Source organism: Sciurus carolinensis, chromosome 14 (assembly GCF_902686445.1).
Source record: "Sciurus carolinensis chromosome 14, mSciCar1.2, whole genome shotgun sequence".
NCBI lineage: Eukaryota > Metazoa > Chordata > Mammalia > Rodentia > Sciuridae > Sciurus > Sciurus carolinensis.
This window is the reverse complement of record NC_062226.1, coordinates 8,394,338-8,515,839: the sequence shown is the minus strand read 5'-3', so window position 1 is coordinate 8,515,839 and position 121,502 is coordinate 8,394,338. Positions and strand designations below refer to the sequence as shown.

At 54.7% G+C, this 121,502-nt stretch overlaps 1 protein-coding gene and 1 non-coding gene across 3 annotated transcripts; both read left to right on the top strand.

The window, feature by feature from the left end:
- The first annotated feature begins 6,018 nt into the window (after positions 1–6,018).
- Trnaa-agc (transfer RNA alanine (anticodon AGC)) lies at positions 6,019–6,092 on the top strand. The gene has a single exon. It is a non-coding gene; the product is annotated as a tRNA-Ala (tRNA).
- Positions 6,093–33,504: 27,412 nt separating this feature from the next.
- On the top strand, positions 33,505–108,687 carry Lmx1b (LIM homeobox transcription factor 1 beta). Of its 2 annotated transcripts, none has more exons than XM_047524950.1 (8): positions 33,505–34,061; positions 34,885–35,071; positions 101,241–101,473; positions 102,813–102,994; positions 103,169–103,246; positions 103,386–103,452; positions 104,252–104,395; positions 104,687–108,687. In XM_047524950.1, exons 1-8 carry the CDS (start codon positions 33,923–33,925, stop codon positions 104,842–104,844), a joined length of 1,188 nt encoding a protein of 395 aa, XP_047380906.1. In that variant the 5' UTR covers positions 33,505–33,922; the 3' UTR covers positions 104,845–108,687. The 2 variants fall into 2 exon arrangements, with proteins under 2 accessions (XP_047380906.1, XP_047380905.1); XM_047524949.1 differs by having other exon boundaries at positions 104,252–104,416.
- The last annotated feature ends 12,815 nt before the right edge of the window (positions 108,688–121,502 follow it).

Genomic DNA, 121,502 nt, shown 5'->3' with positions numbered 1-121,502 from the left:
CATCAAGGCTGCAACCAGAATGTGCCCCTGATCTTTACCTGGTTCATGAGGAGCACTCCCTCTTGGCTCTAACTCTGCAGAACCCAAAGTCAGTTCCGCATGGGTGTCAGAGACCAGTGAGTCTCACAGAGCTTGGCCCCAGGTCACCCCAAAGTCGAAGAGTGACCTAAAAAGGAAAAGTCATGCGTTCTTTCCGGAAAGTTCCCTCCCAGGTAGCTCATTGGTTTATTCTCATGTTGGGTCCCAGGCCAAATGTCATCTCCTCAGAGATGCTATTTTAGGTGCTTGGAGCACTGTGGATACCAATGAGCCCTTCTGCCTATTCTAGTCTCGGGCTCTGTTGCAACATCTGGTTCTGCAGAGGCTCCAACCTGCTCCCCTCAGGGGCACCAGGATGTGCCTGGCTCGGGATGGCCATGACCTCTCGCTGGACACTGCATAGTGGAAAGCCACTCAGAGCACACACCTAGGCAATCTACTTGTTCTGGAAGAGTTAGTGTCCCATAGGGCAAACCTCTAAGCTATGGGGAACTGATCTTCCCCGCCTCTTCCTGAGAAGTCTTTACACAATACGTGGGCTGTCCCATGTCCCCGGACTCAATGGCCAACTTGATGACACATCTCACACTGGCTGTCTGCCCCCGTAAAATTCTTGCACTTACGCCTTTGTCTCAATTCCCACTTTCTGCCAAGCCAGGTGAAGGCGGGCCTCCCCGGCTGCCTATTCTCAAGTGGCCCTCGCAGCCCCAGCCCCGACTCCAGGGTCTCAGCGCCTGGCTTAACTTCTTGACTACATATTTTGCTCTTGATGACCTTGTTCGTTTGTTGACTTCTGTTTCTCTCCCAAAGTAGACTGCAGGTTCCATGACGGCTTGGTCCCCAGGACCTGAAGTCAAGCCAGTCACATACTTGGTACCAGTAAGTATCTGCAGATTGAAAGGAATGGCCCCGACCAAGCCTGCCTGCTCATCATCTGGAACACTGGAGAACCCCAGACTCTCCATTTACCAGGCTCAACTTCATGGTCAGACCTGAGAGGTGAGCCCTGGTCCTCCACCCAGACCACATTCATTCCAAAAGGAGTGAACTGGACATATTTAGAGCAGACTGTCTAGTAAGTGGTGGGTCTTTATTCTGGGGAAAGACCCTGCTGTCTTCAAAAACTAGGATGCTTCCTTTAGATCCACCCAGGAAGGAGTTCACCCTTAAAGATAGTAAAGGTCATAGTCAGACCTAAGAGGCAAGCTTTGGTCCTCCCACAAGAACCAAACTCACCCCGAAAGGAGAGAACCCAAGTGGTGGATCACCCCCACTCACGACCCAGGGCAATGTTACTGCAGGGCACCTCTGGCAATGCCTGAGGCTTTTAGGTGTCACAATGGGAAAGGAGGAGCCACTGGCATCTATTAGCTGGAGGTCAGGGACACTGGATCTTAAGACAGACAGCCCCTCAAAACAAAGAACGAATAAAGAGAATGCATGAATCAGTCCTGAGTTCGGATGTCAGCCAGATGGCTACTCGGAGCCCTTAGTCCTTGTTCCCCTCCACAGAGACAGCCAAATCGCCAAGGAAAGAGACGGCTGCCTGTTGAGGAAAGTAACTAAGGAGAGCACCAGAGTGTATCAGAGGAGTAGCAGAAACCCTACGAGCCCAGAAACCCAGCGTGGCCTCGTAGAAAACAGATGGAAACACCTGGCCTGTCCACCTGAGCCCGAGCCGAAGTCAGCTCAGAACCGGGAGGATAGCTCAGTCGGTAGAGTGCTTGCCTTGTAAGCACAAAGGCTGTGGGTTCGATCCTCAGCACCAAAAAAAAAAACAAAAGGTAGGCCAGAGGACCTCACTAGTACCTCGGGCCCCTACAGTCCTCACCACTAGGCGCCTCTGTGATCCTCACACACTGAGGCTCGTGGAGGGAGCAGCTGGGGTCCACAAAGCCATGCTCTCCCAGATAAGAGCCAACTGCCTGGTCCAGGAGGCTACTGAGGTAAGCCATCTTAGAACCAGAGCCACCACTGGACTGTGCCCTGCTCTGGGAACAAGTGGCACCCTTTCACCCCCGGGCTTAACCACCACCGACTCACCCCGCCTAGTGTTCTGCCATCCCAGGTCAAGCTGCTGCTACCCCCTACCCGCGGGGCCAGGCTGCTTGGAGCTGCTCGTTAATGCTGCCCATGCCCTCCCCACCTGGGGCCCAAGCTGAAACATACAATGCCTCCCAAGGAAACGGGGCCTTAGTAGGGTCACCCAGCCTCTCACCCAGTCACCACTCCACCAAGCCCAAGAGGAAACTCACGCTGCCTCCCAGGAAAACGGTACCCCGGTCACCCAGACCAGCCCCTGTTCCTCAGATGGAGTGGAAGACGCTGCCTTGGTCACCCAGACCTGGAACCTGAGTTGAAGACGTGACAAAGACAGGGACAGAAAGCTTATCCGTGAGGCAATGGCTGGCGACCTCCTAAGTCATCCAGATAGGTGGACATCCAGATAGGTGAAGCTCTGAAGTCCCCAGAGAGGGTCAATCCAAAGAGGTCTTTCTGAAGTATTACAATCAAACTGTCGAGTCAAGGCAGAGAGAATTTTGGTTTTTTTATGTTATTTTTTTGAGAAATAGGGTCTTGCTATGTTGGCCAGGCTGGTCTCGAATTCCTGGGCCCAAGTGATCTTCTGCCTCAAGCTCCTGAGTAGTTGGAACTATATTGTACCAGCATGCCAGCCTTCAGAGAGAGTTTTAGAAGCAGCAAAAACATCAAGGAACATATAAGTGTATAGTCAGACCACCAGCAGATTTCTCAGCAGAAACCCTTCAAGTCAAGAGAGAACACAATAACATAGTTAAAGTACTGAAATTCTTAAAAATGCCATCCAAGACTACTATTCCCAGACAAATTGTCCTTCAGCAATGAAGGAGAAATAAAGACTTTCCCAGACAGCAAAAGTTGAGGAAATCCATCACCATTAGACCTGCCTTATAGGAAATGACTCACATAGAAACAATAAGACATCAATTATTAACATTAAAACATATGAAAGAATAAAATTCACATATAAAAGTAAATATAAAATTAAACCCAGAATACTCCAAAATGATTGCAGTACCATGTAAGTTGCATATGATTTTAGTATAGAAGTTTAAAGTCAAAACAGTACAAAATAGCAACTATAATAAAGTGCTAAGAAATATACAATATGAAAAGATGTAAATTGAGACATCAAAAATATAAAATTGTGGGGGAATAATAAAATTCTAGCATTTTTATTGTTGTTATTAGTATAAAAGAGTCTATTAATGGATGTTTTATGTAAGCTTCACAGTAACTACAAAGCAAAAAACTATAGTAAATACAGAAATAATAGATAAAGCACTCAAAACTTAGCACTAAAGAAAAGCACCAAATCATACAGATTAAACAAGAGAGAAAGAAAAGAACAAAGTATCCACAAAACAAGGAGAAAACAATTAATAAAATGGGGTAGTAAGTTTTACCTATCAATAATTACTTTAAATGTAAATGGATTAAATTCTCCAATCAAAGGACATGGAGTAGCTGAATGGATTAAAATAATAAGTCCCAACGATATGCTGCCTACCATAAACATACTTTAGCCATGAGGAACACTCAGGCTAAAAAGTAAAAGGATGAAGACAATATCCCACGCAAATAGAGGCCAAAGAGCAGGAGAGGTTATGCTTCTATCAGATAAAACAGACTTCAAGTCAAAAACTGTCTCAGGAGACAAAAAAAAAAAAAAAAAAAAAAAAAAAAGTCATTATTTACAGCTTAATTCATTAGGAAGACATGACAATTGTAAATCTATATGCACCCAACATCAACTCATCTACATATATAAAGCAAATCTTAATGGACATGAAGAGAGAAATAGACGGCAATACAATAGTAGTTGTGGACTTTCAACAAAACTGACCTAGCAGATACCTCCATCCAACAGCTGCAGAATGCAAGCCATACTTCTCTAGTGCACACGGAACATTCTCCAGGATAGACTGGATGGTAAATAGGCCACATGACAAGTCGTCACAAACTAAAAACGTCAAAATCACAAGTATGATTCTGGACCACAATGACATGAAACTAGGAATCAGGAGTAGAAGAAACTTTGAAAATGCATAAAATACATGGAAATTAAGCAGCACACTCCTAACAACCGATGGATAAATGAAGAAAGTGGAAGGGAAATGCAAAAATTTCTGGAGACAAATGAAAATGGAAACACAACATACCAAAAACCTGTGGACTACGGAAGAGCAGCACTCGGGAAGTTGAGAGCAATGAAGGTGCATATCAAAAAGAGGGACGATCTCAGGTCAGCCAGCGACTCAGGAGGCTGAGGCAGGAGGACTGCAAGCTCCATCCCAGCCTGGTCAACTTAGTGAGACCCTGTCTCAAAATAAAATTTTTATTAAAATGACTGTGATGTAGCTTGGGGTAGAACACCCCTGGGTTCAATCAGTGTCAGAATAAAAGAGGCTCAAATAAATAAAACCAAGGAGGCTGGGGTAGGAAGTAGTTCTAATGCACCATAGCACAATAGGATAACTATAGACTGCAACAGTTATACACCTAAAACAACTGGAGGAGAAGAGTTGGAAGGTTTCCAATACAGAGAAATGATGACATTTGAGAAGGTGGAAATGTCAATCACCCTGATTTGATCATTACACATTGTATATGGGCACAGAACTGCAGGGCTGTGCCATGAGTAAGTACAAATATTGTGTTAATTAAAGTTTAAAAATAAATAAAATCAGAGGTGAAAAAGAAGATATTACTATTGATAGCACAGAAATACAAGGTTCATAAGAGACTATTATGATCAATTACATACTGACAAAATGGAAGACCTAGAAAAAAAAGGATGAATTCCTGGACATATACAACCTATGAAGATGAGATCATGAAGAAATAGGAAATCTGAACATGCCAATAAAGAGTAACAAGATGGGACAGTAAAAAGTCTCCCATTAAAGAAAAACCTAGGACCTACACCTTCACTGTTGATTTCTATACTTTTAAAGAGCAAGTATCAATTCTTCTCAGACTATTCCTGAACATTGAAGAGGAAGGAATTATTCCAAACTCATTCAATGAGGACAGTATCACACCGATACCAAACCCAGACAAGAACACAACATAAAAGAAAACTACAGGTCAATATCTCTGAAGAACCTAGTTGCATGATGTTCATCAAAATACTAACTGAATTCAAAGTACATCTAAAAGATCATTCACCATAGTCAACTGGGATTCATCCCAGGGATGCAAAGATGGTTCCACGTGTCAATCAACAAACGCACTTCATTACGTGAACAAATGAAGGACAAAGACCATGTGATCATTTTGATAGATGCAGAAGAAGCATTTGACAAATTTTAACATCTCTTCATGATAAAAACTCTCAACAAATTAGGCATAAAAGGTACATACCCCAACATAATAAAGGCCACATGTGACAAACCCACATCTAACATTGTACCAAATGGGAAAAATGTTGAACACTTTTCCCATAAGATCTGGAACAAGACAAGGATGATCACTTCTACTACTTCTATCAACATAAGACTATAAGTCCCAGCCAGAGCAAGCAGGAGAGAAAGAAATAAGAGGCATCCAAATTGTATGCAGATGTCATGATCTTCCAAGTAGAAAATCTTTAAGACACCACCCAAAAAAAAAAAAATTTAGATTAAATGAATTCAGTTAAGTTGCAGGATACAAAACCAACATACAAAAATCAGTAGTGTTTTACACTCTAATAGTGGGCTATCTGAAAAAAAAAAATGAAGAAAACCATTTATTATATTTATAATAATTTACAGTGGGCTGAGGTTGTGGCTCAGCGGTAGAGCAATTGCCTAGCATGTGTGAAGCACTGGTTTTGATTCTCAGCATCACATATAAATAAATGAATAAAATAAAGGTCTATCAACATTTAAAAAATATTTTTAAAAATAATTTATAGTATTTATAATTAGCTATTTATAAAAGCTATCAAAGGGCTGGGGATATAGCTCAGTTGGTAGAGTGCTTGCCTAGCAAGCACAAGGCCCTGGGTTCAATCCCCAGCACCGCAAAAAAAAAAAAAAAAAAAAAAGCTATCAAAAAAAAAAAGCCTAGGAACAAATTTCCAAGGAGGTGGAAGATCTCTACACTAAAAACTATAAAACATTGACCAAAGAAATTCAGGAGGGCACAAATAAATGGGAAGATAGCCGGTGTTCGTGAAGTAGAAGAGTTACTATTGTTAAGATGTCTCTACCACCCAGAGTGATAACTGAGTCTCACTCTCTATCAAAGTACTAAAGGCCTTCTCACAGAATAGGAAAAAAAAAAAAAATCCCAAATTCATACGGAGTCACAAAAATTCCTGCATTGGAACAGAAAAAGAGCAAAACTGGAGGCATGTTTTATCATGATTTTAAAATATACTACACAATCATGGTAACCGAAACAGCATGGTGGTGGTATTTATAAAAATGACGCGTAGACCCATGGAACACGAGAGAGCTCAGCAGTAAAGCCACGGGTCGACAGCCATCTGATTTTTAACAAGGGTGCCACGAGAAAAGACAGTCTTTTTAACAAATGATCCTGGGAAAATTGGAAATCCACCTGGAATGTATGGAAATCACACCCCTATCCCTCATCCCACACAAAAGTCAACTTCAAATGCTCTAAGACCTGCAACTATGAACCCAATACAAGAAAACATAGGAAAGACAATGACATTGATTTGGGCAAAGATAATTTAGATAGGCCTCGAAAGCTCTAGAAATAAAAGCAAGCCTCTGGGTTCCATCCCCAAGGCCACAAATATATCGATAAATAGTAAAGCGAAAATACACGAATAGAGCTGGGCGTGGTGGCGCAGCTCAGGAGGCTGAGGCAGGAGGATCCTGAGTTCAAAGCCAGCCTCAGCAATGGAGAGGCAATAGGCAACTCAGTGGGACCCTGTATCTAAATAAAATCCAAAATAAAGCTGGGGATGTGGCTCAGTGGTTGAGTGCCCCTGAGTTCAATCCCCAGTACCTCCCTACCAAAAAAAACATACAAATAGAATGACATCAAACTACACTTCTTTACAGCAAAAGAAACAATCCACAGAGTGAAGAGACGACCTACGGAATGGAGGCAAGATTACAATCTATACATCTGGGTTAATGCCCAGAATATGTAAGTAACTCACACACCTCAACAACAAAAAAAGATGATTAGAAAGTAGGCAAAAGACCTGAACACTTCCTCAGAGAAGACGTACAAATGGCCCACAGGTGGATTTTCAAGTGCTCAACATCACTGATAGGGAAATGCAAATCAAAACCACAAGGAGAGATCACCTCACTCCAGGCAGAATGGCCATTATCCAAAAGACAGGAGAATCAGCCCTGGTGAGGATGTGTGGAGGAGCGAGGCCTCACACACCTTGGTGGGAATGTAAGTTGGCACAGCCTCTATGGAAAGCGTATGGGGGTTTCTCCAAAAACTAAAAATAGAACTAAGATCCAGCCATCCCACTACTGGATTAGGTTTTCATCACTATGACCAAAATACCCGACAAGAACCACTTAGAAGAGGAAGAGTTGATTTTGGCTCACTGTTGCAGAGATTAGCTCGTGGTCAGCCAGCTCCACTGCTCTGGGCCTGAGGTAAGGCGGAGCACCCTGGAAGGGTGGGTGGAGTAAGGGGCGCAGGGCAGAGGCACCCCCCAGGACACACTCCCCGTGACCCACTCCCTCCAGTCATGCTCCACCTGCCTGTAGCTGCCACCCAGTCAGTCCATTCAAACTAGGATGGACTGATTCGTGTGCAGCTCTTATAATCTAATCATTTCACCTCTGAATATTCCTGCTTTGTGGGGGGGACACCTCATATCCAAACCATAACAAGAGTACATACGCAAAAGAAATGAAAGGCATTTTTTTCTTTGAAGAGATGTCTGCATTCCTATATTTAAGTGGCACTATTCACAATAGCCAAGACATGGATACAACCTGTGTCCATTGACAGATGAAAGGATACAGAAAATACGTCACACTGTGCACACACACAGAGACACCACTGGAATACCTGTCAGCCACACAAAAAAGGAATGATTCCTGCCATTTTTTGATGATACGGATGAACCTCGAGGACATTATGTTAAATGAAATGAGCCAGACACAGAAAGACAAGTGACTCACAGGAGGATAAGATCTCACGTGTGAAATCTAAAACAGTATATCTCGTAGAAATAGAGAGTAGAGTAACAGCTACCAGAGGCTGGGAAAGGTAGAAGGGAGGCACGGATGGGAATTGGTCCAGGGGTACAAAGTTACAGTTAAATAGAAGAAATTGGTTCTGGTGGCCTATGACACAGCCTGGTGACATAGTGAACAACAATGGAGCATCTATTTCAAAGTAGTCAGAACAAAGGGTTTTGAATATTCCCATCAGAAAGAAATGGTAGGTGTTGGGGGTAATGGAGATGCTAGTGGCCCTGATTGGATCGATATGCATTGTGTATATGTATCCAAACACCACATCGTACCCTATAAATATGTGCAACTATGTGTCGATTACAAATAAAGTGAAACTTTAAGAAAAGAATCAGTTCCAAAGGTCAGAAGAAACCCTGGCCTAGAGGACACAGAGGATGCATGGGATGTACCCCCAGTCCCAGGGGTGTCTGTCATTTAGGGCACTGCAGCAGGGGACTCCTGCAGACCTGAGTGTGAATCCTGGACCCCTTTAGAGTGGCTGTGTGTCCTTGGGTAACCAAAGTCCTGCCCCCGCCCAGCATCTTCTACCTCCACTCTAAAATGGGAAAGATAATACCCACCCTGCTATCGTTTGTATCTTAAATGTCACCAAAGGCCCATCTGCTAAAGGTTTGTCACCAGCCTGTAGTGCTACTGGGAGATGGTGGAACGCTGAGGAGGTGGTACCTAGGCCATTGGGGTTATGCCCTGGAAGGGGACATAAGAACCCTGGCCCTTCCCGTCTCTCTTTGCTTTACTGGCCTTCAGGTGAGCAGCCTCCTCTGCCTCAAATACTCCTGCTGCGATGATGTTCTGCCTCCCATGGGCCCAAAGCAACTGGGCCAACAATGAACTGAAACCTCAGAAGCTATGGGCCAAAACGCACCTTTCTCCTTTAAGTTGATTTTCTTGGGTATTTTTTCACAGTGATGGAAAGCTCACCTGCACATCCCTTTAGGTTGCACAAGGGTTATGCAAAGAGTTTAGTAGCAAAGTCAGAGGAAATGGGGCTGTACAGAGCGGGTGGACTAATCTCCCCAAATTTCACATCCATCCATAATCTCAGAACATGACTTCCTTTAAAAACAGCTTTTTTGCAGATGTCATTATTTGTACTAAAATGTGGTCATAATGAATAAGGATGGGCCTTAAATCCAGGTCAGTTGTCTTTATTAGAGAAAGAGCCAGGGAGATCCAGGCGCAGAGACGCAGGTAGACAGCCAGGTGAAAACAGGCAGAAACAAGAAGAGTGATGCGGCTGGAAGCCAAGGAACCCAAGAACAGCTGGCGACTGCGGAGCCTACGAGACACATGCAACAGGTCCCTCCCACCCCACCCCTGGCCTTAGAGGGAACCAACCCCACTTTTATTTGGGACTTCTGACTTGCAGGAACTGCAGGGATAATTTCTGCTGTTGGAAGCCACAGCTAAGCCAGGGGTGGCCATACAGTAACTGACATCAAGTGATCCACAGCACGCGGAGCAGGCACTTGAGAGGGCCCCAGGAGTGGCAGAGCGCCTGCCCCCGTTTGCCCGCCAGCATGCCGCACAGAACTGGGATGCCCAGGATGTCTCTGGCACTCGTGGACTTTCTGCACGGTTCCAGGTGTCAGTGTCTTCAGGCGCCCGGTTTATATTTGGAGCCCATGAATTTACCTAAGGTACCCGGCATTCGCCATCAGCCTGCCTGCACCTGCTCCCCAAGGCGTGTGTCCAGGGTGTTGACGCATCCAGAGCACACCGTGGCACAGGGAGCGTGCCACCGCAGCCCCGCGTGCATGCGAGGAAGGCGAGCAAACCCAGACCCCTCCGCGATCCTGCAGCACATGGCAAGCCACAGCCATGTCCTGTGTGTTGAGAGAAGCCAGGTGTGACTTCGTGGAAGGAATCCAGGGCCCACAGACCCATCTCCGGAGAGTAGATGATGTTTGCAGCAGGAGCCAGGCGGCTGCCGCCCGGTGAGTCTCTGCCGCTGGAGTCCGTGCCACAGCCCAGGGAGGGCGTCTGCCCTGGAGAAGTAGCTCGGAGGAGTTCCGGGTAGCTATGGCCCACGGAAAGCAGAGAAGGAGGAAAATCCATCTGGGGCCAAGAGCTCTGTCTGAACTTTGTCCTTTTCTCCAGCAAAAGAAAATATTATTTCACCCTCTAAAGAACCACACATAATAACAGGCGAAATGTCAAGGCCAATGTTGATATAAACCCCCAAGGAAAACAAACATCTCCGTACCTTCTCCGTGGCCTCCCCACCTCACCCTGCTCGGCTAGTTTAAACATATCCAGCGGTGGGCAGAAGGGAGGCGGGGAAGCCTGGCTGGCACGCAGAGCTGGGCAGTGTTCAGTCCTCAAAGCCCTCTGGGAAGGCCACGCAGACCAAGGCAGTGTTTAACAACGAGGTCTGGCTTCAGATCCCAGCTCACCCGCTGGCTGGGTGACCGTGGGCAATTAGCTGACTTCTCAGGACATGAGTTTCCTCTAAAGGGAGAGGATGCCTGGGTCACCTATGCAGGGCCCAGTCACAGTGCCTGGCACGAGGACTAACCATTACTGTTCATTACCCTCTGTCCAGCCAGGTCTTCCTGGAAAGGACAGGCGGGAGGAGGGGCCTTCCAGAGAGGCCTTCAGTCTGCACGGCCCCATGTGGGGGCACCTCCTAGGCCCCAGCACTAGTCCAGCTACCCCGTGGAACTCGCCCCACTGACTCCGTGCAGCCCTGCCGTACTCCAAAAGGGGAGGAGGCTCGAGGAAGTGAAGGGACTTACCCACGGTTGCAAGGCTGCGTGTGAAGCCTTGTGTGTCCGGCCTCAAAAGCCTCAGGCAGAGATGACTCCCAGTCTCATCTGGAAGCCTAGTCCTGGAGTCTGCGGGGCTCTCACATCCCGATGTGTATGGGGTGGAGGAGTGTTGGGTTACACTGCCCAAGGGACCTCAGGCTTGGCTTGACCTCGACTCAACAGCCTGTCTGTGGGTCCCCCTGGCCTCACCCAGGTGACCCCTCAAACTTGCAGCCCAACTTTTTTTTTTTTTTTTAATTCTTTCTTTTTCTAAACCGAAGCAACCTGGCATATGTTTGTGAAGTTTCTCCTCCAGGACACACCCTAGGCTGAGGAGAAAGACCCACAGTCAGTTCCTCCCTGAGTCCCACCTTTGAGAACACTCCACTTCAGTGGAAGATGGGGACGCGACGCACAGGAAGGTCATTACGATTTCATACGCACTCACTTTCATGGTACCTGTGCACACTCTGGTAGGTCCACGGGAGAAGAGGCACTCGAGGCTTGCAGGGAAGCCAAGGGAAGGTGGCGTTTGCACAGAGACTTGAGAGTGACAGCAGTTTGCCTGGAAACCAGAGGGGAAGAGGGCTGGGGACAGAAAGAAAGTGTCATAGGAAGGCCTGGAGTGGCAGGGCGTCTCACGCAGCTTACTTTGCTAGGGAGTCAGGAGACGGGCAGAAGAGGTTAATTAACAAGAAGGGACCAAGTGGTGAGCTGGGGAAGATCAGGATGGTTTCACCAGGGCCGGTCTCAGGGTGAGAATGACAGGGAGCTACGAAAGGGACACAAGATCAAGTTTGTCTTTGAGGAAGATCACTCTGCGTACAGTGGGGAGCAGACTTTGGAGTGGGGAAGCTGGAGACGGGAGTCCAGCGAGCAGGCTAGAGAACAAGGCAGCTGGATTGAGGGCAGTGCCCCCAGAGAATGCCAAGGGGCCCCGAGATACGTGCAAGGTATGATGGACGGGACCGGGTTCCAACTCCAAGAAAGAAGAGGAAATCTGCTGATGCCCGAATGTCACACCTGGCAGGTGCTGATGGTGCCTGATAAGATGGACAGCCTGCGAGGAAGGCTGAGGAAGGAGCTGGCATTGTCCAGTTGCCTGAGAGGCCATTGCCAAGTAGGACAGAAGAAAACCCAGAGCAGGGAACAGGTTCAGGTCCAACCCTGCAGGGTGGAAACTGAGGTCCCCCAGGGAGCAGGAGCAGGGGGAGGGGAGAGCTGTGGGCTGGGTTAGACCCCGGCACACCCATGTTAGCACGTGGAGCAAAGAAGGAACCGCCCAGAAGTAGCTGGAGAAGGAGCACCAGAGGGAAGGTGGCCAACCAGGCAGAGAAGCGGTAAGGGTGAAAAAGAACCTCCACGGGACACCAGGTGACCAAGCCAGTGCCACCAAGGGAGGGCCAGGGGAATGGCTGAGGAGTGGCAGGGTGAGGAGGCAGCTGTGTCTTTCAGAAGCTTGACAGGAAGTGGAGAGGGTAGAAGATGGTAGCCAACAGAAGGTTGTAGGGTGAGGGAGAATTTTGATTTCAAAATAGAAGAATTGAAGAGCCACTGGCGATTCAGAAGTTCAAGGCACCAGAGCTGACGGGTTACTGGAGGCAGGGAGGTCCCTGTGGAAGATGTCTGGGTCCAGGTCCCAGGGTCATGGCAGTGGTGGGGCTTTTGCACTGAGACTGAGGGACTGAGGGAACAAAGTGGTGACCTGGGAAGCAGTGTGACGTGAGGCCAGGGGATGTCAGACCCAGGCCTTTGCGGGGGACAGGGGGTGTCTCCAAGGGCAGGCCTAGGAATCTGACAGGACAGCAGAGAGGTGGCAGTGGCAGAGCCACCTGGGTTCACCAGCTGCGTGGCGCAGCACAGCACCCTCCTTGCGGTTTCCTGGTGCCAAGGACAGAGACGGTCCCTGCCCCACGGGAACAGATGCACAAAAGGCACTCGGCGCAGGGCCGGGCAAGCAGAGGACCTGAATAAATAGTAACAAATAAGAATAATAAATAAGGAGGCACACGGAGGGGTTCTGAGGCGGGAAGCGGCGAGGTCAAACCTGTATTTGGGCAAGAGCCCGCTGGAGGAGGAGGGAGCCCTGGGGAGAAGTGAGGAGGTCGTGCTCCTCTGAGGTATTCCTCTGAAGTCTGTGGGAAGTTTGTAGTGTCAGGTTAAGGAGTTTATTGGTTCCATGTTAGGGTTTTGATCCGGCTGTTTCCTCGGGTCCTTCTGCATCGGATGCGGGTCTCCCTGGCCTGCTGGCAATTGGCCAGGCCAGTCACGCTTGGCGAGTTGGGTCTACAGGGCTTCGAGGTGCGTTTCAGCCATGAGATGAACCGCTCAGAAGAGCAAACACAGAACGACTCTCGCAGAAGGTGGGGCAGGAGGAGAGCAGCGGCCCCTCAGCCAGGCTCAGATGTGGGGTGGTGGTCCCCAGGGCGGGGCGGGGAGATTCCTGGTGAAAGTCCGGCCATTGCTCAGTGGTGTCTCACACATGGGTCCACCTCCTGCATTCACTCAGAACGCTGGAGACTCCTGGGGCCCCAGGGGGCCGGAGGGTAGGAGCAGGTGAGGAAGAATGGCATAATAACAACATTCGCCATGGTGAGCACTCAGCTCCTACCATGTGCCTGGCTCCTTCTCCAACCACGCAGCCCTCTGATGAAACAGCTGCTGCTACTAGCCCCATTTCCCAGAGGAGCAGACCGAGGCTCAGAGAATTAGCTGCTAGACCAAGGCCTCACTTGGATTAGAGGCTCTGTCTGAGAAGACATGCCCACGCTCTAATCCACTCGGCTCTGTCCCCGCTCTGCACATCTCCACTGAGGCACACCATAGAGAGAGCCCAGGGAGCAGGTGACCTCCTGCCCAACTCTCCACAACCTGCTATTTGACCTTGGGCAAGCGACTTCCCTTCTGGGCTGTCTTCGCCTCGGTCAAGTGTGGCTAGGTGTCTGGTGCCTCGTCTGTCCTGAGGATCCCACTGGTTCCTGTCTGTCTTTAGCCTGGCACATAGTAGGCACTCCACGGAGGCTGGGGCCCTCTTCCCAGGGCTTCCCTGTCAGGGCCGATTATCTCCATGGAATCCACGCTGTGAAAATAAACATGAACTCAAGTGGCCCCGGTCTCCGTGGCAGCCAAGGGGAAGCTCGGTCCCCAGCCCCTGTCTGTTCGAAGCAAGAACAAAAGTTTCCCTGTGAAGTTGCCCCCACCCCCGCTTCCCTTCTGGAGCCAGCTGGAATGGGGGTGGGGGCAGGGGCCAGGCTAAGCCCAGTGAGCTCAGCTGCCTGTCAAAACCCAGACTCCCTCCTACCTAACCCCATCCCGACACCACTGGGACAGAGGCAGGTGAAGGGCCTCCAAACCCAGGGACCCAGGGTCAGAAAGCTGAGCCTGGCTACCGATCTGAAGAAAGGAGGTTCTCGCAGGTGGTCCTGGAGACGGAGTGTACCTGGACGGGCATGCAGGGGTGCGGATGGCGGAAGCTGCCGGGTTATCTTTTCAGGGTGCCATGCTCAATCCCCTGTGCCAGGCACCCTTGCCCATTAGACCCTGATTCAGAGCCTCTTAGATACTTAGTTCACAGGCAATGGGCTGGCCCTGGAGATCTCGGCTGATGTCGCACTGAACTTGTTGTCAGAGGGAAATGGGCTCAAATTCTGGCTCCATCATGACTTGCTGGGAGACCTTGAGTCTGCAGGGGCCTCTCTGACCCTCTGTTTCTGCATCTGTGTCATGGGATGCACCATGTGGCGGGACTGAGGGGCAGTGACATCAAGCTCAGCAGTATACTTCTGCTCAGTAGGTATTTGCTTCCACTGGGTCTGGGCAGCCTCCCCAGGAGCAGATAGGATGCACAGACAAGGCAGGTTCAGACGTGAGACAGCCTGCGGACCAGGGCCGTGATGGGAGCAGGGCTTCCAGGAGGGGTTACGGGCCCTGGAGAGGAGCCTGGGGCAGTGAGTCAAGCTCAGCCTAGGGCTGGGGGAGCAGAGGGGCCTGGGCATGGCGTGGCAGCTCTGTTGGACAGAGGAAGTCTTGATGCCAGTGTGGACATGTCTCCTGACACTGTGGTCATTCCCTGGGAGAAAGGGGCCGTGCAGGAAGAAGCCCCCTCTCATTAGACTCCAGCCCTCTGTGACCACAAGCCGCCTGCAGGGCTGACTCCCAACCACGGGTAAGCCAGAAGAATGACCTCACCTTCTCCTCCAGGGCCATCAGAGCATGAGAAGTCCACAGGGAGGAGCCGCTCGCAAGGACAGAGCCAAGTGGAGCTGTGCAGATTCATGGTGGCAGCCAGATCTAGGCAGAGCTGTTTGTCCCCCAAAACCCCAGGAGGTTCAGAAACAGCCAGAAGCTGTGCAGCCCTGGCCCAGCCACTGGCCCTGGAGGTGACCTCTGCTCAGAACGGCAAAGGCAGAGCTGCAAGTGGGTATGGAGCAGCTGTCCAATAGCAGCCGGGACTATTTTGAGTGAGATCTCACTAGTGCTATTTGAAAAAATCTTAGTTTATATCCATTCCTTGCCAGGATTCAGAAATGCAATTGATTTTTGTATTTTGATCTTGTATTTTGCAACCTCACTAGACTCACTTATTTAGTTCTTATAGCTTTTTTAATTGATTACACTGAATTTTCTACACAGTGATCATCTTATCTGCAAATAAATGCAATTTTATTTTTTTGTTCTTGTACCAGGGCTTGAACCCAGGGGTGCTTAACCACTGTGCCACATCCGCAGCCCTTTTCATTTTTTGTTTTGAGACAGAGTCTAGCTAGGTTGCTTGCGGCCTCACTAAGTTACTGAGGCTAGCCTCAAACCTGTAATCCTCCTACCTCAGCCTCCCAAGTTGCTGGGATTATAGGCATGCACCACCACGCTAGGCCAATTTTACTTTTTCATGTCAAAATAAAGTGGCAGCTCATACTCAGCTGTATATATTAACTCTGGAAGACTCCCTGAAACACCTAGAATAAAGAATGGGGCTCTGCAAGGAACTAGGTCCCCTGAATAGAGAAACTAAGACTCAGAGTTAGCAAACTCCTTCTTGTTGTCAGGGGACTTGTTGATGTCAAAGTCACAGTGCTCACAGGCTCTGCCCTCCGGGGGGTCATGGCACTCATGGCATCAGAGCTAAACAAGTATCTGGCGGGAACAGGATTTGGAACCCAAAGAACTGGGTGCCTGCTGTCTGGCAAAAACATTTAAATTGGGGCTGGGGTTGTGGCTCAGTGGTAGAGCACTTGACTGACATATGTGAGGCACTGAGTTCCAGTCTCAGCACCGCATATAAATAAATACATAAAGGCCTATCGACAACTAAAAAAAAATAAAAAATAAGAAAGCTTATTTTAAAAAAAATTTAAATCCTTAGTGGTGACATTTTATTACGAAATTCAGCATGTCAAAATTTAAATAACAAATTTTTTGATTTTTAAAACTTTTAGATTCTGGAGTCCTACCCTTAGTAACCGATAGTCGATCATGAAACGCACAAAGATGTGGATCAGTCAATTGACTGATGATGTGGAATATTATCACATTATTACTTATACAAAAATAACTTGGAGATCATCTGAATATTCAGAGAAAATGTGGACTGCCATACGGCCATTACAAATGGCCTCATTGTACAGATATATCTTTATATGTATTTGCCGGCCACAGTGGCACACGCCGGTAATCCCAGCAGCTCGGGAGGCTGAGGCAGGAGGATCACAAGTCCGAGGCCAGCCTCAGCAATTTAGTGAGGCCCTAAGCAACTAAGCAAGACTCTGTCTTAAAATAAAATATAAATAGGGTTGGGGATGTGGCTCAGTGGTCAAGCACCCCTGGGGTTTAATCCCTGGTACCAAAATGAATAAATAAATAAATCTTTATGATGTGTTTGATTTATATCCAAGTGAAATGGAGTGAAATAGGTTACAAAACAGAAGGGTCCCGTTTGGCGTATATACACTAAATCATACATATATGTGAAAATGTCTGGAAGAAAAATATTTCAAAATATTTACCTGCCTAAAAAGTGATATTAAGAATAATGTTTTCCCTATTTCTTTGTTTTATCTTCACTTTTTTGTTTTTTTCCATTAAATTTCTAACAGCAATATAAATATCATTTAATAAGCACTTACTCTGTGCCAATCACCCATCAAGCGCTTTGTTTCTTTAGTGAATCCTTGTAACAATCAGGAACACAGGTACTACAGATTGAGAAACTCTATTCCAAACATCTAAAATCTGGAATGTTCCCAAATTCAAAACTCTTTGAGAGTTGACATGGCACTCGGAAGATTTTGGATTTGGGATTTTCAGATTAAGGATTAGGGTAAAGTATATGCAAATATTGCAAAATCTGAAAAGAAAAAAACAAAACACCTTTTGGCCTCAAGCATTGTTTTTTCAGGCATGATGGTTTTAGTTGAAAGTGACAAAACACTCAACTCAAACTGGCTTAAGCAAAGAAAAAGGATTAATTAGCTAATATCAATGGAAAACCAGGAGCCAGCTTCATGCAGGAGTCCAAGAGTTGTTCCCGACCTGAGGATTCTCTCGGCTCCATCTCCTCTGGGGCAGCTCTGCTCTTGGGCATCCAGCCCCATTTGGGAGTGGGGTGGCTCTGAAGGGCTCTGCTCACCTCCTCAGAGCCACAAGGCCAGGGGCGAGATGAGCTCCAAGTGAAAGCCCAGAGAGTTCCTCTTTTGGATGGCTTTTGGTTCTCCCACAGCCAAAATAAAATCAGAGTCATGGTACTGAACAGAGGATAAAATAAAACCATCTGCCACAATTATCACTTGCAACTTGCTAGTGAGGACATTGGAGTTCAGAAATGGAAATTAATTCGTTCAAAATCAAACTATAAGATGGCCAGGATTCGAACCTGCATTGTCTAACTCCAAAGACATAAATTTATTAACTGCATGACTCTGTTTCCTGTGGTTACTTGTATAGTATTTTGATTCACTTTGGAACAAAATAGAACCATAAACCCCTGTTCGTGGGTCGGTGGTGCCTAACTGGAGTTAGGGTATCCCTGAGACTCCATGCCCAGCACCCTCACCAAGATGGTGGCAGCCTACAGGCACTTGACAAGACTCAGATTGTCCCTCCATCAAGACAAGGTGTCAAGAGCAGCCGTGACACCAGCAAATGGCAAGCGCAGCTAGGAGGAGAGAGGGAGCTCCAAACACAGTTCATGATAATAACAGCTATTTATTGGTGGCTGATCATGGGTCAGGCCCTGTGCTGCGGCCTCCTCACAGCCGCCTGGGGAGGTGGGTGCAGGTGCTGGCTGTGTTACAGATGAGGGAACTGCAGCAGAGAGGTGAAGTTCCTCCTCAAGGTCGCTCAGTGGAGCAGGGCTGAACTTGAGGTCTGAGTCCCTTAATCACAGCTTCTAATGCCCACATGGTAGCTCATCCCTGCAGACGGGGAATGCTGGTGGCACCTGCAGAGATCAGAAAGTGGATGTGCGGAGAGCAGAGCTCCCAGAATTAAAGGCCTGAGGATGGCAGATGCCCCCCGGCTAATGTCCTCTCTGCCTTCTCCTGGCATTTGCCGGGGAAGGGTTACGCAATCAGAGCTAGGAAACAGCGCTCTGCTCCAGAGCTGCCGAATATTCTTCCTGCTGTAATTTCAGTCTTGATCTTGAATTTATAATTATTTTATACGGTGAAGGATAACATCATTGGTGAAACTAAATCCACACCCTAAGTAGACACTTAGGCTTAAAGGGATGTTCAATTGGGAAAATGTTCATGATATATTGTTAGTGATCTTCTTAAGAATGCAAACTGCCGATTAAATATATATATATGTATATATCATGATCCAAATGTTTTTTGAAAAGACTAGCCATATATAAGGAAAACCAAAGGAATGAACAAAACGACTAACTCTGAGAGTTGGTATTATGGTTATTTTTATTTTTTTTATCTTTTATTTTTATTTATTTATTTATTTATTTATTTATTTTGTGCTGGGGATTGAACTCAGGGCCTTAGTGCTTACAAGGCAAGCACTCTACCAACTGAGCTATCTCCCCAGCCCCTATTTTTATATTCTTATTTTTATTTATTTATATTGTATCTACTTTCCAAATTTTCTATAATGAAGTACATTATGCTCATAATTTAAAATTCATTGTATTTTTTGCTGCAGTGGCTCATGCCTGTAATCCCAGCGACTCGGGAGGCTGAGACAGCAGGATCAAGAGTTCAAAGCCAGCCTCAGCAATGGCAAGGCGCTAAGCAACTGTCTCTAAATAAAAAATACAAAACAACAGGGTTGGGGATGTGGCTCAGTGGTTGAGTGTCCCTGAGTTCAATCCCTGGTACCCGCCCCCCCAAAAAAAGTCGTAATTTTTTTACAAAGTTTTCTGAGTCTAAGAAGCATAAGTCTTCCATTACCATCTCAACCTCTATTTTCCTTCTAACTTTCCTCTTCCTCTATTTGTTTTTTCATTCAACAAACAAGCACTGAGTTCTGCTGGGCTGGGCCTCTGATCAGAGTGGATCAGATACAGATCCCCTTGAGGAGCTCCTTGTGCAGTGGGTGGATAGACAGACAGACAGACATGGTTCTAAACCTCTGTTGTCTGCCCAGGTATGAGTTGCCCACTAGATGTGAGCCCTGTGAGGTCAGGACCCCCGGGTCATCTCTGTATCCCAGTACCTGGGATATATGACTTCAAATCCCAGCTTATTTGACTCCAGCTTCCCCTCCTGCAAAACATGAAGGTAATACCTACCTCACAGGGTTGTTTCCAAAGTTGATTAACATGTAGAAAAAAAGTCCTTTATACAATACCTGGAAATATACTAGACTCTTGTGACACAGTGGAAATAATGGATTTTGAGTTGGGTAGATTGGGCTGGGGTGTAGCTCAGAGGTAGAGTGCTTGTCTCACATGTGCATGACCCTGGGTTTGATCTTCAGCAACACACATACACACACACACACACACACACACACACCCCAAAAAAAAAAAAAATTGGGGTTGGTTATGATGATGTACAAAGTCTGAGTTCAGCCCTCCTCTGTACATATCTGGAGTTTGACTAGAAGGAAATTTGGTTTATAATTTGAAGAAGAGTGTCTATGTTATTCTCACTTTTCATATAAAAAGTACAGAAGCATTTATTAAACTTTAAAATGGACTTAAGGACAAACCAAAAACTCAAAGCAGTACAAATTAGAGGAAGGGAATAGGGTAGAAGAACAGAAAGACTATACATAAAATTCCTTGTTTTTAGAAGCTGCTTGGAGACCAGGTACATAGTTTAAATATCATAAAATGATGTAAAGTGTTGGAAAAGAAATTCTAAATATTGACTTTTTTATTTCGGTGGCAATGGGTACTGAATTCAGGACCCTACACATGTTGGACAAGTGCTCTACCACTGAGCTATATCTCCAGCCCAAGAAATTAAAAAAAAAAAAGCTGACTTCTGACTTCTGGCAAGTTGGGGCCATAGCCCCATAGAGAAGAATTACTCCAAGTGACTGAACACAGGAATTTTGACTCAGCTGCAAGAGAAAAAAAATAAATAAAGTTAATAGCATTGATGTGCTGCAGCCTGAATGTTTTGTCAGTCCCATTAAAATCCATGTTGGAAGCTAATCTTCAACCCGGTATCAAGAGGCGGGGCCTTTAAGAGGGATCAGGTCAGCAGGGCTCCATCCTCATGAATTGATGGACTTCTACAAGAAGCCTCAGTGAGCATGGCTGTCCTTTGCCCTTCCACCATGAGAACATGAAATTAGAAGTCCCTGCCTTGGAAACAGAGCCTGCATGTGCCTCACTAGACAACAAACCTGCTGCCTTGCTCTTGAACTTCCAAGCCCCCGAAACTGTGAACAATAAACTTCTGTTGCTTTCAAATTAGCCAATCTACGGTATTTTGTTAGAGCAGCCCCCAAGGACCAGGAGACGGTGGGTTGGTATTATCTCAGCCTGCTGTCCGTCTTAAGCGACTCTCAGCAAATGAGTGTCTTATTGGGAAAAGAAAGGTCATTTCTCATAAGACAAAGGACACACACATGTAAGTCAGGCAAAAATACTGTAGTCCTGAAGTGTTGATATGAACTCACAATTTTTAAAAATAAATGAATATGCTTATTTTTGAGCAGTTTTAGATTTATAGAAAAATTGAGCATAAAGTACATTTCCATATACTCCTTCACCTGCCTCTTCCCTACTGTTAACTTCTTGCATCAATAAACTTGTTACATTTCATGAGCCAATATTGATACACTGTTGTTAACTGAAGTTCGAATTCACCTTAGTGTTCATCTTGTCTTCTTTATTCTATGGGTTTTGACAAATATATAATGATACTTATCCACCTTATATGCTAGTAACTCCTTATCCATGGGATACATTCCAAGAACCCCACTGGGTACCTGAATCTCCAGCCAGTACTGAAATATGTACATATAGGTACATAAATATATTATTTCCCTATATGCATGTGTATGATCAAGTTTAATTAAAATAGAACAATCATAACAATAGACTGTAATAAAAGTGATGTGAATGTGGTCTCTCAAAATATCCTACTGTGCTGTGCTCACCCTTGTGATGATGTGAGATGAAGCAACGCCTAGTGATGAGATGAAGGGAGTGGCTGAGGTCGGCATTGTGACAGAATACTCCAGCACAAGCACTGCAAAGCCATGACAGGCAATCTGATAATCACCATGCTACTAGGTGACTGACCAGAGGGTAGCATATACAGCATGAATACACTGGCCCCAGGGCGATTTACGTCCTGAGCACGAAATTGCTCGGAATGGAATACTACTTAATACTTAGGAGTTATTTATTTGAAGAAGTTTCCATTTCATATTTTTGGACTATAGCTGACTATGGATAACTGAAACTAGGAAAAATAAACTGTGGGTAGAGAACTATGTAGTATCATGAAGAATAGTTTCATTGCTCTAAAAATCCCATGCTCCACCAAATAGATGGATAAACCCTCCTTCATCCCGCCCAACACCCAACAATCACTGATCTTTTTACTCACTGATTTTGCCTTTTCTAAATGTAATTAGAATCATACTGATAGACTTCTTTCACCTAGCAATATGCACTTAAAGTCTTTTCTTTTTATAGCTGAATAATATTCCACAGTATGAGTATACCACAGTTTGTTAACCCACTGACCTGTTGAAGGACATCTGGATTGCTTCCCATTTTTGGCAATCATGACTCATAATGTAGTTCATCTTTAAAAAAAATTTTTTTTTTTAATTTCAGGCCAGGCGTCGTGGCATACATCTATGATCCCAGGGAGGGTAAGACAGGAGGGTCACAAGTTCAAGGTTAGCCTCAGCAGCTTAGACCTGTTCAAGATTAAAAAAAAGAAGAAGGAGGAAGAGGAGGAGGAGGAGGAGGAGAAGGAGGAGAAGGAGAAGGAGAAGGAGAAGGAGAAGAAGAAGAAGAAAAAAAAAGAAAGAAAGAAAGAAAGAAAAATTAAAAGGGTTGGAGACGCAGTTCAGTAACAGCACTCCTGGGTTCGAACCCCAATGCCCGAGTAGACAATGCAATTCCTGCTCTCCTCACTGAAAATGCCCAGAAACAATGACCAACCCAATGGCAGAAAGCATTGCTTAAACCTAGACTGTGGTCTCTAAACCCGTTTCTCAGTCAAAGAAGCCAAGGCTCCTTTGAGAAATGCTGATTTCTTGTCTGGAGCAGAAATGTATAAGATCTGTCTGGAGCAACTTGCTATTCCAGAAACAAAGAAGCCAGCAGAGCCTACTGGGGCCAAAGGCCTCAGAAGGCAACCCAGAGGAGTCCTCTCTGGCCCAGGGGAACACTTGAATGTCATGAGGATCACAGGGGGTTTGCCAGGTGTGGTGTGCTTGTAATCCCAGCAGCTCAGGAGGCTGAGGCAGGAGGATTGCAAGTTTAAAGCCGGTCTCAGCTACTTAGTGAGGCCTGAGGCAACATAACCTGTCTCAAAATAAAAAAGGGCTGGGGATGTGACTCAGTAGATAAGCACCTCTGGGTTCAATTCCTGGCACCAAAAGAAAAAAGTGTTAATAAGGACACATTGCCCTTTTTTCAAGCAGTCTAGCTAATAAATGAAAAAGAAAGATGGAATCAGGGCAGTGGGGTTGTGTAATCCCGAGTGAAATAATGAGGCTCAGCAAGGAACATCAGCAACAGCTACCTTCACACACACACAGACAGCAAGACGTTATGAGCTCCTGACGGAAAGACTCCGCACCTCCTGTGAAGAATCATTGCCAAAAATTGAACCTGAATCTGATCAAGTCTCTAGATCTAATTACAGGAAATACAGAGGCATACGAACATGTTAAAGGACCCCACAGGAATACAGGCAGCGAGATCCAGGTTGGCAGAATGCTGCAGGACAAACAATTGGGTTTCTCCAACAAATGAACGGCAGGGGCCGGGGTGGGGAGACCCCGACCTCTGCAGAGGCTGGAGAATACATGGGCCTCCGCAGAAGATGCCCAACAGTACGTGAAACAGACAGGGAAACATGAGCCTCAGGTAGGTCTGATGATGACCTTTCCAGGTGTGATAATGATACCATGGCTATTTTTTTTTTAATTTCCTTATCTTTTAAAAAATATATTTCAAAATCATCATAGATGAGATGTTATAGTGGGATTTGGGTTAAAATAATCTGTTGGGAGCAGGGGATGTAGCTCCATGGTAGAGTACTTGCCTGGCATATAGGAGGTCCTGGGTTCCTTCCCTGGCACTAAAAAAAAAAAAAAAAATCTATTGGGATAAGAGTATTGGAGTTCCAAGATATAGATAAAACCAGATTGTACATGAGTTAAAATTGTTGGAGCTGGGTGATGGGTACATCATTCTACTTTTATACAAGTTTGAAATTTTCCATAATTAAAAAAAATAAAAATAAAACTTGGGCTGGAGGTATAGTTCAGTGGTAGAGTACTTGCATAGCATGCACGAGGACCCAGCTTCAATCCCCAGCACCACAAAAATGCAAATAAATGTATAAATAAAAGCTTTGGAAAGCTCCTTTGGCAGCTCAGGATGGGCTTTGTGCTTCTGATGTTTTCTGTTGTCACCTCTCGGTGTCAAAAGTCGCTTAAGTGGCATTCTCCTTCTCCACACTCCTTTTTCCAAGTACCCGCTGGTGAGTGAGTTCTAAACTGCCTGGGCAGGGTGAGGAGGGACCATGTGCCGCCACCTCCTGTGTCAGCCTGCATCCTGGGAAGGACCCCCACTAAGAGGGAACCCAAACAGGGACAGCCCACGTGGCAGGCTGGAGGCAGGGAGGCTGTAAACCCACCCAGGCAGGCTTCTGTCTGGGTCATGTGCAGCACTGGGACCTTTGCAGCCCGCAAAGATCAGATCACTGTCCATGGATGAACGCATCCAGGAGGAGCCTGCCTCTGAGAGGCTTACGTTCAAATTCCAGATCCACCAGCTGGTCCCTCTTGGGCCTGTGCTTCCACCTGCATGAGCCTCAGCTCCCTATCTGTAGCCCGGACACAGCAGCAGCACCTTCCTCCTCTTAAGGCTGTTGTGAGGCTCAGAGACACTGTAGAGCGCCGGGCCCGCCCAGCACAGGGCGCACACCTTCGACATTACCTTGCTGCCGGAATACAAAGTGGGGAAGTTTCCCCCAAGTTATCCCTGGATCTGATGTCTCACTCCTTCATACTTCCTGGGTTCCTCCTGGAGACTGTAAGGAGACAGAAGGGTGAAGGAGGCAGGTAACCCCCTCTCACCTGAAGAGAGATGCCGGAGGCTAAGGATGTGGAAGAGGTCGGCTGGGTCTAGCTGGGACGGGAAGGCAGGCTTCCGGGAGGAGGTGACATTTGCACAGGAAGGATGAATAGGGGGAAGCGAGGAGAGGAGAGTGGCTAGAGCTTTCCAGGCTGGGGAGCAGCCGGTTCCAAGCCGCCCAAAAAGCTGAAATGAGGCCAACAGGCTTGGCGAGCCCCAAGGAGAGCGAAGGGAGGGAGGCGGAGATGAGGCCGGGGGAGGCCATTTGGAGAAGCCTAGACTTGGAGGCTTCTGCTGGGTTTGGAGAAGCCCAGACTGCCAAGCTCTTCCAGGGAGAAAAACTGCTGGGCAAGATCGTGTGGTCTGGAGCAGAGGTGGAGGCCGGGACCCAGAGGTGGAATTTCTTGGCTTTTCTGCACACTGGCGACAGTTGCAGCGATGCCCGGATCCCGCAGAGCTCAACGACACGCACCACACCCACCTCTGAGGCGGGTGACGGGCGGGGGGCGGGAGGGGGCAGCAGCTCTGTGGCTCAGAGGCGTGGGCAAGGCTTTTGCTGTCTGATGATGGGCCCAGTGACAGCTACTCTTAGGATTCCACGGGATCGCTGATGTCAGAGGCTTCACCTAGGACTGGGCATAGCAAGTCCCCAGTAAAGGGTGCTCATTATTACTTATTGTTTGCAGCCTGTCCCAACTCCACGCACCGCTGTGCCTGTTGGTTGCTGGACTAATTCTGGGACAGACACCCCGCCAAGCCCTGGGGCTGGGGTATCGCGCTTCTCTGCATACATGTGCATCCTGCGTTCACAGGAGCCCCTCCTTCCGCAGAGGGTCCAGCGGGGTTGCTCGGGGGACACATTCCAGAAAGAATAACTCTGTGTAACATGAAACCCTGAATCTGGAAACACAACCTCTATGGGAAATTGGGGGATAAGGTCTGCTCTGCGGACCGCCCAGCCTCATTCCTTACAAAAGGGATATTGAAACCCAAGGGCCTCGTCACTTGGCCTCCGGCCTATGGTCTCACCCCTCACCGCAGCTACAGAGATCTTCCTAGAAAACAAACTTGACTGCCCAAGTGCACGTTCCTCACCCTGACCTCCAGCGCCCTGTGGCCAGACTCCTGCCTGTACCTGCAGCCACACTGCAGCCTTGGGATGATCCAGCCACACAGACCTGCGGTGGATCCAGTTCTTTGCTGCCTCAGAAACTTTGCACATCCCTCTACTAGGGCACTGATAATTCTTCCAGATTCACAAGACCACAGGCTTGCTGAGCCCCCAAATAGCAATAGAAAATAGTAAAACCATCCCCACTTTCCAGATGAGGAAACCGAGGCTATGGAAACTACCAAGTGGCTCCTGCAACTTGGCCACAAGCCAGGTCAACCAGACCCCAGAATATTTGCGGCCCAAGAGGAAGTGCCTGGCCATTGCTCCAGCGTGAGAGGAGTATGGAGGTGGTTCAGCTAAGGGGACTGAGCAAAGGACAAGGGTGGAGCCAAGGTAGTACAAATCGAAGGCAGGGAAGACATCCTCGGTTCATTCAAAATCCAGCTTAGCAGGCGGGGGTTGTGGCTCAGTGGCAGAGCGGTTGCCTATCATGTGTGAGGCCCTGGGTTCCATCCTCAGCACCACATATAAATAAATAAATTAAATAAAGGTCCACCAACAACTAAAAAAAATTTTTAAAATCTCTTTTAAAAATCCAACTTAGCCACTCAGAAACTTGTAGGCTAAGGCAGGATGTCTACCTCTCCAAACCTCAGTTTCTTCATCTGTAAAATGGGGCTAACTACCTACCTCACAGGCACATTCTGAGTATTCAGGAATGACATCTATGAAGTGCCTGACATGTGGTAGACACTCAGCAAGTGGCATGATGCCACCGTCCCTTGATGCATCTGCGGAGGCCACACCAGTTCAGACCAGCCCAGCCCAGACTCGCATCACCCCTCAGGCAGCCAGGGCCTGGGAACCATCCCTGCCCTGTTTTCTGTTTGGGGTTTTGTGTTTCCCAGCGTTTCCTTTGGAAAAAGTCCAGCTTCCTCCCTGCTGGAAGGAGGCAGGAGGGGACTGTTCACGCCTGGGCCTGGATGCCCAGGGGAGTCATGTGGGGAAGTGACAAGAGCCAGGGGTTTGGAGTTAGGCCAATTGGGTTCAAATGCAGAATCTGACTCTCACAGTGCTGTGTGACCCTGGGCAAGTGACTTCACCTCTCTGAGGTGTTTCTTTCCTCACCTGTTACAAAGTCTCATGATCTTTACCTCAGAGGGTACTTGATGCTGATGGAGGGACTAAGATGAGAGAAGATTCCAGAAGTACTTCGCCAGTGAACATACAATGATTCCACTTGGGGACAAATTAAAGATCAGGAAAGTAGCCATAGGTTTAGAGCAGGCGTTACCAACACAAAAGTCTCCGGGCAGGACACAGGAACAGGAAGGGTAACCAGCCTGGGTTAAGGTGGAGCAGAGGGGCATGATTCTGTACCCTGCTGGAAATGAAGGTCCAAACTCATCAGAGCCCTGATTATTCAGGAGAGAATTTCAGCTTTTCATGCAAAATTCCATGATTGAAGTATAGGAAGGCATTCAGACGAGAAAATTCAAAACCAGGCAAAACTCATGTCTACTGACTGAAACCAGGATAGTGGTTTCCTTGGAGGAGAGAGCGGGTAGTGCCTGGGAGGGGAGCTGAAAACATTTCTCTTAATCTGGGGCTTGGTGATGTGGGTGGGTCCCCTTTATAATATTCAGTTTTGTGCACTTTTCTATATGCATATTATACATTAAAATGTAATTATTTTAAAACAAATAAACAAAGACTACAGAACTAGGAGACAGTGTGAGTCCAACTGAACACACCTGTGGGCTGCATCCTGACCCTGGAGCACCAGCAGATACCAGAGACAGGGCGTGGGTGCTCTCAGCCCCTGATGAACCTGGCTGGCTCCTCGCTCTTGGGGGCAGGTGTACATGGGCCATCCCCCTCCTCCCCAAGCACAGGGAAGGAATGCCATCCTGGCCTGCCCAGGGAGAGGGCCAGAGACTCCACCTCCTGACTCCCACCAGACATGCTGAGCTCACGTTGAAAGAAACAGGCATACTCTGCCATTTCAATGAGATGATACCCCCAAAAAAGCCTCACCTTTATCTATTAATTCCACTTTATGAACACCCAGTGGACATTAAAAGGCAAGCCTTGTTCTGTTCCAGATCGGGATTCTACCAAGCCTGACTCCAGCCCTGAGCACCCCATGCCACAAACCCAAGGGCTGCACACGAGATGTACAGCACCCCAGGAACCCAAGAGCACCTGCTCTCCGAGGGGTGGTGGTCTGCAGTGGTGCCCAGCTCCACCCCTGTGCCTGATCCCGAGGGCTGTGGGCCCCTCTTTTCTGAAGCTGCACCCACCTCTCCATCAGGCAGCACCAGCCAAAACAAATGCATGTCAGATACATTTATTTGCACAGACACTCATAAAAACTTTACTAGACACCAAATAATTACAGGAAGGGGTGAACCTCCAACTCCGCCTTGCCGCAGCTTTTTGAAGTGGATTTAAGATAAAGATCAAATAGGACGGGCACTGGCCCCATTCACACCCAGCCCCCCCCCCCCCCCGCCCCAGCTATGGACCCTTGGGGTGGAGACAAATGAATGCTCTGGTTTTTGTGAATTTGTGTCCAATTCATATAAAATGTCTTTCTGTGAGTTATTCTTAGAGTCCTAATGGGGCTTTTATGGCTCCAAATACAGTCCTTGGCTTCTCTTTGTTCTGGCTCAGGTCCTGGGTCAGGGAAGCCCCTGGTTCTAGATGGTTTGCTGAAATAACCCAGCCCATCCATTTGGCAAGAAATCCATCAATTCTTGAGGAAAGAGCCTGCTAAAAATAACGATAAGTGACACTTTGAGAGTCCCACATTGTGCTTTCAAGGCAATGGGCTGAAGCCCCTCATGCTAATCTTTCCAAGAGAATGAGAGCAGCTGCCCTGGAGCCTGGGATGAGGGGAAAAGACTGAACTGCTTATGCTGGGTACCTGGAGGAAGGGACGTGGCTGCAGGAGGTGGAGGCAACTGTGATTTGCTTTTTTTTTTTTTTTTTAAGCAAGGATTCCCATCCATCCAATTATTCAACAAATATTTGTAGAGACCTACTATGTGCTAGGCAATGGGGCAAGCCCTTGTACCTCATCCTCTCAGCTACACTGTGGGAGGGGTGCTATGCCCATTTTACAAACAAGAACACTGAGGTACAGAGGTTGTAAACTTTACTGAGGTTCCACATTCACATCCTGAGCCAAACCTAGGGGACTCCCTGAGGCCCATTTTTGAGCACTCCTAACCACTGCCTGGCCAGCGGGAGACCTCAGCTCTGGGTCACCCAGCCAGGGCAGTCACTCTGAATATGGGGCACAGGGAGATTGATCTCCTGACACCAAGGAGGAATCCCATGACCAAGGAGTCAGCTCCTGTGTTGAGAAGTCCTAGATCTGTGACGGGGTGTGAGGAGGGCAGAGGGGCTTGGCTGGGGTTTGTTCATCCCCCACCCTGGACACAGGCACACACTAGCACCCAGAGCCCACACTGCCTTACCAGCAAGTTCCTGTCTCCTTGCCACTGGTTGCCCATACACCCCGGAAGTGAGGCTTTTCCAGCCGGGAGAGTGAGGACCAGTTCCCAGCCCTGAGGCAGAAAGACCTGGGCTCAGGTTCTCCAGGGCTCAACCGCCCATCACAGGGAAGACAGGAAGACCACAGACCTTCTCATTTGTGTTGTGGGAAAGTGGGGACAAGGTTACTTTACGTTTGCCTGACCCTTTGACCCATATGTCCTGGGTCAAGCTCAGCAGGGACCACGGAGCTCCTTCGCTGTTGGCTCAGAAATCCCCAGGACTCGACATCTGCGCCTGGGTGTCCTCTCTCCACTTCCAGCGTCTGGGTGGGTCTTCCAGCACACCCCATTGCGGGTCAAATCCTAACTAGCAGCTCCTAACGTGGCCCAGGGTGGCCGACTCTCCCGGCAAAACCAATAGTCCCCCGGCAGCCGGGAGAAACGCCGGCGTTCGAAGCTCCTGGTGCGCTCCTTGCTGAACGCCAGCGGCAGAGTTCCATCCCCTCCGGATCCGCGCCTCCAGCGGGGGCTGTAAACTGGGAGGTACTCCAGACTCTGCTCCGGTCAGAAGCACAAAACCGCCCCGTCAGCCCGGGTCAGGACGCCGTGGAATCCTTGGGGAGCGCCATACCAGCCGGGCTCGCAGGAGGCGGGTTGCGGTGGGGTGCGCCGAGGCAGTGTGCGGAGAGAAGTGCCAGGCACAGGGCAGGGCTCGGTGCAGAGGCGGTGCTTGCAGACTGGGAGAAGACTCTCCCTCCAGCCTTCTTGTTTCTTGAGAGTGATTTCAAGTCGCCAGTTCAGTCTTGGAGATAATCCCCAGCTGTTTCTGCCGCTGAAGTCTGAGCCCGAGGGCATCCCGGTCCGACAGACAGCACGACGGGGTTTGGAGGGGCTCGGGGTGGAATCGGCCGGTAGGCCAGCGCTTGCGGCAGGCCGGGTCTGGAGAGGCCAGGTGTGGCTTGCCTTTCAACACAGGAGCAGTTCTGGGCCGAGGCCCCTATGCCGCCGGCTTATTCTTGAAAGCGATCGGGAGGCACAGGAGCCCTGGAGGTGCTTGGCAGAGACCTGGGGCCTCTGTGTGGCCATGGAGGACCTGGGAGGGCCAACTCAACCGGGGTGATGGGGAACCCAGAGAGAGGGACAAAGGGAAAGGAACAGGGCCTACAGAGTGTATTGGGGCCGAGAAGCCACCGTGAGAGGGGGCCAGGGTTGTGCACTGAACACCCTCACTCAAACCAGAGAAGGCAGCCTGGCCTTACTGTCCACCGAGTGAGCACCGCAACCAGCTGCAGGCCCTGGCAGCCCGCCCCAAGTGGGCCCTGGTGGCGTGGGCTGTGATTCCGACGGGAGCCCGGAGAGAAAAGGCAAGAATCTATGCGCCCCACGACACATCAGCCACGGCATAGAGCTGTGGCTGTGGCTGTGGGAACGCACCCCTGAGCACAATCAAAGACCCTGACTCGCCAACCAGAAGGACAAGGAAGCCGCGAAAGCCTGGTCACAGGGGCCTCCATTCAGCTGGAGGTTGGGGGGTGGCCAGGGAGACAGGAGAGGTGTGCAGAGGAAGAGGCAGGGAACAGGGATGGTGTGGTGGAGAGTAGGAAACAGGAGGGGAATGGAACGTTGCGCCGGGAGTCGAAGGGCCTGTAACGGGGAAGGATTATCTGTGCGCCCTGGAAGGGGCGAGGGTCTGGGTCTGGCCCTGGGCCTGGAACAAGGACTCTCACTTACAGGCGGTCGTCCGGCGGCGGTTGCAGGGACGCACCGTGGCCAGCAGAGGGCAGAATGCGCCCGGTCCACCCGCCCGCCCCGCGCGGGGATCCGAGCCTCCAGGCTCTGCGTGCTGGAGCCTAGTCCGCCCGGCTTTTCCCGGCAGTGGCGCTCCCAGGCTCAGATGTCCGGAGAAGACCGCCCAGGCTCAGGCCCAACTTCGGGGCTCATCACCTGGGTTTCAATGGCTAAGCAAAGACAGGAGACCGAGGGCGTGTGAGGGAAACTCCACATCTACTTATGCATCCTCCCGGATACAGACACACAAAGACGCTGAGAAATATACGGAGACACAAAGCCACACACACACACACACACACACACACACACACACATCCCTCCAGGAGAAACAGAATCATTCAAGAACTCGGAGTTAGCCAAAGGTGACGTGAAGATACACATAAACAGAAAAATCTTCCACACACAATACAGGGAATGAGACACACACAAAGACGTAGGCACCCGCATAGAGTGACACAGACACACAGGGACACCGACAAAGACGAACCAAAACACCTAAGACTCAGAGGCATAAAAGAATCTGAAGATCTGCACACACACACAAGGATGCAGAGCAATCAGATACGGTTTCACACATTTGAATCTCGGAAAGTCGCAAGGACACAAAAATATGTGCGCAGAGACAAGGGTGCACACGTATGCAAGAACCTCCGGGGGAGTGCCGACTCAGACACACACAGACACCCACGACACACACGCAGGTACTGGGGTGGGGCGGGAGCTTCTAATCCTTGACAAAGCCGGGCCCCTTCGCGGGGCCCCGCGGCACAAGGGGCCACTTCTGCCAAGCCTCCCGCAGGTTCCAAATCCGATCCGCCCTCTCGCCTCCAGCGGGGTCAGGGGACCCGCCCCCCATGCCCTCCGCCCCCGCCCCGCTCCGCGCGACTGCTCCTCTCCGGGAGGGGCTAGGGCAGCCCTGCAGCGACTCACCCCAAAGCCCGCGCCTGCCTCTGGGCTGCCCTACTGTTCCTGGACTAGCAGTGCGTTCGTGAGGACCCAGGGGCCACAGCCCGAGCATGATGCCCTGTGGCCCGACGCACTGGCCTCCTGAGCCCAGAGGTGTTGCCAGGCCCGACAAGCGCGGGAGTCGCCAGCCTGGTCTCGCCGGTCCTTCGCTAGGAGATGTCTAGGCCCACTGTGCCGGAGCTGGCCAGGACACTGTTCCTGACCTGCCGAGGCTACCGGCCCCTAACTGGGATCCTCAGCCACAGCCAAAGGGCGCCTCTCCCAGTGTCCAGCCTGATTTCCTTGGGGTGGCCGAACACGAGTAGTCCCGGGCCTTCATCTCTGGACCTTGGGGCCACCACTCCCCACCCGCGTCTCACACGCCTGGGAGGCCTAGACCGCCCCTGCTCTCGCCCCCTTTCCCAGCTTTAATCATCCTCTAAACTCTTCGTCTGAACTCAGGCCTGACCTTCTTCGCCTACCCAGTATCCCCAGTTCTAGATCTCGAGGCCCCAATTCCTCCTTCAGCTCACTCCTCCACCCGGTCTCTGCCAGCATGAAGCTTTCCCGACTCCTCACCCGAAACCCGGTCCCACTCCGGCTCCCTGGGCCGGGCCCCCTTTGGCGAGGCCGAAGCCACCAGTTTTCTTTTGCTCGCCTCGGTCCCTCAATCCCGTCTGCCAGCCCTCTCCGCGGACGGAGCTGTCTTGGGCACACGCCGCTGCCGGGAGACTCCAACTTAGCCCCTGCGACCTACCTCTGATGACTGTCGGAGTCCCCGGGCGGCAGCTGCCGGCTGGCGCGGTACCCGGGAGGAACCGCTGCGCTCCCCGCCGTCCGCGCAGTCTGGCCTTGCTCGGGGCCACTCCTCTTAGCACTGGAGCTTTACAAAATATTAATAATAAAGAAGGCAAGGAAAAAAAAAAAAAGAAAGCCTCCATTCCCCAACTCCCAAATCAATTTTTCAAGGGGGTGGGGCAGAGGATTGGTTTCAAAGGCGACCCAAATTTCTGAGAGGGACCATCGGGGCGGCCAGCCGGGCTGAGGAGCCAGCGCCGGAGCTCAGGGCCAGGCGTAGCGCGGGGCGCAGGCGGGGGCTCGGGGAGCCCTCCCGTGGGGGGGCGGCGACGGCACTATTTGACGTGGAGCCGCCGGCTCATCCCGGCGCAGGGATACGAGGCGCACCAATGAGTTCAAATGTCAGGAAGTTTGAGGAGGGGTGAGGCGGCTCCCGGCCGGAGTATCCCTCCGCCGCCAACCCCAGCTCTAAACCGAGCCGCTCCTCGGGCGCACCATGGCACTGGAGTAGTGCGGGGAGCGCGCCCGGAGCCCCGCGGCCCGCTGCGCCCCGCCCGGGACCCCGCTGCGCCTCCCGCGCCCCCCCAGCCCGCGGGGCCGCCCCTGCACCCCCGCCCCCTCCCCCGCCCGCCGCGGCCGCCGCCGCGGCCGCCGCCTCCTCCCCGCGGCTCCGTCTGCCGCCGCCGCCGCAGCCGGGCTCCGGGGCTGACAAGCAGGTGACAGAGGAGCCGGCGCGCGTGGCTGAAAGTGCCCGGGAGAGCGCGGCGCGGGCTGCAGCCGCCCCGGCCCGCCCGCGCGACGCCGGGGCCCGGGGCCAGCGCGCCGCCGCTCCACGCTTGCCTGGGGCAGCGGGCGGCCCCAGCCGCAGCCCCAGTCCCAGCCCCAGCCCCAGCCCCAGCCCCGCGGGGGCCGCGCCTCCCGGGCTCCAGGGCTGCGGCGGCGGCGAACGGCGGACCGGAGGGCGGGCGGGCGAGCAGCCCGGCCAGCGGGGTCCGCAGCGCGCCCCGCGTCCCATGGATATAGCAACAGGTCCCGAGTCGCTGGAGAGGTGCTTCCCTCGCGGGCAGACGGACTGCGCCAAGATGTTGGACGGCATCAAAATGGAGGAGCACGCCCTGCGCCCCGGGCCCGCCACTCTAGGGGTGCTGCTGGGTGAGTGCGGGGTCATAGAGTCCGAGTGGTCATGGGCAGGGGACAGGGGCGTCGTCCGCGGTGCACACAGGCGTCCCGGCCAACGGATGAAGGAAATGGGTGTACAGATATGGGGAGGAGGTACAGGGACAGGACTACTGGACTGATACCAGAGGGGCAACAAGCACGCCTAGACAGGTTTCATGAGGGGACAGAAGTGTTCAGGGACATCACTCAGGAGACAGGACAGCTCCAGCCTCCACCCACCATCTTCCCTGGGCCTAGGTTCTAGAGCTTCTACTCCCAGCAAGGGTAGGCAGCGGGTGACAGGGGTGATGGAGGAACCAAGTAGTCACCTTGGCGAGCATGGGAGAAGTGCCAGGTCGCCCGAGGAGAGGGAGCTTCTAGGAGAAAAAAGTCCCGTGGGTCATCCAAACCACAGGTTTGGGGGAGACTGGGGACAGAAGATCACGAAGCCACCGTGGGGCGTGTCAGCCAGCGTGTGCCCCAATCTCAACACGCCTGTCCCAGTCGCAGCCGGGCACCCTGCGTCGTGCTCCTCGCTTATTTTAACACCAAGCGCTGAATCTCCGGAAAAGAGGAGAGCGCAGCGCCGAGCCAAGGCTCGAGGCCCGCGGCCTCTCTGCGCCGGAGCCCACGGACTGGGACTAACTGGCTGGGGTTGCCCGAACCCTGGCGCGGCGGCTGGGGGACCGCAGGCAACGGGCGGCGCTCCCGGGTCGCCCGTGCCCTCGAAGTGGAGGGCTGCGGGCACCGCGCGACCGGGACGCCGGGGTTGGGCCGGGCTGCGCTGATGGCCCGGCTCTTGCCCTGTGCGCTGCAGGCTCAGACTGCCCGCATCCCGCCGTCTGCGAGGGCTGCCAGCGGCCCATCTCCGACCGCTTCCTGATGCGAGTCAACGAGTCGTCCTGGCACGAGGAGTGTTTGCAGTGCGCGGCGTGTCAGCAAGCCCTCACCACCAGCTGCTACTTCCGGGATCGAAAACTGTACTGCAAACAAGACTACCAACAGTAAGCGCCTCTCGTCCTCTTCCTTCCCCGCCGCCGCCCGGCACTCGAGACCGGCCGGCCCCCTGCCGGGCAGGGCCCGAGTCCGCGCTGCCGACTGTGCGCTCCGCTGGGCCCAGCAGCTCCGAGGGCTCTGGGGGCTGTGGCGGACCATCCACACCGGTCGGCACTGGTGGAGTGGCCCTTAGATGCTATCCGTTTTCCCCCGGAAACCTGTGCTGAGCCGCTCAGGTGGGGTACAAGACAAGGCCCTAGGCGGACTGGCGTATATGATGCCGGGGGTCGGGGAAGAGGCCTGGCCCCACTGAGGCCTGAATTGGGGACCAAGAATTGCATTTCAAAGGAATGCGCTGCTTTCGGGAGGTGTGCTTCCCCAGCCCGAGAGCCGGGTTTGTGGGGGTTTGGGATTTCTGGAGCAGGGATGTGGTGTACTGGGCACTGAGCTGCCTTAGCAGCCGTGAAAGTCCCCATCCTGCCAGGCTCCCTGGCTGCCCTTTTAGTCCCTGATGGAGAGAAATGATGTTCATCTTCTGCAAACCGTTCCATGCGGGAGTTTTGCTCCCCCTCCCCCCTTGGCTGGAGAAGCAGTCTAGGGAGAGGATCTCAGGAGGTGGCAAGCTGCAGTCCAGGACTACCAGTTGTGTGTGGGGGGCTGACCAAATCAGACATCCCCTGACTGCCCCTTTCTTACAGTGTGTGTTGGAGAGAGGTGGTGGACTCTGTTCTGGTATAGTCCAAACCTCAGATTTAAGCCAGTGTGGGTTCAGCCCTATCTACTGACTTTTCTGTTTACCTGTGATTGTGGATTTATATGGCTAGAGATGGAGGATAGCGAGTAAATGCAGGCGTTTTCTTTTGACCTGCTGGGTTTTGTGCCATGCAGGATTGAAAGGGAGGCAGTGAGGAGCCAGAGTTGAAAGAGTTGTGGAGGCCCCTAGAATGGTGTTGCAGAGAGCTGTGGGTGCCTGGGAGAACTTTTAGTGGTGCCCAGAAAGCCATCTTGGATGAAGCTCTAGGGTGGGTAGGTTGCTCAGGTGGTTTGATGCTCAGAGAGGGCTGTGTGTGCCCAAGCCTCTGGGAGAGGCTGGGCTGCCTATACCTAGTGATGAGTGTAGCCTTCCTACTCTGTTCAAGAACTGTCCCAAAATCCAGAGCCTGGTGGGGAGGTGAGCATCCCAACTGCTTGACTGGGGCCTGGAATTAGTGGGACTGCACACCAGAGTCCTACAGAGGGTACAGGTCCTACTCTGAAGGCACTGACCAGTCCCCTACTATGGGGAACAGACAGGAGCTGCTCTTGGCACCTTGCTCCTGTTCACTGAGGGCTCTGTTGGCAGGAACTGTGTACAGGGGTCTGTACACAGCCTCAGCTCTTTTGCAGTTTCTACAGAAATGCAGCTGAGGCCTCTCCCTTTGTATGGAGTAACCAGACTTGAGCACAGGGCTATGGGCCGAGTCTTTGCTGGATGGTGCCCTGGACTGATATGATCGTAGTTCTGGGAGAGGGAAAGGCCGCCACTTATTTCACCCATAGTTGGGCATAAAGCACAAATATAATGAGGTAGATGTGGCTGGGGGCACCTCCACGGGGTGCACCAGCCTCCAAACCACCCACACCCTGTCCCCCTGGCCTGCTCTGCTTGCCTGACCCTGCACTTGGCTCTGGCAGTGCCACTTACACCCAACTCAGGCACTGGCTTCAGCAACTCAACACGTGGGGCCAGGAGGCTGGGGAAAGTAGAAATGGGTCTCTGAAACATTTGCGTGGTTTAAATTTTTTTAAACATATTGGAAAGACTCTTTCCAACCTCTTGTACATATTTATCCCTGTAATCATGATAGGGCTTCTCTTCAAAAGCAAGCAAGCATGCCCCCTAGTTCTGTAGGCACGGAACCGCAAAGTCACATTGAGCTGCATATTCCCTTAGCGAGGAGCCAACTAACCCCCTCATCTTACAAAACAATTAAACATTTGCAACTGCTTTGTCCAATGTATATTTATTTTAAAAAGAAAAGAAAAAAGTCCCCTAAGAGCCTGCTTCTTCAGTGCAGTCCCATGTGTTGGAAATGAATTTTGTCCAAAGGGAAATCTCAGGTCCCAATGCTGAGAGTCTGGGTCCTGTGAGGCTGAAGCCTGCGGGAGGGAGGGGTTGGCATTATTCTCTTTGCTCACAGTCCCCTCCTCCTACGTCTTCCTCTTTCTTCTAATAATGCCAATTAGGTAACTGCACTAGGCCGGGCGGGCTGCGGCTGTGCTGGGGCGGGGTGGCTGCGTGGGGGTTATCAAGACAATCTTGGGCACAAATCCCCCAGTGAGTCTGGAGACAGCGTTTACCAGGGAGAGTAAGCGCAGCCAAGCAGGCGAGAGCTCACAAGAAAGCAGTGTACTATACACAATAAAAATATTTTTATTCACGATTTTTTTTTCTTTGAGAATCGCAGATGCATATTTATTTCATCTGTGCGCAAATGTTTTTCAGACGGGAATCCAGGCAAGTGGGCACAGAAACGTGCCTTCTTCATTTTGTTGAGCCTGAGCGTCAGCGGTACGGGGAAATTAACACCACCCGCCCCCCCCCAGGCCGCCCAACTTTTGAAAAACTGCGTCCTCACCCGGCTGCGAGGACCGGCAGGGTCGGTCCTTAGAAAGAGGTTGCCATTTTTAGTTGTGTCTGTGCCTCCTTTCGATTTGTTCTCAAAGATCCCGGGCACCCAGACGCGCAAAGTTATTTTACGCACCACGGGGGTGATTAATGGACGTTTGGGCGCATTTAGTAGCATTTGATAAAACCCTCTCATCCGGCCTAGTCGAGCAAAGCACATTGCGGCCGCGGAGTTTGGGCATTTTCACTTGTAACTTAAAGTCTCCTTGTCCTCTCTGTTTTTGGGGGGTTCCTTCTAATAAACAAAACAAAACAAAAATCAGTGTCAGCCTAGCCTCTTTGAACACAAAACCCCGGTTAGAACCGGGAGGAAACCGGCCTCCGCAGGACCGCTAACACCTCTCCACGTCCTCCACCCAGGGTTTTGGAAAGACAAAAATGACAACATCCCCCCAACCAACATTTTTTTCCTTGGCCAACAGAATTATGTAACTCTCTTTTCTTGCCGTCCGTCCGTCGCTCGCCTGGAAAGGCTTTCTATCCTGAGGAGGTGGTGAATTCCTGGAGGAGGCTCCGGAAGCGGGGAGGGTCGGTGGGAGAGTCCAAAAATCTGTCACAAAATGGAGTCTAATCGCTTGTAATACAGCTCCCAGGTCTGGCGACCCAGCCTTGTTGGTGTGAGAGCAGGAGCCTTTGTGCGCGGGAGGGACGCGGGGCTCCTGCCCTGGCCGGGCTCCACCCGGGCAGCCGAGGCTCACCCGTGCTTCCGCGGCCAGGCCTGCCGGGGCGCTGAGCCTCCAGCAGCTCCGGGTACCGGGCTCCGCTGAGTCCGCCAGGGTGCCCTTGGGCTCGCCTGCCCAAGTAGGATGCCCCCAGCCCACCTCGGCAGAAAGGGGCATTAGGGCCTTGACTGAGTTTCACCAAAAGCCTTCTGAGTCCTGGGGTGGTGTTTTCAAAATTTCGGCAGCTGGCGGTGGCTCCCGTGGCCCAACTGCTCCTCCCGGCACATTCCTTTCCTTGGAAGTGTTTACACCGGGAAGGGCCTTCCTGGGAGGCTTACCTCGAGTGGAGCCCCAGCAGTGTGCCGGTGTGGCACTAGGGGAACAAAGCCAGACGCCAGCCTCTTCTGGCTGCTGCTTTTCCCAGTTTGGAAGGCCTCCCACCCGCCTTTCTGCAGGGAGCCACTCACCAACCAGCCGTACCCGGTTCCTAGTGGGCACCCCAGCCAGCATGGCTCCCCACAGGACTAATTCAGGACTGCAGACACCCCTGTGCACAGCCAGGAGAGGGTCTTGGACACCAAGGGGCTTGCAAGAAGGAGACACGGTTTTACCTGACAAAAAGACCTGCTGGGTGCTCTCCCTGGGGGCCCAAGGAGGGGGACCTCGGAGGGGGAGGTCTGCCAGCCCAAGTCTGGGGGCCCCTCTGTCCTCTTAGAGGGCGTCTCTGCATTTAATCCCAGTGCCTTGGCTGTGTGCAGAATGTACAGGAAGGCGATCCCGAGGCTGCAGGCTGCGGTCATCGATGCTCAGCGGAGGCATTATTCACCATGACTCCCGGCTCACCCTCTCTTCACCACGCTGGGGCTGGCGCGACCTTATTTGCTTGCCGAATCTTTCTCAAATGGGGGAAGTCAATTGTGAGGATCTACTCTGGGGTATACAATTGGCTACTCTCAACTCCTTCCTGCCCAGAACCCTGGCACCTAGCAGATCCTCTTCTGTACTTGAGGTTTAGCCACCTGGGGGGAAGTATTCTTATAGGGACTCCAGATAAGGTACTCCAGAGGACTTGGCATCGGATACCTGGCATATTATGAACACTCTGGAAAATAGTGCTGCTATTGTTGCCATTATAACAATAGTGATGCGGGGGAATGACTTGTCTTCAAAGCAGGTACCAGACTAGGACAGGTTCCATGCCTAAGGTGCAGCTGAAGTGCTGGGCTTGTCTTGGCCCTCTCTAAATAGGGAAGGTGAGGTGTATCCTTGGGGAAGCCACTCCCTTTGCCTGATAGAGCACTGTGAGGGTCCTGCCCCCCAAAACACACACCATGAAAAGAACTTCAGACTGAGTCAGAGCTGGGTTCAGCCCTAACACTCAGTGGCTATTGATCAGAGCTAAGTGTCTGCCCACTCTCAGCCTGGGTTCTCCATCACCAAATTGGGGATGATAACATCACTCTTCAGGGTGGCTGTGGGGACCACAAAGGGCACTTGGTGAGGCTTCAAGGGATCCCTGATCCTCTCCAGCACCTCAAGAGAGGTGGGAAAAGTTTTGATTGAGGATGAGGACAGATGCCAGCAGTGAGTGCATTAGCAGGAAGGTCAGGTACAGGGGAGTCTCTGTGCTGCTTCATTCCTCCTTGGGGGCATGCAGTTGGACCCAAAGCAACAGAATTTCCACTGGGGAACAATTGGCATCTCCAGGGTCTACATATCACTTGGAAATGCATACTCAATAATATGATTTCATATTTGAAGAACTGTTCATACTTACTGTGATTCAAATGACAGAATAGAGCTCAACCAACACTTCTGAGCTTAGTGATGGTGGGATCTAGAAGAGGGGGGTGTAGGTGAGAGATCCAGGGATCTGGATGTTTCTCAGAAGGAGATGAGAGTTCAAGGGTAGGGGAACACTATCCCAGGAGGTCAGAGGGGCCCTCCTGCTCAAGCTGGGTGACCTTGTGAGGTTTGTACTATGTTGGACTAGAGCCGTCTCTGTCCTGTGGCAGTGGAGTTTTTTAAAAAGAAAGAGGAGAAAGCAGGGAAAACAGCCCTCCTTTGGCATCACTTGCACAGAAGGATGGAGAATGCTCTGAATGACATGAGTTATAACTTCCAATTTGTTGGACACCACAATCAGGCCTCAGCCTGGGGGAAGGAGGCGGGAGATGGTCCACCCATCCCAGGAGCTGCCTGTGAGCTGTCAGTCAGTTGGGGTGCCAGGACTCAAGGCCCTTGGCTCTCTGGCTGACCCAGCTGGAAGTTCCTCGGACCCTCTCCAACCCCCAGATTCTGTGCTGATGGCAGCAAAGAGCAAAACCGAAATTATATATGTATGTATTGCCACTGCAGTCAGAAGTGGGGAGGTGGTGGCAGTGAGGTAGCCAGGGGGTGAGGCTGAAAACCATATTTGAAAAAGTTGATTCAGAAAGGCAGAGGAAGCAAAGTGGCAGACGTTTGCCATTTCATCGGCCGGCTGGTGTTCTCCATTCATGTCATAAATGTCTCCTGTCATTTGATGCCAAAAGCAACATGATTTGGTTCCCTGGTGGCCTATAGAGTTTTTCTCTTTTTTTTCCTTTTTTTGCAGTAAATGTTTATTTGTTAATAATATACTTTAAACAGCCCAGCCTTGACCTCAAGTCTCCTGAAACATCCATCTTCTCCCAGAAAAATGTTTCAAAGTTTGTGTAATTTTGGGGGGAAGGTGTAACTGACGGGGCAGTGAAGGGCCTGTGTTTGCTTTAACTACTGCTGTGGTGTGGAGCGTTGGGGTATAAGGGGCCACTGTGCTCCGAATGGCAACTTTCTTGGGTTTCAGGCCTGGCTGACAGCACTTCCTCCTTGCCCTTTACCTTTTGCTTCTCCTGATCAGTACAAATAAATTTCTGCGTGAGCCCTTCCTTTGTTATTCCCTGGGCAATATTGTATCCATCTCGGCTTTTTGACTGGCAGCCCCTGGACCTGCCCTGCTGACCCTGGGGCTCTGCCAGGGGAGGGGGGTCTCAGGTTGTGTGGGCACGAGGGAGGGGGAGGCTTTGTCTTGAGAGCCTGGCTCGGACTGGCCCCAGATGAGTGTACTGGCTGATGGCAGAGCACCTGGCTGGCCCGGTGCTTGGTGAACTTGGGGGAAGTGCTGCTGAGGAAAAAGCCCGGTTCCTGGAGTCTGGTTCCAGAAGAAACAAAGATGTTTGCTTCCTGGCTGGGCTGGTGCTATGAGAGGCTTCCCCAGGAACTGTGGGGAGGTTGCCAGCTGGGCAGCGAGGGTTCTGAGCGCTGCCCAGAGCAACAGAGGTGCCCACCAGGGCTGGCAGGACTGTGGAGGCCACGGAGCTACTGGGTAGTGGAAGAAAGATGCCAGGTAGCTGAGTGTGCTGGGACACAGAGCCGCCAGGGGTCTCTCCTCCAGGGCGGGCGCCTTGCAGTGCTGGTGCTTCGGCAGCGATGACGGGAGAGGAGGAGCAGCGTAGTGCTGGGACAAGTTGGGTGTGACTGCTGTTCCCCTTCTCCCTCCTCCTTTGCGCCTGCTGCGCTGAGGAGAGGGGGGACTCGGTGACTCCTGTCATGTGACGCCAGGATTGCTATAGTTACTGGGCTGTCCAGTGTGGGCACTAGCCCAGGTCTGAGTTGCCTAAGCCTGCAGAGATCAGACGATCAAGATGCTAGGAGTTGACCTCCAAGTAGAAGGGCCCTGGGCGGGGCACATTTTCTTAAAGGAAGAGTAAGTTTGTTGGCAATCACAGCTGTCTCCTAGTGACACAGCCAAGGTCCTTGAGGGATGGACTGGCAGCTCTTCCTGAGCCTCAGTTTCCACCTTTGTGAAATGGGGGCAATAATTCCAATCTCCTAGGAGTGCTCTGAAAATAAAGTGCAATAAACCCAAAGGTGGCAGCTTGTTTGGAGCACTCAGTCAATGTATGTCTTCTTCTTTCCTGTGGGGAATCGAGCAGGAGGCAGCCAGGCCAGGCAGGAATGCATTGTCTACCCTGCGTGGGAAGCCCAGAAATGGAACCCTCCAGAACAGGCCTCCAGAGGGGCCTCGCCTACCCTTCTGCTCCTCATCCAGGTCCAGGTCCTGTGTTTTGAATTCTTCCCTTGAGAAGGGAATGGGGCAGGTCTGGCTGCCAGAGACTTCCTTGGCAGCAGAGGCAGCCTGTGGATGGTCTCCCAGAACTACTGAGGTGCACAGGTCCCATTTTTTTCTCAGCAGACTCTTGAGCATGAACTTGTAGGAGCACAGCATTACCCCAGAGGGGCAGGCCACAGTAGTGCAAACAGAAAGGAAAGGAAATTGGCATTTGGTGAGCGCCTGCAAAGTTCACTGGCCTTATTGCTCCTGCTCTACCTATGGGTGAGGAAACTGAGGCTGAGGAAGTTAAATAACTTCCACCAGGTGTGTCTAACTCCCAGCCCCACTGGGATCTCCTTACTCCTTACTCCTGACCTCCTGGAAGCTTCAGATGCCCAATCTGGACAGTTCAGATTCCCCGTTAAGTGCCCACCTGGAAGGATGAGGGCAGGTGAGAGGTCACTGCCCTTCTGGCGCTGAATGCCCCCTATAGGGCCAGCCGGGAGAAAAAAGGAGAAACACGGTTAGACTAACAGCCTTCCCGCGTGGGAGAGCTTCCTTCACCGCCCGGGCGCACAGGCCCGCGGCTCTCAGCAGTCTCCACCCGCGCCCTCTTCCAGGCTGTCTCCTCTGCGGTTCCTGAGAGTGGGGCAGCACGGTGCACAGGCTTAGGGCTCCCGGGCTCCTTTGGCGGAGCGTGGGGCGCCAGGGGAGGTTGATGAATTTCGGTGTCACCAGGGGTTTAGCCCGGATTTGGGAACCGCGCGCTCTAATACGCGCACACGGTCCTGCCCTTTCTAAAGCGGAGCCCTTTCACCCAGCCGCTGATTTATGAAGGAATTCGATCCCGGGCTGGGCTGGAGCGGGGAGCCCGGGGTCCCGCCGCAGTCTTCGGGCTTCTTCGCTTTTCGGGGCTCCTTGGCGACTCGGAGGCTTTCTTGGGCTGGTCTCGGGATGACCTGCCGGCTGGGGCGTCCGGAGGCCCTGGAGTGGTTCCCCCTCGGAACCACTGCAGGCTCCTGCTGGAAGGGAGCGGGGCGGGTGACGAGAGTTCGAATTTTCATTCCGGGTTGAGAAAAGCCCTTGCCCCTCCCCAAGCCCTCCCGCCGACCCCCTTAGGCAGGCCCGAAAGCATCGAAAGCATCGAGTTCGTGAGGTTTGTTTATTGAGGGAACAGAAATTTGGATGGGGGGAAAAAAGTCTAAGACCTTTTTCCCGCCTGGGAAATGTGCAAAGTCTCCAAGCTCCTGGAGAGAACTGGCGGCCCGAAAACCGAGTTCCCGGAGTCCAGCGCGTACCGATGGACCCCAGCCCCCTCCTCGTGCGCCCGGGCCCGAGGGCGGCTGCGGGTTTTTTTCAGATTTGGTTTGCAGGGGGGAAATGTGGTTGTATCAATCCACAAATATTTACTCTTAACAGACTTGTATCTGTGGAGATTTCGAACAAAGACAGTTTAGGGGGATTACAAAAACCCTAAACCCCGTTTTTCTCCTGGACTTGGTGCTTTAAATGCCAATTACAGGCGAGCCATATCCAACAGCAACGGGGGAAGGAGGGCAGGGTCTGGGAGGGAGTGGGGGCGAGTCCAGCCATTAAATGTAACTTTTCATTATGAAAAGGATTTCGCCGGTTTTATCTTCTAATAAGATTATGTCAGGAACACAAGTACCTAGGATGGTGCTGAGTGACAGGGCTCTGTCGTTTAATCAGAGGCTGCACCGCTCAAACCGCGGGACCTTTTGTCCCACGGAGTGAACGACGGAAACTTGCCGTCCTAATCCCCTTATTCATGTCAAGCAGAGAAAAGAAGCCGAGCACCTTACAACCGTGTCCCCTCCACCCCTTCCGAGAGCGGTGGGAGGAGGGGGCTTGGGCCCTGCAGCCCCCCGGAGCCTTTCATTTCGGAGAGTGCTTGGGCCTCTGGAGCCCACAGGGCTTTGCGGCAGGGTGGAGGATGGGGGTGCTTTGCTGGAGCCTCAATTGGCAGCGTCTGGGAAATGGGGACAGTAGCCCCCCAGGCCAAAGAATACCGTGGAGAGATTTTTTTTTTTCTTATTTTCATTTTGCCTGCACTGATGGAACGCACTGCCCACTCGGTCCCCTCTTCCCAGGGAAGGTGACGCTGGGGACGCAAACCCGCCACCCTTATCAAAGCCGGCTTAACGAGTATAGAGATACCAGTCTGGGGTCCTCCGAGGGGCAGATTTCGTTGGACCTCTGGGACTAAATTCGCAGCCCTCGCACTCTGCAGGTCCCCAGGGCTGCTATTCCCAGCTGCGAGCTCGGCCTCTTTCTTCAGAGGCCGAATTCCTTTGTTCGACCCCTGCGGAAACCCGCTTCTCCGCCGGGGCGGTGGCGCCTTTTATTCTCGCCACTGCTGTTGCCACCATCCTCATCCCACCGTTTGCAGGTCCTTCCGGCGGCGCCCGGGTCGCGCAGACTCAGCCCAGTCCGCCAACCCACCCTTCGATGTCTCCGCCGTGTCCAAGCCCCAGCTGCCTACTTGGACGACTAGAACTCCATCCCGCGCCGCGGGGGCGGGAGGCATGGACTTTAGACACCCACCGGCCTTCGCCTCTGGGCACAGTGGGGAGCCGCGGGCTACGGAGAAGCGGCAACGCTTGGTTCCGGGTCGATGCACCGGCTGAAAAAACCAAAAGCAAAACCAACACCCAGCAAAGGAAACCCGTGCGCTCCCAGGATCCGCTTTGCGCCCCTCCGGGGACATTAGCCTACAGACCCCCAACGGCTCCCAGGGTTTCAGCCCGAAGGCCCCAGAGTCAACGGAGCAGGAGGGGGACCTTCGGAGGAATTTGCCTCTAATATACCCGGCTTTTGGGCCTCCTTTTAAAGCTCTTAGACTGTGCTCCGAGGATCCCTTTGCGCCCTGGCTGTGCTCCGGGGACGCCTGACTGCACACGGTCTCCTCCCGGGTTGAGCCCGGACTCCGGGCTCTGGGAGGATCGGGGTGAGAGCAGGGTGTCACCTCGTAAAAGCGACAGGCAAGGGTTGTTTTATGGGGAGGGAGAAGGGGCAGGAAGTGATGCTTCCATCTCCCGCCGAGCTGGGACTGGGAGCTCCGATGGAGGGAGCCGGATCCAGGCGGGGTGGCGGGGCGGGGGTGGTAGGGGGGGACGACCAGAGGGACAGGGCAGGGCCAGAGACAGTCCCAATCTACGCCATTAAGCAGGGGATGGGGCCAGTGGGAGCTGGGAAGGGGACGCATGGGCATGGAGCCCAGAGCTCACCTCCCAACCGTCCTCTCCCGGCGACCCCTCTGCAATCCTGCTCAGCTAACGACCGGCCCCTTTCTTTGGGTGGTGGAGTGGGGCGGGGGGTGCAGGGGAGATACTTTCTCCCTCGAAACACTTGATACCAACTTTGTTTTTTTGGCAAGAAAAATAAGCCTTGTTTGGAAAGGGGTGGGGGGCGTCGAGCAAGCGAGGGAAGGAGCGAGCCTGCGGCAGAGCAAACTTTGCAGATTAGGTTTCAGCGCCTCCGCCCCACCCCCAGCCCCGCGGCAGTGATTTGTGTGCGGGGGTCTGTGACCCTTCGAGCATCAAACGGCCCGCGGGAACCGGCCGAGTTCAGAGGGACAGTGGGCAGAGGGGCGGCCTAAGACAACGCAGATGGTTCATATCAGCGGCCTGGCCGCACCCTGGGCTCACAGTGTCTACCCGTGGCCCTGGCTCCTCCACCAGGAACAGGACAGAGGCCTCACGTGTTTGCAGTAGGGACGGTCACCGCATAAGCTCTAATGCGGGTCCAGAACCGGCATGAGTCAATCAGCGACTTCCAGACCTAGGACAGAGAGTTCCTCTGCCAGGCAGATCTGATCCCTTTGGGCTTTGGAGGAGCCAGGGTCTCCTTGCTTGTCCAGAGTGGTGTCAGAAGCAGAGACTGGTCAGGAAGGAAAGACCTCTCCGCCTCTTCCAAATGGCCAGGTTTACCCCACCCTGCCCTGCAGGCAGCCGGGTGTCATCCTGGTCCCAGTGTCCTTCCTGGGTTGTGCCCTGCTGTCAAGGGTTTGGGAGGCCTCACCACCCTGACATTCCCTCATTCACTCTACTCTGATAGAATGGCCCGCCCTCCCAGTCCTCCTAACCCCTTTGGCCTGTCCTGGGCTGGGCTGAGGGACTTTTGCTATTCCTCCTCTTAGCCCCAAGGTAAAGGTAAGGTGGCTCACTTATATCTTGGCTCACTCATACCTTGCTTTAGGACAGGGGCCCTGCTTGGTCAGGGTGGGAGGGGCTCTGCTCAGCCCCAAGGCTTGGCCTCTGCTCCAGCTGCCTGTTCTGGTCAGCCCTGGAGCTGGGCTCTCAACCTCTGCAAGTCAGGCCTCCTAGCCCCATCTCTGGGGCCTCCAAGGACCCTGAGACAATGATGGGACAGCAGGGCCACGCCCACAGGAACTTCAGGCTGCTTTAGAATGTCCTAGTTAACAGGGCTCCTCATTTAGTCCCAGCAACTCTATAGGCTGAGGCAGGAGGATCAGAGCCTGGGCAACTTAGAAGTCCCAGCTGAAGATTTTCAAGATCCTTACAGCTTACAGCAGTGGGGAAACTGAGGCCCAGGTGCAGCCAGGACTGGCTAGGACGGAAGCAGGAACCCCTATCTGCACACTGCCCAGCTAGGTGTCAGCATAGCAACTCCAACTTCTTTCCAGAATCCTCTGGCAGTAACACTGGCCGCCTCTGTCCTCTCTGGGCTGACGTCTCAGGAACCTGGCTTCTAAGAGGGGGTGACAGGTGGCCTCAACAACCAAATGATTTTGAGCGTTTTCTGGGTCATGTGGGTTTGGGAATTTTGTGTTCTAAATTGAAACATTGAGGGACAAGGGCCAGGTGAGCTCAGGCCTCGTCTGCTCTCCCTCCATCCTTTTAATCTCTGACTCCCAGACACTCTGGACTTGGCTCTTCCTCTCTACATAGGTCATGGGGAGGCCAGCAGCCTGGTCAGGGCCACCGCAGGCCAGCAGGCTGCCAGGACTGCTGGGACCTCTCGAAGCTCCATCTCCTGGGGTCCCTGCCTCAGGGGAACAGCCGCTGGGTCATCTGTGCATGGAAGACACATCTGTCCTCCACATGTTGGAGGCCGAGCTGAGGACATGTGGTTTGGGACGTGTTATCTTAATCATATTTATTAGCCAATACTGGGGGGAAAAAGAATTTGATAATGTTACCATTCAGAAAAGATCCCCGAATCCACACGACGAATCAGGAAGGGCCACCAGCTACCACCGTGCTCCGGCTGGGCTGAGGATGTGGCTCTGGGAGTTCCTTCTGCTGGTCTCAGGCCGTGGCACCGCTGTACCACGAAAGCAGGCTCGCCGTTTTCATTTTCCCGAGCAGAGATCTGAAGCAAAATTAATTACCCCGCCTTGACTGATAGTTGTTCTGTTGGAGTATGGTTCTAATCCTTATTAACATTCTCTAAAGTCAGGCATGAAATATGACTTTTGCACCACACTCTTTGGCATCTGTTTTTCTTTTCCAGGATATTTCTCAGGCTATCTCCAAGCCTCACTGCTGTTCATTATTTTTGCCATAGGTCTGAAGTTGCCAGCCCGGCGCAGAGCACAGCCGGGCGAGGAGGGGGCAGAATATGACACATCTCTGCTCACCACGCAAATTGCTTCTGATTATTGAGCTTTGAATATTTTCCTCCATCATGTTTTTATTAAAAACGCCAGCATATTTACGCTTGATAGTGTCTTCAATTAGGTTAAAAAAAAAAAAAAAGAAAAGAAAGAAACGCAGGGGGTTCCCCTTTCTATAGCAGTATGTAAAGAAAATAGTTGTTATGACCGCAAAATTACCATCCAAACCTGGTTCCAGTAAAGCCAGTCCTGCTTTGACAAGCCCAGCAGGCTGGGAGCTTTTTTCTACGCGTTCCAGCTGCTAGGGAAACAGACCAGAGAGGAAGCCCACAGCAGCCTCCGATCTGCAGGGTACTAGGGGCACCTCTCGGTAGCTGCACAAGGGGGCCCAGCTGCGTGAGGCTTTGACAGGCAGGGCAGGCCTGGAGAGCACGCAGCAGCAGCAGCAGCAGCAGCAGCAGCAGCAACCCCAGTGGACACTGGATTAGCACTTACCGCCCTCAAGGCACAACTTGGAGTACTTTCCATTCTTTAATGACACCATGATATGGGTGCTGCTGTTATTTTCAGATAAGACAACGGAGGCACAGAGGAGTTGAGTAACTTGCCCAAGGTCACACAGCTAGCGAGTGGAACTGCAAACAGAGCCCAGGCATTGTGTCATGAGAAAACTTTCAGGGATCCTTGTGGAGGACAGATTCTGGCCTCTTGCTGAGTTTGGTGCTTCAGCAGTGTTGAATATGTGGCTCCTAATGAATGACCAGTGATGGGGATTATCTCACCGAGTCTCCTCTTTGTCCTGGGGGCAGGCTTTGTTAGTATCACTTCACCTCTTGCCAACGTTGAAGCTTGACCTGAGAGGTGCAGCAATTTTCCCAAAGTCACACAGTTTCAGATGGTAAACACTACCATCTACAGGGCACGTGTTATACGTAGGTGTGGGGCTCAGTACCGGCCACCCCAGATCTTGTGAGTGTTCCTAAAAGCACCGTGTTTAACCTGCATTTCCAGGTGACGGATCAGAGCCAGAGTGGAGGTCTCATAGCTAGTGGGGGACTGCACAGCATGGACCAGCTCTCTGATCACTCCTCAGCCTGAGGGAACCTGGGGGTGGGGCAACACCCAGGCCACATCTTCCCCCTGGGCCTCACTTGCTTGAACTACAGTCCGGCGGTGGGTGGAGCATGTTCGGTATTGGGGGAGGGACCTGCCTTGTGCCAATTGGGCGTGGTATCATCCCATCTCCGCCCACTTGACATACGGAGAAACTAAAACAGAGCACTTCAGTGACTCGCCCTAGGTCACACAGCCAGGAAGCAGCTGAAGGGAATCACACTCAGGTGCCCTGAGTCTTCGGTGCTGCTTCTCAGACTGAACCAGTGGCCGCACGTGGCCACCCCCTGCACCCCAGGTGCTTTACAAATACATCAGGAGAACAGGAGGTTCGTGGGGAAGGGGTGTTCTAGCGGGGGCCCGCCCTCCTGCTCAGGATAGAGGGGGCCCTCGGGCAGGGACCTGGTGAGCAGCCCACCCCACGACAGGAGAACTGCTGCCCTCACAGGGCCATCTCCCCCCGTCCCCCGCAGGGCCGTCCTGGCTCCGGGCTGCCGGTACCCAGCTCAGGGCAGGCGCTGTCTGCCCTTTGAAGGGACGGCCGCCTGAGTGGGTCACTTTGAACTGCAAAGGGGCCTGTGGTGAGGGTTCAGCTCCCTCCCACGTGCCCCCGCCTGTCCACTCCTCCAGGTCTGGTTCCAGTCCGCAGGCCTGGAGCCAGAGAGGTGGGCGGGGCGCAGCCCCCTGTGGCTGTCAGCCGGATAAGTTAGGGGGAGGGAGCTGGCCGCCCACTGGTCAGGCAGTCCCACGTGGCGAGAGTTCAGACCAGTCACAGAGGTGCCACCCTCCTGCAGACATGCCTTCCTGGTGTAGAAAAATATCTCCTCCAACGTCAAAGATTTACATTAAAATAGCAGTGACAGCAAATAATAGCAATCGCGAAGGGAAACGTCCTGCCTTCCAGCACAGGGAGTGTGGTGACCCAGGGTCTGGCACTCGGTTCCAGAACAGGAGGGGGAGGCACTGGGCTAGTGGGTGGGGTGTATTGGGGTGGGCATGGGGCTGATGCCAAGGTAGTGCCCGGCCTGCAGACGTCCACCTCTTCTTGGGGTCTCACTGGGTTGCCCAGCTGGTCTTGAACTCCTGGACTCAAGCGGTCCTCCTTCTTCAGCCTCCTGAGTAGCTGGGGCTACATGCGCCTCTGCACCCTGCATCTTCTTGGGTTTTGTGACCCCAAAATTGATTCTGTAGGAGGCCCAAACCTTAGCCATTCTTTCTTTCTTTCATTCATTCATTCACTCACTCTTTCATTCACTGTGGTACTGACAATGGGGCCCAGAACCTCATGCAAGCTAGGCAAGTGCTCTGCTGCTGCGCTGCACTCTCAGCTCCTTAACCAGGTTTCGGTGTTCAAGTCTAGGCTCTGCTGCTTCCTGGCGGTGTGGTCTTGGGCTAGATGTTTTACCTCTCTCTTGGCTTCAGTTCTCTTAAAGTCAATTAAGAACCACACCCCTGCCTCCAGGCAATGACAGCATTTAAAGGAGAGAGCAGAGGCAATCTTCTCGTTAGGAGTGTGGGTCTTGCTGCTTTTCCCCTGGATGCTCCACAGTCCTTCATGCTGGGCCTCAGCAGGTGTATGGCTTTGGTTATATCTATCAGGCCTTGGCTGGAACAGGGCGTAGTAGGTCTCAGTACTGAAAGAAGTCAGGAGCTAGTGGGCAGGCTTAGGCTGTTTTTAGCTGTGTGCCCCTCAGCAAGTTCCTTACCCTCACTGAGCCTCTGTTCCACTGCTAAAATGAGGGTAATCAGAGAACCCGCCCTCTAGGGTTGTGGGGACCAGTAAGAGCTGAGGTTTGTAAAGAGCCACACTAGTCAATGTGAGCTACTTTTGTTGGGGGGAGGGGCTGTGGCATAAGAGGGCAGCAGAAATCTGCATCCTAGGCCCCCCTGGGCAGGTGCCCCTGAGGCAGGAGCTGGAGCTGGGAGGCCTCAGGGAGGGCGTTCCAGGTGGGGTGCTGGTAGTGGAACATTACGGGTTAAATCTGGACTGAGCCTGGTGAGCTGGGACAGCCAGTCTGGCAGGAGGGGCTGCTGAGAGCTGCTGGGACATGAGCCTGCAGATCAAGGCGGGGGCTAGTAACTGTGCTATGGGGTTTAGATTTTATCCTGTGGGCAATAGGGAGCCATTGAAGGTTATTGGACAGGGCAGTGACGGGAGCTAGAGAGTCACTTTATGGAAATGATGCTGGTGGCGCGTGCATGGGATTAGAGACTGGCAGGAGGTGGCTGCTGCCACCTTGGAGACAAGGGCAACAAAGTAAACCAGAGGGGACAGATTCATGCCAACATCACCAGTGGGTCTGAGGGTTGAGGGTAGGGAACAGGGCAAGGGAAAGACCTAGAGGGTGGGACTGGAGCTAGAGGGGCTGGAACCTCCAGGTGGGAAGCTGCTTGGCTCAGGCCTTGGAGTCCTGAGCACCCTGATGGTTCTAGCAAGAGTGACCCACCTGACTGGTTCTCTGGAAGGACATGTGGCCTCATGGGCATGTAACCTGCAGTCACACAGGACACCAGTGCTCAGGAGGCCTGGCTTGGCTGCATGCTCTGCTGTCGCCCCCCTGGAATTCTTCATTCTCGCACAGGTGGCCCCGGGGGGGAGCCCCGTCTCGGCCGCTTGCCCACAGCTAGGTTGTGCTGCGGCTGCGAAGGTTGCCAGCTGCGCCCCTGCCTCACCTTCCTTTCTTCTGGAAGAGCCCTCCTCTTCTGAGGCTGGCCTGGAGTCTCAGTGTCGCGGGGCCTCCCTGGCTCCAAGCCCCCGCCACCCTCGGGCTGGGCTGCGTAGCGCTTGTTAAACATGCCGATTCCCAGGTCCACGGTGGACTCAGGCTCCCAGGGTGGAGCTTGTGCATCTCATCTCTCGCTGGCCCCAGGGGACACCTGTGCTCACTGAAGTCTGAGAACCTGCCCTGGACACTGGCAGCCTGGCCCGCAGGGCCTGTGGGTGCTCAGTGTCTGTGTATCATGTCATTGCAAATGAATGAATGAGCTGGGGCTGTCTTTCTGTCTTTTTTGGGGGTGGGGTGCTAGGATGGAACCAGGGCCTCACCCACGATACGCAAGTGCTCTGCCCCTGAGCCACCTCCTCAGCCTCATCTGTGTGTCTCCTGCATGCTGCTCCCTGGCATCTGGCCTCTTTCCCAGCATGTAGCAGCATGGTGGCTGGGACCACAGCAGGCCTTGGAGCTGAGGGATGGCAGCTAGGACACCAGCCCATCCTGGGATTGTTGGGAGAGGGTTTCTCTCCCTCCCTGAAAGCCCAGGACGTGGCATGACTGGGCAACATCAGTACCCTCAGGAGGCAGGAAAGGGCAAAGGCCGGGTCCACCAGCACAGCCTCCCTCCCGCTCTCCCCTCCCCCGAGACAGCTGTGTACTCTCTACCTGGATTTCTGGGTGCAATGCCGGCTTGATGGAAGTAGAGGGCTTTGCTTTGTATTTCTAGAGCCTGTCCATTGTCAGCCACTGAGTTGAGGACTCGCATTATCACACTAAACCCTGACGCGTCTCTGAGGCAGGATCTGCTACCCCATTTCAGAGATGTGGAAACTGAGGTGCAGAAGAGGGAACAGCTGTCCAGGATCACACAGCTTACCACTTCACCAGTAGGTCTGAGGTTCCCTGTTCGCTCCCAGGGAAGCACCTGGCACACAGTGGGTGCTCAGAGTATTGGAGGAAGCTGGGGGTGGGGAAGAAAGCCTGGCCCACCCAGCCAACCAGAAGGACTCTGCTCCAGGCAGGACTGGGATGACACCAAGACCCCAGGGTGAACAGGATCATCATAGCCTGGCACACCTCGGGACGAGGAGTGGGCAGGAAAGCCCAGAGGAGAAGCACCGACTGGCAGGTGACAGCTAAGGGGGCTTCCAGAGGCTTCATGGCAGAACACCAGAGACCTGGAAAGTCTCCTTGCCTGGCAGTGACTCGAGTGCCAAGGAGAGGCCTTGAACCATCCAGAATACCGCGCCCCATTTCACTTGGGTGTTCCAGAGACACCCAGAGTCCCGGGGAGCAGGTTGGGCACACAGTAGGTGCTCATTGAGCTCTTTGGCTGCCTGCCTCCCACAGTAGCCCTGTTAAGTCCCTGAATGCCAGGCTGTGGGCTCTCCCTAAAGCCACACCGTGAGCCACTGTCTTGAGTCCCTCAACCTTTCTGAGCCCCAGTTTACCCGTCTGTAAAATGGGTACAGCCATTTTTCTCTAGGTCCTTGTTGGGATTAATGAAGGGAGGATGTGAAGTACTCAGCACAAAGCTCACACCCCGCCCCCAAAATGCCAAGATACTGTTATTGTGGTCATTTTTGTTGTCTGTCTGCCTGTCTACCTAGTTATCTCAACAGGAGGGGACGGAGCCCAGGGCCTCCTATGTGCTGTGAGGTCAGCGCTCCGCCACTAGCCTACACGCCAGCTCTCTTCTCTCTCCTGCAGTACTGGGGATGGAACCAGGGCCTTGTGCTCGCCAGGCAGGTGCGCTGCCTGAGCCCTGCCCAGCCCTTTTGTTATTTGTAAGAATTTCCAACAAGAGGAACCCAGGAAGGCCCTCCATGCTCAGCCCCTTTGTTCCCTCCTGCCTGCCTCTTGGGGCCAGCTCCCCACCTGCGAGTGGGCAGCAGAGGTGACCTGCCTGGCCTCAGCCTCTTGGAGCTGGAGCTCTGCAGGGGACAGATCTAAGGAAGGCAGGGTGGTAAGGCTATGCCAGGCACGGAGGCATGGCTGCAGGAAGGGTCCTCGCAGAGCTGAGTGCTTCCTTGGGGCAGGAGAGCTCTTGTCAGCTGGGGTCACTGGGACAGTGGGGAAAGGCGAGGAGGGGGGCTTCCAGGTGTAGGCGAGGCACCGAGGCCCAGAGCCCCTGGCCCACTGGACGCACGTACCCCCTCCCTCCTCTGCCCTGCTGTCCTCCCTCAGCCCCAGGCAGCCATGCCCTGCAGCCCTGCAGATGTGTCCCAAGTGCCAGCACCCTCCACAAGCAGGCACACCCTCAGAGTGAGGGCCACGCCTGGCCTGATTCCCATTTTACAGACGAGGAAGCCGAGTGCTGAACCCAAACCAAGGCTCAGAGTGTCCTCCACGCTGTCCGCTACCCGCGCAGCCCGCTGGCTCTCCTGTACCATTCTCTGCCATGGGATGAGAAGGGACCTCGGACTCGCACAGAAGCTGGTACCATGGTAGCTGTGCTGGACGGACAGCCCTGGGGACGAGGCAGACACAGGATGCTTTTGGAAAGCCAGTGGCAGCAGAGGAGAAGCCGTGGCGAGGGTACTCCAGCTGAGGGCTCTGCTTGGGTGAAGGTGTGGGGCTGTCCGCACTGTGCTGATGATTCTCTGCACGCGCCGGTGACACAGCACAGCCAGGCAGGTGACCTTGATGGTTAACAGAATGAGTGTGTTTCAGGGACTGGTGGCCCTGACCTTGGTTCCATCACTTCCTGCCTTTCACCTCGGTCTCTTCACCTATAAAATAAGTATTCTAGAAACCCAGACCAGGATTTCTAGCAAACAGAAGCAATAGCTGCTGTGTCATTATGGTTCAAGGCTCACAAGTTGCAGAGAAGATTGGAGCTCAGAGAGGTGAAGGAGCTGCTCTGAGGTCACCCAGCTAGGAAGTGGGTGACTTGGACTGGGTCAGGCCTGACTGCAAATAGCACCAGGGGCTGTACCCCTTCAGTGCCGTGGGCTGCTGCTCGTGGAGGCCAGGAGAGGAGAGCCCAGCATTCTGTGCCAGGGCCTGCCCCTGTGGGATGGCAGCCCTTCAGTGGGAGCAGAAGGGAGGCATCCTACTGCAGCCTGGAAATGAGCACTGGGGACAGTGAGTGACGGCAATGACAGCCTCTCTCTAAGTGTCGTCTGATGGCCCCGTGGTTCCTGGGCGTCCCTCATGCCACGCTCTCCCCTCCATGACCCTTTCTGCCTGGCCCTTCTGCAGACCTCATCTCACTTGGGAACCAGGACCCCACTTGGGGCTTCCTTCCTTTGCAGTATTTGCCAAGAGATGACAATGTGCCTTGTCCCAGGTGCTAAGGCAGACATAGCACTGTCCCCATGGAGCTCACTAGCCAGTGAGAGAGAGAAACGTGTCCAGCATTAGCTTGTTGATGGTTCCTGTGGATGAAGTGCTCCCTGGGGACAGGGCTCCTCACACAGAGGACTTCCTAGAGGAAGAGCTGTCCAAGCCAGAGCAGAGGAATTATCTGGGGAAAGAAGGAAGGGGGCACATTTCGGGCACAGCTGCACACAAAAGGGCCCAGAGAGGCGAGATCACCCGCATCTGGAAGGCCATGTGGGAAGGCTGGCCTTTACTCCAGGGCCCCTGGAAGCCGTGGGAGAATTCTAGGCAGGGGACAAATGTGTCAGATTTGAGGTTAGGAAATGTACACTGACCGCTGTGCGGATTGCAGGGGGAGGTGGGGCCTCGGGACCCTCGTTGGGAGAGTGGAAGGAGCTGCGGATGTGCGAAAGGGGGTGCTGCAAGGTCGTAGTTAAGTGTGCCCATGAGCACATGCAACCGCAAGTGCATGTGTGCATGGGGGTCCCGTGGGTGTCCGCAGACTGGAGCTTGGTGAGAGCTCCACCCTGACCTGTGCCCTGAGTCAGGCTCCTACCCAGCACCTAGCTCAGTGCCTGGCCCATGGTGGGGACTCAGTGAACCCATGTGGACAAACATCGGTAGGCACCAGGTATCCACATCTGCACGTCCATTGGTGATGAGCGGTATGTCCCTGGGTGTCTCCAGAGGGGGGGTGTGCACACGTGAGAAGGCGCGAGGCGGCGGCCCCTCTGTCCAGCTTGGAACAGAACCAGGGAACCCTGGGGAGAGTGCAGGCAGCTGGAGGCCTGGTCCGGCCCAGCCCAGCTTGACACAGTGGCCTCAATACCCCAAGCCCAGCCAGAGGCCACCAGCACAAACTGCTTAGCATTAGTGCCCAGGATGTCTGTCAGGGTCACTGCTGTTATGTCATCCCGCTTTCTGGTAGTAGTACCTGCCCAGCCTACTGTGGCCGAGCTGATCACAGGGGGCGACACTGCTTCAGAGCACACAGCATCTAGAGAGGCAAGCTCTGTGTCTCCCTGGGGACCCTGTCATGTTCACCCATGTGCCAGTGAATACAGTGGGACAGACGTCTGTGCGTGTATGCCTGTGGCAGGTGCCTGCATGCCACCTTCTTATGGCTGAACGTGCATACCTGTCACATGTCCCTGAGCACAGGCTTATGGTGTCAGTGTGGGTGTCTGGCACGTGCCTTTCCTGGAGTGGACAGACTGGCAGTTCCACCTGTGTGGCACACATGTCCATCTTGGGGACACTGTATGGGTCTAGGTGTCAGTGTGGTGTCAACCATGGTGGACCATCAGGGCATGAGGGGCTTGCACCTCCACGTGGGCCCTGCGGGTGGGCGTGACCAGCAGAGCAGCAGATAGGCCCTCTTGGCCTGTGATGCTCGTGGCCAAGGCTCCAGGGGTCCAGCCCAAGTTTCCACTGGAGCCTCCTCTCACCTTTACCCCCAGGTGGGCGGTGTGAGGATGAACGACAGCTCTCTGAGGTGGGAACCTGGCATCTTCTCCCCTCCCCTCCTCCTCTCTTTTCTCAGGTGCTGGACCAGGGCTTAACTTCAGGGCCAGAGGGATGGATACCAGGTGGGACCCAAGCCCTGGGAGGAGGCCCCACACCACCCAAGGATCTCCTTCGGGTCCTTGGTCAGGGGTCCCATCAGCTTGCCAGGGCTGGGGTCTCAGGGTCTGGAGGCACCCAGGCTGTCTGGGGAAGCAGGAGGATGGCGGCAGTGCTGGGCCCAGGAGCCCCCAGCCCAGGAGAGCCCCTCCCTGCTGGTGTCCCTGGCAGGTGGATCATGACAGGTGTGCCCCAGTGGGCGTGACCTGGCTGGTATGTCCTCACAGGTGTGTCCCTTCATATCCCCCAACAGGTGTGCCCTGACAGGTGTGCCCTGAAGGAGCTTCTCTGGGAGGAGCCAGGCAGGCGGCCGAATCCTGCTCAAAACCCAGGCTCGGTAGTCCCTGCCCCAGCCCAGGAGGCCAGCGCCTGCCCCGCCACCTCCGGCTGCCCTGCCCCTGGCCCTTCCTCCCCGGGGAGCTGACCCCGACCCCACCCGGCCCCCCATGTCCCTGCTCGGGGGCTCACAAAGGGAGAGGAGGGAAGAGAAAAATCGCAGAGATTTGTCTTGTCTCGAGCTGACAGCGGAGCGAGTGATTGCCAGGCCCGCTTGGCAGTTTTTAATCATTTTATCTCTGTTCTCGGCTCTCCGGGGAGACAGCCAGTGCTTAGCAGTCTGCTCAGAAAGACCTCGGGGCGCGCGGCGCAGCGGCGGCTCGGAGCTCCCATTATTAGCTGTGCTCTTCGGAGCGCGCCGCGATCTCTCCCGGGGGAGCCGGTGAAAAATTAACACGGGCCGGCGGCGCGGGCGCCCGATGTAACTGTAATTACTCCATTGATATTCCTCACACAATAGCGCTGTCATCAGTCATTTACATAAACTTTCTCTCCGCGAAGACGGGCGGAGGTGCCTAATCCTATTGGGCGCTTCCACGGCATGCATTATACATGGGCGCTAGGTGAGGAGCCCGAGGCCCCCGCCCTAGGTGAGCCGCGGGAGGAGGCCGAGCGGCCAGGAGAGGAGAGGGGAGGCGGGAGAAGGGGCGGGAAGGCGAGTGGAGAGGAAAGGACGGGGGAGGGAGCGCGGGAGGGACCGGCAGGGAGGAAAGGAGAGAGCGGAGGGGAGCCGCTACGCCGGACAGAGCCAGGCGCCTTCCTCTGCGAGGGCGTCCCTCCTGGAGCCAGGGAGGCTGGGCTTCCGCTTGGCCTGACCCGGGGCCCGGCCCGGGGCTCCTGGTCTGCCGGCCGCAGCATCAGTGGGATCCCGCACAGGTGACCTGAGCCTGCAGGAGCCTAGAACAAAGCCTGGCCCACCCTTCCTGGACCGGGCTCCGCCCCTTCTCCACCCGCGCGAGTCTGCACCGGCTGGAGACTCTACAGCTGCTAAGGAGTTAAAACCTCCCTGGAAATTACCCTGTAATGACCTAATTAAAGACTTCGGGGTCCACCTACTCCAGGGTGAGAGCTAATAACACCCGCCCAACAATAATAATCCCGGTGGAGCCCCCTGTTATTGCTGCAGCCTGGTCCCCCTCCCACCAGCCTCTGCGACCCCCTCACGGCCCTGCCTATGCAAGCTGTTGGCGACTGGGACAGGCAGGGGCTGAGCCCCCAGCTGGGGCCGGGAGGGCTCCGGATGGGACCAAGGGGAGCGGCCTGGGATAGTCAAATTTCCGTTGCTGAATATTTAATGAAGCCTGCTCGGTTTATTTGGTTGGCCTGTCGATTTTTATTCTTCTGTCAATAGCTTCTCATATGTGGGGCTGTGGTGATCTTTAGCAGGGGCCTCTCCAGGGACGGCTGCCACTAAATGCAATTATGGATTTTATACCTCAATGTGTTTGATATTTCCACTGATCTAATTTGCAGCCTGGTAGTTTATTGTTTGGCATTTTAATGGCGTTCAAATGCTATGGGAAATTTGATTTCTTTTTATAATTCCTCCTTAACACAGTTAATGCGGGTGGCGGGATGGCCCAGATTTTAAAGCCTAATGTATAGAAAGAGGGGGGGAAAATACCCGCACACCCTTGCGTGTTCTAAAAGATGTGCGTGTTGAGGGGATCTCCCTTTGAGCCCAGGCCAGGTGTGTGCCGCCCTGGGGCGGAGGTCCCTGAGGCTGGGGTACCACGCTGGGCTGAGGTGTGGGAGAGCTGACGTGGTCACCAGGGCTCAGGCAGAGGGGCCAGCAGACGTCCCTTTACTTCAGCTGTCCTGAGCTCTGTGCCCTGCAGGTCTTGTCACAGGACCTCTCCAAGGAGCTTCAGGTCACGGCCTTGCTCAGTCTTGGGCAACTGCAGAGGCAAGAAGGTCAACCTCTCAGTGCCACCAGTTTTTGTGGCCTGCATCTGAGAGGGCAGGGGCTGCACCAGTTCCAGGCCTTTGGGACTGTGGGTGCCTCTGTGACATGCCTGTCATCTGTGACAAGTCCTGTGGGGCCTCTCCACATCCGCCCAGTGTCCTCCCCGAGTTCCAGTTCAGCGGTGCCTCCACTGCAGTCCCTGCCTGCTCCTGCAGGGTAGGCACGGGCCGTGGCCAGGGCAAGTTGGTATCCCAGACCGAGTTCCCAGAGGCTGTGCTGGTTGTTTCTTCAGGCCAGATTGAGACCGGAAAAAGACACTGAGGTCCTCAGAATATGGGGACACTGTCCACCTCTCTGGGACAGCAATCCCAAACTAAGCCACCTGTTCTACAACGGGGAGTCTCCTGACTGGGCAGCCAGGCAGAAAGCCTGCTCTGGGGGGCTGTCTGCAGGGTCATGCTGTAAGACACCTGGGGAAAAGGAGTCCCAGAGGCTCAGGGGGCTCTTCAGGTGCCTCCCTGGAAGTGACAGGGGAAATGGCCCAAAGCAGGAGGACTCAGTCTCTCTGTCCCAGGTACCAGAGCTCCACTGGGCTCCTCAGGCAGCCTGGCCTGGTGAGGGGCTCTGGTGAACCCCTTAGGCCTTCCAGAGGGTGTGTGGCCTAGAAGACCTCCTTTCCTGGAGCGCGGGGCTGGGCTCCAGGACTCGTCTACACCTCCTTCCATGGAGAGTGCTCACCACGTCTGAGCAGCCCGCCCTACGCCCTGCAGACACCAGCTTGTGGTGTCCTCAGGAATTATCGTACCCATTTCACAGAGGTGCAGCCTGAGGCTCTGCCACCTGCCTGAGATCAGAACTAGTGGCAGGACAGAATATCAACCCAGGCAGGTGTATGATCCTGGTCTCCAGTGCTAACAGTGTGGACAGTGGCTGTCCTGGAGCCCGTCCCCTCCGTAGTCCCCTGGGCTGCTGGCCAGGCCTCGGGTAGGTTCTGGCTTTGGGAAAGTGCTGTGCCAAGGGGACTGGCTGCTCCTCCCTTTGGGCAGTTCTCATCTCACCATCTCCCTGTCTCTCCCATGGCCAGTCCCCCTTCCACACAACTGCTGCCCACCACACCAGCCCCAGCCAGCTCTGGCCCTCACACAAGGCGCCGTCATGGCAACGGCTCAAGCCCTGGGCAGAACATTGCACACACACTCCCTGGGAGGTAGCGTAGTCTTACAGATGAGGAAACTGAGGTTCAGAGAGGACCCCTTCCTGTTGAATCCTAGCGAGACTCAGAGCTGCCCAAAACACTGCCCTTCCCTGGCTGGATTAGTTGTCCCACACCAGAGCTTCCCCTGTCTCGTGGCATCTGACACCGTGGCAGTTAAGTCCATCCCTGTGTTCCCAGCTAGCCCAGGAGGCCTGGCAGGACAGGGACTCAGTCTGTCCCACTCACAGTCTGCCTGCTGCTACGACACCTCTGACCCTGGTGTGGGGGCAGCACACATGTCCCAGGAAGGACAGCTGCATGCCTAAGCTAGTGAAGTCCCCAGTCTGAGACCTCCTGGCACCCAGGGACAGGTTGCCGTCTAGATGCCAGATGATCCAGGGCTCAGTCTCCCCTCCGCCTACTCCTTCTCCCTCAGCTCCACCCGGGGCTCCCTTCTCTGCACCCTCACGTCTTCCACACCTCTGTGCCCTCGTCCTCGCCACCAGGAGCACCATCTCCTCAGGCTGCCTCTGCTCATCACTGCTCCAGGTCACCCCTCAGGTGGCCTTGCAGGGTGCCTCACAAGGCTGGCCCTGCCTCCTGGCACCCCACCTGCCCCAGTCCTGGCTGGCACACGGCTGTATCAGGTCTGGCCTCACTGAGGGGGGCGACACCCTTCCCTCAGACACTGGGGAGGGTCTGTTGAACAAATGAAGGGGTGCGTGGGGGGGAGAGGCACTCTCCTGAGTCACCGCAGCTGAGTCCCCACCTCAGTCTCACCCCTCTGTGACTGACTGACCTGCCACTCGCTCAGGAACCCCCGCCCCGGGACAGGAGGGGACGTGGATTGGAAGCTGGTGAGGACAGGAGCCCTTCTGCAGGCCCCTCCCACCTCGCCCTGAGTCTAGGTGTTAAGTGGCCACCCCACCCCATCAGCAGTGAAATCAGAGCTGAGTGATCTGATGTTCCACTTAGGAAAGAACAGGATTCCCAGCCGGGAGCAGGGGCTGGGGTGGGCAGCCCAGGGTCAGCCATCAGGCCTGATAAGATCTTCACAGCTTGTTATCCCGGGTCAGGCTGACTTGTGTGCACAGCTGGGGCTGGGGCTCTCCAGGTAGCTGGGCTGCTCTCTGTGACCCGTCTGTGGAGGGGCGAAGGAGACAGCTGCAGAAGGAACTGGGGTCTCAGGGCCTCTGTCTGCCCCTGGGGGTCCCAAGTTCCTCTCTCTGAGCCTTCAGCAGCATCTTTTGAGTGAACCAACAGAACTGAGAGACGTGGATAGTACAGTGGCATGGGTCACACAGACCAGGATCAGAGTGATGCCAACTTAGTCACTTCCCACTGGGTGTCCTCATGCAAATCACACACCCTCTCTGAACCTGCTGCCTCCTCCATTACTGGGGAACATAATCCCTACTTCTGGATTGTCGGTGAGACTTAGTGATATCCTGTTTGTCCTTGGCATAGAATAGCTGAGCTGGGGACCATATCATGCATTGTCCAAACCGTGACTTTCAGAGTGAAAGGGGATGTTATAAACGATCATGTGAGGACCCTAAGTGTAAACCAGGACAATCCCAGGCATCCTGGGATCTGCAGTCACCTGTCAGCAAAGTGCTCTGGGACAGAGTTCATCTGTGAGGGTCCATGGGCTGTCCAGTACTTGCTGGGAGGAGGGCTCCTGAGTGGGAGGGAGTCTCTGGAGACAGTACCATGTGCCTGTATGGAGCACCCCTGCAAGCTGGGCACTGGGTTCTCATTGAATAGTCACCGTGACCTTAGGAGGCAGACACCACTTTTCTGCTCACTTACAGATGAGGAGACACTCAGAAGGGTCAAGTGAGTTGCCAAAGTCTTGCAGCCAGGAAGGCGTGGAATTGAAGATGGGTCTGGTCAGCTGGAGACTGAGCCCTGGGCAGCTGAGAATAGCGGAGGCCCGGAGGCAGAGGGCCACCTGGAGGCCGGGTGGGAGTCCTCTCACCTTGCCGGGTAACCAGGCTCAGCAGGGGCTTGGACCTGTTTGCTGGGTGAGCTATAATCACCTGGCTCCACCCATGTCACCATCGCCGATTAGGATGGTGGGACAGGCGCAGAAAAGGGAGAAGGCAGCGTTCACTCCCTTCCCTGACACCCTCCCCACCTAACTTGCCCCCTTCCCTTGGGTGGGGCCAGGCCTTCCTGAAATCTGGCCGCTGCGTTGTGGGATTGTGTGGCGAAGTGTTCCGAGGGCAGCAGACAGGCCAGGAGAACGCCGCTGGGCCCGCTGGCCTAGGCGACAGTCCCACCTGCCGCTTCCTGCTGTGGCACCTGGTGAGGGCCAGGCCCCCCTGGAGCCGGCCTCCTGTCCTGTGACATGGGAACCCCTCCCCTTGCAGGGCGTGAGGCTGGGCTCCTGGACACGGAGGGACTTCCTGGAGACAGTTTCCCAAGTCAGGTGCTCCTGGAGATGGGCGGCATGTTTCCCAGGGAATTCCCTCAAGCAAGACAGACCTTGCAGCACCGAGGGACCCCAACAGGGCACAGACAGGGCTGAGGGGGGACTCTCCCTAGCACCCGCCTCCCACGTGCTTCCCGCTCCTGGTTTGTGTTCTTCTGGCCATCGCCCCACCTCACTGGAAGTCACCGGTGAAGAGTCTCCCCCAGCATCTCCTCTGGGCCTGGTTGGCACTGTGCAAGGTCTCAGGGAGGACTCCAGCCTGGACCCTGTTGCTGGGGAGCACCTAGCCTTATAAGGGCAGCAGACAAGGATGCTGATGTTACTAAAGCCACATGACCCCTACTGTGCTTGAGGGATGCTCAGACGCTGGAGGTCACGGGCCATCTGGAACCCAGCCCACCCTGTGGGCATTAGCAGGGGATTTCAACCCACTCACCCTCTGATGAGCATCTTGTTCAGTGAACAACCTGGAAAACCATGTGGGGTGCCCTGCGAGGGGAAGACCCACGGAGGAGACCACTGTGCAGGCTCTTGTAGTCAGAGGGTACTGGCAGGGTGAGGTGGGGAAGCCCTGCCCTCCAGAGCCCTGGGGAGGAGAGGGGGCGCTGCAGGCAGCCCTCCAGGGGGCGTGGAGCCCCTCAGAACCCTCAGGTTCCACGTCCAGGCTGTGAGTTGCCTCCGAGCCCTAAGGGGGCCCCAGAGAGGTTTCAAGCAAGGGAGTGCGGAGGGTGGCTTGCGGGCGGAAGCTCAGCATGGGTGGGATTTGGGGAAGACCCTGTTTGCTCCACTGTGACGAGGTGACCCCCAGGGTAGATTGTGGACAAGAGGAAGAGTGCGGGAGGAGCTGGAATGGGTGCTGCTTCTGCCTCCACCCACCCACCGCCCTCCCTGTCCACCCTCCATCCTCCCAGCCAGCCAGCGTGCCCTGGGCTTCCACGCCATACCAATGAAGACGCTAGGGTGAAGCCTACAGGCCGAGCCTCCCCGTGGGCTCCCCGCCCCCCAAGGGCAGCTAAGGTCAGGTGGCTGCTGCGGTGGGCCCTCTGTGGTGCCAGGACTGTGGGCACGTCTGCGAGGCAAACCCCACAGTCCCCCGTTCCCTTCTGGTGGAGGAGCGGAGCCTGGCTTTGGGACTCTGGTTCATCACCCAGTGTTCGCTGGCCTCTGCTCTGCCAGGCCCTGCGCTGGCTTAGAACGCCAGGCTGAGCTGAATCACCAGCCGCCACAGTGAGATGGTCATGGTGTGACGGGCCGCAGTGTCGTGCGCTCCTAGAGCTTTGGTCGGGCGCTTGCTCAAAGGAGGGACTAACGCATTCACTTTGGCAGGCCAGGGATGGTTTTATGTAAGAGGAAACCAGCGAGCTCATTATTTTGGGCAAATATCCTTTGTAAAATCATTATTACCAAAGCAATACATGCTAGGAAAACTTCGAAAAGCAGACTGTGAACAAACAGCAAGCCCCTCCCCGAGGCCCAGCGAGGCCGGGTCCCTGCAGCCAAACTGTAGCAGGTGGAATGATCTCCAGACATCGCTCTGCACCTTCACGTGCAGTTCTACCGCATGACTTCTGGACAGGGGGATCGTGTTGCGCATACTCCCGGTGACGCGGTTTTGACTTGCTGGGCGGTTCCTTCCTCACTGGTGCCTTCATTCAGCTCCTCCGTGACCAGGGGGCCTAACACACTGATGCGGACGCCACTGCCCAGCAAGTTGGAGTCTATGTCCCAACTGTGGACAGTGAGGACTGCATGCGGGTCATTTAATCCCTTGCATGTCACAGCTGCCCGCTTTGAGGAGTGGTCAGGGGCTCCTGAAGTGCTGTGAACCTGCAAGGGGAAGTCTGCCACCTGGAGCTCCTTCCAGGGAGCCGGGCTGGGAGGTCACGTGGAACCCGCACTTCCTGCTCGAGCTGTTTGAGCCTCAGCCTGTGCAGGAGGCTGCCTTGGAGAGGCCCAGAGACCTGGCTCCTGCAGCCCACAGTGTTCCTTTGGGAAATCTGCAGCTCAAGAGCAGCCGGCCCATGGCAGTTCCATGGACTGGGTGAGTTCATGGAGACGCAGACTCCTGTCCCCAGAGATCCGACACCTGCCCCTGCCATCACTGTCTTCCTCTCCTGCGTTCCTGACCCTGGCAGCTTCCTGGATGCTGGGGAAGGCCGCTCTCCAGTGCGTGGCTCTGCCTCTATGCAGTGCGCATTTTTATTTTTTCAGCACGTTGCGAAATTCATAACACTCAGTAATGACTTCCTCACTGTACTGGGTAAAGAGAAAGGGGAGGGAAAAGAAGGACCTTGAAGAAAAATGAACCGTGGCAGGCATGGACTCCATTTGTAACAATATGGAAATTGATTGTTGAGTCGGAGGAATATTTTGTAGTTTGCTTAGCTGTGCTCGGCACTAATAGCCAGGAGCATTAGCGAACCCAGGGAATGAGTTATGGGCGCATTAAGGAGGCCTCGAGGCTCCAGGGCCTCCCTTGAAGTCAGGTTCCAGCCTGTGGGTCTGTCCTCCCTAGGCGCTGGCTCCTTTCTGCTCTGAGAGAACCAGCCAGGCTCTGCAGCTGGAGAAAAATCTGAGCACCATCTCCATGGAGTGGTAGGGGCAGGACCCGGCTTCGAATCTCAGCTCCCCTTCCTGTGTGCGTGTGACCTTGGGCAGGTGACCTCTCTCGTGGTCTTAATCTCCTCATTTGTAAAATGTGCCAACTGAGGGGCAGGAGGAGATGGGAAAGACCACCAACATAAGGGGCCTTGCTGGCTCAGCAGGCTGAGTGGCTGGCTGGGTGGGCAGATGCGTGGGTAGGTGGCTCAGCCACTGAAGATGCTGATTGCAATCAGGGAGACACTGGGTGCCGGTGGGAGGCACCAGGGGTAACGAGGCTGTCCAGGCCTGTAAGGGTCACAAGAACTGAGGAGGCTGTGACCTCAGGAACTGCAAGTTGGGCCACGACTAGGAGGAGGGGCCGTTCCTGCAGCCTCCTCTGCACACAGGCAACGCCTGCTGGCGGAGCTGTGCCAGCTCGGCCTTCCACGGCTTCCCCCTGCCCACTAGTCCGCACCATCTGAAGCGGCGGTCCCACCCCACCTATCCAGAACCCAGGCCTGCTTCCCTGCTCCCTGTCCTGGGGAGAGGCTCCCATATCCTGTGGGCTCTCAGGTCAAAGCCACCTGTGTCTTCCTGGGGGCCTCCCTCTGCCTCACCTCCTACATCCTGGCCTCTGACCCCTTCCCCTTCACTCAAATTGGTCCTCTTCTTCGTCCCCTTGACTCCCTGCTCCCCTGAAACCCAGGCCTGCCTATTCCTTGCCTGGCCTCTTCCTGGCCCCTCTGCCTACCACATGTCCCCTTTCCCCTTCCCTACTGAGGTCCCAGTGAATTTTTTTTTGATGCTGGGGCTTGAACTCAGGGGCCTTAACCACTGGAGCCACATCCCCAGCCCCCTTTTTATATTTTATTTAGAGATAGGGTCTTGCTAAGTTATTTTAGGGCCTTGCTAACTTGCTGAGGCTGGCTTTGAACTTGTGATCCTCCTGCCTCAGCCTCCCGAGCTTCTGGAATTTTAGGTGTGTGCCACCATGCCTGGCTCCCACTGAATTTTTTAGGATCTGACCTTATTCCTCCCTTACTTAAAGGCTTGCACGAGCTCCAGCCTTCTCCTAGGAACTCATGACCTCTAGGAACTTTGCAGAGGCCCCTCTTTCCTGTTTTTTCTCCCTGTGTCCCCCAAACCCCTTCCCTTCTGTGTGCTCCAGGACCAACTTCTCAGATTCAGGCAGGCTTGGAAACCCCTGGATTGCCACTCCCTCTTCTCCAGAGTTCCTCAGCAATCTGGGCCAAGACCCAAGAATGTGCATTTCTGAGGAGATTCCAGGTGATGCTGAGGCAGCTGTTCTGGGTGCCTCCCTTGGAGAGCCCCTGTGGTCCACTGCAGCACTGCACGGTTCTCAAACAGCTGCCTCCCACCTCTGAACCTTTGCACCGCCTGCCTGCTGTAGGGACCACCCTGCTTCCCTTTCTGGCCGGTGAGCTCCTGCTCATCCTCTCCCACGTGCCCACGCAGCAGCCAGAGGGAGCCCCGCTGGTACAGCACTGGTACCCTTTGTCCCTGTGGGTCCCAACAGCTGGGAACCTTTGAGTCCATGGGAGAGGGCTGGGCATAGGTGGCTTCAGATGGAGGGTTTGTTTCTTGCCCTGCCAGGAGTTGACTGCTTGTCCCCGACATCAAGCACAGGATCTGGCCACCAGCCCTCCTAGCAGCCAAAGGGAGCAGAGGCCTCCGCAGGCCAAGGCCAGAGCAACAGCTCTGACCCTCTCCTGAAAGGCAGGCTGGGACTCCCAGGAGGTGGCCCGTGTTTTGTTTTGTTTTAATCATGGCTGAGATGCTGATGTGGCCTCCCTGGGGATGGGGAGGATGAGACCAGCCCCACGGCGGTGGAGGTGCTTCTGCAAACAGCCCAGGAAACCCAGTCAGCAGCAGCAGGCGCGGGTGGCTGCTGTTCCAGGAGGAGGACATCATTGTGCCAGGAGGGTGCAGGAGAGCCCCAGCAAGGGCCCGGGAGAGCAGGCTCCTCGGCTGCCCTTCTCTCGGCGCCCTTCCCGGGGACAGCCCAGCCTAGGTCCTGCAGGGGTCTGCTAGGGCCGGGGAGCAGCAGGAAGTTGTCGGCCACAGCAGAACTTCCAGCGCATCTTTTCCGTGGGTGCCCTGGGCGGCCCTTGGTGGCTGGGAAACTGCTCGCCATACCTATTTTAAACACCAGTGTAATGGTTTATGGCCCATAGAGGGATAATTACGGAGTGCAGAACCCGGCTTTTATGGCCCCTCCTCCCCGGGGCGCACTTAGAGAACAGTATGTGTCATGTAGCCAATTTAGATAATGATTCTGATAAAGATAAACGGAATTGTTTATTATAAGTAATTGGGTCTGCTAAGGCCCAGATGAGGCGGTGATGGGGAAGGACTCCATAGGACGTAGGGATGTGGGGACACAGGCCTGGCTGGGGCTCCAGGGTGGAGGCGACAGGCCTGCCGCTCCCCCCTCTTTCTTTCCCTCTCTCCCTCTCCCCGCTCTCCAGGACTGAATAGATCCTCCTCCGTCCTGCATCCTGGGCCCAGGCTGCTCCTGGGCATAAATAAATCATGGGGTTTTCTGTTGAGTCAGCTGGGTGGGGGAGGCACCTGGAAGGAGGAACTGGAGGGGGTTCCGATAGCCCCAGGCTCCTGGGCAGCCTGGCCTCTTGGTCCCCATGTGGTGCAGGAGGCCTGAGGGCTGCCATCCCCCTCACAGGGCAGCTGGCAGGTACAGGGGGTGGGATGCAGGGCTGTCTCAGGGGAGCCAGCGGCCCCCTGCTAGGGGTCTTTGTGAAGGATAAACAAAGCAAGGCCCCCAGCCCTCCCTGCCCACAACACACACACCTGAGACCTCTAATTACACCTCAGCTCCAGGCAGGGCCGTGGGAACGCTGCTCCTTTGCCTGCCTGCCTGACCTGGCTCCCCAGGGTCTCCCCCCAGGTCTGCCTCCCCCTCTGAAGCTTCCAGGGTTCTCAGTGGGAGACCTGAATTCAGAAACAAGGGGTGTTCAGTTAGCTTCTGAGAACAGGATCTGTGTCACAGGGTCTCCGACATGAGGAACCAGCAGGCCAGGGTTCGCCGAGCTGGGTCTGCACTGAGGCTCCCGCACACTGGTACTCAACGCGGGAGACCTGCAAGCCAGGGCCTTGGATGGAGGGTCCCACAGTCTAGTTATTGGGGACCCTACAATAACCATGGAGACAGAACCTCAAGCCAGGGTGCCTGCCAGGGGGGTCTCTGAGGAGCAATACCGCACGAGCTGGGGTCTCTGCAGCCACGGCCCTCCAGGCAAGCTTCCCCCTCCCCAGAGGCCCATCAGACCCAGGTGTAGGGGCCCCAGCCTGACTGCCAGCGGCTGCGGCTCCCCGGATTGAAACCCAAACCGGAGGAGCGGCCTGTCAGGTGCCTGTGATCTGGGCATGATTGAGAGGGGTGCGGCGGGGAGGGGGCCACGGGCCCCCGGGCAGCCCCTGCTCCTGAGTAGCAGCGCAGCGGGAGGCTGAGGAGGAGAAAGAGCGGGGATTTTCTCTTTCTGGGCTTGCTTATCTGATCCCAGGAGGGCAGGGCTCCCTTCAAAGGCAGTCTCCTTATCAGCTGGGATTTGTTTGGGGCGTGATCACTGCACCTGGCAGAGAAGGGGCCTGCAGGTGGGGGTGGTGGGGGGCAGCCTGGGCGGGTCTGGGTGCCGGGGTCCGCGCCATGCATCTCTGGGGCAGTCGGGCTCCCCCATGCCTGACTTTGTGGGTGTGGGTGGGCACAGAGCAGACCTGCCCCGGGCAGGGCTCAAAAAGATGGGGCTCCGATCTGGGCCTAACACTGGACAGGGCACTTCTCAGTTTTGCCTGATTCTGGTCCCTGCTGGGGACCAGAGGACACCTGTGTCCTCTCTCCTGAGTCAGGTACTGGGGCCCGTGGGGACCAAGGACAGTGGGTCAGTTCACTCACTGGCTCATCAGGGAGATGAGAGGTGGCCGGGGCAGGGTGGAGAAGGGGCCAGTAGAGATGCTGAGGCAGAAGCCACATCAAAACCTGCTCAGGGTGGGCCGGGCCAGGGGCCAGGCCAGACTGAACACCCAGCAAAAAGCTGGGAGGCCCAAAGGCAGGGACGGAAAGTTGCTGTGGGCCCTGGGTCTTCGGTTCCAGGAATCCACTTAGCTTGACGTCCATCCCCAGCCCAGACACATGCCCCTGGAGTTTCTTACTTTTTTCTTTTTTAAAAACTTTATTTTATTTATTTATTTATTTATATGTGGTGCTGAGGATTGAACCTAGTGCCTAACACGTGCCAGGCAAGCGCTCTACCACCGAGCCTCAGCCCAGCACTGTAGTTTCCTTGTTGTTTTTTCAAGTAGATGATTGATTGATTGATTGATCAATTGGTATTGGGATTGAACCCAGGGGCACTTAACCACTAAACCACATCCCCTGCCCTTTTTAATTTTTTATTTGAAGCAGGGTCTCGCTAAGTTGCTGGGGCTGACTTCAAACTTGAGATTCTCCTGTCTCAGCCTCTGGAGTCCCTGGGATTATAGGCATGCACCATTGCGCCAAGCTCAAGTAGATGATTTTTAATTAAAGTTTTTGTTTTGAGATAATTGTAGATTCGCGTGCGGGTATTAGAAATAACACAGAGATTCCCTGGTACCCGCTGCAGTTTCTCTCAGTGGTAACACATCCTACGGCATCACAACTAGGATGTCAAATTCAGTGCAAGATGCCGTCCATACTTAGGTTTGTGTGCGCGTGCGTGTATGTATGTGTGTGTGCACGTGTGTGCGTATGTGTTTCTTTGGTCCTATGTCCATTACACATAGGAAATAGAGCAGTTCCAGCCCCATTGGGGTCCCTCGGTTGCCTGCCCTCCTGCACACACACCTGTCCCTGACCCCCTGGGTTGCTGCTGGTGTGGTTTCACCTTGGGGCACCTCTGCCCGCCAGGCCCCAAGCTGTCAGGGCCTTGCGCTGGCGCCTCTCGTCTCCCTCCCTGGAGCTGGCCCCTCTCCCTGACTCTCCTGCCCCTTTCCTCTCCAGTGTACCTGGGCTCTCTACCTGCAGACCTGGCCCACCAGCCCCAACCCTCACTGTCCCCAGCTCCCCCTCTAATATCACTGCCCTGCCCTGTCTCCCAGGGCTCCACCGTCCTAGGATAAGAACTGCTCACTGGCCCTGGCCCTGCTGGCTACTCTGAGCAAATCGCAGGGATGCCGGGGTGCTGCCCTGTGGGGCAGTCCCTGTGCCAAGGCCCTGGGCCCCCATTCCTCCTCCCGTGGATTTCCGTGTCCTGTCCAGGGAGCCTTCCCAGATGCTGCCGGGGTGGTTGCCCCTTGACTGGCCTGCCCAGCCTGGCCCTGACCCGGCATTGTCCGACTCTGTACTCTCTACTTTTCCGCAGAGGCATTGGATAATCTGTCAGCAGAGGCCTGGCCAGGCCGAGCACTGGGAGCTGGGAGCAGGCACCTAGTCTGGTGCGTGGGCCGGGAGCGGTGGGTCGGCTTGCTGTGCCCACTCAGGGTGGGACAGACCACCAGGGGCTGGTGTGGTGAGGGCGGGACCACTGGCTTCTTCTTGCCCAGACTGTGGCCACACATTCCAGAGTGGGGCCTTTCTAGGAGACGGAGGAGCCACTACTGGCACCCTGGCTGCCAAGCCCTGAGCCTGCCACAGGGTCACATGGGCACCAGGAAGATGAATGTGGAGGGACAGTTGTGACATCTCATCCCAGACCTTGTTTCCATGCTGTGTGACCTTGGGCAAGGCTTGTGTCTTCCTGGTGTGGGATGTGGTGGCGACATGAGTGGATTGACTGGGTAAAGAGCTGTGTTTTCATGGTAGTGTGATCAGATTCTGCAAGGCCCCCAGAGATACCCCAAAGGGTATTCCGGCCCAGCTCTGAGGTGGCAGCCCCCTTACATGGGAAGACCGAGGTGTCCTGGTGGCTCCAGTCACCCCTCTAGAAGGGGTCTGGGAGGGGTGGGGGACGAGGCTGCTGGGCGGGGCAGGGGAGCGGGCCCGCGACCCCTGCCCAGCACAGGCATTCTGTTGCAAGAGGACAGACAGACAGGAAGGGACCTCTGAGGTGACCAGCATTGTGGTGGCCTTGTCCCTGCTAGAGACGTCCTCCAGGACAGGCATCAAGGAGCAGCATGTGCAGTTTTGCCCATCAGCGTATTCTCAGCACCCAGAACTGTGCCTGGCACGGGCGGAGGCTCAGACAACCCGTGCGGAGGGCCGGTGGGCCTGGGGCAAAGCGCCCTCCGACCCTAAGCTGCAATGGGGCCTGATGCTGCTGTTGGGTTGTGCTCTGCGTGTAGGTCACAGGACTTTACACTCACCAGTCAGGCTGTGTGTGTGTGCGTGTGTGAGTGTGTGAGTGTGCTGGGGTGAAAACCCAGGGCCTTGCACATGCTAGGCAGCTCTACCCCTGAGTGTCGCCCAGGCCAGGTTCACCATCTGAATGCCTGCCCCTCAGTGGATTTTGATGTGGTTGCAAGTCCACAGCTGCTGCTTTGCTCGTGGACAGTGGTGCTTTGGAGGAGCAATGCCCAGAGTCCTGGCTGAGGGCTGCTGGCAGAACTTGGTGGGTCCCTTCGTGGGAAGCACACCTGCTACTTCCTGATAGCCTGGTGGGCGGCAGCTTCCAAGAGGGGCGGAGAGCCAGTCAGCTTCTTAAAAATAAAAGCACAGGGATCCAGTCCCTAGAGCGTGTGGGGGAAGTAAATCAAACGCCCCGGCTAATATCTCACGAAGACAGGGGATTAAGTGGAGCTGTGAGCCTCCTAGCAGCCAGGACAGAAGGGGAAACAGGATGAGGTCAGGAACTCACCGTCTGGCCGCAGGAGGCTGATGAGTGCATTGGGAGAGTTCTGTTTTGTTTTTTCTGTTATCCAATTTATTTTTTGCAGGTGTCTTGTATGAGAAAGGAAAATGGGCAGGTGTCAAATCCCCGAGCGTGGCTGGAGCCTGCCCATGGGAGGCTCTCGCTAAGCCTTCGATGAAGTGAAATATCGAGCAAGATCCTTGGAGGCCATCTCCCTGTGCTCTCAGCATCTGACGCTGCTTGGAGAAGGCAGCCAGGGGCCCGGTGCAGGAGAAGGGAAGGGATGAGCTGTTCCAAGGAGCTCTGGGGCCCTGGGGCAGGTAGATGGAGGAGCCTGGCTGGAGGGACCCCTGCGGAGGGCTCCAAACCCCAGGCTTCTCGGCCTTGGTGGACGCGGTGGGTGGGATCTCTCTCTGTTGGAGCACCAGGCAGTGTCCAGCCTGTACCCACTGCCCTTGGGGCAGAGTCACCTCCTGTGCAAAACCAGAGTGGGAGAGACCCCAGGCCTTCCCACTGGACTCTCCGCACCACTCCGCCGTGGCCATGCTTGGGGACGTTATGTTCTGTCCCCAGGACCTCCCTCCACCCCAGAGCTAATCATCACCGAGGAAAGGGGCGTGGCACAGTGGGGAGGAGGCAGTGGCCGCCCCAAGACCGCTTGCTGACCCCTGGCCACCCCTGAAGCGACATATGTGCAGTATTTTGAATATTCTATTATATTTTGTTCTGAGGTTTTATTTTTTTTTAAGTAAAGTGGAAAATGAGCACAACCAGAGCACCCAGGCGGGTAGGAAGCCACATTCTTCCTAGCAAGGCTGGCATCGCCCACTCCACACGGAGGACCTGAGACCAGATCAGGAAGGAAAGTGTGATACCATGTGCCCGCCTGGAGGTGCCTGGGTCACGTGACGCAGACATGCAGCAACCAAGGCTCCCGTGGGAGTCTGACGAGACACTAGGCTCTCTGCACACAGAATTGCACTTATGCCACGTAGGCTCCCGCACGGCCACCCACTGTGGCTCATGGCCAGGGTCCCCTTATCCACCTACCTGCATTTAGGCCAGGATCAGTGGAGAAGGGACCCTTGGGCTATGGATCGCAGAATTCTATCATAGAGGTGACCGGGCCTTCTCACTGTGGAACCCTTGCCACCCCACAGGGACCTGGACGTGGATGCCTTGGTCCTGTGGTTCCTGGGTCAGAGTGTTAGCAGTGAGGAACTTGATACATTGATCCAGTCAATCAGGTAGGTATTCGGCAAACAACCAGTGAGGATGTGCTGTGTGTGGGCCACTCTACTAAGCATGGAACATCCAAAGATAAGTAAGGGAACCTCAGGAAGCTGCCAGTTTTGTGAAGCCATCTCAAGCTGCTTGTGTACTGATGTGTAGGTTGTTCACTGCACAAGAGCACCCAGAGGGGCAGTGGGAAATCTTTTTCTCCTGGCACAGGCTTATGTCTACCCAGAGAGATGCTTTCTTCATTTAGTGGTTAGGTCTCACAAGGGCTAGCACTCCAGTGATCAGAGATTCCACAGAAAGATTGGTCAAGAACCCATAGGTGTTTGCTCAGGGAAAATAACAGTGGACAGGAAGCAGTGACAGGAGAGGACCAAAGGACTGAGCCCTGACAGCCAAATGGGAGATTCTCTCCCAAGTGCAGAGGTCAGAAGCCCTGAAGAGGGAAGCCTCGTTTAGGGGCTGGGCTGCAGAGGGGATACGGAAGGAGGAGAGATGAAGCCGAGGGAGTGGAACAGGTGAACCTGCAAATGCCAGGCTTGGGGCTTGGGGGACAGGATCCAGGAGGAGGCTGAAGCCTGGATCCTTTGGCCAGGGTGTGGGAGTGGGCTGGAAGCCCCCTTGCTTCAGATTTGGCCTGCTGACCCCCTGCCCTCCTGTGCTGGCCAGCCCCTCCCCGCTGTCCAAATTCCCACCTCCTGATTAGATTTGGGAAGGACTAATTAGATATAATTCATTATCCTCCAAAATGAGATCAGAAATCAGGAGCTCTCCTCAGAAGAAGGAGGCCTCGCCCCTCATCCATCATGCCGCTAAGTAACCAATTTAAAGTCAGGCGGACGCACGCGGCAGCATTATTACCTTGTCATAAACGGTTAGGGGAGGGCCCCCGAACAAGGCAGCTTTATAAATGGTTTTTACCACATTAGTTTCCAGTTATTTGACATCCACTTTGCTTAAGATAAATGCTGAACAAATAATCAAATTATCAAGCCCAAACCTGGGAAAGTCATTTGCATTAATTGTAGCAGGAGGGGCCCAGGCATCCAAATTTGGAGAACCCCCTGCCCTGTCAGGCCGGGTTTGGTGGGGAGGGAGGAAAGAGGACTTCCTGGCTGCAGTGGGAAGTTGAGGCTGGGAGCTGGAGGCACCAGAGGCCCCATATGGGATGGGCAGGCCAGCCCCTGGGCCCAGGACACAGGACCTGTCAGGAGCCGAGGGACACACTCCCGGGCCCAGGCCACCATGTTGTGACAGGGTCTGTCAGGGCCTCCCCTCTTTCATGTGTGTGCAGAGAGTCATGCGAACACCTGCAGACACACCACGCTTCTTACTGTCTGCCGCTGGGAGCCAGTGTCTTTTGTCTGGCCCCAGAAGGGTCCTGTCACAGGCCTGAATGGACCCCCTACCCCTACAGAGAATGACAGCTTCAGGCAACTCTTGCCCCAGGCCCGTCTGGTTCCTGTCCTGGCCACCAGTGCTGGGCAGGTGGTGAGGAGCATCCTGGGCCAGGGCGGGACGTGTCCAGGGGCGCCTGCTGACCCTCCTCCAGCTGGGCCAGGGAGGCTCCCTCCAGCAGCAGCCTCTGAGCAGAGAATGGCAATTTCACGCTGCCCCAGGAGGCCCTCCTGAGCCCCAGCTGGGCCAGGCCTGGGCCAGCCCCGTAGGCACCCACCCGCCTCGCCCAGCAGGCTGGCCCTGGCCTGTCCGGCCTCTTCCACACAGAGCAGGCAGGGGCCCTGCTGGCTCTTCTGGCTGCAGACACTGGCTTAGCTCCAAAGAGCGTTCTGTGTGAGGGCGTGCACAGTGGCCCCGGAGGTTGTGCTGTGTGAGGCGTCTACACTGACCGTACAGGTGAACTTCAACCAGTGTGCAGCCAGTGAGAGCTTCCTGTGCTCGATGTAGAGCTGCTTGGAACTGCCCAAGAAGGGACTTGTGACACCAGAGTGAACAGTACAGTGAATAGCCCTGCTGGGGTTGGATGGCTTAGAGTCCAACCCCAGCCAAACTACTGGGAAACTTTGAGCAAGTCACTTAACCACTCTGTGCCTTGGTTTCCTTATTTGTGAACTGGGGTAGTAACACACTTACCTCCATATATAACCACGAGGCTTAAAGTTTGCAAAGCGCTGTGTCAAAGACTAAAACTTGATAAACACCAGAGAGGGGCTGGAAACAGGACGGGCCAGGTGGCCACAGAGCCTGCTGGGCGATGTGGGTCGTAGCCGTTCCTTACCGCAAGGGGTCGCTGAGCAGCTCGGGGGACGGGCGGTGGCAGTCAAGGCCTGCTGGGGCTCTTGGATGGGGTGGCAACCGTGCAACAGGTAGTGCCGGGGCCCTTTGAGAGGTGCCTTGATGAGGACACACAGGGGGCACTGGAGAGATGGAGCAGAGCCTGTGACAGGCGGGTCCTCCCGGAAGCAGCCCTGCAGCATCCAAACGAAGACATAGGCTGGGCAAGGGCGGTGGCGGGAACGGAAGCATCCCCGCTCAGGACAAGCCCCAAGGTCCGGCTGGCTTCTGCCCAGCGGCTCCTTCAGCACCAGGGTGGCTCTGAGCAGCAGGGCAGGGTGGGCGCCGGTGGGGCAGGCTGGCTGCAGTAGGCGGAGGCTGCCGCGTGGGGGGCACTGAGGCTGAGCCGAAGCACATGGTGACTGTCTGTTTATTGGGCAGCGGAGCAGGTTTAATGGGCTAGCCCCGGAGGCCATGGTGAGAAGGCCCCAGAGGAACCATGGACGGGGCGTCCCTCTCCCTGCCACTGCCTCAGCTCAGCTGGGCTGGCCGGAGCCGGGAGCCTGGGGCTCTGGGGCTCTGTGGGGCCTGCTGCTCCCCTGCGGCGGCCCGCCTGTGGTCGGGCCGTGGCCTGCACTGAGCGGGCACCTGGGAATACCAGACCCTGGTGGGAGGGTCTGGACCTGTCCCACACTGTCCTCCAGGCCCCCAGGGCTCCCTGCAAGGTGTGGTCAAGGCAGAGGACACCTGGCCAGGCCTGACCTCTGCCCCGCCCAGGCGGGCCCCCAGCGCCCCCGGCCCAGGGGTCGCCGCAGCCCCAGCCACCTCCATCAGTCATCCCCTCCCTCCGAACAGCTGGTGCTTCCAGGGAAATTGACTAATGAATCAACAATGCGGGGATTGTGGAGGCGGAACGGCGGCGGGAAGGGGCCGCGCTCCAGCACCAGGCCCACCGGGCACAGAGGACACCTGCAGGGCAGCAAGCCCCACCCCCACCCCAGCCCGGACCTCAGCACCCTTCAGGGGGAAGGGTGACCAGGGTCTGACTGCCTGGGTGCATGGCCAGCCCCTGCTCTGCCACTTGCCAGCTGTGTGACCACGTGCGTGTGTCCTTACCTCTCTCTGCACAAGTGGGATAATCCCCTCCATGTGTTGGCATGCCACTCATGAAGAGGGGCCATGGGTCCAGCTTCGCATGGCCTGGCACATGGGCCTGCTCGGAGGATGGTGGCCTCAGAATAATACTGACCGTCGCTGTTTTTGCCCAGAAACACCCTTGACTTATGGTTCCCAGTGATCCTCGCCAGGGAGTTCCCTTTGAACCTCAGTCTCCTCTGCTGTGAAGTGGGGCCAGGATCCTCTTTCCTTGAAGGTAGTGGCAGGGACTGGTTCCTGCCCAGGGACCTCCTGGCTTCCAGCCCAGCCTGAGCACAGCCCTGGGAATTCTGCAGAACCAGTTCCCTGGCCTGGCCCGGGCACTCCCACGCCCTGCCCGCAGGAGGAAGGATGCCTGCTCCCAGGGTGGGCACAGGGGCCTGGGGAGGTGAGGGCGGAAGTGTGGGGCTGGGCTGGAAGCTGGGGGGCAGCCTGTTGGAGCAGGCCCCAGGCTGGGCACAGAGGGCCCATTGTTGCTGGGCCCAGCCAGGCCAGACCCACGAGAGCGGCCACCGCTGCCGAGTTTCGAAAGGTGTCTAGACAGGGCAGCCCCCCGGCCCTGGCCTGGGCTGCCTCCAGGTGGGGCTGTGCCACTCTGGGCAGGCAGAAAGCCTTGTGCCCTTGGCTCAGACGGTACCCAGCAGACACCAGGGAGACTGGGGCAGAGGCAGGGCCGCCAGCAAAGAAGAACAGATATGATCCTGATACTGCTGGCCAGGAGGACAGGCTTGGCTGTGGTTTCGTGCTGGGGACTGAGAGAGGGAGCCCTGATCTTAAGTCAGAAAACCTGAGTTCCAGTCCTGGCTCATGCTGCATGACCGGGGGTCAGCGAAGGCCCCCTCTGAGCCTTACCAGCCTCAGCTAAACAACCTACGCTTTAAGAACTCTGGGGTCAGAAAGACATGGGTTCAGATCTCAGCTCAGCCACTTCCAGAGTTGTGTGACCTTGGCAAGGGACTTGAGCTCTGTGAGTCTCACTTCCTCATCTGTAAAACAGGGATAAGAAGAATTCCCTCTTCATCTCAAAGGTAAGATGAAACCACGAGATGTCTCGGTTAGGGCCTGGGCGTAGCGGGTGCACGACGAACACCCATGACTGCAGCTGTGGCTACCATCCCCCACGTCTTGGTTACTTTTGGACTCGACCAGCCCCACAGGGCACTTGCCAGGCGGCACCTGGCACAAGGCCGGCACACGGCGCGCCCGAGCGCCTTTCTGAGATGGTGCACTGGAGCCTGGCCCTGTTCTTGGCCTCGGTGGAAGTGCCTGGGAAATGGGCTCTTCCCGGACCAGACCACCCACCCAGCGGGGGCGGCAGGCCAGGCCTCTGGGGAAGCCCCCTCTCTGCCTCCCCGTGGGGCTATTTTCAGCCAGGCGGGTGGAGCTGCTGCTCTTATCTCTGCCTGATACTCTTGGCACCTCCAACTGACAGGGCTCCTCTGCCCTCCTGTGCCAGCTGCACCCACAGAGCCCAGGTCTGAGTCCTCTGCCAGGCTCTTGTCACCCAACCCCAGCCCAGGGGGACGCCAAGGACAGGAAGATGCCTGTCCAGCCACCCCTGCCCCCGCCCACAGCCTCCAGGCCACCCACGGCCAGCCCCAGGTCTGAGGCTGTGGGGGTCTCACATCTGTAAAGGGAGCCAAAAGTCAGGCTCCCCTCCCCCCCACACTCTGTGTGGTTTCCATGGCAATGAGCACAATCCCCGGCCCTTCACAGAGGAGGCTTGTTTGTTTTGCCTGCATAACTCTGCAGACCAAGTCACAGACCCAGGCTCCCATCCGCCCGGCCCAGCCCGCGCCCTCGCTGATCAGATGGGCAGGCCCAGACGGGCAAGGAGTGGAGAGGGGTGACCTCCACACTTGTCTCCCCCTCTGCAGGGGAAGGACATGTCCCCGAGACTGCACCTGGCTGTGCTGGGTGCCTCATCAATACAGGAATTGGCAAGTTCTTCTTGACTCTGACCAAAGTCATCTGCCTCCCCATCCTCAGTCCCTTCACCTGTGAAATGGGGGGTGAAGGCGTCCACCTTATTGGAGGGGATGAAGCCCTAAACAAAATGAGGCCTGGCAGTGCCCAGCGCCCCGCGGGCAGCAGCCCGTCCCGCTGGGGACTGTCTTCTCTCTGCTGGTGCTTTGTCACGACCTCCCTTCAGCAGGGGATGTGCCCCCAAGCCTTGGTGCCTCCCTGGCTTCCCCCAGCTCCCTGGAGCTACCCGCTGAGCCAGGGCCCCTCCCTGCTCAGGGCACCCTGATTTGGGGGGAGGGGTGCAGCCTGGCACGCCCGGTCAGGCCCCTCCAGCTGGGCCCTGATGGCGGGGGCGGGGCTGCTGGCTGTGCAGTGACATTCCGCAGCCCTGCTAACCACTGCTCCCGACTCTCGTGGCTAAATTGAGTCTCAGTTTCCTTAAAATGACTATTTATTGCTTTAATGCAGTACTGAGTATTCACTGAGTGTCGGAGGAGAGGGCCACCCGCCCGTCAGTGTCAGGTCAGCAGGGCTGTTCTGGGACAGCGCCTGGGGAAGGGGAGCGACCCTTCCTGCCAGGGAAGCAAAGGCCCCTCCTGTGCTCTCCGTGCTGTGCTGCAAGGGCGGGGTGGAGGTCTCTGATCTAGACGCCCCTGCCCCTGGGTGTTGTTTGATTCTGGAGGCCGAGGCCTGCATGACCCCCCGCCGCCAGTCGCCCCTCACCAGCCGTGGAGAATTGCTGGCCTTTGAACAGAGCAGGCACCAGCTGCCCCCCACCAGCCACTGGGTAGCCCGCCTCTCAGTGGGGCTGGTCATGCCAGCCCGGGGCATCTCAGCTGTGTCCCCTGCATGAGCAAGGGGGGCCTGGGCACTCCCTGAGGGCCGCACTATTGTCTCCAGGGTGAATGCAAATGCCGACCAAAACAGAAGGCAGCGTGCAAGCAGAGGGAGGCTGCGTGTGCAGCCAAACAAAGGTGGGGGAGGGACCCTGGGTCTCAGGATGGTGTGGGGTCGCCGGGCCGAGGCTCCGTGCCCATATCTCAGCAGTCCCATGACACCCTGCAGGTAGCCATTGTTCTGCCCTATTTCACAGATGGGAAAACTGAGGTCTGAGACTTGAGGAGAGGCAGTGGCTGGGCCTGAACCTGGGTCTGCTGCTCAGCTCCCACCTCCTGGGGGCCAGGGTGCTCTGGAGACAGCAAGAAGATGTGGGAACTGGGGGCAAAGGGCGAAGAGCATCAGCCACAGCGCTGTGGGGCAGGAAGAGGGGAGGGCCAGGGCAAAGTGCAAAGCCAGCATCGATTTCAGGGTCTGGAGGAGCTGAGGGCAGGAGACAGATGAGGCGTGCATGGCCAGCTCAGGCAGAGTGCACCTCGTGCAGCTGGAGCCCTGAGACCCTTTCCAGAAAGCGGCAGGGAAGGCAGCGAGAGGCAGAGGAGCTCAGTGGCGGAGCATGAGCCAGGCCCCGGGCTCCATCCCAGCCCTGAAGAAAGAACACAGAGGGAGGGAGTCTCTGCAGTGGCATAGTGGCAGCCTGGTAGGCAGCAGGCCATTGTGCTGGGAGCCCTTGTGGAAGGGGCTCCAGCCCCTGAGACTCCAGAAGCCACTCAAAGAAGTCGCCTGCTCTCTCCTGTGGGTTGTGAGTTGTGGCTGGATTTTCATTCCCAGAGGATAAGGAGGCTGGCTTCAGGCCGGGGCGGGGTGGGTGCCCAGGGCAAGGTGTGCGTGGGATGTGGGCGGGATGGAGGAGGAAGAGGGTGGAGGAGGTCTCCCAGGTCCTGAAGCTCAACTCTGGAGGATGGTACTGTCCCTTCCGGAAAAGCTGGTCGGAGCAAGATGAACTCAGGTGGAAATGACAAACCGGTCATTTTCTTTCTTCTTAGAGTGCCTTCTTTTTCGTATTTCTCATATTGTTCCTTCTGATATTATAAAAGCCCTCCTTGCTCACTGTAGAATAAGCTCCAGCAAAGCAGAAGAAGGGACGCGCGATGGACTCCCCGTCCCTCCTCCCCTTCCCCAGAGGTCCGTTGATGGCGGGTTGCTGCTCCAGGCTTCGCTCGCAAGCATGTTCCTTAGGACCCTGTTCTGGGCACCTCCACGGTGTTGAGTTTTGTTTTGTTTTCCTTTTGGGGACCCGTGTTCTCTCCAACCTGCTCCCCCACTCTGTACTTGCTGTTCTGCTTAGCAGCGTGCTGAGGCCATCTGCCCACCCGCTGCACACGGATTTCCCTCCTCTGTCCTGCGACCACAGCGGGTCCCAGGAATGGGTGAGCTCTGATGTTTTAGCCACGCTGCCCTCTGCAGCCTGGCTATGGCCAGGGCCTTGCCGTCACTGTCAGCGAGCATGCTGGTGCCTGCGCCTTGGTGCACGTGTGCTGCCTGACAGGAGCCAGCGTGAACACAGGGGCCGTCTGCCCTGTGGCACCCTCAGAGTGTCCGGGAGGCTGTTTTCCCAGGAGGAAGAGGGGCAGTTTGGTGCCGCAGCACTGGGGGCAGTGGTCGGAGGGCTTCAGTGACAATCAAGTCACAAGAGGACTGAACCTTCAGGGCCTGGCATTTAGGAGCAGGTGGAGGACCAGGGGAGAGAAGAGGGCCACTTACCTTTGTAGAGTTTCCAAGGGATGGAGAGGCGTGGCCAATGACTGTGGAGGATGTGAGCTGAGATGTCCCCTTGTTCTGTACCTGGTACATAGTAGCTGCTCGACAAACGGGCCAGTTGACTCAATAAACCAATGAACCAGAGTTTGGAGTCTGGAAGGTGTCTGGTTTCAGCTCAGTGGCTGTTCTGTGGAGGCCACAGAGGCAGGCTGATGGAGGAAGGAAGTCCAGGTAAGGACCTGGTGCCTGTGGGTGTGGATGGTTTCCACAGGTGGCTGGCCAGGGAGGTTGGGGTGGACAGGTGGAAGAGTGGAGGGACCTGGGTCCCAGCAGGTTAGGAGAGGAGGACAGAGGGAGAGGTGGCCAGAAAGTGCTTTTGTACCAGGGCTCCAGGTCAGAGACTCACAGAGACCATGGTCTGCAGGGACCTCAGTGGCAGGGGGCAGCTCCTCTGGGGTTCTTCTGGGCTGGAGGCAGAGCTGAGCCGGGCTTGGAACGGCGTGGACGTCGCTGTCTGGGGAGCCCGATGCTCACCACCTCATGGTGCCTTCACCCGACTCCCACAAAGGCGGCTCACACTTCAGCACACAGACAAGGGGGCCACGCTCTGGAGACGAAGTCACCTGAGACAAATAGGGGCAGGAGTTGAATCCAGGTCTTCCAGACCCAGGAGACCCCTCCTCTCTCCTCCCGACCCCTAACCCTCACACAGCCCAGCCCCTGGGGGGCACTGACAGGGGGTGAGAGGCCATGGGAGAGAGAAGCTCCAGGGAGCCCCGGGCTTGTGCTCAGCGTCCCACCTTGGGAAAGGCTTCTGCCTGCCCCACTTTGCTCGGCCACTGTGCATGCGTCACCATGGAGGACATGAAGGGCCCCAAATGCTGGTCAGACATTTAGAGATGGACACAGAGACTGGGGTCCAGCCCTGCCTGAGCTGAGACTGAGCCAAGAGGGCAGGAGGCAGGGAGGGATGAGGGGCAAGGAAGAGGGTGGTTTGTGAGGCAAGAAGGTGGGAGGCCGGAGGCAGGAGTAGGCCAGAGCCATCTGCAGGGGACAGAGGAGGGCGTGAGGCCTGGAGCAGATTCCTGCAGGCGAGGGGACAGCAGTGGGATGTGGATATGGGGACTGGGGCAGATTGGGGTTGTGGGGAGTTGGCAAGTTGGGGGCCTGTACCTGGTCACCAAGTCTGGACCCATAGTGACACACTGCTCTCTGGCCTGGGGCCTCCCACCCCACTGGCAATAACCTAGTAGTAGCCACATCAGGTGGCTTCTTCTGAGCAGTTTCCCTGGGATTGGGCACAGTGTGCCCTTGTGTGTGTGTGTTTGTGTATACACACTTGTCCTGGTGTCTCTGGGCGCTGCCCCCTGCACAGCACTGGTGGGGGCCAGGGTCTGCTGTGTCCTTGCTGGTGGCATCTCCCGTGTGCTCAGCACAAGTGCACACCTGTGTCTCCAGGCACCTGCATGCACCTTTGCGTGTACCTGTGTGCTTCCCCCTGTGGGCAGGTGGCCTCTGGCCCCCTTGTGTACGTGTGCCTGTGTGTCTGCATATGTGGGTACACAGGCATGCTTGTGTTACGGCTGTGTGCCTGTGCGTGTCTGTGCACTTGTGAGATGGTGTGGCTCTGGGGCTAGGACTCGGGTCACTTGCCTCAAGGTCAAGGCAGAAAGGTAGACCATCAGAGCCCAAGGACTGTCTTGAATTTGGGCAGCCTGCTTCTCTGTCCCTGGCCCCAATTGACCCTCAAGGACCTACACAGGACAGGACCCACAGTGCCCATGGTAGAGTCCGGGAGGCAAGTAAGAGGTACGAAGGCTTCTGAGGAGGTTGGGGACAGTGCTTCTGGCAGGGAACTGGGGCAGAGCCTGCCTAACTGACAGCGGCCAGACCCAGCCCTGCCCTGGGACTCTGCCCAGCGGCTTTTCTGCAAACCCAGCCCTGGGAGGGCCCTGACCCAACCCAAGCTCCTGAGAGCGTCTCTAGGCTGTGCCTCAGCCTCCTGGGACCTAGGCCGGCAGGACCAGGTCCCCAGTGTGGGGGAATGGGAGTGCGCCCAGGGAGCAGCCTGTAGATAGTGGACACATGTGCCATCCTGGTTGAGGTGGCACATGCCCATGTGCCTGGAGAGCACGTGGACATCATGTGTGCTTACAGGTCCAGACACACTGGGTTAGCAGGCTGTGTGCGGGGCCACATGCAAATGGGTGGGACAGTAGGATGGGCAGGTGGCCATGAGTGGCTGACCTGCCTGAGCACAGGTACATGCACATGTAGTGCCTTGGCAGGCACATGCAGGTGGGTGCAGGTAGGGACCTCTAGACCACTGGCATTTGACATGCGCGTGTGCACGCCTACATTTTCACACCTGGAACCTGGGTACCACAGGGCAGGATCTGCCTTGAGCCGGTGGTGTGAACGGGGTAGGCGTGCAGTCAGGAGCCGGGCGCTCAGACTCCTCCCTGCGCATGCTCGCTGCCACGCTGTGCTTGCCTGGAGATGCAGAGCAGGGGGAGCTACCCTGTGGCAGCATGGGGGCAACGGCAGCCTCCGGGTGGAGCCCCCACTCACCCAGAGCAGGGCATCCCTCAGCAGGCTGCAATTCCACCCCTGCAAACCCCGCTCTGCCTGGCCACCGCTGCTGAGCCACGAGCTGGGGGAGGGGCCTCACTCGGAAATGGGCCATAAATTTCTCAAGATGCTTTAATTTTTTAAAAGCCCCACATAGATGCTTTGCATTGCGAAAACCCACAAATATCGGCTAAATGAGGTGCTCCAGCAGAAGGCCTGGCTGGCCCGCAGCCCTCCCCGCCCGCCCGGCAGCTGGGCCCAGGCTCAGCTGGGGCCCCTGGCCTGGCCAGCCGGGCTGAGGGGCCCATCTTTGTTCCGAGTAGGGCTCAGACTGCCGAGTGGCTGGGTAAATAGTCGCCGCAGTAATCGCAGGCTGATTCCAACTAATTAAATCCTGCGCCAAGAGCCCACTCCAGCCAGTATCCCGAGAGGCCACGAAAACACAGACACCCCAGACGGGGCTTTGCTCCGGGTCGGGTCTGGCTCTCTAATCCCGTATCTTTTGAAAGATAGGCGCGTCCCGGGATGAGGGGTCAGCGGGCCTGCCCTGTGCCGAGCGGTGGAATTTTTCAATAACCAGCAGCTGGGTCACCAGGAACACAAAGGCGCTGTAATATCCTGTGGGCTTACGCAGGGAGCGAGCAGCCGGCAGAGCCAGCTCCCTCCAGGCCTGGGGCAGTGGCCCCCCACAGCCCAGGCCCCCAGCGGCCAGCAAGAGGCCACTTGGCTTGGCCTCCAGTCCCCTCCCACAGAAGGGCAGGGAGCACTGAGGTCGGCAGCCCCCATCGCCCCCACTCCTGGACGGGGCTTCCAAGTAAATTCATCTTCCTTATTAAAAACCGGCCTCCATGCACCCAGGCCCCAGCTGCGGCCGTGTGGGACCTGCCCAGGGCAGGGCTGCTGGGACCAGGTCCCTTCCTAGGAGCAGTGGCTGGTCATCACATGCAGAGGCCACACTGTGCAGGGCAGGGCTCTCCTGTTCTGGAGTCAGAAGGATGAGTTCAGATCCCATGGGGCCTGTGTGTCTGAGGAGATCCCGGCCGGGCCATGCCTTGGCCTGTGACCTTGATTAAGGAACTCGGTCGTACCTTCTGTGGTAGGTCCCTGTGAGGTTCCTGGGAGGGTTAAATTAGAGCCAGTGTCCAGCACGACAGGACATGGCGGTCCCCACCTCATCTTCTCCCACTGCATCAGGGAGGACCCAGGGTCTCTGGGGGAGCAGGGTGGTGCCCCAGAGGCGCTCGCACACTGTAGAGGGCTGTCCGTGGTGGGAACGGCACCACACATGTGACAGTGATTAGAAACTGCAGAAACCCGGTTGATTTTATTTTATTTTATTTTTTTCCCAGAGAAACAATAGTTGCCCCCCTCCCAAGTCTGGAATGCTTTAGGCCCAGGGTCTGGGACCCCTCATTTAAATTGGCTTCGAAGGGACAGGCGCTGGAGCCCTGGGAGGGGGTTGTTAGGGATGGAGAGCTGGGGCCCAGGAATTTACAATCCGTTACTTGAGAGGTGTCCTGCCTCCCCTCGCCCCATCCAGGCCTTGGAAGGCCCAGCATATGCCGTAAAGATGTCACACGGCGGGGGCGGGGGTGCTCAGGAGCCGTCCAGGGCCTGGCCTTTGGCAGGGGTGGGGGCGTGGGGGGAATACACTGCCAGGGACAGAATCCTAGCTGCGCGAATCCCAGCCGAATGAGCCCAACCAAGATCATGGAAAGTGCTGGCGGGAGGGGCATTGGTGTTTCCCCAGAGCCCATCCCACAGTGCCAGCTGTGAGGCAGGTGTACCCAGTTGTGATGGCGTTCATGGGTCCATATGACAGGGACTCAGTCAAAGTCGTGTGCCTCTCACTGCCCGCCTGTGCCAGGACAGCCCTGGGACTCCGCTCCTGAGCCGCACGGGGCTCTTGAGTCCTTTACCAAATCACGCACGCAGACCTGTCCTTTGGGGACTCTGCCGCTTTGCGTCTCGGCATGCGGCCTTCATGGTGCTCCTGTGAGCTTCTTTTCTCATCTGTGGAAAGGAAAGAATCGTTTCCCCGCCGCCTCCCTTCCAGGACTGGGGGAGATAACACATGCACGGCTCCGCCCAGAGCCGGGCACACACAGGCACTGGCACCTGGGTGGGAGGTGCCGGCCATGCTGGGGCAGGTCCAGAGCCACGGTGTGAGGGAGCCCCTGACACTGCAAGAGTCCTCCCAAGGGATAGGACCTCTGGGGGGAGCTTGGGGGTGACCGGCCACCAATGGAGGAAGGGAGAGGGCATGGCATGCTGGGACTAGGCTTTGTGGCCCTGGGCTTGTCTCACCCAGGAGGAGGGCCAGACCTGAGCACCCTACAGCAGCAGGATGGCAACCCAAGTACAGGCCAGGTGTGACGGGAGAAGGGAGCCCAGGGCCACTCAGGCAGGGGTGGAGGAGGGTGGCCATCTGTGCCAGCTGTGTCGGGTGTGGCAGGGGAACTGTGCAGGGAACCGTGAGGAAGAGGGTGCAGGCAGCTGGGGCGTGGACGGGGAAGGTGGCTCCACAGGCACCCAGCCTCCCCAGGTGCCCAGGGCCCTGTGGCAGCTCTGTTCTGGGCCGAGGGGGTCTCAGGGACGTTGCTGGGAGTGAGCCCTGTGGGCCAGCTGGACCCATCAGTCATTTCAGCCACCAGCTCAGCCCAGACTCAGCCCAGACCTGCAGCCAAGCCCTGAGCGCTTGGGAACCTTCCCACTCCCTGGGGGAGGGGGTGGGGGGAGGGGTCTGCCTGAGTGTGGGGTGGGTGGGAGTGGGGAGGGGGCGGGGGAGGGGTCTGCCTGAGTGTGGGGTGGGTGGGAGTGGGGAGGGGGCGGGGGAGGGGCCTGCCTGAGTGTGGGGTGGGTGGGAGTGGGGAGGGGGCAGGGGAGGGGAGCAGAGTAAACAGCGCTGCCCGTCCTCTCTGTGGCTGTGGCCAGGTACACAGGCCTGTTTGGACAGCTGCCTTGTCTGTCCGTCTGTTTGGGAGATGCTAGCTGATAGATGGGGGTGGGCGGACTGTTAACCCCTGGCTGCCTGCACTGTCCCCACCCCAGCTCCTCTTGAGTGGGCACCCCTAGCTCCAGGTCAGGGACAGTGGCTCAGGGCCAGGTTGAGGGAGCTCCAGACACGGACAGCCTGCCTCACCACCTCCGCCAGGGAGCCCAGGTCAGAGGAGGGAGTCTGCTGTGGTGACCCAGGGACGGGATATGTCCTTCTGCCCAGAGTCCCCCTCACCCCACGCCCACATCCTGAGGAAGCACCCCTGTGTTTGGGAAGGAATAGGCTTCCTCACACCAGCCCCACCCAGGGTCTGGGATGGAGGAAGCGTGTGTGTGTGTGTGTGTGTGTGTGTGTGTGTGTGTGTGTGTGTGTGTAGGGTGGCCAGGCCCACCCGCAGCAGGTCCTTGTGCAGCATCAGGCAGAGGTGGGGCCGGCATGGGGGAGCCAGGCTCGCAAGGTCCCCTCTGAGGCATCCGGAGCCTGACCTGGGGGGGATCTGGACCTGGTGGTGAACTGGATGCTGCTGGCGTCAGTGAGGCAGGACCAGGCGGCTGCCACCTGCATCTCCACGGGGTCGGGGTGGGGCACCCCATCCTCCACCCCAAAGCCCTATGCAGTTCACAGCCTCCTTTCCTCTCCACACCCCTCCCCCGGCTCCCCCTCCCGCACCCCCAGCCAGGACCCCTGGGCCTCACCTTCGGGCGCCACAGGACCCCTCAGCTCATGCCCACTCCCCGATGCACGCCACCTACCCTGGCCCCAGCGAGTGTTTAAAAATGGAAATCGCTCCAGCCGCTCCTCGCTCAAAGTCTCTCCACGGCTTCCTAGGGCTCTTGAGATCAAGACAAAGACTCCTTTAAAAGGCCCGCAGGCCATGGACGGGGTGCAGGTTAAATTCGGGTTTGCCCTGCGATAGAGACGCCCTGATAGAGACGCCCTGCCCAGGTGGCCTCTGCCCAGCTCGGGGAGGAGAAGCAGAACAGAGCCAGAGTGTGCTAGTGTCGGTGTAAAAAAAAAAAGGGAAGAAAACCCTCAACCAGGCCTCATTAAAAAAGGTAAATCCAGGTGTGGGGGGAGTGGGTCCCACAGCTTGTGTCCACGTCACACACAGCGTTGGCGGCTCCAAAGATGGGTCGGTGGCCCCCGGGGAGGAGACCTGACGACCAGAAATGAAGCAGAGACAACACCCTTCTGTACATTTCAGTATTAAATTGTGGGATGCATTACCTATTCGAAAATGAATTATTTTTTTAATGAAAATTTTTAGAATACATCCGTAATCCCAGGGACCCCAGAGGCTGAAGCAGGAGGATCACAAGTTCCAGGCCAGCCTCAGCAACTTGGCAAGATCCTGTCTTAAAATAACATTTTAAAAGGGCTGGGGGGTGGCATGGCTCAGTGGTAGGCCCTGGGTTCCCTTCAGTATCCCCCAATTGAGAAGGGATGGTCTCCGGACCCTGCACGCTCCTGGCTTCTGCTCTCCAGTCTCCAGGGGCTCCACCCCACCGGCCTCCCCCGCAGCTCTCTCTGATCAGTGCCTGCGGGGTCTCTGGACCTTCGCACCCTGGGCCTCTCCCGCACTTCCTGCGCATGCCCGGCCTTCTCCCTGCTTCCTGTCTCAGCCCAGTTTTCCAGGAAGGGGCCTTCTCTCTCTCACGCCACCACACCCCCTGGCAGGGCCGATCAGGAATAATCGTGCCTGTCTGAGAATCCGCCTGTCGCCCTTTTCCGCAGAGCCGTCCTCCGCCGTCCCCAGTGCCCAGCACTGCACCTGGCACACAGCGAGCGCCACACCAGCATTTGGGGACTAGAAGTAGAGGGCGGAGGATGCCTGGGAATTCCAAACCCCCCCGGGGGTTGGGAAGCTTCACCTGGGCCTCGAAGGACTGCCAGGGACCTGCAAGGGGGAAGGTGCTTCAAGCAGAGGACACGGCAGGGCGTGAAGACCCAGCAGCTGGATTGCCATAGTAACCAGTTCACGGAACTGTTCTCCCACACCCACGCTGTGTCTTGAGCAAGTCACCTCCCCTCTCTGTGCCTCAGTTTGCTCCTCTACAAAATGGGGGTGTTGGCGAGGACCTCTCTGAGTTGCTAGGGGCAGAGTCCCCAGATCCCAATGGGAAGGTGGGCCCGTACACAGTCGGTGCTAGATAAATGCTGGGGGAACTGCTCGGCCCCTGGAAAGGGTTAACGCTGGGCGCTCTTTAATTGTCAAATGACTGCGGGCGATTAGCGCTGGCAGCTTCCTCAATAATCGCTCTTCTCTGTACCTGCTGGGAGCTTAATTAAAAAACAAAGAGGCTCAATTTAAAGGCCATTACTATGCTAATGCGGCCAGGCGGGCGGTGATTAAGCGGCTCGGGCGGGCGGCTGCCGGCTGGGGCGGGGCGCTGGGCGATCAGTTACCCACTAAATGGGCGGTGGCGGCAGTGGCTTCCGGGGCGCCGAGTGGCCAGCGCGCCCTGCCCAGTAGGGGCGCCAGGCCTGGGGAGCCACGGGGATGCGCTCCCCACAACCTCTTCTCCCTCCCTGGCCGAGGGTCCTGCTGTAGGTGGGAAGAGGGGGAGGACGCCACACCCCCCACCTGCCTCCTCAGCATCTCTGCTCCGGTTCCCAATACGCCCTGCTGCCCTCGGCTCAGGGCAAAGCCCAGGTCCTGGCCTGCACCCATTTCTCAGGTCCATCTCAGGCCTCTGGGTGGATCCACTGGGGCACATGTCCTGTGGGCACACTCTGTGTCCCAGCAAAAGGTCACAGACTAGCCGCAGTGTCAGGCTTCCAGACCTGGGAGCCTTGCTCCTAAGTCCCAGGCACCTCCCCAACCGCCAGAGGGCAGGAGGTTACCTGCCAAGCTGGTCCAGGGTTGGGCCTGGCTTAGCCTCTCCAGCTGGTGACCTGCATGAGGAGGACACTCTCCCTCCCAAGGCGGTCAGGAGACCTCAGTGAGGTCCCGATCCCTGGGCTGGGCTGGCTCCTGTGAGTGTGACATTGGTAGAATCATGCCAGTTTCAGAACCTGGGTTGAAACAAGTAGGAGCACTGGGGTGTGCCACCTGGGCACATGATGGGGCGAGGAGGCTTGTCTGCATTAAGAGGAGAAATGGGTGGAAAATAAGGGAGGAGATGGCTGGCTTTCCTCTAGAGGAGCAAGGTACTGGGCCCTGTGCCTTAAGGGCCACGTGGACGATGATGCACTCCTAAGGGTGACTAGAGGGTGAGAAACTTCCCCCAGGGAGCTTAACCAGGAGAGGGAAGCGTCACTGCTGGGAGTCTCTGAAGGGCAAAAAGGAGCACACTTATGCTCTGAGGTCCCAAAGGAAGCTGGACATTTGTACCCAACCATGTGACACCCCCAAGGCTGTCTTGACCCTATTGTTTCGACACTGAGCATATTTTCCTCAACTGCCTGGTAAAATTTGTGATAGTGAATTTTGGTAATTTTGATGGCAATAGTGGAATGCTTCAGTCGGGGGAAGATTTAACTTACTAAAATAAAAATAAAAATAAAAGATCAGGATGGGGGCTGGAGTTGTTGCTCAGCGGGAGAGAGCCCACCTAGCACACATGAGGCCCTGGGTTCCATCCTCAGCACCACATAAAAATAAAGTGAAGCGTTGTGTCCACCCACAATTAAATACACATATACATCAGTATAAAATGCAACAGACGGCAGTGAGACTAGTCACGGTGAAATGTGTCACTGGCTGCATGTTAACCAGAGTCAGTCAGCAGGACCACTGTGGGCACAAACCTGATGGTAGAGCAAATGGTAATGGAAAAAAATTTTCATGAAAAATCATTTATCTCAATGAAAATAATTTTAGTAAAATAAAAATGAAAATGGAAAAAGTTGTAAATTATTTAACTACACTAGAAAGAAAATTGATCAAAAAATTAAATTGCTCTAATGGAGTTTGTTCCAGAAAACACTTGTTCCAAGGAAGTGTATCGATGAAGTTAGAACCCTAATTAAAACACTACAGTCTGTGTCCAGGGAAGCCAGGATGGAGGGCCAAGATGTCAGCTTGGGCAACTCCTGCAAGCTCTCGTGGGACCCTGCGTTGCTCCTGCTGGGACCTCTTCCCGGGAAGATTTCCTTCCCCATTTCAGCACATGTTCCTGTGGTTGTGACAGCGTCTTATTCCCCTCTGATTCCCCATCACCTGGCAGCTTAGTCACCACAGGTGATTGGGAGATGCCAACGAGATCAGTGAATCTTGTAAGACAGTGAAAGTTTTAAAAGGCAGATAGAGTCTGTTCTCTCTAGAGGAGGGGCCTTGTCACAGAGAGGTTTTGGCAGAGAGAGAGTGCCTAAGAACTTGCTGGGTGGGTGGATGGATGTGTGGGTAGGTGGGTGAATGGAAAGAAGGAAGGAAGGAAGGAAGGAAGGAAGGAAGGAAGGAAGGAAGGAAGGAAGGAAGGAAGGATAGGTGGTTGAATGAAGGAATGGATAGATGAATAGATGGATGGTTAGATGGGTGGGTGGGTGGGTGGAGGAATGGATGGATGGAGGAATGGATAGATGGATGGAGGAATGGATGGGTGGGTGGTTAAATAGGTTGGTGAGTGAAAGGATGGATGAATGGGTGAGTGAATGGATGGGTAGATGATGGATGGGCAGATGAAAGGTTGGATGGAGATAAAGGGATGGATGGATGGATGGATGGGTGGGTGGATAAAGGGATGGAAGGGTAGGTGGGTGGATGGATGGAGAGATGGGTGGGTAGGCAGAGGGATGGAGGACGCTGTGTAGGTGGATAAAGGGATAGGTAGATATGTGGATGGATGGTAGGTGGGTGGCCTGCGGCTGGGTGGGTGTGAGTGTGTGAGGGGTGGATGGATGGATGATGAGTTGGAAACTAAAAAGGTCTGACCTCTCCCCTCCAGCCCAACACTCAGCGCCCCCAGCCTGACCCTTCCTTCTCACCTTGCTCCACCCTGACCTAAGATCTCCATAACCTTAGAAATGACCTCCACATTCTTCTTGCTCTTGTTCTTTTTCAACTTCTCCCTCCCAGAATGGCCTCTCTATTTCTACCCAAAGGCGACTCTGGACTGGGCACAGCCCCGTTCCTGCCACAGCCCACCACTTTCCCCACTGGATCCTCTGAACTCTTTGAAGTCACCCGCAAGTCTTCCCTGTGGCCCAGCACTGCCCCCACCTGGCTGAGTTTGCACCTCCTCCAGCCCCTCCCTTCCCGGGCACATAGCTCTGGACATGGGCCTCTCTGGTCAGGCAGAACCCCACAGAGAAATCCCACGGCCTCGGCATGGCGTGGTGTGGGGTTTCTCCTCTTCCATCTGTGTTGTCAGCCCTCGGCTGCGGGGCCACAGACTCCTCCCCGTGTCCTCCGCACCCCGGCCCGGGGCGTGGACCCAGAAGCTCTGAGCTGCCAGAGCAGTGCAGCCAATCCAGGAGGTAGGCAGGTGGAGGAGGCTGAGTCTGGAAAGGGATTCAGTATCGGGAAGGCCCAGGAAGCCAAGCAGCGAGGCTGGGAGAACAGGCGCGGGCTCTGGAGCCCAGCGTCAGCCTTGAACCCCCTCAGCCGTGCTCAGCAGTCGCGTTCCACCCCTCCCAGCCCCACTTCCCTCTCTAGCAAAGAGAGTGGCCTGCCTGCTTCTCAGGGCCCGAGGGGCGAAAGGTCCATGTGCAGAGAAAGCACAAGCCAGCATGTAGGGAACACTCAATCTTAGTGAATAATAGTGACAAAAAATAACGGCTAGATTTGGTAACCAGGAGCTGGGGACCTCAGTGAGAATGGGGGATGGAATTTGGATCAGCTCAGAGGGGTTTGATGGGCAAGTGGGAGGAGAAATCACCTCCCCTAGGATCAGAGCCTGGCTCAGAGTAGGTGCTCAATAAAAGCTAGACAGCTGAGTGAATAAGCAAACCATCAAGTGAACTGAACTTGCTAGTAAAGAGTCAACTCAAAGGTTGATGAAAGAACGTAGCTAAAGACCCCAGCTTGGCACCTGTTTGTCCTCTGTGGCTTTGTTCACCAGGCTCTTCTGCAGCTCTTCTGACCTGGACCAGTGTCCTGAGCTCAGCTGGAGGGGAGCGCCAGAGGATGGTCAGAGGGGACATGATCGCCCCTGCCCTGGGCCCTTGTGTCTCCTTGATGGCAGGAGGGGTCCTGCCTGTCACCAGAGGATATCTGGTCCCAGAGAAGTCCCACATCTCCAGATGGAGGCGACTCCTGGAGAAGAGTCTGGGCCTTACCCCATCCAACTCCCCAGGGACGGGACTCCCTGAAAATGGGAGCCCGTGTCCAAGCCTCATGGACACAGTGACCCAGTCTGCAGGAGTGTGTAGGCGTCCGTGTGGGTGTGTCTGTGTCCCGGAAGCCTGCACACAGTCTCCCCAGCCTGCCCCTCCTGAAGCTGCAGACTGTCATCGGCAGCTGTCCATGGACACGTCCACAAGGCTGACCTTCTAGAAAGCAGCCCAGGTTTGGACTCTTCCACACCTGAATCCTTCTCCGGCATCCTCTTGGGCCCCTGCCTACCTTCCAGATGCACTGGGGGGCCACTTCTTGCACTGCCCCTGCTGAGGCCTGATCTGAGGCGGCCTCCCCTGCTGCCCACCCACGCTGGGCCTCAGCCCCTGCTCCCTCCTGGTCCTCCCGGCTGGTTCAGCTGCTCCTACCACAGGGTGCCTTGTATGTCCCCAGGGGCACTCATCTTAGGGCCTTTGCACTTGCTGTGTCTGGTCCTCCTCCCCCAGATTTCACAGAGACCCTCCCTCGTCTCTGCTCAGGTGTCCTGTCCGAGGGCTGCTTCTGGTTGTCCTCTCTAACATCGTGATCCCCTCCCATCTTTCCTGCCTTATTTGTTCATGGCATGGTGGCCATTGTTTCTCTCTGGATACTATGGCTCTGTTCCTTCAAATGGATGAACGCAGCTGCCCCTCCGCCTGTACAAGTCTCCTCGCCCAGGAGGAGGGAAGCAGGAGGCGGGTGGACTGTCTGTTTTGCGCCCGGCTCTCTGCCTGGCCCCCACACAGTTCCTGGCAGTGAGAATAGGTGCTAAATAAGTATTGGGGGTTTCCCTGAATGTGTGCCGGTCTGGTCAGGTCAGCCCCTGGATGGCACCTGGAGCCGGCGGCGGGACCGTCCCTCCCTGGCCCCGGCGCGTGACCTCCAGCCGGGTCTGGGGGCTCCCACTGCGCCCGGGCGCGGATCAAAGGGCCGCTGGCATCGCAGTGTCTGCTGCCTCCCGCCCGCAGGAAGCGCCCGCCCGGGCAGCGTCGCTGCAGGCCCGGCCCCGGCGTGGCGAGGAGAGGCGCGGAGGCCTGCGAGGCTCTTCGAGGCCGGCAGCCGCCTAGCGAGCCCCGAGCAGCGGCCACGACGCGCATTCCAGCCGCTGATTGACGCGCGCACCGGGGCCCCCGCCTGCGGCTCCCGCCGCCGCCGCCCGGCCGCCGCATCAAAGCAGATGTTTGCAGCTGGTTTGAGTTGGATCCCCGTCAACAGGCCCCTTTTTGTCTCAAAATAAAAAACAGCTACGCCCGGAATGATAAGGACGCGGCAGGCACGTGGGGGAGATGTCAGCGAGTCTGGCAGGGAGGAGGCCGGTGGCCCCTCTGCCTAGTGACAGGCAGACCGACTCAAGTAGCCGTCTCAGAGCGTCCAGGGTCCTGTCCCCTGGGCTCCCGTGAGCTGCCCCTCGTCCTTAGTGGCATCGTGGCAGACTGCACAGCTTCACTGCAGGGTAACCTTAACACTAGCGTGAATTCTTGTTGCCCCACGCGGGTCAGGCAGGTCCACCGTGGATCCTGCCACCACCCTGTAATTTCACCGGTGATTCCTTGGAAGTTGGGCGCTGGGAGCTTCTGTTTTTCAAAAGGGAAGACAGGTCCAGAGAGCACTGGCAGTTCGTCCCCAAGGTCAGGCTAGTGGGTGGGAGAGCTGAGAATCAGATTCACTCACTTCCCCTCCAGAGCCAGGGTCTTAACTCTGTGTCCTGTCCCCTTCTCCAGGAAGCCCTCCGACGGGCTCTTGTACCTCTCTGTGCCTCCCAGCCTGCTGTGCACACTGCACAGCACCGTGGGCTCCCAGAGGATGACAGGTGCCTGGCCGTGCCCAGGCATCTTGCAGGAGCCCTGCTCAGAGTCAGCCTCTGAGGGCTCTTGCTGGGGAACTCAGAAGGTGTCACCAGTGCCCACAGAGGGGCTGCCACTCCGGCGGCCCAGCCTTAGGGCCCGTGGAAGCAGGAGCATGAGTCCAGCAGCAGTGCCCCAGGGGCTGTGGCACTAGGACTGGGAGAGGCCCTGAAGGAAACCAGGTCCAGAACCCACCCAGCACCCTGTGTGACCCTGGTCGCCTGACAGACGCCTCTATCTACACAGAGATACACAGAATACAGATCTAGCCCTGTAATCAGGGGGCTTCCGAGTGAAATTGGTGGTGAGAGAGAGAAGATTCCAGAGCCTGCACCAGACATCACAGCACCGCGGTCAGAATAGAGACAGACATACCCGCCCAGATCCCTTCTGTGGCAGGCACTGAGCCAAGCCTCCTCACATAGGATAAAAATCATCCAATTCTCAATCACCCAGAGAGAGCAGGTCAACACTCCCATTTTACAGAAGACAAAACTGAGGCTCAAAGACAGGATGTGACCCAACAGGTGCTGGAGATGTGGAAAGCTGCACACCTGAATGGGGTGGGGACCGACAGCTCTTAAGTGAGCAGGGGAGGAAGAGACACAAGACACAGGTCCTGATTGGCCCACTTGAGTCCGAAGCCCAGGCCCAGTCCAATCACTGGTTGGGAAGTCACTTGTTATGCACATGCACCGTGGGTCTTCCCCTGGCACTGGGAATGAGGGTGCAGGGTGGGGAGGGGGTTTGCTAGCCCACCAGGAGCCACGTATGGAATTTCAGTGATAAAAGATTCACTGATCAAGATAAAAGAAAATGGACTCCAAGATGTGTAGTTGTGAAGGGAGTGAGGGCCAGGGAGGGCGAGTTCACTTATCTCCTTACCTCGTGGTGTTTTTAAGTCCTTAGAAGCAGAGCGTTAAATATTTTCTTGTCCTATCAGGCTGCCCTTTTCTTATCTTACGAGATTGTTCATTCATTCAACAAACACTCCCTAACCTCAATGCCAGAGCCTGGCGGGGGGCGGGGGGCGTGGATTATACCCAGTGTCTTAAGTTCTAGGTCAGCAGGGGTTTTAGACCCAGCTGGAGAGTGGCCGGAACCATAAGTATCAGGAGAGGCTTCACAGAGGAGGTGATATTTGAAATGGGCCTTGGAGGATGAAGGAGTTGGCCGAGAAGCAAAGGAGAGGCAGGCCTTGCCCACACGTGACATTTTAAGTGCTAAGGGAGCCAGAGGGCCTTGCTCCCTTCTAGGAGTAATGGAAATCCTGGTTGCTAGAGACCAGGTGGCAGGGGTGGGTGGGGCCTTGAGTGCCACCCTTGGGTCTCAGGGCTTACCTTGACATTATTGGGTGCTCGTGGACGTCCTGAAGCAAAGGGGTAAGAAGTCTGATTTGACTTGAGGGATGTGTTAGTCAGTTTTCTGTGGCTGTGACAAAATGCCCGGATAATCAACCTGCAAGAAGGAAAGATGTATCCTTTTGGCTCAGGGTGTCAGAGGTTTCAGATCACGGTTGCTCAGCCCTGTTGCTTTGGGCCTGTGACAAAGTCGCATATCACCACAAGAGTGGGTGGCGGGAAGATCCCTTCACCTAATGACAGCCAGGAAACACAGAGGAAGGAGGGGCTGGGGTCCCCGTGTTCTTCAAGGGCACACCCCCAATAACTTCCTTCCCCTAACCTGCCTCCCACAGGTGCCACTGCCTCCTGAGCACCTCGGGCTGAGGACCAAGCTTCTAGCACGGGGGTCTCTGGGGGACGCTTTCTAACTATAGCAAGGTGGCAAGACCAAACCTATTTTTATGGATAAGAAGAGTCAGGGCCCATTGATTGGAGCAGTATGGTGGTTAGAAGGGCGGAGGAGGCAGGGGACACCACTGAGGCTGGCAAGTAGGGGCCCGGGGAGGCCCACTGAGAGTGGAGGATGAACGTGGAGTGGGGTTATTCTGAATATTCGGCCAAGGGCTGCATCAACTGTAAAGTGCAGTGGTGGGGTAAGCAAATGGCAATCCCCTGAGGAGGAGATAGGGAGCATCCACTTAGCAAGAACGGAGGGTGGGCGCAGGAACCCTGAAGAGAGGATAGATGCTGACAGCAGTCACACGCCTGTCCCCTGCCTCAGCCTGTCAGGCCTACTCACTCCCAGATGGGAACACTGAGGCTCAAGAGAAGGGGCTTGTACAAGGTTCCAGCCTAGGGAATGACAGAGCCAGGACCCCAGCCCGGTGCCTGCTGCCTGGACGCTACTGCTCCGTCAGAAGCGCCCTCAGGCTTTAGGAAGCCGCCATCCTCCTGCGTCTCTGCAGTCGTCCTGGTCTAGGAGAAATTAATCAGATTTGTAATCCATGTTCAAATGCGCCTGAAAAAACAGTTTTCAGAGTTTTGTTTATTAGCTTTATGAGTTTAATAAATTGAGCATTAAACAAATAAACCAATAAAAACAAAGAGGAGCTGGAGATGTTCTCACAGCCTGGGACTGTTCAAGGGAGGGGGTCCCTGCAGATGGAATGTCTTCCTCCACCATCCCAGCTGATCCTCCAGGAGAGCAACAGCAACAACACGGAAGATGCGCGCATGTGCGTGCGTGTCGGGATGTTCGGTTGGTTAGTTTTTAAAAACCTGAGTGCTCAGCTCCACCTTCTGAGTAACGAGCCTTTGGGGTGCATCAGGCCCCTCCCAGGGAAGTCCGTAGATGCGGGCATCGTACCCAGAGTGCAGGGCACCCTGGGATTCACAGGGCTGGGAGGGAGGGCGGGACCTTGAAGGAGTGAGTAGCCTGCCCCCGCCCCTGGTGTGCTCATCTGTAAGGTGGTGATGAGGTGGCTCTTCCTTCCTTAAGCTCTCTTTGGGACTTAAGGAGGTGACAGCTCCTCAGGAATGCTAATTCACAGGTCCTGAGACCAGGGATGCTCCACCCGTCAGGCCAGGCAGAAGCTGGATGGGTCAACTCCGAACCCAGGGGGCCATGGGATCTGGGACGGGAAAACCCCACAGGGTCAGGAAGGCTCCCAGGAACCGGAGACCCAGTAGGGGTGGCCCACAAAGGCATTCTGGATACAAGTGAGACAAAAGAGGGGCAGATATTGGCGAAAGGCCTCCTTTATACCAGCATAGAACGAAAAGACTTTAAATGCACCCAACTTGCCAGGCACACACCTGTAATCCCAGTGATTTAGGAGGCTGGAACAGGAGGATCACAAGTTCAAGGCCAGCCTCGGCAACTTAGCAAGACTCTCAGCAACTTAGGAAGACCTGTCTCAAAATAAAAAAAAACTTAAAAAGAGGGTAGGTATGTAGCTATTTGCCCAGGGTGGACCCCAGTGTCTGCCCTCTGTGCCTGCTGTTTTACAATGACCATGAAAGTGCCTCTCTGTGCTGAGAAGCAGGCAGTGGTGTTGAGCCCATTATACAGATAAGTAAGCTGAGGCTCAGAGAGAGCCAGTCACCAGTCAGCAAGTGGGGGAGCCAGTGTGATGCCCATGTCCCTCTGACTGTGGGGCCTCCTGCCTGTGGCTGGCCTGCCTCTTCACACCTCCTGGGGGCGGGTTGCACCAGTCCCTCCAGAGTGGGAGAAACAGAGGGAGGAAATGGGGGCTCACAGAGGAGGGGACCCGTTGGTGCCCCCAACCCCTCCCGCACACCCGTTAACAGCTCTCACCCCGGCACTGCACATAGACAAAGGCAGCCCCATAATTGGGAGCGAGTATTTCATGCGTCCCCCCCGATGTTTTATTGGGTGGAGAGATGCTTGGAGACCAAACGGATGGCACATTCCGTTTATAAAGTGCGCGCAGCTTGTTTTATTTCCCGGGTTTTTGCAATCTAGATAACAGATGACGCCCCAAGTGGCTGGCGCTGCCTCCGTAATGGCGGCACCGAGCCTTTGGAGGAGTATTAATAATAGATTGTGTTGATGAGTTTGGAGAAAGTAGCAATCCACCCCCTGCTGCCAAGGCATTAGTGCGGCTGTTCTGCACGCAGCCAGCGCGGTGGATTCGACCGTGAATGCGGGTCACCCGCCCGTGCCCCCTCCCTAGCCTAAGGAGGTCGCCTCTCTGGGAGCCACCCAAGATGTGCCCACCTGGCCTGGGACCTGGCCCTGCCATACCCACTGAGACACTGCCAGGGTCTGCTGCTCAAGGGCAGCCTGCAGACCTCAGTGGGGCCCCTCGGTCAGACACGGAGGGACAGGGAGGGACGCAGGGAGGACAGGAGCATCCCCCATGGTCATTTGCTTCTGCAAATCCTCAGCAGAGGTGGCCGGTCAGCCAGAACCCTTGAGGCTTCTGCCTGTGGCTGCCGTGGACAGTTAAGTAGGTTGTGCTCTGAACAAGAATATCCAGCCAAAGGTTAGGACTGGAGCTGCGCCCCAGCGGGGTTCCCTTTGCAAAGCCTGCAGCGTGTGGACTGGAGGCGCCTGCTGCCTGGAGCGAGTGAGCCCGTGCTCACCCCTCTGCAGGCCTGCGCTTGCCTCTCCGCAAACACGCAGGGGCCTCTTTGAGCATCCCGTGGAGCGAGGTCCTGCTTTGTGGGACCCCAGTACAGCTGGGTACCCACAGAGTGTGTGGCCACTCCACTGTGATGCTTACGGGGTTATGTGCCCAGGATCATCAGCTCCTGACAACATACAGAGAGAGGTCCATTGGCACCCCAATTTAGGGCTGAGGCCGGAGGAAAGCTCAGGGGAGTGCAGAGGAGGCCACTAGATCTAGACTGGGCAACAGAGAAGGCTTCCCAGAGGAGGTGGCATTGGAGTTGGGCATTGCAGGATGAGTAGGAGCCCACCGGGAAGAACAGAGGGGGGCGGGCTGGAAGGTGCCTCCACGCTGAGCGTCCTGGTCAGTGCTGGGACAGCAGGAGAGCTCAGCTGGCCCTGTCCACCGCGCCCCAGTGGCTGGCCGTGGGCGGTGCTGATGGCAGCCCCGGGAAGGGGGACAGGCCCAGAGCCTTGCATTTATGGCCATTCCTGTTCCAGAGCCGATTAGTGGAGAATTGCAGCTGTAATCCTTGCCCGCGATGGCGGGCCATAAAGAGGGATGGGATGCGCACACTGCTCCCAAGGTGGCGCCTGCAGACGTGGCCCGGGGACGCGGGGAATGAAAAATGGTTTTAATTCCCTCCCAGCAGCAATAATTTGATTCTTCATAAATTTTTCCATCAAAGTGTTGCTGAAGCCGAGTCCCCCAGAGCAGGGCGCATGATGGGGGGTGGGGAGGAGCGGTCAGCTGCCGGCAGCGGGGGGCCTGTAGCTCGGCCCTCCTGCACGCAGCAGCCAGAGGCTCAGAGACCCACCGGGTTGTCTCCAGAGATGGCAGTGGGACCCACTCTGTCATGGAGAGCCAGGGTCAGGTCCAGGCTGGGGGTGACCTCCAGCGTTGACCACCTGGCTCCAACGCTCCTCTCGGGGCCTCAGTGTCTGCATCTCTAAAATGGGGCCAATGCATGGTCTTGCCTGCAGAGCTGTTGCAGGGATTCATCTCGTGTCTGTGTAAAGCACTTAGAACTGGCTGCCCTGCTGTGCCTGCCCAACCCCCAACCCTGGCACTGCCTGAACTGAAACTGGGTTAATAAGATGTCAGTCAAAACAAGGCACAGGGAAAGAGCATGTCAAAAGGCCACCATGGTGGCACTCTGGAGAAACAGCAACTGTTCTGTGAAGTCGCAGAGGGTGGTAAAGGAAGAGGCAGGACCATGAGGACCCCTGATCACCAGGTCGAGTGCTTGGTGTTCTCCTAAGGGCACTGGGAGCCATGGAAGCAGCATGATCAGATCCTGCGTTGGGGGCAGAGGTGAGGGAAGGTTGAAGAGTTAGAGCAGCCGTGAGCCTGGGGAGGGGCCTGGGCAGCTCAGGCAGGGGAGGGGCTGAGACTGGAAGGTTGGATGGGCTCAGGGATTAGGTGGATGGGGTGGATGTGTGGGTGAGGGAGGAGGCAGAGTAGGTCTGGGAGTTGGGTGGGACCCGCCCCCGCCCCCCAGCCACCCAGCCACCAGCCACCCTGGCCCTGGGGGAAGGTTGATTGACCCTGCACACTGCCCTCTAGTGGCCACCGTGCCTCTGAGTGGACAGGGCCCTGAGCAGAGGCACCCTGGCCAGGACTCAACCTCCAGTCACCTGAGCCTGCCAGGCAGAAGGCAGGACTGCAGGGTCCTCCCTCTGATGGCCCCGTGCCCAGGGAGGGCCATCCCACTTGGGCCGAGGGTCAGGGTGGCAGGAGGGAGAAAACTGTGTGGCGGTGGCCTGGGGCCCAGCCCAGCCAACGCCCGCTCTGTGCACCGCAGGCTCTTTGCGGCCAAGTGCAGCGGCTGCATGGAGAAGATCGCACCCACCGAGTTCGTGATGCGGGCGCTGGAGTGCGTGTACCACCTGGGCTGCTTCTGCTGCTGCGTGTGCGAGCGGCAGCTGCGCAAGGGCGACGAGTTTGTGCTCAAGGAGGGCCAGCTGCTGTGCAAGGGCGACTACGAGAAGGAGAAGGACCTGCTCAGCTCCGTGAGCCCCGACGAGTCCGACTCCGGTGAGCCAGCGGGGTGGCCGAGTCACGGCCATGAGGCACCCGGGGACAGGCGTCCTGGGAGCAGACACGTCCGGCACGCAGACCCTGCCCAGGCGCACACATGCACACAAACGCAACCGCACACTCACAGCCGCACGCGTCGGTGCACGGCTCGCATGCACCAGCCCTGGGGACACACACATGCACACAATGTTCTCTGCAAAAGGCGGTTGGCACCCTCGTCGGTCCTTGGCCCCATAGTCACAGGATCTGCCTGTACAGAGGCTCGTCACTGTCAGGGCCTTGAGGGAGGTAGTGAGTTCTCATCCACCTGTCCCTGTGTCACTTGGGCAGGGCAACACCAAAGCCTGTCCCGTGGCTGCCCAGGCTCCCACTGAAGAGCAGAGGCCGGCCAGGTGCCACTTCCCCTTCGTGCCATGCCCAGGAGGGGGGAGACTGGCCCCTCCGCAGGGGCTCAAGATCTGAGAAAGACAGGCCTGGAGGAGGGAGCCCAGCTCAGGCGAGGGCAGCAGGCAGCCTGGCTGTCCCGTGGGGCTGGCATCTCTGTGGCCTAGTTCAGGGGGGCATGGAAATGCCACACATGCTTGTAGTGGGGCCTGTGGCCGGGTGGACATGTGCTTTTCACGCCACGTGTATGATCCTGCTCACTGTCTCATGCCCGGATGTTCCTGCCTGTGAGCATGTGCCCTGGGGCCTGTGTTGGGAGGACATCTGGAGTGGCACGTGCTGGGGCTTCTGTGGGCCACGTGCTGATCTGCCTGTGCGGGTCAGCCGGTGCGCGGGCCTCAGTGTGGGCGTACGCATGGCGACGCTGCACCGCATGCACTGTCGCCATGCATACTCAGCGTGAGGACATCTGGAGCATGTCTTCGTCAGTCAGGGCTTAGTCCCTGGAAGCTGCAGGAAAGAAGGCACCTTGCATTTCACTCTGACTGCCCGTCACCCAGCAGGCACTGAGCTAGTGCTCTGGAGACTTCTCTTGAAAGCAGCGTGCTGGGCAGACGTCCCCAGGGCACAGAGGTCCACAGGATGAGGAGGGTCAAGGCAAGACGGGTTGGGGGCAGTCCAGGGCCAGCCGGGGCCACAGATGCCAGTGTCTGTCTTAAGGGCATCCATCTGCCCTACAAGGCCAGCAGAACTGCCCTGTGTGTGGACGTCAGTCTGCCCGTACACATCTGGGAGCTGGCAAGGCAGGGCTGTGGGAGAGGAGCACCCCTGGTCCCAAGGGCACTGAGGATCACAGCAGGGGCTTGTCAGGCATCAGGTCACCTGAGGTTACAAAGCTACGACCTAGGCTGGCCCCCTGCCCTACCTGACAGGTTGGGTTGTGTCCCCGCAGTGAAGAGCGAGGATGAGGATGGGGACATGAAGCCGGCTAAGGGGCAGGGCAGCCAGAGCAAGGGCAGCGGGGATGACGGGAAGGACCCACGGAGACCCAAGCGACCCCGGACCATCCTCACCACGCAACAGCGAAGAGCCTTCAAGGCCTCCTTTGAGGTCTCGTCCAAGCCCTGCCGGAAGGTGAGTGGCGGCCGGGTGGGAGGGGCTGGACCCAGAGCCACTCACCTGCTGCCTGTCCAGGTACTACCACCTCTGTTCCTGCTGCGGGCAGGATGACCCTTCACCCCCCAACCAGTTGTCCCCGCCCAGCTGCTGTCCCCACAGGCCTGACCTGTCTCCCTCTCTCTGGACCAGGTCCGAGAGACGCTGGCGGCTGAGACGGGCCTCAGCGTCCGCGTGGTCCAGGTCTGGTTTCAGAACCAAAGAGCAAAGGTGAGAGGCCACTCCTGCCCCTGGTGCTCCTGGGGTCTAGATGTGGGGGGCTGGGAGGGAGTGGGCCAGGGAGGCGGGGCTGCGGGGCCGGGCGCTTGTGGAGAGGGGGGCGGGGCAGGCCTGACCGTGCTCCCCGCAGATGAAGAAGCTGGCGCGGCGCCACCAGCAGCAGCAGGAGCAGCAGAACTCGCAGCGGCTGGGCCAAGGTGAGCGACACGGCCCCACGCGCTCCCCGCCCCCGCTCCTCCCCGCCGTCTTCCCTTGGCTGCACCTTCAGGCCCCTCCACAGCCCTTCCTACCCTGCTGCCTCTGCTTGTCACCAGTCAGGGGGTAGTGTCGTCCTTCATGTCCCTCCAGGAGCTGCCTTTCCCACAGTGACCTTGAGAGACGGTCTCAGGACCTCCCCCTGACTGCCCTGGACCCTGTCTGTGTTCTGCTGCACCCCAGCCTTTCCCCACAGTCCCTCCCCGGCTGAGACCCTCCTGACTCCGGATGTCCCCAGGAGAGCCCCACTCAGCTCAGCCCCCACGTACCCCCCAGTGGGCCATCTCTCCTCTGTCTCCCACACTGGCCTTCTGTCTCCCTGTGCTGCGCCCCACAGACTGGACTTTGGGATCCTGCACTTGGCGGTTTCTCCCCTCCCCAGCCCGGCACGCCCCTTCCCACTGGTTCTTTAGGTCACTCTGGGCTGGGGTCCCTCCTCCAGAGGTCTTCTGTGCGTCTTGGGCATTCTGGAGCTCCCAGACACAGGGCTGTGTTGAATTGCTGTCGTCTGGGGGGCTCTGCCTCCCTGGGGACCTTGAGTGGGGGTGGGGCGGCAGAGCAGGTGGGGAAGGAGGAGGGAGGGAGACCTTGGCTTTGCAACACTGATTCTGGAGGAGGAGCTACGCGGGTAGTCTGAGCCAGAGAGGGGTCCCAGGGCAGCCCTGAGGAGTTCAGAAGAGACCCATGGGAACATCTGTGGAGGCCGCCAGGCCAGCTGGTGAAGGAATGCACTGTCCCCAGAGGTCCTGTCAAGCCGCATGGAGGGCATGATGGCCTCCTACACGCCACTGGCCCCGCCGCAGCAGCAGATCGTGGCCATGGAGCAGAGCCCCTACGGCAGCAGCGACCCTTTCCAGCAGGGCCTCACGCCACCCCAAATGCCAGGTGACCACATGAACCCCTATGGTAAGCCACCCAACCTCCCACCTGTCCCAGCACTACCCCTGTCCCGGTCTGGCCAGGTAGGCTTGGGGCCATGACAGTCACCTGCCCGGGGACCCAGGCCAGCACAGCCACCTGCTCCCTCCTGACAGCCAGGGCCCCAGCCTCTTTGGTTCCACACTGGCCGGTAGGCCACCCTGTCTTTCCTGGCCTCTGGCCACAGAGCCTGCAGGGCTGATGGGGCCCCCGGGAGCCCCAGCTGGCACCTGGTCCTGACGCCCCTTCCGTCCCCAGGGAACGACTCCATCTTCCATGACATCGACAGCGATACCTCCCTAACCAGCCTCAGCGACTGCTTCCTGGGCTCCTCAGACGTGGGCTCCCTGCAGGCCCGTGTGGGGAACCCCATCGACCGGCTCTACTCCATGCAGAGTTCCTACTTCGCTTCCTGAGAGCCGGCTGGGCCCCAGGGACGCTTGGGCACAGGGCCGGGGTGAGAACGCTGGCCTCAGCCGCCACGCCGCCCCGCCTGCTGCCCGCACGGACTCTACAGACAGCCATACAGTGCCCTCCCCTCGGCCAGCCGGGCCTGGCACAAGTGTCCGCTGGGCACAGCCAGACAGGCAGATGGGCACAGCCTGGGCAGGAGCTGTGTCCTGCCCACAGAGACCTTGTCACCCCCAGGGACCCAGAGCTCTCAACAGCCACTCGCCGCCAGCCCCACTCGACTCCATCGCCTTCTCCCTCCCCACCCCTTTTTTGGGAAGCTTAAATTCTCTCTATTTTTTTAAACGTCCTCTGTGTGTCCAGCCAACCTCCATGGCCCCCTCCCCCCATGTCAGCCCCAGGATCATGATGTTGTGACACAGTCAGTGCCTGGCACCTGAGAGCCGTGGGTACCAGTGCCCAGCACTGTGCCCATCTTTCCCTCCAGTGAGCACAGGGACCACTTCTGAGGGCCTGGGTAGCCCAGGACCACTCCTCCCAGCCTGAGCCTGGAGTGGAAGCAGGGAGGAACCCAGCAGGTGTGACAGGCAGACCCAAAGAGACAGACACACGCATACCTACAGGCCCCTTCCATGTGCGCATGCGCACACCCTCAGAACCACTGAAAGAGGAGGAGGGATGCTCTGTGGGTCAGTCTGGCCTTGTCAGGAAAGGGAAAGGTGGCCACAAGGGACAGGGAGAGGGAGGAAGAGGAGAGGCCGGTTGAGTTTGAAACGTGTAGGCCCAGGTGTTTCCTAACCTGGCCCAGGTGAGGCAGCCCAAGACCCAGCCAACTCTAAGGTCAGAGTTGGAGTCCCTGGACCCAGGGAGAATCAGGCCAAACAGCAGGGCCTCCAGGCGCAAGGGACTCTAAGTTGCCTACTTGGCATGCCATCTGGTATCTGGCTCCCGCCCAGCCTTCTCCGCCCTCCTCACATGCCTCCAGTGACAAGAGCCCAGACAGTAGCCTCTCCTGCGGGTTGGCCTGTGTGTGTCTCAGTCCCTAGTCCCTGCGCCTCAGTGCCAGACTTCCCCAGCTCTCCAGCTCTTCCTCCGAGAGCTGTGCCCTAACTGGGCTCCCGCGTCCCCTCTGAAGGTGTGGGCAGCCATAACTTTCCCGCCGACGTGAGACTGCCCACCTGGGCAGGCCCATGGCCTTCCCTACTTCAGGTACCCTTCTGGTTAATGTGACCTGAGATCCAGCAAGTGGTTTGGGCCACTTGACCTTGGAAATTCACACTGCCCTTCTGCCACGTACCCCCTGGCTTTGCACCAACGTGATGACTAAGCCACACCTGTTCTCCATGAGCAGGTAGGATGGGAGGGGACAGTCATTGTCTAGACACCTGAAGGACCACAGCTTGTTTCTGGTTACAGTTCCTCTTACTTGATTCAGACAACCTGTGGGGTTTCTCTGCGACCCAACTCTGTGACCACTGACTTTCCCTCCCACCCAGACACTTCTGCCACCCAGAGGAGTGACCTGTGTGTCTCACCAGAGACACAGGGAACCTGTCCCCCTGTGGCATTGGCTCCCTAACCAGTCCTCCTTGGGTGATGGAATCCAGGCACACTGGCCTCCCCAGCCCCTGGTTTCCTCAACTCCATCCTGTCAGAGGAGGAAGTGAGGGCAAGCTGATGGTCCTCAATGAGCCCCTGCTGGCCCCTAGTGACCTCTGTGTCCTTGTCCAGGTGCTCACAACCCTGCCTTTAAATCTGAAGTCCAGCTGAGGCCACCACCCTGATGTCACCAGGTCCAACTTTTGAGCAAATGAGAATGGCAGGGTCTCCCCATCCCCTGCCTTCCAGCCCCTCTGCCTGGCTCCCCCGGGGTCCTCCACGTCTACCAACCTGCTGGCTAGTCCCATCCTGCTTGTCACCAGAGTTTTCAGAGGGAATGAAGTGGCTCGACGTCACTGCTCAGGCTGAGGCAGCCGGCCCGGCCCTCCTGTGCTCTTCTTGTTATAAAGAGAACCTCACCAGGGACCTCAGCTGATGTCCTCAGTCCTCCTGCTGCCTCTGCCCACCTAGGTCTGGGCCAGCACTGGGCAGACGTGCCCCTTTCCCACCCCTTTCTCCTCTGGCAGGTGCACAAGTTGACTGGTGCCCAGGACATTTGAGGCAGATTCAGGGGAAGACACCCCAGCCCCTGGGAGGCCTGGCCCTCCCCACACCATTTAGGTTGGAGGGCTCATCAGCAATGGGTCAGGTAGCCCACCCTTTGATGTTACAGCTGGAAACCTGAGCCAAGAGAGAGGGGCACCTGCCCCGGGCCTCGCAGCAAGCGAGCGTCAGAGCCAGAGACGAAAACGGGAACATGACCAGCCCCTCGTCCTCCCTGCGGAGGAATGGCCCTAGGCCAGGGTCCCGACTTGTCTTAGTAAACTTCTGGCCCTGAGAGTCACCTCTTCCCACCCTGGCCTCCTCTGCCTTCACGCTGGTGCCCCTAGCTAGGAGCTGCTATGGGAACACCCACCCATACCATGACCCGCAGGTTGTCAGAGCCAGAAGGGACCTGAGCCCCGTTCACCAGACACCCCAACAGCCGTGCTGAGCCTCTCCTTCACTGTAGCTGTGCTTCGCTGCCTGAGGGCTCCCCAGACACTAAGCTTGCCACGCCCAGACTTGGACTGGTGTGGACACCGATGGCAAAACAGGAGAAGCACAGGTGCTCAGTTGCTAGGGACCCATTTCTCAGAGAAGGAAGTCACCCTGGGGCTTGGGGCAAGCTGAGATGAGCAGGTTCACCCACACCGTGGAGGAGTGCAGCCCCCATGGGGAGGGGTGGGGGGTGGCCAGGACCACCCCAGACCCACCTGGTGTGCATTCCCGAGCACTATGGGGCTAGGGCAGGAAACCCAAGGGAAGAGGGCAGAACTTTCTGGTCTCCTGGGGAAGGGGCAAAAAGTGAGGGGTGGACAGGGGGAGTCTTGGAGAGAAGCCAAGTTCCACTTCTCTGCTGGGAGTCGAGGCTCAGGAGGACGGAGTGGGTGCACAGGAGGGACAGGAAGCCTGCTTCACCTAGCAGAGCCCTGTCTGCCTGCCCTGGGAAACCTCCCAGCTGCTCTGCTATCCAGGAGACAAAAGGGGGCCACAGAGAGGGGGACGCTGGTTGCAGGGGTCAGACCAAGGGATGAGCAGAACCTAGAGGAGAAGGCTGTGGGGCAGGCGCCTGGAGGGACCCGGGGGGTGAACGGGAAGAGTTTACGCCCAGATGAGCAGGTCTGGCCAGGGTCAGTCCCCAGCACAGGGAGGGGGGCAGCCTCTTTTCCTTTAGGGGGCTCTGCGGCCCCTGGCAATGCAGCTGCCCTGCCCACTCATCTGGATGTCCCCTCACTGCACACGCAGGGAGCCTAGGGGACTGCCCCCCGCCTTGCCTTGCCCAGCGGGGGTGCAGCCTGGGCTGACTGCCCTGTGGGGGGGTCACATGCAGGCGTGCGCACACACTCACGCCCAGTGCTCACGGCTCGCAGGCACACGCGGCCCGGATCAGGGGAGCGGGAAGGCGTGGCACTCTGTGTGGCCCCTGGAAGGTGCCATTGCCAACGAGCCCCTCGGCCGGGCCCCTGTCCCAACCCAGGGTGGCAGGGACGCGGCACAGCCAGGCGTGGGAGCAGCCACGGGCACTCCTCGTTTTCCTTGTACAGACTCTCGCTGCCCACCCGCCATCCCCACACACATTTTATTTAATAACTTGTCATTGTTAAATTATTTATTAGCGTTCACCACGCCACCACCCCGCCTTCCACTCTCACCTTCTGCCTCCTCCCACAAAGCAGGAAATGGAAACAACAAGAAAAGATGAGACATCCGTATATTTGTAAATAAACCAACCTGTACACACCTGTGGTGCCTCTGCTTGGGGAGCGGGTGCTGAGCCAGTCCTGCCTGTGGCATTAGCCAGGGACAGCGGGCCACGGAAGAGGGGGGCTTGGGGTCCCTGGTCCTCCCAAACTCATCCCACAATCCTCATGGCCTCCATCCTGTCCTAGCCCATTGCTGAGTCCTCTGGGTCTTAGGACAGGTGCACTCTCCCCACCTGGCTCTGTCCCACCCCCGACACTCATTCATTCATTCTGTCGTTCGACCAACCAATTTTGTAAGCTGAGAACCAGGGATTGGTGGTGCCTGCCCCAAGGACAGGGACAGCTGATGCGAGCCTTGTTACAAGGGTGGAGCATCAGGAGCATCTTCCTGGGAGAAGCTGCAGGTTGGGCTGAGATCTGCAGTCGCCTGGCGTGGCGGGCACAGGGGCGGCAAGGATGTCTGGGAGTGTTTCAGGCGAGTACAGAACTCAGAGGCAGGCAAGTCCCACGACTCCCCTAACCTGGAAGGATAGTTAAGTTTGGGGAGCAGCAATGGGCCTGGAGGTGCAGGGCTTGCTGCTGAGTCAGCACGGAGGGCACGAGATGAGGCAGACTGGGTGGAGGCAGGGAGGCCAACTGGTAAGGCCAGCAGCAACACAGCTTGGACGGGGCGGTACCAGCGTGGAGCAGTAAGATGCCAGCCCCCAGAAGTACTGGTGAGAGGGGAGGGGTCAAGGTAACATCCAGGTCAAGAAAAGGCGTGTGTCCCCAAGGTGTCTGCGTGTTGGTGACGTTTGTATATCTGCATATGGGTAGCTCATTGTGTATCTATGTCAGCACATCCAGAGGCCTCTGGACCTCGTGTCCACAGACCTGATACTCTATGTCATCGGGCTCACCCTCCTTCTGGCTGCTCCTGGGGAGTCTTCCCCTTTCCTGTGGTGGGGACCTCCTCAAACCACCCTCAGTGTCTCTCTGCCAGTGAGCGCCAGCGCCCCCTAGAGGCAGCTTCACGCTCAGCCTCTTTTGAGCTCCCTATTCAGTCTGGGTGCTTCAGGCAGCCACTTGACTCCAGGGACTTGGATTTTTTCCTCACTTGTACCCTTAACAGCCCTGAGAGGCAGGACCCCATGTCTCAGTAGGGAAAGCCAAGAGTCAAAGGAGAAGGTGACCGGCTCAATATGATGAAACCAACCAGGGTGGAAGAACCAGGGTTGGAAGCACAGTTTGTCTGCACATCCTTGGCCTTGCCACCCCCTCAAGCTGTCCCCAGGTCAGGCCCAGGGACCTGGGGACGAGGAAACTCTCCTATCTTCAGAGTTCCTCACCGAGACTAAGAAACCAGCTCAGTGGCCCAGCTCAGACGGCGCAGCAGAGGCTGACTGAACCTTGTGCTGTCCGTGCCCCAGGCCTGGTTCACAGAGGGGCCTCCACTCTTCACCCCTCACCAGGGGTGGAGACTCTCTTGCCTACAGCAACCGTTTAAAATCCTGTCACTGAAGTATGCTTGGGGTGGGGGCTGTGCTCATCCATTTCCCCTGCCACCTGCCCACCTTCTCCCCCTGCCCCCAGCCCAGAAGGTGAAGGCATGGATGGGGGAAGAAATACAGGCTGAGTCCCTGGGTACAAGAGAGGACATGGGAGGAGGACCCTCCTCAGAGTCCCCCTATCTGGGGCCAGATTTTGCTTCTCAGTGTCCCCAGACTCTCTGCAAGGCAGTGTTTTGTTTTTGTTTTTGTTTTTTTTTAAAACTGGGAATTATACCCACAGGACTTTACCACTGAGTCACATCCCGGGTCCTTTTTATTTTTTATTTTGAGACAGGGTCTCACTAACTTGTTTAGGCTGACCTCACTAAGATGCCAAGGCTGCCCTTGACCTTTCGATCCTCCTGTCTCAGCCTCCGGAGTTGCTGGAATTACTGGTGTGTGCCACTGTGCCCAGTCAGCAGGCAGATCTTAACCTCAGACACTGACAGGGGATTTTGTTCCTGGCTTTGACCTCAGGAAAGGTTAGACTTTCATGACAAGTCTCAGGCAAGTCTCATGACTCTCCTAACTCCTAGAGCTTGACTGGAGAAGGGAGGCAGCCCTGGATTGCTCACCCTCTTTGCTCTATACCCCATGACCCATGTCCACCTGGGTGGAGAATGGGGAGCCACTATAAAGGCAGAAAGGGCTCAGCGCAGGTGGGCTCATCAGCCGTGTTTGGGAGATCAGGGAACGCCTCCTGGAGGAGGAAGCATTTGGGCTCAGCCTCCGAAGCTAAGTCAAGGTGGGACAAGCAGAGATGGGAAGGTCATCCAGGAAGAAGAAATAGCTGGAAGAAAGGGTCAGAGTGGGAGCTGAAGGAGTGGGGGAGGGGCACGCCTAGGATGAATTCAGAATCCAAAGGTCCGGCATGGCAGGAGGTGAGGTCCCTGGCGCTGCCCCTGCCCATGCAGGGTACATCCGTGTCAGTCAGGCAGGGAGGGAAGCCTAACACATTCTATTCTCCAGTTCAGCTGGGAATCAAGTCAGCGCACTAGGAAATATCGAATAATACACGAGTCTATGTATCCTTGAAAGTACATGATCTGAAGAGGAATAATCAAACGAAAACTTTGGTACCCACCCTCCAGATAAAGAAAACGTACTCAATTCTTAGAACCCTTAGTGTGCCCCATCCGGTTCCCAAGAGCTGCTGTTTCTTCATTTGGAAAACTCTGATCAGCAACCGCGATGCACAAAAAGCTCTTAGCACAGAATCTGACAGGCAGCCCCTAATGCATCTCCCCTCTGTGACACAACATCCAGGTGACTTTTCATGGGCAGCGCTCCGCTTCCATTTCTCACCTCCTTTTCAAACCTTAGGGCGCTGCCTTACAAAATCCTCAAGACAGACCAGAAGTTGGTTTGAATTTTGAATTTCGGCACTAAACCTGCAGTCACCCACAGGACCACAAGGTGGCGATCGGGAGTCAGGCAGGTGAGAGCCCAGGCGGCTGCGCTCGCTTGGAGATGCTGGAGATGGGGGCGTGGCGGAGGTTTCTCATAAAGGCCAGAGGCAAGGAGAGGCGCGGTAGAGCTCCGTGCGCAGGGCACCATGTGGATGCTGACACCATGTGGGATGTTAACACGGATGATTCTGTTCGTTCCCCACCCTGGGAAGTAGATGTAAGCCTTCTCATTCTGCAGGACAGGAGAGTGGGCTCAGAGATGGTAAGTAACGTCCCAGAGCAGGGCACTGCTGGGAGCCTCTGACCCAGAGTCACTGTTTCATCCTGATCTTTTCAGTCGCTGCGATTCACAACCGTAGGGCAACGGACTCGGCTCTGGCGAGTCCTCCCACGCCCTTTTTGGCCTGGAAAGCTTCCGGGAACCGTGTTTCCTGTGACAGCAGCCCTCCCATTCTCTGAGGTCGACAGCGGATAGGTGGACAGGGGCCCCACAGGGGCTATGTCAGGGAAACATCAAATCTTGGACAGTTGAGAGCTTGTCCTTGCAGGTCGGCCAGGCTTGAGTCTGTGGTCAGAATACCTGCCCTGTGGTGTTCTGCCCAGGGCAAAGCTTGGGTACCTTCTTGGATCACAAGTTATGTAGATGCTCACAGCAATGTTCCTGCACAGAGAGGGAGCCCTAGGGACTGTGGTCAGTCTAGAGGCAGAGGGTAAGAGGAAAGAGGGACAGAGGCAGTCTGGAAGACTTCAGTTTATGGAGGCATTAAGGAGGTGATAAATAAATGGCCACTAAAACCTTTTATTGCTTAAGCTATTTTGAGTCTCTCTCTTGTCACCAGAGTCCTGACAAAACCCCACACCACTGCAGTTACTGAGTAAATAAATGTGATAATATTTCCAAATTTCTGAAGCCAAGATGATTCCCAACAGAGCACACTAATGGCCTACGTATATTCTCCCTCTGTATTAGTCCTGTTTTTGCTGTTACTATAACAAAATACCTGAGGCTGGATACTTTAAAGAAAGAAGTTTATCTAACTCACACTTTGGGAGACTGTAAATCTAAACAGCATGGCAAGGGTCTCATGGAAGACGGCATCACAGCAGGAGTGTGTGGGAGAAAGAGATCACATGATGAGACAGGAAGCCAGAGCTCAGGGAGGGTCAGTCTCACTCTTATAAAAACACTCTTGTGAGAATTAACCAGGGTCATTCCAGGATTACATGAGTTCCTTCCAAGGGAGCACCCTCTATGACCTAAGTACTTCCCATTAGGCCCCTCCTCTTGAAGGTTCCATCATCTTCCAACTAAATTTGAACACATGAACCCTTGGGGGACATGCTCAAACCATATCCAAAGATTAGCAAGCCCCCCACTCTGTAGGGATTGTGGAAATTCTACCTAATGTACAGATTTTGAGTGGGTACGTAAGAGTCGGCATTGTTGGGGGCATTTTCTCTGACAATTGCACCCAACATGACAGTGGTCAGGGATTTCCTAAGAACAAATGAAAATAATGATTAATGATGTAAAATACATCTTCAGTACAATGGACAACACGTATCATCACTGCAAAACAGTCCCTGCCATCTCCAGTCTGGTGGCCATGAGCACCTGCCCGCGTGGGGTCCCTCTGACCCCACACGTATGGAGGAAACCCCTCTGGCTACCCACAGCTGGAACTGGGTGGCTGTGCCACAGGGACAGGCAGAAGGGTTTTCTCATGCAACAGAGTTTCATTGCAAAGGGGAATCACTGAGCTGTTACTGAAAAGCAAATAATCTGGTTCTACCCATCACAAAAAAATGGCAGAAAACTGGAATCATGCTCTGCAAAAACTTAGCAAGGCTCAAGCATGCAAGAAGGCAGCTTAGTGCATGGATCTTTTTGCGTATTTAAATGCCCGTGCCTAGTAATAAAATGGTGATGAACACACTATGTGCCGAGTACTTACCTGGGGCTAGTGATTTCAGACACGATCTCCCTTAATTTTTACTTAAGGCAGTAGCATTATCCCCATCCTATAGAGGAAGACACTCATGTTCTGAGGGATGAAGGAGCTTGTTTAAGGCCATAGAACCAGTGAGTGGTAGTTCCCAAGAGCGGGTTACCAGTTCAAACAAGCAACTCTGCCTAGAAGGAAAGCCAGGAAAAGCCTGGAAACTTCTGCAACTCTGCCCTTCCGAGAGGCGGAGCAGGCTTCAGCACCCCAGGCTCCAAACCAGGGAGTGCCTTGGAGTGGCCTTAGGGACAGGCGAGGAGATTTCTTCCTGGAGGAACCAGCGTGAGCACTCAGCAGAGGGCTGAGAGGTGTGGTCCAAACTAAGCTGCTTCCTGGGCACTGGCCAGGGAGTTGGTTCAGACATGACAAGACAAGAGAAGCCAGGAGAGGGGATCGATGGCCAGAGAGACACCCTCCTTGTCTTGGCCCAACCCAACCTCCATGGACACAGTATGTACCCCCTTGCTATGCTGTTCAGAGGGAAGAGGCAGAGCTCAGAGTGCTCAAGACTTTCTGGGGTCACACTGCCAGCAGCCCAAGATGGAGAGATGCTTTATATGACTGGAAGAGAAGGGAGGACGGCAGTTCACTGTCACAGATTAAAGCCCCCTTCTCCCAGGAAAGGGCATTGGGTATAGAGTATCCTAGTTGGGGACATCAGGCAGAAGAGAGTGGGGCTCACCCACAAGAGTGGGGTCAGGCAGAGGCAGAACTGCGGCTGGGGGTGGGACAGGCCAGACTGCCAGCCTGGGAGCCTGGCCACATTCCATGTCCCTTTCCACATCACTGGAGAAGGTGGGAGCACCTCACGGTCAGGGCACTGCCCAGGTGGGTCCTGGCCAGCACCATCACCTCCAGGAGGGCTGAGCAGGAAAAATAGCAAGACACACTGTTGAGAGTTGCTTTTCCTGGAGTGTTTGTTTTATAGAGTTGGCTGCTTTGTTGTTTGGTACAACAAGGTTATTTACTGCTTTCTCTTTCTCAGGGAATGCACAGTTCTTTATTAAATGATGTCCCTTTTCTGCCGTTTGACCTTCAATTCCACTTTGACCTAATGTTGGTGTGCCTCTTTTTTTTTACTTTAATCAGTTATATGTTCATCTTTTCCAGATTTTTTTTTTCACAATCTTCTTTGTCTTTTTTAGATGTTTCTTTGTTGTTGTTGTTGTTTTTAAGGAGTATATAACTGGAGTTAACTTATAATTTTTATTATATTTGGTACATACTCACAATGCACAATCGGTGTGAGTTATGAAGCATAATAAAATAAACATCTAGGAACTCATCAACCTTACATGCTAGAACATTGTCAAAATCATTGAGCCTTCCTGTGTGTTCATCCCTCCCATCTCCTTACCCTGTCCCCTAAGATGATCACTATCTTTTTTATTGTTATTGGTTGCGGTATTGAGGATTGAACTCAGGAATGCTCTATCATTGAAGTACACCCCCAGTCCTTTCAATTTTTTTGTTTTTCGGTTTTCACTAAGTTGCAAGATTGGTCTCAAATTTGTGATGCTCCTGCGTCAGCCCCCCACGTTGATGGGTTCCGAGGCATGCACCACTGCACCTGGTGATAATCAGTATCTTACGTTGTGTGTTTATCATCACCTTGGTTTTTAAAAACAAATTCCTGATTCCCTAAAACTCTATACTGTTCAGTTTTGCTTGTTTTTGAGTTTTATACAAGTGAGGTCATACTATGTGCAGTCTTCTGCCAGTTCTTCTTTTTTTTTTAACTCATGATTATTTCCAGCATTTGCCCACACTGTTGCATTAGTCATTATTCACTATTATTCATTAATCACCCGTCACAGCTATCTGGGTCATCTCTGGTTCTTTACTGGAGCGAACAGTGAGTATGTGCCAGGATATTTCCAACACATAACCTGATTCAGTGGCCAGGCTATACACAGGCTCAACTCTGTACAGACAAAAACCAGGGTTTTCCAAAGTGATTTTTCTAACTTACATTCCACCAGCAATTAATAAGCATTCCCATCATCACCCAACCTTAACAACGCCTCTCGATTTTGATCTTCCTTAAACAATTCTCATCTGCTGCTCCTTCACTGAGTCTGAGCAGCTTTTCATTTGTATATTCTCTGTCTGTTTTCTTTCCCATGAAAAGCCTATTTGTGTCTTTTGTTCAATTTTCCTTTGGGTTATCTGTCTTTTTCTCATTTACTACTAGGAGGTTTTTCTTTTTTAATATTCTGAATACAGATCCTTTGCAATATATATATATATATATATATATATATGTTACAAACAGTTCCGGCTGCAGTGTGCGCCCCCTCCCCCCTCTTTCCTTGGGAGGAATCCGAGTTCTTCGCTGTAATGTCGCCTAGGTTAGCATTACTTTTTATGGCTAGTGCTTTTAATTTTTTGTCTTACTTGCAGAAACTTTCCCTACTTGAGTCAGTAAGACAGTCTGTTATATTTTCTTAAATTTTACAATTTTGACTTTCATATTTACATGCTTAATCCATTAAGAATTGATTTTTGAAGGACAGATGAACTAAGGACCCACTTTCACATTTTCCCATGTGGTAATTAATGACCCCGGCACTCACAGTGCATTTTCAGATCATTTTCAGTCATCTGAAAGTGCCAGTCCTGTCATGTGCCAGGACACTTCCATGTATGTGAGTGTTTACTACTGTCACGTCGGTCTAATGTCCATCCTGGGCCAACACCACAATATTTTAATACTAACACTTTATAATGTCCTGAATGCATTTGGGGCAGTTTCTTCCATCTTCCAAGATAGGTTCTTCCAAATGTAACTCTAACTATACATGTGTATACACACACACACAGTTTTCAAGTCAGTTGGTAAAGCACCTTTAGAAATTCTGTTTGGGGGCTGGGGCTATAGCTCAGTTGTAGAGTGCTTGCCTTGCACAAGGCCCTAGGTTCAATTCCCAGCACCAAAAAAAAATTCCTGTTTGGATTTGGGTAAGAATCACCATCACTCTTTAGATAATTTAGGGAGAGCTGATAAGATTGTGTTAATGACTCTTTCCCTTCTTGAGTAGGATAAATTTCCCTGTGTAGTTAAGTCTTCCTTCACGTTTTTCAATAAAGTTATATCATTTTCCATATCAGGTCTTGCACCTCTTTTATCAGACTTATTTTTAGATTGCTTTCTTTCTGTTACTGTTCTAAATAGTGTCTTTTCCTGAGTTGTTTACTTTTATAAGTGAGCGTAGAGAAAAGCAATTTAATTTTGAATATTGATCTTATATCCTGCCACTTTGATAAACTCACTAATGCTAATCACCTAGATTATTTGTTTAGATTATTTTGGATTTGTATATGTGTATGCATATGTATAATTATATCATCTGGAAGCAATGGTAGTTTTATTGGTCTTAAACACCCTAGCTAGAACTTTCAATAAAATGTTGATCAGTAGGCTGAAACTGGAGATCCTTGTCTTGTTCTGTTAAGGAAAATGCTTTTTTTCTTACTCTTTTCTACTAAGTATGACTTTGCTAAATTTTGCAAGTTAAGAAAATTTCCTCATATTCCTACTAAGATAAGAATTTTTTTACCAGTACTGGGGATTGAATTCAGAGGCACTTTACCACTGAGCCACATCCTAAACCCTTTTTAATAATTTTGAGACAGAGTCTAGCTAAGTTGCCCAGGCTAACCTTGGAATTGTGATCCTTCTCTCTCAGGAACCCAAGCAGCTGAGATTACAGGTATGTGCCACCACACCCAGTTAAGAATTTTAATCTTGAAAGGATATTGATTTTTTTTCTTTTTGGTACTAGGAATTGAACCCATGATTGCCTACTGCTGAGCAATATCTCCAGTCCTTTTGTAAATTTTATTTTGAGTCAGGACCTCCTAAATTGCTTAGGCTGACCTTGAACTTGCAAACTCCCTGCTACAGCCTTCCAAGTGGCTGAGATTCAGGTTTGTGCCACCACACAAATGATACTGATTTTTAGTAAATGCTTTTTCTGCATAGATTTTTCTCCTTTAATCTGTTAATGTTACTGGATATATGCATGCACTTTACATTTATTTTTTACATGCTTTTAATTACCTAATTATGTATATAATATGTATTATTATCAATAATCTTTATTAATATATAATATGTACTATTACTAAACACTCATGGTATAAGCACATTTGGTCATGTTTTTAAAAATACTTGTTGATTCAGTTTTCTACTTTTATTTTTTTCCTGCTTTCCTGCGGACAGAACCGAGAGCCTCACACATGCTAGGCAAGCACTCTACCACTGAGCCACAACCCTAACCCTGCTATCTGTTCTTGATTTTTATCTAAGCACATGACTGAGGTTTTCTTGGTGTGGGTAATAAGGTTATATGGTTTCACAAAGTCAGCTGTAGAGGGTCCCCTCTTTCCTATTCGCTGGATGAGTTGGTATAAATTTTAATATCTGTTCTCTGAATGTTTGACATAATCTGGGCTTGGTGTTTTCCATGAGGAAATATTTAACAACCACTTCAGTTATGTTTAGCAGTTATGGGACTAGTCAGGATTTTTATTTTTTCTTGAGTCAGATTTTCCCCTTTCTGTATTTTTTATTTATTTTAATTTTTTTCTTTTGAATCAGCTTTAAGAAGTTATATGTTTCAAGGAATTTGTCCATTTTGCCTGTTTTTGGATCTATTAATGCAAATCTATAGAGGTTATTCTCTTTTTATCTTTATAATCTCTATAGCAATTTTATTTTCCCATTCTTAATATCAATCATTTATGTCTTTTATCTTTTCATTTTTAATACGTTTTCCCATATATTTATCTATTTTATTTATTTTCATTCCTGGGTTTTGAACACAGGGGTGCACTACTACTGAGCTTTTTAAATTTTTAAATTTCTAAACCTTGGAGACTTATCTGCCACCTAACTTTGGGCTTTTTCCCCTTCGATCCATCCTCTCTTTCATGGTTTTGTTTCTCCTGTTACAGTTTTTTAAGCTGAAGCCTTTCCCTCTTTCATCCCCTTTCTGTTCCTCTTCAGAACTGTCAGTGCCACACGCCTTTGCTGTTCTTCTAACAGTTACCCTGGAAACCTGACCTTGCAAATTTTTTAAAAATGTTTTTGTTAGTTGTAATAATGTATTTATTAGTTGTCCTTTATTTTGTTTACATATTTATATGCGATGCTGAGGATGGAACCCAGTGCCTCACACATGCTAGGCAAGCGCTTTACCGCGGAGCCACAACCCCAGCCCTGACCTTGTAAATTTTAAGGACTCTAAAATTCCTGAAGAATGCAAAGCTCTTCAGCCATGTCAACTACAATAATCATTCTGACTTGCATACAACTGACATCCAGTATTTAAACTTTTTCCTTTTGCCAACATTATTATTATTATAGTATAAACATTATTATTACTATTATTTTACAGTTTGCTTTTTTTTTTTTAACCTACGTGTTTCCCAACTCCTTTCGTCACTATTTCTTCTTACATATCAGCATCATATTTGGGAGTCATTTTCCTGTACTTTATGAAACTTTTAACAGTGGGAAATTCCCTCAGATTGGGTCCCTGCAAAGATGACTTTATTTTATTCTTATTCTCAAACAATAGTTATACTGAGTATATATATCTAGGTTGATAATGATCTTGCCTCATTACTTGATATTGATAATTGTTTTGTCTAATTTAGTCATTTAAATAATTAAATTTTATTTAAATATATAAAGTCATTTAAATTATTATTTTAATAACTTAAATGTCTTTAAAGATATTTTCCCATTTCTTATGGATTTCTATTGTGGCTGTTGATAAGTCGCAGTCACCCTCAACGGCTATAATAGAAGTGTTTTTTTTCTCCGTTGATGCTAAGTGCTCTTGATTTTTGGTCTTCTGTAAGTCTATTACAATGTGTCTGTGTGTGAATTCAAGTCTCTTCTAAGCTGTGAAAAGTTCTCAGCCAAACTCTTGTCAAATATCAGTTCACCTTTGCTGCCTCTGTTCTTTATTGGGTCTGGGTTATATAATCAACTTTCTCAATGCCTCTGCTTTCTTAATCTTCACTCATGTATTACATCTCCTTTTCTCTCTGTTTTGTATCCTGGGTACTTTCTGCAGATCTGTCTTCTAATTCATGAACATCTCTTCAGTTGCATACACTCTGCTATTTAATCTATCTGATGAGATTCTTGTGCTGTCAATTATAATGTTCATTTGCATGATTTCTATTTGGTTTATTTTCAAATCTTTCCAATCATTCTTGCATTCCTTCAAACCTTTTCTACATGATTATTTTATATTTGGTATTCAGTAATTCCAATTGCTGAAGTATTGTTTTATTGCTGACTGTCGTTCATCTTGATTTGTTTCTTTGTAGTTTGGTGATCACTGATTGCAAGCTCATATTTTGTTAAAGCTAATCTGTGGGAATCCTGGAGGCCTAAATTGGAGGTACATTACTGAGTGCATTTGCATTTGCTTCTGCCTGGACCAAGGGTCTGCTATTACCTGGGATTACTTTAACCATCTTCAAGAGACTCCGGCTCAATGTGGGAGCCTCTAGTTCAATACTCTCATCTTGCCTCTGGCTCAGATTCTCCGGGTTTATCACAGTGTTTCTTACAATAGTTAGCCTGACTTTTCTGTTTACCTGTTTCACTACTCCATGCTTAAGCTGTCTTGCCATGTTTTTCTTAGCAGAGGGCATTTAATCCTTCGAGTTTTCTTCTACTTTCAAGCAAGCCCAGCAATGGGTAAAGAATAATGGTTTATTTTGCTTTGCTTTTGTAATTCATGCAGCATCTAGTTGTATTTTTTAAAATTTTGTAGTTGTAGATGGACACAATACCTTTGTTTTACTTATTTATTTCTATGTGGTGCTGAGAATTGAACCCAGGGCCTCACACATGCCAGGCAAGTGCTCTACCACTGAGCCACAACCCTGGCCGGCAGCTAGTTGTTTTTTAAAGGGAGATCACTTTCCCTGATCTTGCCAAAAGTGGAAATCCCATGATGCTTTTATTATCCACTTTATAGATAAGTAAACTGAGGCACAGAGAATTTAATGTCTTGCTTGAGACTACACAGCTGAGCAGTGGCAGTCAGGACTAGAACCCAGGCTCTCTGGCTCCAGAGCCTAAGTGTTTAACAGAGGTTTGCTGCCCACAAAGGAGCAATGCTTTTGGAGGCATTATGGTCTGGATATGCGCTACCTCCTGAAAAGTTCATGTGTTAGGCAGTGTTCAGAGAATGCAGGGATGTTCAGAGGTGAAACGATTCGATTATGAGAGTTGTGACCTAACCAGTGGACTATACATTTGATGGATTAACAATCTGAATAGGTCACTGGGTGGCAGCTACAGGCAGTGGGGCATGACTGGAGGAAGGAGGCCTCTGGGGCCTGCCCTTGGGAGCTATATTCTGCCCCCGGCTCCTCACTGGCTCCTCTGTTTCCTGGCTGCCCTGAACTGAGTGATTTTCCTCTGTCCCGCCCTTCAGCCACGATGTTCTGCCTCAACTCAGGGCCAGAGCAATGGAGTCAGCTGGCCATGGACGGAACTTCTGAAACCCTGAGCCCAAAATAAACTTTCCAAGTTGTTCTAGTCAGGTATCTTGGTTGCAGCAACGAAGAAAAGCTGACTAACACAGGATGGGTCACTGCTGGCCAGCGCCCTGGGATGAGCGCACAAGCTCCTGCTGGGGAAGGAAGGAGACCGTCCAGCCCAGAGCCCTGCAGCACAGCTGCCTGCCGGTTCAACACCAGCTCAGCAGACTGTGCAGCAACAGCCCACTCCTCCCATCCTGGGAAGGAGCCAGCAGGAGCTTCCTGCACTCTGGTTTCCATGACAACCAGGCACCCTCTGCCAGGAGATGCAAAAGCCACAAGCAGTGAGTGGAACATTCCTG

What these genes read in the sequence shown, in the direction of transcription:
- Lmx1b (XM_047524949.1), top strand. Translation starts at nt 33,923, where the DNA reads ATGGATATAGCAACAGGTCCCGAGTCGCTGGAGAGGTGCTTCCCTCGC. An exon ending in TGCAAACAAGACTACCAACA is followed by an intron (nt 35,072 to 101,240) that starts GTAAGCGCCTCT and finishes TGTGCACCGCAG; the next exon opens with GCTCTTTGCGGCCAAGTGCA. An exon ending in TGACCACATGAACCCCTATG is followed by an intron (nt 104,417 to 104,686) that starts GTAAGCCACCCA and finishes TTCCGTCCCCAG; the next exon opens with GGAACGACTCCATCTTCCAT.